We start from the raw sequence: 144,179 nt of genomic DNA, 5'->3' as shown, positions 1-144,179 counted from the left end.
CCACATCCTCAGTGTGGGTGTCCTCAAGTTTAATGCCACCTATGATCTGTGGACAAAAAGTGTGCGTCACCGATGAGTCTGCCAAAGAGCACAGGAAGTTGTCTCTTGGAGTTAAAGCTTCTCTTCGGGGCCACATCAATGTTGGTTGACTGTCTTTATTTAGGTCCGGCGCTCTGCTGCCCTCTATTGGTAGTTGTTGGTCCAATAGGGCATCAGAGGTCGAGGCGTTTGTATCAAGCCTATAGCATTGGGCTTTAGTGACCCAAGGAGCGCTGATGGGGAGAGGTTCACGGACCTGTGCCCAGATCTTTAAACGTTTGAAGTCAATGAGCGGCTCGAATCGGTTGAGGAGGTCTTTACCGATGAGAAGAGGGATTGAATCAAAGGGGGACACGTACACAGGATGTACGAGGTTCATTGGTCCAATAGTGAAATTAATCACTGCCCTAGTTGTCAATGTAGTACCCGTAGGTGAGTAGGGTTGGATCTCAAGCGAACAATGTTGCAGCTTTAAGTCCTGGTTGGCTTGGTGTGCTAATGCTCTTAGTTTAGTGAAAAGCCCTGGTGACATCAAGGTCACATCTGCACCCGTGTCAAGGAGTGCTTCATGTTCGAGTCCGTTCTCGAGTATGGTAGAAAGGTAAAATTTTTGTGCAACCCCCTTTTCTTTGAGGTCACCCAAGAAGTGGCAGAAAGGTGGTTCCCCTTGAAAGATTGGCGGGCCTTTAGTGGGAGGAGTCTCATTCGCATCTAGTTGAACCACTAGGACTGCACTAGAGGTCGAGTCCGATTGTTTCGGAGCGTCATTCTGGGCCTCTGGACTCGGGTCAGGGGAAAACGTGGCCTCAGGCTCAGTGAGATCAGGACCACCCTTTTCTTCCACACCCACCTTGGGTTGGTGGAATGAGGTGTCTGGAGGGGGAGAAACTGACTTCTCAGGGACAGTTAAGCGAGCGACTACTGAGAAAAGGTCGGCTTTCTCCTTCTCTTCCTTACGCACCTGTTTGATCACTCTTTTAATGGCATCTACGTCTTCTTTGTTTAAGTTAGACTGGTTTGGCCTACTGTTGTGATAGGTGTTTTTCCCTGTTTCTTTCCTATCCGAGGTGTTTTGGTGTCGCTTTTCACTAAAACCGTAATCGAATTTTGAGATTCGCGCTTGTCATTCTCTCTGTTGTTATAACTACGATGACCTTTCCACTGTTTAAAAGGACGCCTTGTATCATGAGAGTCGGATGAGCGATAATTAAATTCACCTCTTGATTGGTCGTAATTAGCCGATCGGGGCTTTTGTGAATACTTCTGACCCAAATCAGATCGGGTGTATTCTCGCTCAGTTGGAGGTTGGTAAGATTTAGAGGAGGTTGTGGCAGGCTTGCGTGATTCGGCACCGGGAGCTCCCTCCAACTCCAGCGGAGGGGTTTTGGAGGAAACACTCAAGATGTTTGTTTCAGTGGATTTGATTAGAGCTTGTTTTTGTTTATTAAAGCCTTTTGTAGCCATCTCACATAGTTGTCGGCTATTGAGGGTATCGGGGCATGCCATGACACCAAGATGGTGGCTAGTTGTGGGATGGAGGTTTTGCACGAACAGTGACTTAAAGTGTAGCTCCTCCTCCATCTCTGTTTCATTTTTGGGCCCGAAATAGGCTTCAAGGAGCCTCTCGTAGTATTCTTGAGGGGATTCTTGTCTTCCCTGCTTGACAGAAAAAGCTGCGGTTAGGCCTGTTTTTACTGTATAGCTCTTGAATTCGTCTATTAGTGCCTTACTGAGGACTTCATAGTTGCTTTTGACGCGGTGGGTTTGTCGGTCAATGAACTTATTAACTTTCTGACTAGAGGTCCCTCTAATTAGGTAAAGTCTGTCCTCAACAGTGGCATCTGGGAATCTCCTCAGATAAAACTCAATGTCTTTTAAGTACGCGTTGGTATCGTTTTTACCGCCTGGTTTAGGTTCATAACGGGTTATGTTTCAAGCTATTTTGTCTAGGTCCCTGTCAGACGGGGCTCGAGGGTGGTACGCTCTTGAAGAAGAGAACGGCTGAGGAGAGGAAGACCTCTTAACTCGGTCATCTAGGTCTCTGTCGGCTCGAATGTGAACATCGGGATCGATGGGTGACATAGCTCCTATACGGGATAGGTCTAACTGAGCGCTCCTATGAAACGTGCTCTCTTTGGCTTCTTCACGAGCGTGAGTTCGAGTGGGCGTTTTTGCGAGTGAGCTATACTCAAGAGAATGTTCTAGTTCCCTTTTCACTTTATCAAGCTCTATCTCTTTCTCTCTTTTTTCGTGATGGAGATCATTGAGTTGTTCTCTCGCTTCTTTTAGCTCTTCGTGCGTGTCATGGTGCAACTGTCTTTAATTTTCTCGAGCTTTCTCCCAGACTTGAAGCTTAAGCTTCAGGTCCTGAATTTGTGCTGTTGCGCTTTCAAGTTCGCGACTAGTGTGGTCGGCGCGTCGAGTCACCTCCTTGAGTTCATACTCTATTTTATCAAACTCTATCCCTTGAGCGTTAAGGACTTGTTTAAGATCGGAGCATTCGTCCTGTAGTTTTGCGTATTCATCCTCTTGTGTTCTTAGTTGGGACTCAACTTGATCAATACGGTTATTTGCTTTATCTAGGGACTCTTTTGTCTCTTTTAAAGCCTCTTCCGTTTCAGTTAAGGTCTCATTTGCCTTAATTAAGGATTCCTGTGTTTCAGCTAAGATTTCTTTTGTCTCAGCTAAGACTTTTTGGGTCTCAGTTAAGGATTCCTTCATATCCTCACATTGCTTTTTAAGGATTTTCTTCTTAGCTTTCTGGGTTTCTGCTCCGGCTAAAGCCTGCTGCAGCAATTGGTCACTGCGTTTCTGTTGTGCAGACATCAAGATAAGCAGACTCCCTAACATTTTCTCTCTGTTTTTTCCTTTCTGCTCTACAGTTAGGACCTCACATACTAGTGCGTCCATCATCCCTGGTAGTTCACTAATGTCGGTCTTCCTGACCATATCTGCATAATTTGGTAGTAGTTCTGTAGTGAGCTCTAATATTGCTGTGTCTAAGCGGTTTATGGTAACCTCAGGGCCTGCGCCCTGGGTGTCTTTACGATCTGCCATTGTTCTAGCCTAGGCTGCCAATCAAGGGGAAAAACAAAATAAAATAGAATTTTCAAATTAAAAAAAAAATTAATAATAAAAAAAATTAATTAAAATTTTTAATTCCGAATTTAATTCACTTTTATGTTCTTTGTTTATTTTATTTATCTAATATGAGCTTTTAATTTGAATTGTTTTATTTAAAAGTACAGTTTTATTGGTAACTTTAACTAGGAGGTTTGATTTAAACAACAGGCGTTTAAAGTTAAACGGGTCTGAGAGCTAGTGTTTTAACACAGAAGCTATAATATTTGTTTTGACTGTAAAGTTATTTTTGAGTAGTAGTTGATAGTTTTAATGATTCAATTTGTATACAGTTAGTATATATCAAAAATCCAATTTCAAGCAAATTCGATCAAATTAATTTAACTAATCAACCAATTAATTAATTTATTAATCAATTAATCTATCAATTTAAACGAATAAACAATTTCAAATGTAAATTAAAATTATTTAAATGAGTAAATTGTTGTTTAATTATTTTGGCTTTTCCTGTAGATTTTACTTACAGTAAGTTTTGCAGTATCTTAAGTTTAATTGTTATAATTTAATAAATTAAATGTTTGGGAATTTATCCTACTAACTCTGAAAAGATCACAGTCTACTTAATTGAGTCAATCATTAACGCAAGTTGTTCAAATGTATTTTGTTGTTAATACAATCAGCCACTAGGGATAATGTAATGAATCCTAATTCAATGGAGTTGAGCACAGAGAGATTTGCTTATAATTTAGACGTTTTACTATAGTTTCAACAGCAGATGGCGATATTTCAAATTGGATGTTTTACCAAGGTTGAGCAACAGGGGGCGCCTATCATTAATTCTTGGCCAAGTTGCGCAACAATAGAAGAAGTCAGGAGGTGGGACTTTTAGCTCCACCCACTGATATACCCCCCTGGGACAGCGGAGTTTCAACTCAGTGTCTTCTTGTCTCTGAAGAGATCACTTCCTGAGGCTTATACAAATCTGCAGCAACCACAGCAAAGTCACACTTTTTCACACAATGGCGGCCTTTGGCACGGCGGCCATTAGCGCTTGCTTCTTTTAAGCAGTTTCCCAACACTTCAGAAAACTTTGAACGGCAACCAGTATTTCATTCATTTACTAGTATGCTCACAACTTAAACTGATAGCGCGATCTCTTCGCCTATTTTACAGTCTAAATTTTCTTTCAACCCGCAGTAAGCATTTCATCCATTTACTTCGGGGTTCACAATTTAAACCGATAGGGGGATTCCTTAGCCCCGTTTTCACGGCCTAAACACCCTGTCCTTTTTAACAGGATTGTTGCCACGGCAACTGATCACGGTACTTCACTACACAGAGTGGTACCTTAAAGAAACCTCTCACTGTTTAACACAGCTGTCTACTGTTTAGTTAGCTATTCTAATCAGAAGACGCAGAGGGGTGTGTCTACTTACAAACCCTGGCGGTCGGGAAGCAGATTGTAGTGAGATCACACGAGCGAAAACTATGTGTCGGCGTCGCGCGACCACAAGCCTCGCCCGACTGGTTCAAATTAAGTGTACGGTGACACTTGTGCATGCAAATAGGTCACGGATCTCATCCGGACAAAAGAAAAACACGCGGGGGCTCCAAACGGCCTTTCAACTCACAGATCTGTTTTCAAACAGAGTCTGGTTAATTCCAACATGCAGCGATGCTGGAGAGCTCTTTCTTATTCACGGATCATTTGGCATCCGTACATATTAATTTCATTTCGAACAGCGCAATCGCGGCTCCACAGAGTTTATGCTCACACACACACAGCTCAGGTTATATGAAGTTAAGAATATAGTTAAGTATCGCATTAATTCCTCAGTGGACAGCCAAATGGTATTAAAAACAGCCTGTGTTTTGATTGTTACAGCAAATGTTTTATCTGTGCACATTCATTTAATGCAGGAAAGCGTGGTTTTAGGTGGCCTCACACGGGCAGCGCCATAAATATGTAGGAGACACTACTTTGATAAATATTTGATAATTAATCACTGGCGATTAATTTACACTCGTTTACAGGGCACCACCTCCGATATTTGAATTCTAAACTAATCTCGGAGTTAATTAGTTAAGATATCAACTGTCCAAGTTTGGTAGACAGATAAATCATCAATCTCAAATGAATCTTGTTTAATTTCAGTGTCTATTTGTTCCTATTCTGAAGCAGTGAATTCTTTCCACGATCCCATTGATTTCCTACTTCAAATTAAACGTGCACAGACAACGACATGAGATTAAATATGTTTATCAACTAAATAAATGCAGATTAAATGACATGAGATAAATTCAAACGGGTAACAAAGTAACAGAAAGTGTGAAGACTGGAATGAATTATTGACTGGATGGATTCAGACAATGGTGGATTTTGACATGGAACCGTTAATTCGCGACTACGGATTAATTTCTAACGGAATTATACGGGAGATGTTTGGATTTATGATATATATATTTGAAGCTTTCACAAACACCAACTCTGATTTCATTCACATGCGACTTTTGTCGTGTGTGGAGTTCTTAGCCTACTTTTGTTTGAAGAGGGGAGATGATCCAGAATCCGGGCTCTCTGGGTCAGCTTAGATGCAGAAGCCGCGTCCGTCCAGCCGCAGGATGATGGCGAGGCAACCCCTGGTGACGTAGTGTTACCGGCACAGCGGGGATTCCGTCTGAGCTCTTTGCGGCCTGTCGGCTTCCGTACCGCTGGAATTTGATGCCGTCTCAGGCCGAACTCCCTATGCCCAGCGAAGTGTCTCGCTTGAGATCGCTGCAGGCGGTTCTGCTGTAGATGTGTTTCTTCACGGCTTCTTGAGCAGTTTAACTGCACCGACTTCGTGATGGCTTAAGAATTATGAGAGTCTCGATAGAATTGGTGATTACGGAGCTCCGAATATATATTGAATTGACTTCTTGCGTAAAAATAACTGGGAGAGAAATGCCGGCCGGATAATCCTTCTCTGTTACTAAATACAAGAAAACAAAAATGGTTTCTTTGGCTTTAAGTACGATACTCTAACAATGAGCAAAATATCACAAAAATAAAAGAATCAGTTTCGTTCTTGCTCGAATTTCACAGAAAAAATCTTTTCAGAATAAAAGAGCTTCACCGGGAGAGGTATCTCGCAAGTGGCTCAAATCTCTGGAGGTTACTAAGTCTCAGAGCTTCAAAAATCTGGCAAAGTACGGAAATTAACTTGAAAAATAGGAAGTTGCGCGTACTAAAATTAAAGTAAGTACGAAAGTGGCAAACGAAAGCAAGCGAAGAATGCAAAGAGTTTTATCAGGAGAAGAGAAGAGTCAACAAGCGTTTTAGAAGAGTAAGCCGCGGTTAGAAGAAGAAGAACGATTAACGGAATGCATGGGCTTTTAATGTTTCAATCGAGGGCGGAACCTAGGCGGGCTTGGAGGCGGCCTGGTCACTTGCTTCCTCCGGTGACGTCATAGCTCATGTTACCGATTTCTTACTTGTTGAATCAAACTAATGATTTGATAAAGTTTTTAAATCGCAACTGACTATGTGCTGAAATCCACCATGGTCTCACATTAACAATTGTTATGGAAATATAAAAGAACACAATTGAAGTTGCCTAATAGGCAAAAGACAAACTATTGCTTAAAATAAAACACAAATACAAGCACATAATCATTAAAGGCACTAATGGCTCAAGAATATCTCATACATTGACAGTTTATACTTCCCAGACATGTATCAGATTAAAAGAAATCGTCTAAATACTTAGAAATAGATGATAAAATAGAACATTCCATTAGTATTGGCCTTTGAAATTATACCAAACTTACCAGGAGGTGGTACTGTAGCTCCACCAAAATATTGACATCAACCCTGTGATTCTTAACATAAGTTTTCTTTAACTAACACAAATGAGAGACAGGGCATGTTTGAGGTCTCATTTAGCTAGTTAAAGATAAACTGTCAAAAAGAAGATTAGTTTGTAATCTAATGTTTTTTTTCAGTATTACAGGAGAAATCAAGGCTTTTGGTTTCTTTAAAAATGAATGTGGAGACACCCTGCCGGGTTTGAGTGTCGTAACTTATGGGATGACATCTTTATAGTACATGCCAGATGTGGGCCTTTCCTTTGGTGACAAGCAAGTTGTAACAAAGGATAAACCTGATGTTCTCCAGTGATTGAATTGGCACTGAATGTAAACAGTCCGTGAAACAGTAGACAGGCAATGATGTAACCCAGGTATTGATTAAGTCCTTTCTGAGCCTGATTGTCCATAGGTTTGTTATGAGAGGCTCTAATAAGGCCAGAGTGTGAGAGAGAGGGCAATAAAAGGGGTCATGACTCTCCCTAGGCAGAATCAGGAGGTTATCTGGTGATTCCACATGAGAACTCAGCAGACTGTCCTTTCTCGCAGGCGAAAAATGCATATAGCTGGATCACATGCTGTTTTTGTCAACAGTATAGTGTCAAAGAAAAGGGGGGCAAAGGAAGTACAGTATCCAGGACACCACAATATGGCAGGGAGCAGGTGAGAGGTGAGATGGACACTGACATGCCACTCACACCTCCTGTGGTGAGAGAAACAGAGGACGATGGCTGGTTCCTACAATGTGTAGTATATCAACTGCCTGTGCAGTACAAATTATGCACGTCACATCTATCTATGGACAGTTTGAACTGACATGTGTAAGGTTGTATATATGTATGTATAGTATAGTGTGTATTCTTTATCTATTATTCATCTACGTATTACTTTCATGTATTATTTATCTATTTTATGTATTCATCTATCAATTGTATGTGTTTATTACACTAAAAATTTTTTTGGCCACAAAATACTGACATTTATTGGACTTAAAAAACATTCACGTCAAACAGTTCACCATGGGCTACAGAAAAAGTGCGCCAGCAGACATTATCTACACTTTTTCCAGCCACGTTTTCTTTTTCTCATTCGAGTCTGTATTTTTGCAGCCTTTTCTTTTTTTATCGGGGGAGTAACGTTACTGCTCATGGTGGAAGGCGTACCGTCTGCAGTGTCCTGTGAACCGATGTCGTTGTGAGCCATGCTGGATTGTTTTGCCAGTTGCCTCAGTCTCTTGTCTTCCGGTATATTCTTGTAAGCAACAGTACCTCGACCAATGAGAAGAGCCGGATTCTGCATTGTTATTCTCATGTGTGAGTGTGATGTCGGCTCATTGGTCACAGAGCAGGAGAGGGCTGGCAGTAAGATTACCGTTTATTTCCATATAAAACGCCGTCATTCATTGATTCCATTGACATTTTAAAGACCATTTTGATTCTCACGGAAATACGGGACAAAGTGCGTCCCTTTTAAGCTCAATACGGGACGCGTTACTTTGTTTCTAAATACGGGACGATTCCGTTTTTCAAGGGACGGTTGGCAACCCTATCTAGCCTACACCTGGGGACTGGCCAGGCCCACACAGGTGACAAAGCACCACCCACCAGCAACCTGCAGACAGACGCACAGAGACAAAGGAAAAAGGACAAACGCACAAACACAGACATCCAACAGGCACTACCAGCAGGAGGCCGTCACAAGGTCAACTTCAGAACTTGAGAGTTTCCAGAATTGCATTCTCATGTATGCTGGAAAAAGGTAATTTGATTTTTATTTGATTAATTCACTTTTTTTTATCATAATTACAAAGAACATTTGAAATTATTGGGTTATCCTGGTCCCATACAAATGAAAAGAGATTTTTCAGGCTCGTCCTATGCCCAAGATAATGGAGTCTTGCAGATTTTATTTGGTCAAACTCTTTTACCTCTGTTGTCCCCCCCGCACATCCAGGTTTGCCTACTCTCCTCCTGTCTATGAAGCAAGGTGCCTTCTCGCTGCATTAGACTACAACCACCACAACCACCGACCAGATTACATTAGCCAGAATAATGAGAAATCGTGAGTCTCACATTTTACTAATTGCCTTTGCAATCTTCAAGACAACTGAACATGATCTCTACTACAAAATAACTTGTCAAATGGGCTGACTTAGTATAATCTGTCAAAACATAAATTATTTGGCTGGACCGTTGGTTGACACGAAAGGTAGGGGAGAGAGGGGGACATGCAGTTAATCTTTAAACTGTTGTCTTTTAGATACAAGACAGCAAGAAGTTGCACAATTACCGGGTCCAAACATTAAAGGTTCCAAAAGACTGCAACTACATCCCTGAGCTGCAGCGTTGCATCCTAAGGAAGCGTATAGATGGAGGAGCGCTCCCAAGAAAAGCAAAACGCTGGACTGGTGACCCAAGGCATCTTGGAAATCTTGCAGGAGTTGTGCCCCCCCCCCCAATGGCATAACTGGTCCAGACACAGATTCGCAGAGGACAGGTATGTCATTCACCTACATCCCACATTCATGTCTGATCAATTTCAGATAATGTTTGTTATTGTTTTGCAGGTCAAGTCAAAACATACCTCTTTGAAAAAAAAAAAAAACATTTAGATGTCAGTCTCACAAGTCATTCTCTGTAAATGCCAGCTGTACTGTACTAACGTCCAATACTGCAGAAAAGTTTAGATCTTCTGCTCACTATCACCAATTATAATACACTGCTTATTCTTTTGAAAGACTGGTACTTCCATTTGTAATGCTCAAACAATCAACATCAAGCCATTACTTGTATCTGTTCTGCCAGGGTAAAATTGAAAATAATAATTACCAGATGTGATTATGGAGCATTGTGAGCATGTGTTCTAATGCTACTGTTCTCTTCTCTCCATAAAGGCCTCAGCTACATGATCCAGAGATGTGAGCAAGAAAAGAGAGACGAAAAGAATATCTTGTTTACCACACATTATTCTATTATGAACATGTAAAAAATACAAAATAAAACTATGTACATGATGCAAAATTTAAAAAAAACTCCCTTTTTACTGTAAACTTTGAAAATAAGTATAAAAATATATTGTACATAAATAGTTTTATTTTTGGATGAAAGTGTAATCTTTGTCCGGGATGAGAAGAATGCAGCAGCTCGGTATTGGCCTCCAGTTCCCTCTTCCTAGATGCCCATTCTGCCAGACTGTAAATTGCCAGTGGGCAGCAAATCGAAACTCTCTGTTATTGGCACCCACATCTTGGCTGTCCTTCAGAGCAAATATGTCGTTCCACGTCATCCTAATCAGACGCAGTGTACCCTCATCCAGGCAGTACATCTCAACATGGGCACTCTTGCTCAGACACTGGTGCCTGCCACCTGCCGACAGCACAAGTTCTCCATATGGGTTGGCATGTGTCGGCAGTTCAGGCAGATGCGCCACACAGGCTGTCTGGAACATGTGATCCTGGTGCCTGTTGCCAGATCTCCAGGATGTCCAGCATCAGGCGGGTCACCACTGACTGGAGAATGACATCCCTCTTACTCCTGGCTCAGATGTTGTAAAGCCATCTAGAAATTGATCAAGAAAATATGTTTACATGGCTAGATTCATATTTCAAGTCTGTGTGTTCAACTGCAAGCTCCAGCTTTAAATCTGCCAACAGCTCTTATATTCCTGTTAGGATCTCTGAGAGGCAGTGTGTAAGATCAAATGTGCGCTCTCCAGCATTGTTGCAGTTAATATCACCTCCCCAGCCCCCACCAAAAACTCATCTTACTTAATGTAAGATCTCTCTCCAACAAGTCTTTTATTTGCCAGGATTTCTTTGGTTACTAGAGGTGTATGAATCGTGACTCATTCGAATCTTTAACCCGGGTCATTAAAATAACCTGTGAGTCGCGAATCTCTAGTATCATTGACTCGAATCACTTGAGTCCTACTATAATCAAATCTAAAATGATAAATAGCGTCATGCAGAGCCGTATACATAGCAAGCCTGTAGCCCACTAGCCCTGGGCTTGCTACGTGCTACATGCTACTAGCTACGAGCTTGCTACAAGCTTGCTACGAGCTACTAGCTACAAGCTTGCTACGAGCTACTAGCTACCGTCATCAAGGCTCGCGAGCTACAAGTCGGCTGTGTGTCCGGCAGCAAGGCTCGCAAGCTAGCCCGCGAGCCGATGCGGGAAACACTCGTAGCTAGTAGCTCGTAGCACACTGCTGGAAACACAGCCGACTTGTTATAGCACTAGCTTGCGAGCCGCGATGCCAGAAATGCCCGCGACTCAGTCAGAGCAGGATAGCGCAAACAGCCGGCTACATTCTGAATGAGTAGCAGACAAGCGAGTAAAGTCTCTTCCTTGAGTCTGTGTGAAAAGCACATCCCTTGTATAGTACAACAGAAGCCATTCTTCCACTTCTGAAATAACATAATGTTACACAATGTTCTGCAGGTAGCCTAGGCTACTGAAGGTTTGGTGTATACATGTAGTATAATAAGATGAAATTAGGGCGATCGATCTTTGCAAAATAAAATAATTAATGTATAAATATTATGTAGTATATTGTAAGTAGGCTATTATTATCTCTATTTGGGAACTTTATCCATTTACACCGTTCCTACCTCAGTTCTCTATTATTTATTTGTTTTGTTTTATTTTATTATCCCTTTTATTTTTCCAATCATGTATATAATGTTTTATTGCATTGTGTTTTTTACTACGTTAGTGGTTAAGAGACAATGGGCTAGGACTGAGTTTCCTTGGTGATTAGGCAATACTGAGTCAAGTGACTCAAGTGACTCGCACAATCCGGTTCAATTTAGTGAGTGACTCATAATGACTTGAATCCTTAAAAGGAACTGTATTTACCAGCTCTAATTGTTACACACAATGTCGATTTCTTTCTTATCACTGAGTCATGGCTAAATCCCGATGTCTGTGCCCCTCTCATTGAATCATCTCCCCCTGACTACTCATTTTTCCACCAGCCTAGAATGACAGGCAGAGGAGGGGGGGCTCGCTGTTACCCATAGAAGTGTGATTAACTGCTCCCCATCTCGCTGGGTACTTTTTCCAGCTTTTAGTGTCTCAGCTTCATTTTAAAGAACGAACTGCCAATTTTTTGTATTTTAATTTACAGGCCCCCTAAATCTACTGCTGTTTTTTTACAGGAATTTCCAGATCTTCTATCTCTCATTATGTCACAGTACGACAGAGTTTTGATTTTATGGGATTTTAATAATCATGTCTGCTGTCCATCTGCCTCCTGGTTTATCTCAGATTTCATCACTCTTATAAACTCTTTCAATCTGACTCAATCTGTAAAGCAACCAAGCCATGATGAAGGACACACCTTGGACCTTGTCCTTTCCCACGGGTTCTGCCTGGATGATGTGTTTTTGGCTGACTTCGTGGCCTCTGATCACAACGCAGTACTCTTCAAGGTCCCTCACCTCTCTCCAGTCCCTAAACCCACCTCACAAATCTGCTCTGATCCTCTTAGATCACTCTCTGCTCCAACTTTCTGCCATGCCTTTTCTTCATTGCGTGGTGCTCTCAGTAACCATCCACAACTCCCTATCTCTGTAGATGAATTGGTCAGTGATTTTAATAACTCCTGCACCACTATTTTAGACTCTATTGCACCCGTAAGATACAAAAAGAAGACTCCTTCTTTATGTCCATGGTTGAGTGAAGATCTTAGGCTGCAGTGCAGGAAGGCAGAGCGGAAATGGAAACAGGACGAGCATAGTGGCTCCCTCACCTCCCTTAAAGGTCTCATGTCTTCTTATCAGCATGCTGTCAATCAAAGTGGCTAGAAACACTTATTTTGCTAACCTGATTGCCAGCCAGGGCCATATTCCCAGAGTACTTTTTAAAACTATTTATTCTGTGACTCGACCTGCACCCAGCCAGGCTCCTGGCCCCTCCCCAGAGAAATGTGAAGAAATTCTTCTTCATTTTGTAAATAAGTTTGTGCAGATCCGACAGCAGTTTGGCACTGTTCTTAGAGAAGCTGACACAGAAACACACCTCCACTTTCCTTTAAGTAATTTTAACGAAATCTCCTTGTACTCCCTGGAGCGCACAGTTGCAGCATCGAGATCTTCCACCTGCCTCTCAGATTGCTTGCCCACTTGGTTTTTAAAATCTGTGTTTCAGACGGTTGGTCCTGATGTTTTAGCCATTGTCCACTGGCACTTTTCCATCCTGTTTTAAAAACGCCCTGGTCCATCCACTTTTTTTAAAAAAAACCTTTGGATGCCGCAGTTTTGAATAATTTTTGTTGAGATTGTCTGTGTGTGGTTACTACAATAAAGAAATAAACAGAAATGTGCATATTAATCATCATGCAATCTTAATAATACACAGAAAAGACTGACATAGATTAGACAATGCAAATAAAGCTATGCAGTGAAAACAGTAAAAAGGGATGAATAAATGACAGGATTTGAGGGTTTAGAAATTTAAGGGACTGTCAACAAAAAGCAACCTCTTAGCTCAGAAAGGCCCATATCTATGTCAATGGCATAGTGTGCGCAGAGGGTGAAACAAATAAATGTGCAACAATCCCTAAATGGACAGAGCGGCACTCTCACTACACTGCCGTGACATAACACCTGAAGCCACAACATACACCATTAATCAACATAATATTATCAGGCATCATTTGACCAATGCACAAACACAGTACAGTGCTATAATTTAAATTGCCAAATAACATTGAGGATATAATTAAGAACAGTAACAGAATGATAACTTGTTACTCACACTCTCATGGACGCACAAGACGGAGCAATCGACAAAAAGGAGAAGCAAGAGTCCAGGAAACACAGCTGCAGGTTAAAGGAGAACTTCAGTCGATTTAAACATGCAGCTTCATTGCTCAAGCTACACTTGACTTGCCAGTACCGAAGACGCGAACACATTTGGTCCAACCGTTACAGAGCTCCGTGAACGGAGACTTAGCATTGACAGCTAACAGCATGGGGTCAGAACTTTACACTGGGTTTTAAGCGTCTTAACATGCTCCACATTTCACACCAAAAGTTATGCAACATCAGCAGACACCTGAGCACACAGCACTGTAGCGTGTATGACTCAAACTGAATAAAAAAGTAGTTAAAACAGTGTGTTTGTGCAAGGAGCTACTTACCTGTTTGTTGACATCCGTGTCTTCCGGTAGCTAGACCAAACTAGTCAATCCGTCGAGGGTGCACTTACTCCCTCACTGGCGGAGACGGAAACGTAATCCAGCATTTTCGTGTCTATGTTCATAATGTACATGTCCATGTTACAGCCTGTCATGAGCCATGAGCCTTACAATAGCCTGTTAAGCCTGTTAAGTGCACACTCGATGGATATGCTAGTTTGGTCTAGCTACCGGAACACACGGATGTCATCAAACAGGTATGTAGCTGCTTGCACAAACACACTGTTTTAACTACTTTTTTATTCAGTTTGAGTCATACACGCTACAGTGCTGTGTGCTAAGGTGTCTGCTGATGTTGCATAACTTTTGGTGTGAGATGTGGAGCATGTTAAGACACTTAAAACACAGTGTAAAGTTCTGACCCCATGCTGTTAGCTGTCAATGCTAAGTCTCCGTTCACGGAGCTCTGTAATGGTTGGACCAAAAGTGTTCGCGTCTTCGGTACTGCCAAGTCAAGTGTAGCTTGAGCAATGAAGCTGCATGTTTAAATCGACCAAAGTTCTCCTTTAAAATAGTCCAAACTGCTGGGATCAACAAATAAAATCCCAAAAATTGCAGCGGTGAATAAAACTGTCTTCATCGACTCCCACCAGACACATCGCACAGTGCAGCAGAGGTCTCTGATTGGTTCAGCGCATCCTGCCATTAACTGTTCATGCGTGCTCCATGCACGTTCACGTGAACACCATGCTCAAGGTAACAGGCTCTAGGACTGGGCATGTGAACTGTGAATGGGCTGATGAGGGATGTTATTTGAGGATTGGCAATGAAGGGCTAACCTTCTGAACAGTTTTAGATAAAGTCATATCGACACAGCTGATTGCCTTTTTAAACAAGGATGACTTGTATGAGAAGCTCTAATCAGACTTTCACTCCCAGCACAGTACTGAGACTGCTCTTATCAAAGTCACAAATTACTTGTTGCTTGCGGCTGACTCGGGGCTCTGTTCAATTTAAATTTTACCTGATCTCAGCTCTGCCTTTGATAGGGTGGACCATGATACTCTAATTAGCCGCTTGGAACACCTTATTGGCATCAGTGGTGTGGCGCATGAGTGGTTCAACTCTTATTTATCAAACTGGTCCTTCTCGGTGTCTCTTGGTGATGCCTGTTCCTCTCATGCTCCCCTTGTTTGTGGGGTCCCCTAGGGGTCAATTTTGGGGCCCCTCCTTTTTTTTCCATTCACATGTTACCCCTGGGGAGAATCATTCAAAGGCACAATAAAAATGTTCATTTATATGCAGATGACACCCAGTTATATGTACCGTTAAAACCTGGTTCTTCAGATGTTTCCCATATTCTCTAATGCCTGACAGATATGAAAAACATGGATGTCCAACAACTTTCTCCAGCTAAATGAATCAAAACCAGAGGTTATCCTTTTCTCCGCAGCTAGCCTCAGCACCTGCATTCCCAACAGTCTCCCCTCTACCCTTGGTATCCAGAAAGAGGCTCGCAATCTTGGTGTCATTGGCTGGTGTCAGAGCTATCTTTTGACTCACAGGTAACCAAGGTAGTGCAATCCTGTTTTGGGCAGCTCAGACAGCTAACAAGAATTTGTTCTTTCTTCTCTTCCACCGACCTGGAGAAAGTTGTCCATGCTTTTATCTCTTCAAGACTAGACTACTGTAATGCCCTGTACTCTGGGATCAGCAAGGGAAACATCCGTAGATTGCAACTTATTCAAAATGCTGCTGCCAGGCTTTTAACAGGTACAAAAAGAAGTGACCACATCTCTCCAACCCTTGCTGCTCTCCACTGGCTGTCTGTGAGTTTTAGAATTGTTTTTAAGATATAACTATTTGATTCTAAAGCCCTGATTGGTCAGGCTCCTGCCTATACCTGTGACCTGCTTTTACCCTACAAGCCTGAACGCTGCCTGAGATCCGCCGGCACAGCTTTGCTTATGGTCCAGAGGTCCGGTCTCATCACAAAAGGTGACCGGGCCTTCGCTGTCCGCGCTCCACAGCTGTGGAACTCCCTGCCTGGCAAGCTCAGTAGCTTCTTTTAAATCTCTTCTAAAGACTCTCTTTTATCGATTGGCCTTCTCTTAAAGGGATAGTTCGTGTTTTTTGAAGTGGGGTCATATAAAATACATATCTATAGTCGATCTGTTCCCTACCGTAATCATCGATCAGCGCAGCCTCAGTTTGAAGAAGTAGAGAGCCGCTCCAGCGTAGACGCTCAGCTTTGTACTGCAGTGAACGGGGTCCAGAGAGGGAAAGGGAAATTTAACCACCTAAAACAAGGCTCACCTAAAAAAATCTATCAAAGTTCAAGTGTACGTTGTATAGAGAAAATTCACACCGCTTTGCATCGCTGTCAGACCGGCCTTTCTTTTGGCACGTTCTCAACCGTAGAACCTACTTATCCCTACGCATTCGCGCTAATGCGTAGGGATACGGAGGTTCTACAGTCTGTTAAGTTTCGTTTTTATCGAAAGTAAACCTCTTGTCCAGCAACTGGGCTTCGCACTGTATTTTGCCGCTTGCAGATCACCTGTTGCCCAGTTGCGCTAATGCATAGGGATACGGAGGTTCTATGGTTGAGAAAATGTAGTGCCAAAAGAAAGGCCGGCCTGACGGCGATGTAAAGCGGTGTGAATTTTCTCTATACAACGTACACTTGAACTGTCATAGATTTTTTTTAGGTGAGCCTTGTTTTAGGTGAATAGAATATTCTCTTTGAACTTTATTTTCTTTTGATGGTTTTGCACTGAACAACACTAACAAAACAGAATAAGAAAAAATTATTAAAATATGTGTGTCAGTGGCACTGTACACTGTTTACAAACTCATCTCTACTTTTCAGTTGGACTGAACAAATGACCCACTTTTTATCCTATATGCAGTCCTGTTTCTCTCAGTGTTGTGCAAGGGTCCTCGATTTGGTCCATAGATAATGAGCCAGTTTTTCCATGGCATATATTTCCTCTTCAAAGTCCACCCACTATCCTAGGATAGAGGAGTCACATTTTCATAAGGAGTCAGCTCTTTGTGATAGCCTTTGTACATGCAAATACAGGAATTTGTACACAATCTGAGGATCCCTTGGAATTGTGTAGAGTAAAATCTTTTCAAGGGTCTGAATCACAATGTCCCAGAATATCTAATTTTTTTTTTGTACATGACGAGAAATATGTGAGTGATACATGATTTTCATTAGTCTGACCAAACTGTCTCCAGCATCGCTGCTGTTTACCCACGTTTTTTTTAATGTGGGGCGGCTGTGTCTCAGGTGTAGAGCTAGCGTGTTGTTATTGGAAGGGTGCTGGTTCGATTCCCCTGGTCTGCATGTCGTAGTGGCCTTGTGCAAGATACTGAACCCCAAACTGCTCCTGATGTGCTGGTCAGCACCTTGCATGGTAGTCACCACCATCAGTGTATGTATGTATGTATGTATGTATGAATAACTGTAAGTCGCTTTGGACAAAAGCATCTGATAAATGCCCTAAATGACAGTATGTAAAAAAAATAAAAAATAAAAAAAATATAATTTACATTTTGTCCATCCAAATTCCTTAGGGAATAGAGCTGATGGAGGACGGTTGGCAGATACACATAGAATGCCAATTACTCTCTGTGTCAGGAAGGGGTTTTAAAGGGGACAACTATGGAAATAGGAGGTGGACCCAAATGCAGTTACTCACAAGACCAGAGGCAGGATAGAGGGAGAACAAAGAGCGAGCTTTTATTAAACAATAGCTGAATACCACAAAAAACAAGGAGCATGAAACAAAAAGATCCAAAGACCCAAAAAACAAAGTAGCAAAGAAAGCAGCAAGACAAAGTAGCAACAAAACCAGCAAGACAAAATACAACCAAAGTGCAAAGTTCAAATCAAAAATGCCAAATGCAAAAACTCAAAACATACCAAAACGGGAGACTGTAGACAAGAACTTGGAGGAGACATCTCACACAGAAACACCAGATAGGAGCAGACACAGGAACAGAAGCAGGAACAGACGCAGACAGAGGAAAACAGAGGAGTGCAGCGAAGACACAGACTAAATACACAGACACTAACAACAAGACGAGGAACAGATGAGGTGGACCAACAGGTGAGATAACGAGGGGATGGCATGGATGAGAACACTGACAGACAGAGGGAGACGGGGGGAAGAACATAGGAGACACTTAAAGGACAAGAGACACAATAGGGCATGGAATTTCAACAAGGGAAATACACATGGGAACTTAAAGGACACATGAGGGCAAGACACAAAACCAAAATCCGACCATAACACCAAGACATAACTCTAGAGTCATGACACTCTGAAAGTTTAATTTCCTGTTCATTTTTTACGTTTACATACAGTGAGTTTCTTCCATTTCATTTTTATAAACTTGTATACAGTTTAGACACAATCTTTGAAGGAGTTTGTTTGTATGCACTGGTCAACTCTTTGATCATCGCATTACCGTTTGCTGAAATCACTTTCTTAATTTCTGTATCATACAAATGTCTTAGTTGTAAACATTTGAAAAAGGTTTCTAACTTTTGAGCTTCTAAGTACTAAAGCTTTGTCCCTCCAGCAGTGTGCAAAAGGTTGTTATTGTTTTTGCAATATGCATCTTAAAGGTCCCATATTATGAAAAAAACGTTTTCTCTGGTCTCTACATATATAAACTGGTCCTCCCCGAGGGTTCCACCTCCCAGAATGAGGAAAGCAAACAAGTCCTGCATCGTCTCTGCAGCCCACCCACTGGTAAAACGGCGCTCCTACAGGCTGTTCAGATTCTGCTCCTTTCGAGGTGAAGTTAGGTTTGTCCAGCGGTAGGATAGCAGTGTTTCGCAATGTCATCGCTCTGTTGTTGGTTGTAGAAGTCAACATCAGTGCCTATATTCTGTCCAAGCTATAGAAGAACAGAAGAGACAGTGGTTGCATTTCATTTTTGAAATTTTGCTGACGCTGTTGATGATGATAGCAGGCCAGGTGTGGCTAACGTGAGCTCCGCTAACAGCTTCACAAAAACTTGTGACACAGACTGAACTGAATGCAATGATAGACAGGTATGTTGTTGAGAACTTGCTCCTGTTATCAACAGTTGACTCAGACTCCTTCAGAGCACTCGTTGCCAAAATATCGGGGAGAACAGGAGCCGGTCCGCCATGCAGGGAAACATTTTCTAAATACATATGTAGATGCCGAGTACACTAAAATGACTGCCGAGCTCAAAAGGGGGAAGAAATAAAAGTAACACAATAGTTACTTTTCCTGGTAACTAATTACTTTTATAGTGGAGTAATTCCGTTACTAACTCAGTTACTTTTTGGGAGAAGTAACTAGTAACTATAACTAATTACTTTTTAAAAGTAACGTGCCCAACACTGGTAACAAGGGTCAGTACAAAGCTGGCTTTGCCTCAACACTGACCCTCATAAAAGGATCAGTCCCACCCATACCGTACCCAGCAACTGCACCTGAGCCACAGGTAAGTGTCGCCATGTTTTGACAGCATTTACAGTTGCCTACAAGTATGGTGAAGTCAGCTGGAAATTGGCTAACTAGTTAGCTCCGCTTCGGTCCCCTATGCAATGGCGTTTGAAGCAAGTTTAATGTTAATAATATTACGAGGGAGCTTGTTTGTCACAGTAAAAAGTCTTGAAACATGTGCAGACTGGAGACAAAGACGATGTGAACAGTATCAGTTTGGAGACTGTGTTCGAGGCAAACACAGCTTTCACTAGCTGTTAGCCATTAGCTACATGGTAATAACTGTAACAACACATAGAACAAACTAACATTATGCAGACACACTAACCATTCTGAAATGTCCTGCTGTAGCCGCAGAGTATGTACTTCTTCAGGAGCCTCTCCTTCTGGGTCCAATTCTGGGTCAAACTGGTATGGTTGGACGACAGCATCTCGGCGAACCATCACGATACATCCACCATAAAACATCAGCGCATGCGTGTAGCAGGCAAGGCAGGTGTTGACAGACAGAGCCCATTAGCATTTAAAGGTGCAGGCACAGAAACAGCCTGCTCTCAGTAGAGCTCACTTGAGCGACTTTTAGACGACAGATGGGTGTGTGGCAATGCATTTCGAATACAGTGTTGTTGGACCTCTGACAGCTGTGTGAAATTGATTTTAAAAAAAACAGTATAATATGAGACCTTTAAAAAATGTATTATCCACACACATGGATAATACATGCTTGCTGTGTGTATATGTATGTATATATGGGGCGGCTGTGGGTAGAGCTGAGGACTAGTGACCGGAAGGTAGCTGGTTCGAATCCCTGGCTCCCCAGGGCGGGACTGAGTTACAAGCCGAAGCATCCTTGAGCAAGATGCTGAACCCCAACCCCAACACTGCTCCTGATGTGCAGTTGGCACCTTCGTGGCAGCCACTGCCATCAGTAAGGGCCCTGCGATGAGCTGGCGACTCATCCAGGGAGTACCCTGGCCTTCGCCCATAGAGTCACTGGATTTGGCCCCAGTACCCCCGCTCCACCTTGAAAAAAGGTGGTATAAAAGCGGTAATATCACCCGCGACCCACATGGATAAAGCGGAAGAAAACGAAAACGAAACGAAACGAAACGAATATATATATATATATACATATATATATATATACACTACTCACAATAAGTTAGGGATATTGTTATTTACATGAGTGCTTTGACTATTTGGTCTGAATTTTAATGAAATAAGTAAAAGTTCCCTTTGATATTACTAATAATGAATGAGAAGAATCACCATTTTCATTAGTTTAATATTTATTACCCCAAAAATTTAGACAATAACAAGGATAGCCCCAAATAACAAAAATTGACAATGTCAGTAGCGGGTGTTTCCACCATTTGCCACAAGGACAGCTTGACAGCGACGTCTCATGCTCCTCACTAGCCTCATGATGTTGTTCTGAGGAAATGCGTTCCACTCCTCCACAATTGCTACACGCAGTTCTGCCAGGTCACGTGGGGGTGGGGTACGATCATCCAGTCTCTGCTTCAGCTGGTCCCAGACGTGCTCTATGGGGTTCAGGTCAGGGAACATTGCTGGCCATACCATATGAGGCACTCCGACTTCCTGAAGTCGAGCTGTGACAATTCTGGCACGATGTGGTGGAGCATGATGATGATGATGTCTCTGAGGTAAGAGCGTGCAGTGACTGAGCCATCTACAATAACCAAATCTGTTTTGCGCTGACTGGTGATGCCTGCCCAGACTGTTGCACCTCCTCCACCAAAGGGAACCCTGGGGACCATGTTGACCTCGGCGTATCGCTCACCTCGCCTTCTCCAGCAACGCTGACGACCATCATTTCTGTGCAAGGTGACCCGACACTCATCAGTGAATAGGACGGTAGACCACTGCTGCATTGTCCAGGTCACATGGTCTTGTGCCCACTGCAAACGTTCACTGCGGTGTCTTGGTGTCAGTGGAGTCACCTGCAATGGTCGTCTGGCATTCAAGCCAAAGCGGTGGAGTCGGTTTTGAAAAGTTTGTCTGGAAACCCTAGTACCCCTCACATCTCGTAACTGGGCCTGCAGCTGTGTGGCAGTTGCATAACGATGTCTGAGTGCATAGGTCCTTAGGTACTGGTCATCGTTGCGGTCTGTCACTTGTGGGGCTCCACTCCTGGGTCTGTCACGAACTCTGCCAGTAGTTCTGTGTCTTGATGCAAGTCTGCTGATGACACTTTGAGACACACCAAGTTCACAAGCAACATCTGACTGCCTGCCACCGACCCGAAGGCGCGCTATGGCTAGGTGGCGCTGCTCGTCCGTTAAGTGATGTTGTGTGTTCATGGCTGTTTGAATGAAGAACTTGGAATGACTTGCTGACAATACCAGCTTTTTATACCCACAGAATGTTGAAATTGATGCCACATTGAAAAGGGTTGTCTTTTAGTTTTTTGGTATTGGCCCCAATATGTAAGGCACACTGTACACAGTGAGACCATTACATGGAAAACACAAAATGAGGTGTGTCTATCACCCCAATACAATTGCCTCCCTGTCCCAAAACTCTCTGAAGTGAAACAAACACCGTATGTATGAAATCTGAGTCTCTCACAATATCCCTAACTTATTGTGAGTAGTGTATATATATATATATATATATTAGGGCCGGGACTCGATTAAAAAAATTAATCAAATTAATCAGAGGCTTTGTAATTAATTAATCGAAATTAATCGCATTTTAATCGCATATAAATATTTGACCTGAGAACAGTGAGAAGCAATTTTTTTCACATGGATTTTAGTATACTATTGAATAATGACTGAATACAGAAGCTTAGGCAACAAAACATTGTTTGTTTGTTGTTTTTTTTTCATAGTTTATAGTTGTAGTTTTTGTTAAGGTTCTCTAGTCTTCTAGTTTCAGCTTTATAATTTATATTTGATATTTGAGTTAGTCTATTTAGTTATTGTATATAATTCAGCCTTTTATTGTATTTGTTTCTTTTACCTACCTCATTGTTTTTGGATTTTGATTTATGTCAAGTAGCTGTAACACTTTAATTTCCCTTTGAGATTAATAAAGTACTCTATCCATCAACCAGTGTCTCATATAACTGGCAGTTTCAAAAGTGGTATTTTTATTAAGCCCACTCTGTAGTAGTAGCTATATCTACATACATTTTAAGCTAATCATTTTGACTAATCACCATACTGGTTTTGTAGAAATTGCATTTTTGCTGTATCCTGTGCTAGTTAATAATTACAAAAGTAATAATTCAGAGTAATGTTTCTCTGTTACTGTATTTGTTTATTATTCAAGTTTGTCTTTTGCATCCCTCGGGATCAACTCGTCTCCGTCCTCCTCACCCTCTGCCATCTTTCCATCAAGTAACGTAAGTCACTGAAGCTAACCTGTCTGTTTAGCAGACACGTTGTAGGCAAGGATTAGTCCGTGGTGTCACCGTCATACGGCAGGGCTTCTGTCGGCTCCACATACATGGCCATGTGTGGCGGTGGCATCACCGACTTATCCTTTCATTTCAGACCGCGACAGAAAGCTCCGCTGCGCTGAACTTCAGAGGTGTTCATAAAAATGTAGCTTGTGTGGATGCTACCGCGCTACTTGGTCAATAAAAGAGCTGAGCTACTGAAAAGCTATTTCATTCAGAAAGTAGCGACGCTACCACCACGCTACTGAGAAATGTAGTTAAACTAGTAACACCGCTACTTGTAGCGACGTTACTAGTTAGTTGGTGCTCCAGTATAATAAGTACCCCTGAAACTCATCCAGTGAGAAACGTTCCGCGGTGCAAAAATTAGTGCGATTAAAATGCGTTAATTTTTTTAACGCGTTATTTTTTGTGTAATTAATTAATCGTAATTAACGCGTTAAAGTCCCGGCCCTAATATATATATATATAAATATATATATATATATATATATATATATATATATATATATATATATATATATGTATATATATATATGTATAGAGAGAGAGAGAGAGAGAGAGTAATATTATTTAATGTGATGAATATCCCTGTTGAATAACAGTCATACATACTCTACAGAGGCCTAGAAAATGTTTGAAAATACAGGCCTGCTTGTGTAGTAGCCTACTGACATACTGATAGTTGTTTGCTTACATGTATTTAACATGCAGGTGATTTTAAGAGGCCTGCTTAGTGTATGATTTGATTACAAGTGAAAACACATGTTTAAAGGGAGCACACCAGTTAGGAGGGTCATATAACAAGAGTGACACCAACAGCGAGCTGAAATTGTCTGTGTGGTCACTTTAGTGATAGAAAGTTTTGTAAGAATTCACAGTTGTAATTTTACAGTTTTAAAAAAATATATTTTTATAGTTGACAAATATCCTAATCCTTAATTTCAAAATGTACGGTAAAGAGAGGTTTAAATTTAATTATTTTGCACCAAAACTTTACACTCAATTTACACTGTGATCCAGTATTACCGTTAAACTTACAGTTTTCACACAGCTGTCTTTTTTAAATGGACTGTGCAAAAGAATGAAGTTACTGGAATAAAATAAAGATATAGACTCAAAACAATGCTGCTGAATTTTTATCAAGATACCAGTTGAACAGGAAGACTGAACCAATTGTCAGAGAGGGCACCAGAAAAGATGCATCTGGTTCACTCTAGGGCATTCCCACATGTGCTATCTTGGCTTGAATAGTATTGACTCAACATATTAGCACAGCAAAATGGGGATTTATATCTCCATTACAACAGGGCTACCTGCTTCAAGGTGTTTCTGTCACTGAAGAGTACTTGTCTTGAGTGGAAGGCATTTAAATGCATTTAAACTCTGACTACAGTTAACCTTAAATTAAATGAATACATGTTTGTGCAACCCAGCCTTAGTACTAGGATGCCTTATGTATATGGCTCCTGAGGTTTAGCTATAGTGGCTCTACCCTGGAAATTCCAAAATGGCCTCAACCTGTGCAGGCATGGCAAGAATGGTAAGACAAAAGCTGTCACCTGCCTGAAGCTAATAAAACCCAATAGCTAACCTGTAGATGGCAGCCTTTATGCATGTTTATAACACAATATATAGAAATAAAATACCTTCCACTAAAATGACAACATTTGGACCTGAATCTTTCAGCAATGATAACATTAATAATACATACATGATACATAATAATAATTCATTGTATATGGTGCAAAACAGACAAAGACACTTTACAGGTTAAAACAGAAATATAAAAACAACACACTAAAAATATAAAGAAAGAGACAAGTTATACATCATAAGAAACACTACTATGTACCCAAAAATGGTTTACAGCTAAAACTGTTGTTTGGGGGTTTAGTTACACTTTGTAACAACCTTGTTTTATTAAGTTCTGTTGTTTCCAGATTAACTGCACAGGCCTAATGTAGAATATGTATATTATTTATCAAGGGTGTAGATATACAGGCTTAAATTACAACAAAACCATACATTTAGTTGTCAGTGTATGGGTCAATACAGTCTAATTCACCAGTAATTCAACAAAGCCTGCACTCAAGAAAATATAGATGAACACTTTTTAGAGAGGTGTATTAATTTATACCATTTTGTGTTGCTGTTTGTATTATTCTAAAAGCTTGACAAAATAATAATATTTTCTACAAACAGTAAATTCAAACATGTGATATACACATGCTTTTACAAAAATGTTACCTTACAAGTGACACATTGAGTAAGGGATAATGTATACCAGGAAAATAAGTCCCGACAGGACGAACCAGACCCCGACACTTACTGCTTACCAGCTGCTGCCATTAGCTCTGTAGTTTTGCCATTCACCAGAACAAAGCTGAGTCAAGGTTTTGCTTCACTCTACCTAGGGCTGTTCGATTTTGCCCAAAAATAAAATCCCGATTTTCTTCTCTCAAAATCCGATTTTAGATTACGATTGCGATTATTTTGTGAAATGACAAAAGGCAAAGAAATTATTTCAAATATGCTGTTTTTTATTGAACATTTTGCAAATAATTTCCCCATTGGGATTTGAGTGCAAACCTTGCTCTTATTAAACAAAAAATCCCTCAAGGGATTAATATAAAGAACAATTAATGAACTTTTGCCATCTGGCTTTGCTCCATGCTACCTTTTTGTAGACCTCTTGTAAACAAAAAAAAAGAATCCCTTTAGGATTAAGAGAAAAACCTCACTTTCACATTTCCCGATGGCACGATCAATCCTTGGGTCTTTGACAGCATTCACTGTATAAAGTTGTGTTGTACAGACGGGGCAAGACAACTTCGCCAAAATGTTTTCGCCCTGGTAGCTTGTAGCGGGGGTCCAGCGTATGAAGCAAATGTTGGAAGCCAGCCTTTTCTACTGTGTATATCGGGACCGTGTCTGTTGCGATGTGAAACGCGACTGCATCGGTAATATTTTTCCACCTCCTTTCAGTCTTATCATATGGTACACCAGGTGAAAAAGAAGCTGGCAGAGTAACTCGCTTTGGAGTGGGTGGTGGTGTAGCCGCATTCGCGATCCCTTGTGCGGTCCGCTCTGCAACACACTGCTGCCATTCTGACGGGTGTTTTTTTTGGAGGTGTTGAAATAAATTAGTCGTGCTGCTTTTAACTGCCACTGACTTAAGACAGATTTTACAACGTGGAGTACTTTGCTCTTCATCCGAAGCGTCGAAGCCGAACCCCTGCCAAACAACGGACTTGCTCTTCTTTTTGGCAACTAAATCCAACGCCGACATGTTTGTTTACAATGTGAAGAGCGCGATGGGAGGACAGAGGCGGAAGTTACTACGGCAAGCCAGCGCAGCACAGACACATGAACGGGGGCTGTACCGTAATTACCCTAGTTAAAGTGAAAAATCGATTTTACGAGTTTCACGTTTTTAACATCGTCCTAAATAAATAATCGCGATTACGATTTAAAATCGATTAATCGAACAGGCCTAACTCTACCTAAAGCTACATCCACACAAATATATTCATTATAAAACAGAGTTTTAAAATATAAATTGAACATGATCCACCCATTGACTGCAACAGTTTGATCCAAGACGTCCAAGAACAGTCTCTGTTTTCATGTTGTTTTGCCAGCTTAAGTCCCATTTTGTCCATTTCCCTTTCCTGAATTACCCAGGAGCAGCTTTAAACTAAACGGGATTTGCATGGCTCTTATTCTGACCCTTTTTCTCCCTCGGGTGGTCCAGTCAGTCAGGTTTCATTGTCGAAAATGCAGTGGGCTGTGATTTTTTTTTTTTTTCGTCAGATCCACACATGATTCCATGACACATTAAAAAAAATGTCAAAAAACACCTGATATAGCAATGTTAAAGACAGCTAAGAAATAATTCCTGAATCAATTCCACGCCAAAATGGAGCTGACACTATCGGAGACCCATCCTGCGTCCAACTTTGTTGAAATCCATTAAGAAGTGTTTGTGTTCTCCTGCTGCTAAACCAACCAACCATCCAACACACACACACACACAAACACACACACACACACACAGAGGCCCCGCCCTGTCCCGGTGACATCAGCTGGGGCTCTGCTTCTTTCCTCCAGGAGAACACGGTGGATCTGCACACGCACGCACACACAGACAACCAGCAACGGGTTACAAGGACCCGACGGCTATCGCTTTCTTCATGGGACAAAAAAACACTTCTTCGCTATGTGGTAAGCTGCATTTTTTTGTTGTATTCATGTTCCTCCGTGTGTGCTGAACACAGAAAAGAGTTGTCGTTGTGTAACATGGTTCGTTCGGTCCAACTGGGAGCAGCGGGTTTCACCACGAGCCGGAGAATTGGCAGCAACTTTTTATCGTAGTAAATCTCGATGAAGTGGTCCATGTTTCCGAGCTGCAGCTGAGAAAACGACGGTTTATCGACGACTTCACATGTCTTGTTTGGGTTGCCTATATATTGAGACATTAATGGGTAAGATATATTTTCTTTTTGTCCCGTCTCGCTTTTGTTTGGACAGTTTTCAGACCCAGAACAGACCCTCTGTGGCTGGAGCGTTGACTTGGTCGGAGCCATTGTAGTACTCGAGTTGTTTCCTTTGAAAGCGACGGCTCTGTTCAGTAATGGAGGCACATTTTTAATGCAGTCGTGTGAAGTTTAAAAACAGAAAACTAAAGCTAAAGTAAATGACAGATATTCAAATACTACCGTTTTAAAACTAGAAGGTCGTCTGGTGTGAGGCTAATGGTCACCGGGTTGAGGCGGGTAGGCTGACACTAGTTGCCATGACATTGAATAACAGTCCAGTGATTCTCCTCAGAGCACAGGGCAGACCTCACAGAGCAGAGAACAGGGCAGACATCACAGAACAGTGCAGACAGAACAGCACAGAGCAGACATCACAGCATAGAGCGGACAGCATAGAGCAGACAGCACAGCACAGCATAGAGCGCACAGCACAGAACAGACAGCACAGGAGTGACAGCATAGAGCAGACAGCACAGCACAGAGTGACAGCATGGAGCAGACAGCACAGCACAGAGCAGACAGCACAGCACAGCACAGAGTGACAGCATGGAGCAGACAGCACAGCACAGAGCAGACGGCACAGCACAGAGCAGACAGCAGAGAACCGGGCAGACAGCACAGCACGGAACAGACAGCATAGAGCAGACAGCGTAGAGCAGACAGCACAGCACAGAGCAGACAGCACAGCACAGCACAGAGCAGACAGCACAGCACAGCACAGAGTGACAGCATGGAGCAGACAGCACAGCACAGAGCAGACAGCAGAGAACCGGGCAGACAGCACAGCACGGAACAGACAGCATAGAGCAGACAGCGTAGAGCAGACAGCACAGCACAGAGCAGACAGCACAGCACAGCACAGAGCAGACAGCACAGCACAGCACAGAGTGACAGCATGGAGCAGACAGCACAGCACAGAGCAGACAGCAGAGAACCGGGCAGACAGCACAGCACGGAACAGACAGCATAGAGCAGACAGCGTAGAGCAGACAGCACAGCACAGAGCAGACAGCAGAGAACCGGACAGACAGCACAGCATAGAGCAGACAGCATAGAGCAGACAGCATAGAGCAGACAGCATAGAGCAGACAGCACAGCACAGAGCAGACAGCAGAGAACCGGGCAGACAGCACAGCACAGAACAGACAGCATAGAGCAGACAGCATAGAGCAGACAGCACAGCACAGCACAGAGCAGACAGCACAGCACAGAGCAGACAGCACAGCACAGAGCAGACAGCAGAGAACCGGGCAGACAGCACAGCACAGAGCAGACAGCAGAGAACCGGGCAGACAGCACAGCACAGAGCAGACAGCAGAGAACCGGGCAGACAGCACAGCACAGAGCAGACAGCAGAGAACCGGGCAGACAGCACAGAGTGACAGCATAGAGCAGACAGCAGAGAACAGGGCAGACATCACAGAACAGAGCAGACGGCACAGAGTGACAGCACAGAACACACAGCACAGAACAGACAGCACAGAGCAGACAGCAGAGAACAGGGCAGACATCACAGAACAGAGCAGACAGCACAGAGTGACAGCACAGAGCAGACAGCACAGAGCAGACAGCACAGCACAGCACAGACAGCACACACATAGTCGGGGAGCCAAATCTCAAAAATGGGTCGAACCTAACATGGTCTGCCATACTATTTATTTGTGTTTTTTCTGTTAACTTTGACCCTAAGAACCAATAATTGGAGGGTCTGCTCTGCCGGAAATATCGCGAAAAAAAAGTGGCCATTTTAGTGTATGCACCCTATATTTTTTATCAAAAAAATGTGAAAAATATTTTTTTTCCTCAACTCCTCAGTGGGTTGGGTAGGCTGTCAATAAATGCATTCCAGATACACAGAACACATGTGCTGACAACATCCACTGAAAAAAATTACTCTTAATACACATTTCTACATGATTTTGTTTCAATTTAATGCAAAAAAAATAGGCGTTTTCTCACTTTTTTCCAATATTTTCATCGTTACTTCATTGGCAATGAATTATTCCCCCAAGTTATGACATCGGTCAATATGCCATTCTTTTCACCAAACAGTATACTCATTCCACAGAAAAAATTATAAAAATCCAACCAAAATCAATGGATCTGTGAAGATTTCACTGCTAGTTGGCCATCAACAGGCTCAGAATCTCAATAGAATTTTAGGCTACTCTCAAAATTCCGAAACACATATTAGATATTCACACTGGATATTTAATGCGGTTGTTAGTGTCTACATTATTAAACATCATGGCCTAGGCATCTTTTTAATTTCAACATAACCCTGTTATTTTATATATATATATATATATATATATATATATATATATATATATATATATATATATATATATATATATATATATATATATATATATATATATAAGTTGTTCTTAAGAGGTTCCTTAAGAAAACCCTACGTCAGATTCACCAACTCGTTCGTAAGCCTCTGAATTGTTCGCAGCTGTGTTCTTACATTGATGAAAGCCGCAGGAGCAATATATATGACATTGTTTTGCGGCCTTGGATGGAGAAATGCCACATATAAATAGGGTGGGGGGGTTACTAATTGATGGCATGTTTCCAATTTACTTGATTTATCTCAAATCATTGGCACATTTAATTTATTTTAGAATTTAAATTCTTTGCAAATTACCAAAAATATTAAATAAATAAATAAATGAATTAATATGACAGAATTATCACTGTAATATTGCATTTTATTGAACTACACAAGAGAAGAAAACACAACCATGCCAACATTTCGGCACTGAAATGTGCGTAAGAGTACTCCTGAGTGTTCGTAGGATTTGTTCTTGCCTAAGAAAAAATCCTAGATAAGAAAAAATTCATTTGTTCGTAAGAACGGTTCATGAATGAGGCCCATTGTTTGTGTACACAGAGTTTACTAAAAAGTTTTTGAACAACTCACGTTAGCAGTAGCTTGTTCCACTCGCAGTCGTCATGGCAGCCCAGACGTACTCGGGGATCAACACATCTGGGCTGCCATGACAACGGCTAGAGGAACAAGCTACTGCTAAGGTGAGCAAAGTTTCATGTTGTGTCGAGCCTTCTTAGTGTTTTGAAAATAGAGACTTGCTCTGTGAATGGCAATAAATTTAGTTTTTTTTTTTAAAAAGTAATTTGGGGACTAAATTTAGTTTAAAGTGGTCTTAAAAAGTCTTAAAAAGTCTTAAATTTGACTTGTTCAAACCTGCAGATACCCTGAATTAAAATGATAAAGAAAATTAACCTACATTTAAGATTTAATTTTCAAAAGATGCCCCAGCAAATAGTTACCAAAATTCAATTTGAAATGTCAAATTTGAAAATTAAAATGCATTTGCAGAAATGCATTTTAATTTCAAATTGCCCGTGCAATTTCAATCATTTCAAGGTCATCGCTGCATTATGTGACTCATAAATAAAATGAGTAATAAATCATCCAAATTGCATTTTCATTTTCTTCTTCAAGACTGCTCATTTTGTCACACAACTAAAAAGAAAACTGCTTTTTCGTTTTCAAGCCCGCCCCGAAAAAGTGTTCCAAAATTCAATTTGAATTCGCAATCCTAAGCGGCGCAGGAGAGTGACGTCAGCGGCCTCTGTTCTCCTGCAGCCCCAGTCTGACCGACCGTGCTAAGCATCTAATATGTTAAGGGGCGGCGGTGTGCATATACAATGCTGGAGCAAGAGGAGAGACAAGAGGAGAGTGTGAAGGCTGTGTTGGTAGCATAGACTGTGATAGATGTTTTCAGAAACAGCGGGGAAATCACCACCATGTCCACTGCGGTTAAGCCAGCCATGGTTCGCGTTTGCTTGGTCAAATCAGTCGCACATTTTTTTCCAGTGCACATATGCTCTAACATTTACGGTGATCGTAATGAAGCCGCTCTGAAGAGCTGCTGGCAGTGACGGTGGGTCAGACTGCAGACTCACAGTCAGACCCATGACACATACGGTACTTGTACAGTCATTCCTCCCGGTAATAAACTGAAGGTATCAGCGCTGGACCGTACGTCGACGTCGCCCCCATATTGTGATGTGGCAGCTCAGCCCCGTGAACTAATACAAGTCAATGGAGTGAACTTTATAAAGCTCCTTCTACAAAGTGATATAAGTTAATGTCTCTCCTACTTCTCCAGCGTGTGTATCTGAAGAATGTGTGTGTATTGCGTGAACTAGAGTGCGTGACATCATCGCTAGAGTGTAGAGCAGCTGGAAAATCTGGAGAAAGGATTCTCTTTAGCTGGATTTGGATCCCACATCTTTTACTTTACATATATACAATATATAGAAATGTAGGAAATCTTGTTGGCTTGCTCCATGGTTGCTCCTGCTCCAGCATATGTGCAGCCATTTTAAGCTCTTTCACCCTTTAACTTTTTAACATTTTCATCCTTTTATCACTAGAGATGCACCGATCAGGATTTTTGGGGCCGATCACCAAAAGCAGTATCTGCCGATCCAGATATTGCTGATCAGCGATCACAGCGTCAAATCCATAAATTCTTCTATATTGTCGTCTTGTGTAACTTTCATATATTTAATTAATGATTCTTTTTACACAACATTGACATTGTATTATTAAGTATAAAAAATAGGAGATGATAAAGTATCATGAATTAACCACCGTTTTATTGCAGGCTGAGGCAATGTGCAATATTTCACACTCTAGAGACTCTCTTAGAGACAACTTAGACTCAGTTTACATAGAGTAACTGTAGCTTACTAGTGGGAATGCATGCAGTCAGGGTGGGAATTTCGTCATTTTAGGGGCAAGTCCATTTGGCCTTCACTTCACATGGATTATGTATTAAAACATTTTTTTTAATACCAATAACAAGTTAATGTTACATTAGAAAACAGGTTTTTTTAAGTAGGGTTAGGGTTAGGTTTTTTTTGTGACACCACACTGAATATTAGTGTTATTGAATATTTCTCCCAATAGAAATTCCCCAAAATTATGGCAAAGCAAATTGTAGAATAACCAGCAGGAGACCACTGATGTGTGGAGTGATTTTGGTGGCACTACACTCTGAATCATAGTGAAGTTTTTGAATTATTTTTGTAGTTTCTCTTTTCGGTGTTGCACTTTGTAGACGGTCCCTGCGCCCTCGTCTCACAGACGGCTGACCATACAGACCCGGAGGACCGCTGGTTTTGATAAAAATACGATTGTAGCTCGTTGTCTTCCTCACTACGGTAGGAAAGACCCGTCGTTTGTGTTTTAACAAGGTTTCACTTATGAGTTATTGGTCCGGTAAGTTTGAATCTGTGAATATATTTCCAACTTTACCGGACTAAATCCTACCACATAAGTCAGTTACGTATCATGTCAAAACCGGCTGCGCTCGCTCGCTGTGCTGTGTCGTTCTTCCGTTTTGAGATGCTTCCGTTTTGAGAGGAAGACAACGAGCTACTGTTTGAGAGGCTTTCACGTGAGATCATCGATGTGATGATGAGACTCCACCTGCGCGAACCGCGAACTCACTGAAGTTACTGTGAGTGACTACTGTGCACTCAGGTGGCTGTAATTCAAGGCAAGCCCACTACGCTGACCGGGCCAGGGGCACAAAGGCCACTCTGGCCGTACCATGAGATTTTTTTCAAGGCCAAAGTGTGGGCTGCTGCTGTTACCGCCGTGAAATTCCCACCCTGCATGCAGTCAATGCACTCTATATTGAAACGTCATCTTATCGGCCTGCTTTGATCTATTTTGAGAACTCCGATCAAAACCGATAAGGGCATTATCGGCCGATTGCGATCGGTTGCCGATCAATCTGTGCATCTCTATTTTTCACCTTTTTAAGCTTTTTCGGCCCTCTTACTCTACAGCTTTTCATCCTTTTTCACCTTTGCAAGCTTTTTCAGTGCTCTTACTCTAGGCTACATGTTTTCATCCTTTTCATCCTTTTTTCACCTGCAAATTCTTGACCATTCTAATAGTTTTATGCATTTTCCTGTACATTCAGCAGATTTCCCAAATCACTTCAGCCTTTAGCATTCACACTGTATTTTTGCAGGAAATGCAATCCAAATTTTTTTTCTTTTTGACCTTTTCTTGTTTAATTTATGTAATGATAGCAGAGATTAAGATGGCACAACCATAACCATTTTCATATAAATATTAAAGCGCAACTGATTTATCGGGGGACCGATATTATCGGCCGATATTCGGCATTTTCCAAACTATTGGTATCTGCCGATAAATTGATATTTGAAAAATAAAATGAAAACTGACATAGCACCCTGCAACCATGTTGTGAGTGTTGGCGTCCACCAGAGGGCCCTCTACAACAGGTCGAGTCTATGCCACCTGATTGATGTACAGGACGGCCAGTCAGATCTCTTATTGTCGGGTCACGGGTCACCATACATGCCCTAACGCCATAGCTACTGCCAAACACTTGCAAGCTAAGTGTCCTGGTTGGCGGCTTTAATTGATATCAACAAAAGAAGGGATAAAAAAAAATGTGCATTTGTCAAACTACCATCGCTATTCTGAAGAAGGGGAATGTTAGGGTTCATTAAAAATACGACACTGACTTCCCTCCGAAAAGCGAGCTGAAGCCGACAACAAAGCATCGTTGCGGGTGAGTCACTCTGTCGTGCGAGAGGACGCTGGCGTGAATATCGCCGCTTCTCAGTCCGTAGCAAAACAGTTTTTTCTATTGGAAAAAGAAAGCCAAGTTGTCCCTGCAAGTTCTGGGGATGTGAAGGCTGCACACCTGAACAACTTAGTCCATGGACTCACCTTTCTCCGCTGATCAGCTGTTAACCTCACCGATCAGCTGTTATCCTAGCAACGCTAACTTTCAAACCGGTATACTCAATACTCTGTGGGCTGTCCATCTTTGCTCCGTTGGTCCTCCCTCCACCACAACCTCAGGGTTTTTCACCGCCTGGCTCCTTTGTCGAGAGAGAGAGAGAGAGAGAGACTGTGTCAGCTCTGTCCACATAGAGACTGAGACACATTTCCTGCTACAATGTAGCACATATCAAGACAAATTAAATGTACAATCCAAGATTTTGATTCACTTTTTGAGCAGATTAAAATGCAACATGTACTTGGAGTAAATAGTATCAGTGCCATAGAAGCAGCACCATATGTGAGAGCCTGTCACCGCCTCAGAGACGAACAGCACAACAACACGTGACAGCTGCACTTTGTCTCCTTACTCTGACCAATCACCTCCTCTACTTCATGTGGGTTTTTGTTTGTTTGTTTTGGGCTTTTGTTTGTTGTTTTTTTGTTTTTACATTTGATTCCTACCATATTGTATTATTATTATTATTATTATATATTGTTGTTAATTGTTTCTTTCTTTATTGATCCTAAACAAACATTAATTACTATTATAGTAGACCTATGACACAGACACACGCACACTAAACATGTTTACGGTTTTCTGCCAATTTTTGTTTGATTCATCTATCTTATTTTATTTTATTTTTTTAATGAATTGCATTTTAATTGTATAATCCTTGAAGCTTTGGCATTTGGCATTATCTATCTATCTATCTATCTATCTATCTATCTATCTATCTATCTATCAATACATGTCATTTTGTTGTACCAACAAAGCAGCACAGCAAAAATGAGATTACGTTTTTCCAGGATCAATAACAGAAGACAATAAATAACACACAATATATAAATATAATCTAGGGCTGTCAAACAATTAATTTTTTAAATCGCGATTAATCACATTTTGTCCATAGTTAACTCGCGATTAATCGCAAATTAATAGCAATATTTTTGGAACATTTTTTTTCTGTTCTAAATGTACCTTGTGTATTTTTTTCATGTTCTTAATACTTTTAACAACATAAGAAAGGGTAAATATGCTTGCTTTATGAAAATGTTTATTCAACACTTGAAAATCATGCAGGAAAATAAAAGGCTCAAAAAATATCACCTCACTCTAAATGGGATCAAAACATGGTGATGTCTGCTTTTGGCGAGGGGGCGGTGGGCTCTCTGCATCTGCCATGTGTTTGGCTTGGAAATGATATCTGAGACTTGACGTATTTCAATGGTAACTCATTTCATGTCGACAGTATGTGCAGATAACTTTTGTCCTATCGACCGAACCATCTGGCAGTGTTTTGAAAGTACATTTGTCGTTCATAAGTCCTTTCTCCATTTCCTTTCGCTTTCGCTTTTCAGTCCACCGTGTTTTTACCGAACGCCAACCCCGCTTCTTCTTCTTCTTCTGATTGCCTTTCTTATTCTTCTGCCACCCTCTGGATCAAGACTACAGGTGCCATCCACGGCCATAAATCATACAATGCGCGTTTCATTTTTTTTTTTACAATTTCTTTTTTTTTTTTATTAACGGCATTAAGAGGATGACATGTTATTAACGCGTTAACTTTGACAGCCCTGATATAATCAATTAAAACTAAAACTATGACTAAGGGCTCGTGAAGTGCATCAGTGCACATGCTCAAGATCAGCAGTTCATCAATGTAACAGCTTGTGGAAGGAAGCTGTTGATAAGTCTGTTAATTCTGTTAGTCCTGATGGGAGTAGTTCAAAGAATGTGTGGAGAGGGTGGGAGGGGTGTCCCTGATGATGTTCAGTGCTCTGCTGCAGTGGCTTTGGAAGAGTTCATGGACAGAGGGGAGGGAAACTCTGATGACCCTCTCAGCTCCTCTCACTGTTCTCTGCAGGTCTTTTTTGTTCGACATACTGCAGCTGGAGTACCATGTCGAGATACAGTACGTCAGAACACTCTCCACCACACCACTGTAGAAAGTCCTGAGGATGCTGGTGGGGAGAGAGGCTTGTTTCAGCTTCCTCAGGAAATACAGCCTCTGCTGGGCCCGTTTTGTGATCCCTGAGGTGTTTTTATTCCAGCTTAGGTCCTGTGAGGTCTGCACTCTGAGGACCTTGATGTTCTCCACTCTCTCCACTGTGTGGCCGCTGATGCTGAGAGGAGCATGCTCAGGCTGTGAGCTTCGGAAGTCAATGATCATCTCCTTTGTTTTGTCAGCATTGAGCACCAAATTATTTTCTCTGCACCAACCCTCTAGGTGTTTAATTTCTTCCCTGTACACTGATTCCTCATTTCTATGAATTAGTCCCACCACTGTGGTGTCATCCGCGAACTTGATGATCTTGTTCCCCTCGTGTCTGGATGCACAGTCATGTGTTAGCAGTGTAAACAACAAAGGACTTAGTACACAGCCTTGAGGCGATCCTGTGCTCAGCGTGATGGAGTTGGAAGTGTTATTTCCAACTTGGAAAGACTGAGGTCTCTCCGTCAGAAAGTCCTGGATCCAGAGGCATGTGGCGGTGTTCAGGCCGAGTAGGAGGAGTTTCTCCATTAGTTTCTGGGGGATGATGGTATTGAATGCTGAGCTGAAATCAATGTACAGGATTCTGGCGTAGGTGTCTTTCTGATCCAGATGAGTGAGGACTGAGTGTAAAGTGGTGGATACTGCATCCTCTGTGGAGCGGTTGGGACGATAAGCATACTGATGTGGGTCATGTGATGCAGGGAGGCTGGCTGTGATGTGTGGTTTGACAAGCCGCTCAGATCACAATTGATGCGACGGGGCGGTAATCATTCAGACAGGATACAACTGTTGTCTTTGCTACTGGTATTATAGTGGATGTTTTGAAGCATCTGGGGACGATGGCCTGACTGAGGGAGATGTTGAAGATGTCAGTCAGGACATCTGCTAGCTCACCAGTGCAGGTTCTGAGCACACGTCCCGGGATGTTATCTGGGCCTCCTGCTTTCTGTGGATTGACCCTGGTTAAGGTCCTGCGTGTGTCAGCTGCTTTGATGGTGAGGGCTGGCCCCATAGATGGTGGAGAGGGACCAGCTCTCCCTCTGGTTGTCGGGTTTGGCGCTTCAAAGCGGGCAAAGAAGTTGTTGAGCCTGTCTGGAAGAGAAGCAACATCGTCGTTGATCTCCTGCCTGGACTTGTAAACTGTCAGAGCTTGGACTCCCTGCCACATCCGCCTGGTGTTTCCTGTATCGCAGATGTGTCCCTGGATTTTCTCTGCATATTTCGCAGCCTTGATTCCCTTTGAGAGCGCAGACCTGGCTGAGCGGAGAGCAGTCATGTCTGCCACCCTGAAGGCTGCATCTCAGGCTGTCGGCAGCGAGCGCACCTCTGTAGTCATCCAGGGTTTGCGGTTGCCACGTGCAGTGAAAGTCTTAATTACAGTGACATCGTCTGTGCACTTTGCTGTGTAGCTGGTTACCACCTCAGCATACTCTTCAATGTCTATCTGGTCCCCTTGAGAGGCTGCTGTCTTAAAAACCTCCCAGTCTGTGTCCATGACACAGTCCTGAAGTGCTGATTCTGCCCCCTCAGGCCAGGTCCAGATTTGTTTTTTCACTGGCCTGCTGTGCTTCAGTAGTGGTTTGTAAGCAGGCACCGTCATGACAGATAGATGATCAGAGCGGCTGAGGTGGGGGCGGGGTGTTGCCTTGTAAGCATCTGGGGAGTTTGTCCAGCGTGTTCTCTCCTCTGGTTTGAAAGTAAACAACTTGCTTAAACTTGGGGAAAACAGCCTTTAAACTTGAGTGGTTGAGTCCCCTGCCACTACTACAAAGCTGTCCGGGTGTTTATTCAGGAGCTCACTGATGTCATCATGTAGCCCTCCAAGTGTCTCTTTAGCATTAGCTTTAGCATGTGCGCTAGGAGCTATGTAAACAAAAGCTGCAATCACTATGGTGAAATCCCTCGGCAGATAGAATGGCCGGCATTTTACGATGAGGATACACCAGTCTTTGTTGATATAGAAGCACAGGCCCCCTCCTCTACTTTTACCGGAGGTAGCGGCATCTCTGTCCGCTCGGGAAGCCGTCATCCCCTCCAGCTGAATGGCCGCGTCTGGGATATTGTCCTGAAGCCATGTATCTGTGAAAGCAAACACACAGCAGTCCTTCCACTCCCCGTGGGTTTATTTCAGTAGACGTAGCTCATCCAGCTTGTTGTCAAGTGATCGGACGTTGGAGAGTAGGAGCGATGGTACTGCCGGTCTGGAAGGGTTAGCCTTTAGCCTAGCATGGATCCTGGCTCCCTTTCCCCTTTTGTTTACGTTCGCACCGCTTCCGCTTTCTCCTCCTGCGGTTGGCTGGATCTGATAATATCCCGTGCTGGCGTAAAGTGTCCAAATCACAACCATTCGTCAAAGTTTTTGCATCCTGCATTACCCTGATTCTTAATAAGGTCTCTCTGCTGTAAGTTTTGAACACTGAAAGTCTGGAATAGGTAGGACATCCCAAACTTTCACTGTCATTGATCCCTGGAGGGGCTGCTGCATCCATCCGCACTACCATCACTAGCGCAGAACATTGAAATTGGTAGTTGCTCACTACGTCCGCGTATTCTTGTTTGGTGGTTATTAGACTCCATGTGTGACCTGTTGGCATTCACTCCCGTCCTGGTGATATTCATTGTCTTTTTACAGACGTGGCAAGAAACCTCTCGGCTGTTAAAAACGAATGGCCTAAGCCAGTCTTTGAATCTCGAGTCCTCTAACCAGAGGTCCGAACAAATACATTTCCCAATAACTTCATCAAAAGTAGCAAACTTTTGGAAACTTTTGGCAGCAAGCCAGCCGTGTGCTATCCAGTTGGAGCATAGACTGAGGCGCAAATAGTTTTGCCGCGTTGCACACTGTCTGTCGTCACATCATCGATACCCCTCAGGTCCTACTCGCACATATAATTTATAGAAATAAATTAACGCAATTTTTAGGAGATAGGCCTGCACTTACCACAAATGGAAAAAAAATCATAGTTGGATAGTGGTTCGTAATGTAATACCTCGTCAGATGACATTTAATACATTTTAATACTTCTTAATGGCCTTTGCTAATTTCATTTACTACCTTTTACCTTTTACAACCCTGCGGACACCCTGCTCTACTATCAGCACAGCACGTCAGGGTAGGAGCAGGGGTTGTTAATATTAGCGTATAAAGCACCACTAGTGGTGAGACAATTAAGCATTGTTCTTTTTTGTTTTTGTTTGATTAGTAAAATTACATTTTTATTCTTTCTTTATCCAATTTTACCTGATGTTCTGATGAAGTCTGTTTCCCAATGATGCTTGTGCCATCAGCCCAGCTGGGTGGCATTGCATAACACTATTTTCACAAGAGGGCAACATCATTTGACTGAGGAACAGACTTCAACACAACATCGGAATGTATCTTATATGGCACCAGTTGTAACTCGAGTGTGTTGAAAGATATGAAAGTTTACAAATTGTTATGTGTATTTTGATGAATATAATAGTTTGCACTGTGTGATGATAAGAGTTGTGATTTAAAGTGTGGGTGGACTCCAGAAGATTTTTTTCTATTGATAACAGGCCCTGTCATTCTTAAGTTTGGTAATGACTGCTCTAGGGAGCAGCTTAAGGCATTAAGGGTGCACTCACACTTGGCCCAGTTGCTCTGTACTATGCCAAAGCCACGATTGTCCCTCCTCCCAGTCCCCCGCTGGCATGAACTCGGATTGCTCTGGCTGCAACCAGGACTGAGCAAAAGTACATCTTGTACAAGAAGTGGTAAGCAGTCTGAGCACAAAACAAGAGCCTAACTGTAATGTTACTGACCGTTTTGTGGCATATTTTGTGTTGTTTAGGTCATAGACTGCCCTCTCACATTCCTGGATTTCTTAATTATGCAAGGCGTAATACGCATGATTATAATTTATGTCCATATTGAACACCTGTGCTTGTGCTCAAGAGCAACTGTACCGTGACGAAGCAAACCTTTTCCGATCATGCCAGGGCCAAGAAAATGTATTGTGCTGGAGTGCGGTACAGAGCGCTCCCACCGGCCAATGCTACTCACATTTACTGTTTTGAACTTTTGTTGTGCTATATTTAGGTAAAAATCCTGCAGTGTTTCACAGTGGTTTTGGTAATATTTGAGGAACAGCCAGCCTTTTACTAATTGTTGTCCAATATGGGAAAGGCTAGAGTGAATTGATGATTAGAAGGCATCATTCATTTTAATCTTTGTATTTCATCGTCCTGTGTGGAAGATCAAATGAAAATGTCCGATATTCATGCAACTCCATTCGCTGTAGGGTCTCAAGCATCTGTCTGGACTGTCAGTGAGCAGAGGTGAACAATACATTGAGGGTGGTGCTCTGAAGGAAATGTGGCAGGCAGGGAGAGTCAGCACAGATCTGGCTGCCTCTTATTACGAAGGCATTTCCTCCTCACCCACTTCCTGCTCAGGAGCAGTCGTCCTTAAAATTCACAGCAGAGACTCGCCTGCACTGAGGGCCAATATTAAGCCAGTCATTTGGTCATCAGGATGCCTTTATTGCTGCAGGAGGATCATTGTGTGTTTGACCTTGTACACTGATCACTTGTATAGTCTCAGCCACAATAATGTTATTTTCTGTAGACTTTTTAAGTGTTCGACTGATTATTGACCTGGCTGACATTTTTACATTTTACATGTAACATTAGCCGATAATGTCGTGTCTCTTAGCGCAAATGGCAATAAACTTGTGCATGTGCTAGTCCTCCTGTTGACTAGCAAAAGAATGGTAAGAGTCCCCTTACTGTGCCGGACATATTCTCGGTCTCAACAATTTAACTGTAACGTCTTGAAGCTGTCAAAGTCTTTCTTGTAATGTTAGTGAGGTGCAGTTCTGCAGGATGTTGTTAGAGACTTTGGATATTGGGGGTGTGAATTTGGTCACTCCTCAGTTTGCCCTCGTGGGCCGGACAAGATGGCGCCAGTGTCTGAGTCGGGCCGTCATCTGCTCCGACTGTTGTGTGTGTTTTTGCTGCTTGTAACACTTGCCCCACTCTTTGGCCTCAATGCCCCGTGAAAAAAAAATCATCGTACGGCCACAGTGGCCTTTCTGCCCCTGGCCCGGTCTGCATAGTGTTCTTGCCTTGAATTACAGCCACCCGAGTGCACAGTAGTCATTCACAGTAACTTCAGTGAGTTCACGGTTCGCACAGCTGGAGTCTCATCATCACGATGATCTCTCGTGAAAGCCTCTCAAACAGCAGCAGCATCTCAAAACGGAAGAACGACACAGCACAGCGAGCGAGCGCAGCCGGTTTTGATATGATACGTAACTGATATATGTGGTAGGATTTAGTTCGGTAAAGTTGGAAATGGGGCTGCAACTCACAACTAATTTGATAATCGATTAATCTGTTGATTATTACTTCGATTAATCGATTATTAATCGGATAAAAAGAGAAAAACTAAATTTCTATCCTTTCCAGTATTTTATTCAAAAAACAGTACTGGTCTTCTTGTACCATGTTCTTTCAAACGAGTTGCCAAATAAAACAAAGCAAATGTTACAAAAATGTTTTTTTATAAAGTGCACATAACTACATTACATTTACATTTGTTCACAACACAAAAACCTTTTAAAGTCTTTTTAAAGGAGCCAAATGAATTAAACAAAAACATAAAATAAATAATCATAATTAATAAAAAATAATAATAATAAAATGTATAAAGTGCACTTCAGTTTGTAGCTGAACGGTTTGTAACAGTTATCAACCAAAACACATAGGTTTTGACAAATTTCACATAGCAGGCCTTTCCAATCATTCTCAAACAAAAACCTGTTCAAGTCTTCTGTTTAAATAAGGGAGGTGATTTAGCTAAAGAACAGTTTACATAACAAAAAAAAAAAAAAAAAAATACAAACCAAGTGTTTAACAGGCATTGCTAAATGGCTCTTTAACAACAGGCCACAGAGGTAGAATTGGAGTATGAAAGAATGGTTCTGCAGGAACACCCTCACTCTCACTGACTTACAAGAAACTGTGCATTGCAATGCAAAAATGTTAGCATGTCCACATGTTCTCGGCTAAGGCTGGCTCTCTTCTTGGAAGCGATGTTGCCTGCTGCAGAGAAGAGGCGCTCAGATGGTGTGGAGGTGCCAGGAATGCATTGTAGGACTTTGCTAACCTGGCCAAGGTGGGATATCTATTCTCATTAGCCTTCCACCAATGTAATGGATTTTCTTCCTTGGGAAGGGGCTTCTCTCCAAAGTATGTGAGGACCTCGTTCCTCACTTGGCTATTGGGATCCTCACCCTCCCCCTCTTTATGCTTTTCTTCACTGCTGGTTTCAGTATCAAGGAGTGAGTCAAGTAAAGAAAGAGGAGTTGTAGGTGCAGGAGCAGCTACAGTAATGGTGGAGGTGACACTGGTTTGCTCATGGACACCATAACACTGCTGCTGATGATCCCTTCTCACTTCGATTGCCTCTGTTTGCACTTTGGCTTGCACCTTAAAGACCTGCTCAGGTTTCAGAAACTTTAGTTTTCTGAACATCGGGTCCAGGGCAGAGGAGAGGATCACTGTGTTCATTGCTGTGTCAGAGAATGTAGTCTCCTTCTTCCATCGCTGTTGAAGCTGCTCTGTAGCAGTGACTTGGAAAGCCTGCACTGCCGCTGACTCAAAGACAACACTCTGGGTGGACTTCACTAGCCCCTTCACAAGTGGAGGTACTGCAGAGATTGTCGTGTACTTCTTCCCACTCATAAACACAGTGGCACATTCAAAGGGTTTAAGGGCTGTGGAAAGCTCTTCAAGTAGGTTCCACTGGTCGGCTTTTAAGTCAAGGTATCGTTTGCCTCTCTGTGTAACAGTCGAGTCGGACAGCGTGGCAGTTACAGGCCACCTTTGCTCAAGCAGTCGGCTAATCATATAAAATGTGCTGTTCCATCTAGTGCTTATATCCTAGACAAGTTTGTGCTGAGGTGTTCCCATTTGTTGCTGTTTTTGTCTCAGTTTGTTGCAGGCTAGCTCACTTTTTCTGAAGTGTTCCACGAGACATCTTGCAGCCCCAACTGCTTTTTCAATGTTTGAGTGTTTCAATGAAGAATTTATCACCAGCTGCAAGGTGTGGCCAGCGCAGCGGACTGAGGACCACCCATGGTTCTCCTCTAGTACTTTTGCTGCAGCCACAATATTGGCACCATTGTCGTGCACAATAGCAATAATTTTGCTTGGGGGAATTTCAAACCTGGCTACTACCTCTTCCAACCATTCTGCAATGTTGGATGCTAAATGTCTTTCCTCCAGTGGCATGGTTGTAAGGCAGATTGACTTCATGTTCCCTTCATCTCCAATGTAATGGCATGTAATGCCAAGGTAGGCTTCTGTGGCTACACTTGTCCACACATCAGTGGTGAGAGCAATTTTGCTCTGGGTGGCTTTTATGTCACTCTTCACTGCTTGGATTGTCTGCTCGTACTTCCTCTCCATTAGCTTAGTGAAATGGGTCCTCGAAGGAAGAGTGTAACCAGGGTTGAGGACGTGAATCATTTGTCTGAATCCTTCATCCTCCACCATTGATAGTGGCCTCATGTCAGTTACCAACATATTCAGGATACCATCAGTCAATGCAGCCGCTTGCTGTGATGTGCAGAACTTCCTTTGAACGAAGTCACTAATGTTGGGTTGTCTCTTTCTGAAATGAAAGAAACCATATAATGAACGTACATAGTAGCACCATTTACATGTAACCAAATACATACCTTGTTGATTTAATTAATAATCTCTTATGTAAAAGGCAAATAAAGACAATGCCACCACATAAAAAAATAAATTAAATAAACGGACATTGGGGATGCAGCATACACCAAAAATAATAAAACGGAAATGTAACTAATCAGATCAGAACTGGATCAGATATTGTTCAAGTTTCTGTTGTGAAGTAATAAAGGATACACTTAAGACTGTCTCTGGATAATAGCATGAAATATTTCAGCAACTCCATAATGTTAGTTATACTAAAGTGTCTCTCCAGCCTAAATAGATGGAAATAGCTTTATTGAGCCTGGATACATTGATCCATTATGAAACGAACCGGAGATATTTATGTCCGTTACGTTTATTTCGAAATTGGTAACTGTGTGTTTTCTCTCTCAAAACGGGGTCAAATCTGCCGGAGAACGACACATTATCAGCACCGAGTTGCAACAAAGGGATACTCAAACTAAATAGCTGGCGTGCTGAACTCATGAATGTCTATTGCGACTGAAAACATCACAACAAATGAAGTCTTTGCACTCTCCAAAAAGTTTGTAACACTTTAAACATTAATACACAGCAGTTGTTGCTGCGCTTCGTTAAGCAATCGGATTACTCCTCATTAACAAAAGATTAAAAACACACGTACACGACACGACGGATCAATGTACCCGGGCTATGGATATTTAAAGTTACGTACCTTGAGTTCCCTTCATCCATGGCTCCAACATGTTTCCTCTTCAGGTGCTCCCGCAGTGATGTTGTACTACCGTACTATTATTCACTGTAGTGTCACCAAAATCACTCCACACATCAGTGGTCTCCTGCTGTTATTCTACATTTTTTTGTTGGGAAGAAATCATGGCATAATTTTGGGGAATTTCTATTGGGAGAAATATTCAATACTGTCACTAATATTCAGTCTAGTGTCACACAGTGTCAAATTATTTGTTTTTTTTAAAAACTGTTTTCTAATCTAACAAAGGTATTACATTTTTTTTAATACATAATCCATGTCTTATTATATATTAGGATGTTGTGGTATCAATCTGAAAGGTAAATCATCAAATTTTACTCAATGGCCTTGGTGACCCTAAAAAAGAAAAGAAAAGTGAAGGCCAAATGGCCTTGCCCCTAAAATGATGAAATTCCCACCCTGCTGTCAACAATCTGCTGGTGTACGATCGCCAAACGCTGCTAGATCTGAGAATCTCCGCCTAAAATCTTGTCAGCTTTGATTATTGTGGACAAAAAACTCTGCCTCCTTTCCTAACGGACTTCCTGATATACCTCCGCCGCACTCCAGCGCCACCCCTGCGATGAAAACGGCACTGCCGCCGGGGTAAGCGTAGTGGCTGTCTGGTGAGGCTGAGGGCCGGGTTGGTACCCTGATCGAGGTGGATATGGAGCGGGGCCTCCCCTTTGTATCTCTCGACGTTCGCTGGACCTTGTTGCTGCCTGGTTGGTACCGGTGGCAGGCTCGGAAGTGATGTCCAGCCCCGCAGACCCTGTTCTCATTGTCTCTGCGCGGAATAAATCTGGAGAACCTGCGGCCTCCCTGTCAGCTGTTCGCCATGATCCACTCTGGCTCTTGCCAGGTTTGGCCTGGTAAATGCCAGATCGCCTGCGAATAATTCATTTATCCTTAAGGATTTCTTTATATCTCAGGAACTGGATTTCCTCTATATCTCCGAGACCTGGCTGAGTGTTGTTGAGTCCAGTGTCTTCACCAAACTTTTACCTGATGATTGCTGCTTTTTAACTCTCCTCGGACGTCTGGCAGAGGAGGAGGAATTGCGACTGTTTTTTAAGAGTGACTTTAAATGTAAACAGTTATTGCTGTCATCTTCCTTCACCAGCTTTGAACACAGTTTGTATGAGCTGGGGCATTCTCACACGGTGCTGTGTGCTGTGGTCTACCAGCCTCCCAAATATAACATCGACTTTTTAACAGACTTCTGTGTTCTTGGCTGATGCTGTGCCCAAATATGACCGGGTCCTTATTGTTGAAGATCGTAATACTCGTGTGCTGCCCTTAAAACCCTTTGGCGTGACACTTTTTAAACATCATTGACTATTTTAATCTCGTGCAGTCTGTACTTGGGCCTACACATGAACGTGGTCACACACTTGATCTTGTTTTATCTTATGGTTTGCCTGTTCTTAACATGGAGGTCTGTGACCCTTTTTCATCGGATCATATGCCTGTACTTTTTCAAGCTGCTGTTTGCTGTCAAACAGTTAAACCTCGCACTGCTGCTTGCTTCTATGTTGAGTTATTAACCCTTCTGCTACTGCTCACTTCTCCGCAGTATTCTGTCAGAACTGGCTCAGTGACGAATAAGGTTTTAAGTTGACCAAAAATGTAAATTGGTTAAAACTGAGATCAATGTAGTTTTTACCTTTTTATAAGGATGTTATGTACTCATTTTTAAAATTTCATTTTCAAAAAATGTATTTCATGTGTTTTAATTTAGAGTTATTTGATGACACCAGTCAAAAATGTCATACCGGATAACGTTAAGGAATTTTCAAAATATTATTATATTACAACTTTTAAAGTCAATAATGCTTCATAAATATGTAAAGTAAGACAGTTGCCAATATTTAAAGCTCAGAAAATGAAACTTAGACAATTCCTTTTTTTCATTATAATGTGTTTTCTATAGACATGACCCTACTTGCTCAAGTTCTCACCTACATTTTAATGCTGCAAAGTGATTCAATCTGCAAAATGTCTGAAAATCCTTAACAGTACTTGGCATCATACTATTATTGTTTTCTCAACTCCATAAAATGAAATTATGCATTTTAAGGCATTTTTTTGTTTCCACTTGAAATGTCATCTTTACACAACCTAAATATTATTGATATTCATCAATAATCCATGCTTACATCGGAGTAACAGCCGACTCAGGGACACATAACATATTTTAAAAACTTTAAGCAATTTAAAATGTTCAAATACTAAAAAGTGCTTAAAAATACCATTATTAAAATATAATATGCCAGCAATAAATTTAAATGTGCATAATAATGTGTTAATATCACAATAAAAATGGAAGTTATATAAATAAAAGCATAAAACAGTACTACTGTCAAATATGTGTCATTCTGTATAACAGATGACACTGTGGGGTAACAGAAAATAACTGTTATCCTATATGACAAAATTGTTATCCAGTATGACGAAACTCTGTTTGAAACTCAATCAGGCAATTGTTTTGTCTACCTATAGAAATCTGCAAACTTGACCCTCAACATTAAAGTATATAATTTCACATAAAACAAACAAATTTGAATAAAATCAACATTATATATGTTTTTTAACGTTATCCCATATGACACGGGATTTTACAACATAGTGTACCAGTGACTGAAAAGAGTAAATAAAGCACATTATATAAACCACTTATTAACCTTTCACCATTGTTTAAGGGTCCTTTCGGGTCTTCCTGATGGCCTAACTTCCTGTCTGATAATGTGTGCCCCATAATGCCCCATAAATGTGCTCCAGATTGCTTGTTATCCCGGATGACATTGGCTGACATACCAGTTTTGGGACGAGCTGCTCAAAAGCATAACAATCCACTGGATGTCTAATTTTTTGTAACATTTTCATATATCAAAGGCAACACTCATACAATAGTGCCTGGGGCAGAGATTTTTTAATTTATTTTCTTTTCAACTATTTTGTAGCTTTTTTGCATTTCACCATGAGGTCCAGACAGTTATCCGGTATGACATTTTTTGACCATTGTGTCTAATAACTCTTAAACTTTGTAAAACCCTCAATACATGTTCCTATCATTAGATAAGAAGAGATTAACAGATTGAATGAATGTGTTTTTTATTCAGATTTTTTTGTGTTTTTACTCCATAAATGTGCTTTGGACATCAAAATTGCACGTCACGTCATTGTGCCAACTGCGTCATTCCCGTGTCTGTGTGAGGATACAGAGGCTCGTACCTCATGGTTTCTCGACACCCGTCAAACTGCCATGGACATTGCGGCTCCATTAAAGACCAGGCAGCAGAAAGCTAAATCAGAGCCTTGGCTGAATGAAACAACCCGCACTGCCAGACAGGATTGTCGAAGAGCTGAGCAAAAGTGGAAAAAGGACAAATTGCAAGTGTCTTTTCAAATACTGAGGGATTGCTGGCGTCATTACCAATCCACTGTAAAAGAGGCTAAAAGAAAATATTTTTCGCCGGACCGCCATTAACCACCAAAAGGTTTTAACAGACCAGGTGTTTATTTGGGACAGGCGTTTAATTCCCTCCTCACAAAAATCCTCATCTCTGCTGTCACTCACGGTGGCGGACATTTGTTTCTCCATCGCCCTGATCATTTTGAGGGACACTGTCTCGTGGCATGCCCGTTTGCTGATAACTCATCCCCGCATGTTTATCTCAGGCTCCTCGCTAGCCTTCTTCCTCCCTCCAGCAGGCAGCCTGGCCCTGTTGCTGTCCCCCTCGGACAGATGCTGAAGCTCTGTTTTATTTTTTCGCCAATCTCTCACTCTCTTGGGGTCGACAGAGAAACATCTAGCGGCTGCTTCTCCCGAGTTTTCCTCTGCGATATTTTAAGACAGAAAGTTTGCTGCACTGGAGCCATGGCGATCATCAGTGTGATGACTGACAGAAAGCAAGCACGGTACGTGAAAAAGGCGAAGAAAAAAATCGTGCAGTGTCAGTGGTCACGTGCAGTGTGAGGGGACCACATGATGTGTTTTCTAATGTTTTTATGTGTTTACAGCTGCTAATGTATGTAACGCTGTTACTGTGATGACACATGACAGTTAAATATTGAATCTGTCTATAATAACCACATCCTGATATGTAACCGTGATTTTTTGATAATCTAAGTACTAATAATAGCAATCATGACAGAAAATTAACAAAGACTGCAGATCACGATAAGAAGCTGCAACTGGCAGTGAGCTGCTTTCTTTTATTTTAGCAGTGAAGTGATGTACTCCATGACAGAACATTATAAAATGTGATAATGTATAAAATAACATTTAATGGTAAAAAAAAGAAGTACAATTGCAGTAGACTTCTATTATAAATATGCAGCATATGTATAGTTTTTTATTATTATTATTATTATTATTATTATTATTAATATCAATTTTATTACGACTACTATTTTTCTGCATATTCTTGACTTTGAATGGGAGCTGCTGTAAAGCATTTCTGTTTCTGATTCATATATTATGCAGTCAGTTGTCCAAATTTTAAGTGAAATTAAATGAACCAAGACAGATGTCAGGGTGTGGTTATTATAGACACAGTTTCAATATTTAAGTGTCATTTATCATCACAGTAACAGCGTCACGTAACAGGGTCGCGCCCCCCCCCCCCCCGCTACGGTTCGTATAATTTCCTGCTTTTTTATCTTTGTCCAATCACATCCCTGATACTGTCCCACCCTGATTTTTTAAGGAGGTTATCCCACTGTTGGGCCATCTTGTCTCACAGTTATTAATAGCAGTCTGTTTTATTAAGAAAAACCTGGACTGGATCCTACTGTTTTGGCAAATTACAGGCAATTTTCCTTTCTTCTCTAAAAACTTAGAGAAGATTGTTTATTCCCAGCTCATGGACTTTTAAATGAACAAAATATTCTTGAGATTTTCCAATCTGGTTTTAAAACACTGCACTGCACAGAATCAGCTCTTTTAAGAGTTTTTAGCTACTGACTCTGGTCACTGTATTGTCCTTGTACTTTTAGATTTGACTGCAGCATTTGATACAGATGACCATGAAATCCTGATTGCTCGTTTGGAGCAGTGGGTGGGCATCAGTGGCACAGCACTGGAATGGTTCAGGTCCTACCTTTCACATCGGACTTTTTGTGTCAGCCTTGATGACTCTGTGTCCTCCACTGCTCTGCTGTCATGTGGGGTCCCATAGGGCTCTGTGCCTGGCCCTCTTTTATTTTCTCTCTATCTACACCCACTTGGTTCCATTCTCAGGAAACATGGCATTTCTTTTCACTGCTATGCGGATGACAGCCAGATCTATGTCCCCCGCAAAAAGACTGATTCCTACTCTGTTAACCCACTGCTGAAGTGTTTACGTGACCTTAAAGGAACTTAGGGCAGGATCACGAAATAAGACTCAATAGCGACACGACGGCCGTTTGGGTAACTGCAGCCATCAGCCAAGCCGGCGCGGGAGCGCGCAAGAACTCTTCACAGCAGTGCAGCTGATGCTGTGACACGGTTATTTGTTTGCTCGCTGTTCACGCGACCGTTTACTGCAAGACTTCCTCGCATACCTCCGCGGAACTACCTTGGTAGCCTACATCAGCGAACAGCATGATGTCAAGAGACGAAGTAAGTAAACTAAGTGTTTATCTTAGTGCAGCTTTAGTATGTTTCTTTGACAACATTAGCGCATCAATTCAGCAAAACGACAGTTGTAATGTAAAGTACGCTTACCTTACACTGGCCAAATGGTTACTAAAGTTCAAATTTCACCAGCCACAGTGAATAACAAGCTAGCGATAACCATTGCTTTGTGATTGAAGCTAATGTGACTGCTAACAATGTTATGGTGTTTGACGAGCATTTGGCTTGTGGCTGCAGCTAATTTCTGACTGTGGTAATTACCAACATAGCTAATATTTATAACATTGGATAAAGCTTGCTAACAAGCTGACATTAGTGTGCAGTTATTATCATGCAACAGCAATAGTATGATTCAATATCTCAAGCCACGTTATGTGCCAGTGCCAGTGAGATCATTTGTGAAATCATTTCCATTATAAGACAATATAAATGGTATGAATAGCACTGCGCCATAACAAAGTAAATACAAGGAAACACAAATGTCATTATGTCATAACTGGTATTATACTAAGTTGAATCAGAATAAAAATAACATCAAATAAAATCAAAACATCACTTTGAGGATTACTAAAGTTATTCTTACTAGTATTGTTCTCAATGTTTTTTGTTTCAGGATTTGGAATTGACTCTGGAAGGAGTGGCACACATGGAGATGTACTGCCTGGATGAGGGTACACTGCGTCTGGTTAGGATGATGTGGAACAACATCTTTGCTCTGGAGGACAGCCAAGATGTGGGCAGCGATAACCGAGAGTTTCGGTTTGCTTCCTACCGGCGATTTACGATCTGGCAGGATGGGCATCAGAGAAGAGGGAACTGAAGGCCGATACCGAGCTGCTGTGTTCTTCGTATCTGGTTAAACTTCCCTGACCCCTTTGCAAACTACACAGGTTACAAAGAAGCTCCATTTAGGGTTCCTGACTGATATTTTCTCCTGTTTTGTGTCCCTGTGACCACAATACCTAAAAAAAAAAAAACATTTCTTAGCCAAAGATTCCACTTTCATCCAAAAATAAAAACTATTTATGTACATTATATATTTTTATATTTATTTTCAAAGTTTACAGTATTTTTCAAATTTGCAGTATGTACAAAGTTTATTTTGTATTTTTCTTACATGTTTATAATAAAATAAATGTGTGGTAAACAAGACGGTCTTGTCTTCTCTCTTTTCTTGCTCACGTCTCTGGATCATGTAGCTGAGGCCTCTATGGAGAGAAGAGAACAGTAGCGTTAGAACACATACCAATGCTCCATAATCAAATCTGGTAATTATCATGTTATATTATAACATTTTACAATGTTTTGTCTTTATTCTGAAAAGATTGAAATTCCTAATGACCAAAACTTAGAAAGTAAAAACATACTAACCCCTCAGACACTGGTTCAATTGGTGATAATCGATGAGAGAGTTTAGCAGCTATTCGCTTGCTGGGTGTTGATGCTCTCATCTCCTTACTTCCCCGAGTAGCAGCTTCAGGAGTTCTTCTGATAGCTGGAAAACAGCAATATTTTAAAAAGTTAGAGTCTCAGTCAGCAAGCTGGCTGTGACTTTGCTACCTTGGTGTCTTTTCTCTTTGGTCAGAACAACTATGGCCATGCAATGTTTGCCTGTAACAATAATAATATCAAAATACTTGCCTCAGTCAGTACTATTGTGTGTTTCACTTTTACAAACAATTTCTCCTGCTTTACTTACAACGTAATGTATAATGTCTGGAGCAATTTTGTGTGTAAGGTACAACAAGAGAAAAATAAAGGCTAAATGCTCTATTGATGAGTTGAGACCACTCTTTTAGCCCACCCACCCCAAAGGACTCAACCACACAGACGTGCTTCACAAGCAAGGTCGTAATAATAATAATAACAATAATAATAACTTTATCAGACCTGTGGACACGCACAATATCAATTATTATATAGCACCACCTGAGCTCGTTTACATTGTGCACTTCACGGTTAGCTCTAAACTGCCTTTTATTCAGCTACATCACAACAGTATCATCAACTCGTCAACACAATAGCCCCCAAGCCATAGCCTGTACATACCGTTACTGTACACCCCAAATACTGTATTTACCAGGGACAGGAACGAGACGGGAGCCGGTGCTGTGTGTATGATATATTTCACTGTACAGATTGTAAAGCCCACTGAGGCAATGTGATTGTGATTTGGGGCTATATAAATAAAATTGATTTGATAGCCGTATCCCCTACACTCACGAAGCAGCCGGGAAGCCGGCTCGCTGTGTGTAGCTAGCAGCTAATATGACTACACAGACCCAAACAAACCGTTAGCCTGTTGCACTGATTGATGTCCCCCAGGTCCTTGCTCCTATTCATTCAGTTCCACCTCTGATCACCGTATCCACAACACCGGACTTGGACCTCATAGTCTCACCAACATTTCACCCATCCCCGTAATCATTACACTCCATCAGCACATCAGACACCGCCATACCCATTCTGTGAACGTTAATAACCTCAGACCACTCCCAGAACAATCCCCAGTCAACAAGCCACCTGTCACCATCAACATGGCACTTTTTAATGTTCGCTCTCTTTTAAATAGAACTTTTTTAATGAATGATGTGATTTTAGATAATAAGTTAGACTGTCTTCTTTTAACTGAGACATGGCTTGGCACTGACGCACCCGCTGTTCTCACTGAGGCTTCCCCGCCAAATTTTAATTTTTTATTTTCAACTAGAGAGGGTAGACGAGGGGGTGGGACGGCATCCATTACCCACGACTCCCTAACCTCAAATGGAGTGTTTTTTAACAGTTACATGTCATTTGAGCACCATGTCTTTACTTTTAGCAGCCCTCCGATTCTCTGCATCAACGTATATAGACCACCTCATCACTCTACTTCTTTTATCAGTGAATTTTCTGACCTGTTATCAATTATCCATACCTCTTATAGCAGGATTTTAATAACTGGTGATTTTAATATACACATTGATGTTACCTCGGACCCGTTATCCAGAGAGTTTTTAAATCTTTTGAATTGTCTTGATTTTAAGCAGCACGTCATGCAGCCGACTCACAACAGAGGACACACCCTGGATCTGGTCATAACCCATGGCCTGTCCATCGGTGTGTCCTCTGTTGCCGACCTGGCTGTGTCTGACCACTACTGTGTATTTTTTAAACATCACCAGTTTTAACCAAGGGGAGGCCCCGGTGAGAACAGTGAGGAGGCACTATCTAACTTCTGAAGTGGCTGCAAATTTCATGGGGATTTTACAGAGCACTCCTGCTGAAATTTTACCTGCACCTTGTAATTTTATCGTTGATAATTTTAACAGTAGACTGAAGTCAATTCTTGACTCAGTAGCTCCACTTCTAACAAAAACAATAAAAAGAAAACCTACACCCCGTGGAGAAAAAACAATGAAATCAATGAACTAAAAAGAAAATGCAGGAGTGCAGAGAGAAGATGGAGGAAAAATAAACTGACAGTTCATTACGAGATTTTACGTCAACAACTCAAAAGCTACAATAATGCAGTCAGAAAGGCACGAATTTCCCATTTCTCACAACTCATCACCAACCATAAAAATAACCCCCGACTCCTCTTCTCCACTTTTAATATTTTAACGGCTTCTAACTCTAATAAAGTTTTTAAGACACCCACAGACGATCTTTGCAAGAACTTTGCAGACCACTTCAGAACCAAAATCAAGGACATCAGATCCTGCCTCTTATCCCATCAAGTTTTATCTGTTTACGCATCTGAACTGTTGTCCTTGCCTGAGGAAACACTGGAGAGTTTTGCCCTGGTTGATGCAAGGACACTTGGTCGAGTATTCTCCCAAGTAAACCCAACAACCTGCCCTTTAGACCCAATTCCCACATCACTCTTAAAATCATTTTATGGATTCTTTGAGGAACAGTTTTTAAACATCATGAACTGCTCTCTTCAGATGGGTGTCTTTCCCACCGCCTTCAAAATGGCAGTGGTGAAGCCCCTTCTTAAGAAGAGCAACTTAGACCCCAACGTTTTTGACAACTACCAACCTGTATCCAACTTACCGTTTTTAAGTAAAATTGTAGAAAAACTGGTTTTTAACCAAGTTAATGACTTTTTAAACAGAAATAACATCTTAGAGAAACATCAGTCTGGTTTTAGGAGAAACCACAGTACCGAGACAGCACTTTTAAAGATTTTAAATGACATCAGATGGAATTTAGATAACAAAAAGCTCACAGTGTTGGTTCTACTGGATCTAAGCGCTGCTTTTGATACAGTAGACCATCACATTTTATTAAACAGACTCAGCCATCTGGTCGGCCTCTCTGGTACTGTCCTCAACTGGTTTTGTTCCTATCTCACAGATCGATGCTTTTATGTAAGTATGGATACATGCTCCTCAGGAACCCATGAAATTGGATGTGGGGTTCCCCAAGGGTCAATTTTAGGTCCACTTCTTTTTAATCTTTACATGCTTCCTCTTGGGGATGTCATCAGGAGACACGGCATCAGCTTCCATAGTTACGCTGATGACACACAACTGTACATTGCCGTGTCTCCTGATGAAACAGATCAAATTGATGCCCTTCTTAACTGCATTGTAGACATCAAGTCATGGATGGCAGTGAATTTCCTACAGCTCAACCAGGACAAAACTGAGGTTTTAGTTATAGGTCCTGAAGGCCAGAGAGAGAAACTTTTTCCAAAACTACAACATTTTAAACCAACACAATCAGTAAAAAATCTGGGCGTGATTTTTGATTCTGAGCTGAATTTTATTCCACATGTCAGAAATATGACAAAAATGGGTTTTTATCATCTTAAGAACATAGCCAGAGTCCGCCCGTTTCTCTCCCAGGCCAGTACGGAGGTGCTAATGCATGCTTTTATTTCCTGTCGCTTAGATTATTGTAATGCCCTGCTCTCTGGTCTTCCCAAAAAGAGTACTCTAAATCTCCAATTATTACAAAACTCAGCCGCACGAGTGCTGACGAGGACCAGAGGGCGGGAGCACATTACACCAGTTTTAGAGCCACTGCATTGGCTCCCCGTGCGCTTCAGGACCGATTTTAAGGTTCTTTTACTGGTTTTTAAATGTCTTAACGGCATTGCGCCCTCCTACTTATCTGACCTGCTTTTACCATATCAACCCTTGCGGACCCTGAGGTCCTCCGGCTCTGGCCTTTTATCCCTACCAAAACCAAGAACTAAAACCCATGGTGAGGCGGCATTTAGCCACTATGGCCCCCGCTTGTGGAACAGCCTGCCGGAGAACCTCAGGTCTGCAGAGACTGTTGATATTTTTAAGGGAAGGTTAAAGACACACCTTTTTAATCAGGCTTTTAACTAATATTTTAAATTCTTATTCCATTCTTATGTGGTTCTATCGTATTTTATGTTGTTGTTCCTATCTTGTTTTTTTTTTTTTTTTTTTTTTTAACTATTTTCATCTGAAATAATTTTTAATTTTTTTTTAATTTTTATTATTTATCTTTGATACTGTTTTATTTTATTTATTATTATCTTATGCATTTTATCCTTTTAACTGTTCACTTCATTAAATTATCTTTTGTCAGGGTTTTTATCCTATCTTATGTTTTTAGTTTTTAAGGGTTAACTCCAGAGTTTCCTCAGGGGGGTCCTCCACACTGGGAGCTGTGTCTGGGATGCTGCTGGGGGTGCTGTCCCTGGGTCCCTTTGGCCCAGCCAGTCGTTGTCTGTCAGGGTCGGGGGGCCTGGGCACTGGTGCCCCCCGTGGCACAGCCTGTGACTCCTCCCAGTTTGGACGGCCCCAAAGGTGGCGTTTCCTCAATCCTCAGTGCCTTGCCATGTCTCCTTATTTCCTGTAGTAAGAGTGTGTGTGTGTGTGTGTATGTGTGTGTACGTATGTGTGCATGTATATAGTACGGAGGGTGGGAGGGAGGGGCTTTCTTTATTATTGTTTTATGTTTCCTGTGTAAAGCACTTTGTGCTACATACTCATGTATGAAAAGTGCTTTATAAATAAAGTTGATTGATTGATTGATTGATTGCTACAGCCAGCTGCTAGCGTCACCTCCCAGATACAAGTTGGGCTTTCGGTCCCATATCTAAAAGGGCATATTTCTAACTATTCGGTTTCAGACTGAAGGACCGTGGAAAATGCGCAGTCTGTAACTTATCAGTGTTACAAGCAGTGGACTAAGTTACATGTTAGCGCTACGTTAGCGGCTAATGCTACGTTAGAAGCTGACGCTACTTTGCACTTTAGCTCACTCCGAGTCCTCGGTGATCTCATAAGATTTTCAAATCTAACTCTAAAAATGACCTGTAATGTATTCTTACCTGGTTACAAGGAAATTAGCCATGTCAGCATCCGTTTTCAGTCCCAGTTCAAGCTGAAGCTGCCTCCATGAGTCGAAGGCATATCCAATGTATATTCGCGTGCCAGCCCGGCTTTAGTCATAACTTCTTTTAGACTCACGACTTGCTACAGATAAAAACCTTCGTTTTCTTCTTCGTATTACTTTTTAGTGGACTTTGTGTGGTGGTGGGTCGTTTTCCGGCCGTAGCAGAGTCCATAACAACACAAACAGTATTTCCGGGACTGCACTTGTCTTTTTCCGGTCTCCAAGCTGTCGAGGACGCGCTTTCAGCGTCAGATAACGTCACGTCCGCAGGGCTGCGCGGGAAATTCGGACCCCGAATAGCAGTACATCATGCAGCACACAGCCTGTTCAAGGCAATGGGGAGATATGTGTGTGGGCTCATTCTTTTTGGTTTTGAACGCTTCATCACCCATTAGCATTAAAATACTTATAATGAATGTTTATTTTTTTACAAATCCTGCCCTAAGTTCCTTTAAAGCTTGGATGTTGTAGGAGCCATATATTTGATTTAGATTTGTTTGTTGATTGTTTCACTTGTGGTGTTAAGTCACGTGGGTCGGACCTATGGGGCTTGTCTGTTTATTTTACCTGTCACCTGCATGCTCGCAAGAGATGGAGAGAGGGGGTGAGTTGGGAGTCACATTTTCTGTTGACCGCACGCTTGATCGCATACCCGAAACGGATATCTAACATCAATGATAATTTTTTGCATCGTTTGCTTGGATATTATCAATAAACCCGTTATGCGAAGTAAGTGGATGTTGTGATTAATCGGCGCGTCAGACTAAGTGTGGATTCTCCCTGTCTCAGCCTCTCAGCGGCTAGTGGAAGGAGCAATTAGCCGCTATAGATGTCTTTAAATTTTCTGAACTTTAATGAAGAAAAGACAGAAGTCATGGTCTTTGGTGGCACTTCTGTGCCCCCCCAGTTGATCTGGTTTCTTTGGCCCAGTATCACAAGCCAATTGTGAACAATCTGGGGGTAAAAGTGAACTCAGACCTTTAATTTGACAGCCAGATTAAAGCTGTGGTGAAGTCTAGCTTTTTCCAGTTAAGGCAGCTGGCAATAATCAAACCAGTTCTTCCGAGACAGCACTTTGAGACAGTAATCCACGCCTTTGTGACCACTCGGCTGGATTACTGTAATGCACTTTATATGGGGGTTAGTGGGTCCTCCATTGCTCGTCTTCGACTGGTACAAAATGCCGCTGCATGTCTTTTAACTGGCACAAGCAAGTATGAGCACATTTCACCTATTTTAGCTTCACTCCACTGGCTGCCCATCTGTTTTAGGATTCATTTTTAAATTCTTTTAATTGCTTTTAAAGCCTTGAATGGCCTTGCCCCACCTTACTTCTCTGAGCTGCTGCACCCCTACACTCCCAGCCGATCTTTCAGGTCAGCTGATCAGCTGCTCCTGACATTGCCTAAAGCTAGGCTTAAGCTCAGAGGGGACCGAGCTTTGCCGTTGCAGCTCCAAAACTTTGGAATGGATTGCCGCTGCACATTAGACAGGCCTCCTCTCTGTCTCATTTTAAAACTCTTCTTAAAACCCACCTCTTTTCTTTGGCTTTTGACACCATGTAGAGTGTTGATTTTATACATATTTTTATCTCTGTTTAAATTTTTTGTGCAGCACTTTGGAAACCTTGTGTTTGTTAAAATTGTGCTATATAAAGTGGATTGGATTGAATTGAATCTTCACTGGTCTCATGATTTGATTATGATTATCCTGTCAATGCTTTGATTCGATTCTACGATGCATCACAATGCATCACGATTACTGCACATGGCTATGTTTTCATCAAAGGATACAAGTAGTCAGATATAGTATATGAACACAGTATAGTGCTGTATACTCGTTAACAGTATGTTAATTGACATATGAAATATGTCATACTGATTTAAATTTTTACCATAGACTTTATTGTAAACAGAAAAACTGTGGCGCTGTTTAGCTCAGTTGGTAGAGCAGGCATCCCATGTACAGAGGATATGTCCTCACTGCAGCTGCCCTGGGTTCAACTCCCGGCCTGGGGCCCTTTGCTGTGTGTCACTCCCCCTCTCTCTCATCCTGTTTGCTGTCACATCTTCTTAAGCTGATCTATCAATAAAGCCATATAAAGGCAAAAAAAAAAGGAAGAAATAACTGAAATTAATTAAAGATATTTTTATTGGAATCTTTTATAGATGTAATGACACTGACAAGACAAATAAAAAGAACAGACATACAAAATCAAAACCCCTCGCCAACCCCCACCCTCAGCCCTGGTATGGTAAAAAAATAAAAAATAAAATAAATAAACAGTTGCATAAGTTTACCTTTGGTTACATCAGAAAAGCAAAATAAAATACAATCAAGTGCTGTATGAGGCCCCAAATGGTCAACATCATAAAAGTTCAGTATACAAGATAGTACAGGGGAGCAAGTTATTTAAACTGACGTACTAGTTTAAGTGGTGTAAGTGATGGTAGTGAGGCCAAAAATGAGCCCCATATATTTTCATACTTCTCTGGGTTCCTCCTCACACTGAATAGGATTTTTTCAGGTGTGCTGTAGGATGCTAATTCATTTAACCATTGTCTCCGCGATGGGGGAAACTCTGATTTCCAATTCTGCAAAATACACTTTTTACCAGCTGTGCCCGCAAGTAATATGAAATATTTTTTAGTAAAGCTTGCATTTAGAGTTTGTATGTCTCCCAGAATCCATATAGTTAGGTCGGGGGGGGATCTTGACCTTTGTAGTTTTTGAAGCTATGTTAATGATGTATTTCCAATAGGTATCTAAGTTAGGACATTTCGAGAGCATGTGAAGCAAGTCTCCCTCACAGGTTCTACATCTCTGACAGTTTGGTGAGGAGTTGTGGTGTATTTTGTGCAGTCTATATGGAGTATAATATGATCTATTAAATATACTGTATTTGTCTGTGTTTTGTTGAGATTAGTACTGATTGAGAGATTTCAAGCATATTACACCAGTCATTGTCATCGTATCTTATGCTAAGATCTGATTCCCATTTCTTCTTTGTATTGATGTCTTCATTATTGATCTACAATGTAGAAAATGATAATAAAAGAAGAAAAACCATGAATGAGAAGATGTGTCCCAAAACGTCAGACTGGTATTATACAAATGATAAACACCTTACACACCAGATGTATCATTGAAGGACTTTGTTCAAGTCATCTCTCTCTATAAAAGCAAGGAATCTCTGTCTGTGTGTGTATATGTTTGCCTCAAATATCTCTGTTGATCAGGATCAGACTGACCTGAGAGTTTCAACATGGCTGCTGCTTGGTTCAAGGGTGTGCAACGTCGGATTTGTTTGGACTACAGTGATACCGTGAATAAATTATTTCAGAAATGCTTTACGAATTTTGCTAGCATTGCTAACCATAGCCACCACAGTCACGTGCGCACCAGAGCCAATCACTGCATACCGTAGCCACGTGCGCACCAGAGCCAATCACTGCAGAGCCCACTGCCACCCCCCACCTTAAAGTCTGTGTAAAGCAAATTCAGCCATTTTCTTCTAAACACATTAAAAAGGTCATAAATGTATTTCCTTAAAACATGTAAAAAGCCATTCAACCATTTAGAATTTAATTTTGGAGCTAGGCTCACAAACTGTGTTTCAACGTTTCTGTGTTCAGGATTTAATAGTTGGGTCAGAAATCATGCAAATCATGGCCGCTTTATGTAACGCGGCCATGATTTGCATAAACCCGGCCCTGCTGCGGAAGTGGTATAAATACATTCAGCGCATTAGCTACGGTGATTTTTCCGCCCACTCTCGAGTCTTGGATAGCATCTCTTAGAATAGTTTGCAGCTAGCTAACCAGTCAACCAGTCAGCTAAACAGTCATGTCTCCTCCACATCGCTCGTGCATCTTTCCTGGATGCCACAGTGTGCAGGGTGACGGCGCTGTTAGCTTATCTAAGTTTCCTCAGGACGACAAGGTAAGGAAACGGTGGATCGATTTTGTCAAGAGGAGCTACTGTGGAGAGTTTGAAATCACCACCATCACCCGTCTCTGCAGTGTCCACTTTACCCCCGATAGTTAGAGCAACTGTCACCAGGTAAAGTCTGGATAGCTGAAGAGGCCGTTGATGCTGGTCAGTGGGGCCAAACCGACCCTCTCCGTCCCCGGCTTGCATTCTCCCATCGCGCCGACAGTGCACGCTCTTATCTCCGCCGTCCGCATCATGTGCCCACCTGCGACCATCCCGCCGACAACAGGTCTCTCATCCGGCATTACATGCCCGCCAGAGAGTGTAAGTAGAGTTTAGATTATCTGCCTGAGCCGACGATATTTCCCGTCAATATCCTCGGGCCGGGTCGTGCTGGTCCTTGATCAAGCATTTGTGTGTTTATACACACACTGATTTATACCTGCAGCGGCGCGAGCTGGACCGGGAATTTGCCTGCAGTTCGGTCCCGTTCTGTTCTGTGCATCTAAACTGCCTGCTGTGGATTAATGAGACTAAACGAGTCCGGACTGAGTCTGTTTGGGTCTGAGGAGATCCGGAGACGCGCGGACAACAAAGTGGAATCGGAATCCGTGGATGTTCATGTGTAGCTAGCTGCTAGCCCACCCACACGGCCCACCTCCCGAGGCGACGGATCGGACGCACCGGCACGTCCAAAACCGGACTTAGGGTAAATAATGTCCACCACGCATTTTCGCGAACATTGCCGTCACGTTTGCTTTGTGTCTGGTGCAGGAAGAAACGGTAAAAATGGGCTTTTGTCATGAAAGTGTCCAAGCAGGAAGTTTGGTTGTTGAGGAACGGGGAAAGTTGTGGGAGGACGGCGGCGGATGAATGTCAGGCAACGATGGTCGGTGTAGAGACAGCCATAGAGACGGCGATATTGAGAGTTGAGAGATTTGTGACATTTAGCGTGTTTGGAGTGTATAGTTAGTGTGTTATGTAGTGTTTGGTGTAGTGTGTTTAGTGTGTAGTGGAATCGTTTTTTTGTTTAATGAGACTGCTGAATGTGGAGCAAGCAGTGCAGCTCTTCATTCAGCTGGAAGGAGCACAGGCAGACCTGAGCATTGCCTGCATTTAAATGTAAATAGTTACATATAACTTTGTAAATGTTTAAAATTAATGCACATATTTAGCAAACAACAATTTATATTTGCATCATAAGTAATAAAAAATGGTTTGTTAAACATATTTGTGGTTATTTTGTGGTTATATTGTGGTTTTTTTCACAGAAAAAAAAATCTAACTTTTTCTACTCATTTTATGTTTTTCTTTGTGATTTTAGGTCCATTGTGTTAATACAGTATATCAAAATAAAAAAATAACTGTACAGTCACACATGTGAGGTTGTGCTGAAAATACTGACACAAAGTAAATAGTTTTTAAGGTGAAATATAATGGCACAATCAAAAATAGTCAAAAACGGCCAATTATACCCTGGAATTTCGGATTTCATAACAAACCTAAATATCCCTGACGTCCCACCCTCAAACACAGCCTCATTTGGCCATCCAGGAAAAACCTACTTAACCTCCCACTTTTCTATAGGAATATATATTTCCTACGGGCACTGCACTAGTCATGAAAAATATTGTATTCAGGACTGTAGGGCTGGGTACAAAGAAATCAAGGTTTCAGAATTGATTTCTTAAATTAAAAAGATCACATTTTTAAAATTTTGATAATGTGATGTTGATAGACCAAAAAAGGCTGAACTGAAGTATGTGGTTAATGCCGCACCCAGAGAGTATACTGCATTCACACGCTGTAGTCATCTTGAAGGGACTCCCTTCAAATCCAAATGGACTATTTGTCATGATATTTAATCGTACAGAGACATTTTGGTGTAGACCCATCCCTGTCGTAATGTCGCACTATTTCTCTCATTTGCATTCAGTGAATGTGGGAGCAATGCACAGTGTGGTCTCATACATCCGCACCCAGTCTTATAAATATCCTGTGTAACCCCAATATTTTCTGTCTTTCAGAGATCATGGGAGGCTGCTGACATCTGACTTGGCCACTAGCAAAAGAAGACCACTGCTAACACTATGAACAAGTCTGAACATGGCTGCCCATCGAATTAGAGCCACCACCACCACCACCAACAACACTTCTCTACCACGCTGCAAGTCAGAGGGGACGCTTATCGATCTTAGTGAAGCAGTGTCAGAGGCCAGTCTGACTGATGTCAAAGGTTAGCTGCTCAAACTGAAAAATGTACTAAACAGAAAAAGGGAAATTCACTCACAACAGACAAATACGCATAAAATTAAATTATTTATTTATTTTATTTACAAAAAACAAAGTGAGTGGAAAGTGATTGTTCGGGTAGTGCTTGAGTTAAATAGTCTGATAGCTGTGGGGGTAAAAGATCTGTGGAATCGCTCCTTCTTACACAGTGGGTGTAAGACTCTGCTGCTGAAAGAGCTGCTCAAGACTTCCACAGTCTGGTGCAGGGGGTGAGAGGTGTTGTCCATGATTGACGTCAACTTGGCTAACGTCCACCCACCACCTCCATGGAATCCAGCTAACAGTCCAGGGAAGAGCTGGCCCTCCTAACCAGTTTGATCAGTCTCTTCCTGTCCCTGACCATGCTGCTACCTCCCCAGCAGACCACTGCATAGAGGAGCACTGATACAAAGTCATAAAATGTTCAAAGTAATGTCCTCTGCACCCCAAAGGACCTCATTCTCCTCAGCAGATGGATTCTGCTGATTTTGGCTTTTCTTGTACAGGGCATCCTTGTTTCCGGTCCAGTCCAGTTTATTGTTAAGGTGAACACCCATATATTTGTATTTTGCCACCATCTCTATGTCCAAACCCTGGATGTTCATTGGTGTGATCTGTGGTGTCCTCCTCTGGAAGTTGATCACCATCTCTTTTGTTTTACTGGTGTTTTATATACAGGTGGTTGTATTCACACCAGTTAACAAAATTGTTGATGACCTCCCTATATTCCTGTTCGTTCCCCTCAGACACAAAACCAACAATGGCTGTATTGCCAGAGAACTGTTAGAGGTGACAATTCACAGTGTTGTGCTTGAAGTCCGATGTGTAGAGGTTGAAAAGGAAGGGAAAGAGCACTGTACCCTGAGGGGTCCCCGTACTGCATAATACCACATGTAAGACACAAGCCCCGGATCGGATTTCTCATAGTCGAATTAAAGCACCCAGATTATTCAATTGATAGTCGCATTATTCCTGCATGTATACGTTCCAGCTATCGGATCGGATTTTGCGTTCTGCGCAGGCGCAAGATTTTTCCCCGGGGCCGTGAGCCGGAAGCAGACAGACGGCGGCGGCAGCGTCTTTCCTCAGAAATAACCGCAAGAAAGAGCGCCATTGTGCCCCTAGTTTGTGTAATTATCATGTACACCATATACGAAATGTACAAAGATGTAGCTTCGTCTCGCTCTTCGTACGCCATCTTTCTTGAATGCCGAGGCAGCTGGTGACGTAAAGAGGTCAGCTGGAGGTGGCCATGTTACCACTAGTTGAAATGGGTACAGCGCCACCTATCGTACCGGGGTATGACATGCTTCGGCCAATAATCCGATTTTCTCACCGGCATGTATACTCGGATAATTGCAGTTGTCTGATTGAGTACCATAGTCGAACTATGGCTGTAATCTGACTAAGCTGTGCATGTAAACGCACTGACTGAAGCAGGTCGAATTTGTCTTTAAAATAAGAGCTTTACACTACAACTCACTGGAGTTTAGAACTGGGTTCTTAGTGGGGAGCTTTTAATTTGAAAGTAGCAACAATTAGTAGCTTGCTGCTACAACAACAAGCGGACAACGAAGACAGCTACAGAGACTGAGGAGACGCTAGCATCTCCTGGATCTCAGCGGCTTTCTAGTTAGCCACAAAAAGGACAGCTGAATTGGCGGCTTGCTGCCCAGTATAAAAATGTCTACAGTTTCAGGTTTCTTTGCAACTGCGTGACTGACCGCCGTGGCCAAGCTAACCCAAAACAACTAGTGTTATGTCATAAATGCCAGTGTTGTTTTCGTCGACGATGACGATGACGAAATTATTTCGTTGATGCCCCTTTTTTTCATGACGATAACGAGACGGTGACGAGATAAACATGGCTCTTTCATGACTAAAACATGACGAGATGTGTGTTTCGTGTTTCGAGGAGTTTTCGTTGACGAGACGAGAATGGACGTAAATGTTAGTGGGTGGTCTGTCAGACGTTTTAAAATGCATGACATCTCTGCTTAATGTTCGTGTAGCAACTGGACAGCCGCTGAGACCCGGGAGATGCTAGCGTCTCCTCGGTCTCTGTCTTCTTCGTTGTTCACTGCTGCTGTAGCAGCAAGCTAGTAACGGTCGCTACTTTTCAAATTAAAAGCCCCCCGCTAAGACCCCAGTTCTAAACTCAAATAGGGTGCAATGTAAAGCTCTTATTTTGAGGACAAATTTGTTGTCACTTTTTTTTTTTTTTATTGAACAATTTAAGTGTACAAAACCACAAGGTATAGAATAACAATCAGCACATATCAGCACATTTCAACAGTTTTTGTCATGAATTGATGCCCTACTTCATCATACAAGAGTGTCACACATAAGCTGTGAAAATCTGATCTACAAGTTCAACACATTGTGAGCTTGTAGATCTTTTGATTGACCTAAATTAATTTGATAAAAGACTATACTTGTTTTGTTTTTGTTTTTTACTTAAACTGACTAAAACTAGACTAAAACCTGTTTGAGTTTTCGTCGACTAGAACTCGACTAAAATCACATATAGAAGTGACTAAAATTTGACTAAAACTAAAAAGCATTTTAGTCCATAAGACTAAGACTAAATCTAAAATGGCTGCCAAAAACAACACTGATAAATGCTAAATAGTTTTTTTAAATGAGCTCAGGTACAACATTTGCCTTTGTTGATTACCACAACAATACAAGAAAGTTGAATTGTTGTAATTTTCTTGTGCAGAGAATAAATAACTTCGACATACATGTCAGAGACTAGCGTGGCTGGCGGCTTTGAGACTAAAATAAATATTTGGGTTTATGAATACCTTCCACAGAATAGCTGCTGCATGACTACATGACTTCCCTAACCCGGTAATGCACGAGCAGCTGCCTGTCTCCACGACTTCAGCATTATCCATGCAGGGTTCGTACGGGTGCTTGAAATCCGTGTAAAGTGCTTGAATTTCAATGTTGTATTTTCAAGGCCTAAAAAGTGCTTGGATTTTAGTTTAAGTGCTTGAAAGTGCTTGACATTATAACTCTATGTCTTTCACAAAATTGAGATGGACTGGATAGTTTGCTTATTACAAGGAGAAATAAAATCGGTAAGAAAACCGTATGTGGAGATGTTTTCTCCTGGGCTCCGCTGAGCCTCTCTGCTCCTCTCTGTGACCTGCCAGTCTGTGTGTAGCCCCGCCCCTCTTAGAAGAGCGACAGCAGGAGATGACAACATGCCGGGAGGCTGCTGTGTTAACGAGCATTGGCTTGAAAATTATAAGTACAAACTATGGTTATGACGAGGACCGAATCAAAGAGTGGCGTCATGCAAAGTCTGCAAAAAGGATGTGCAGATGTGTGCAGTGGGAGAGTCTGCGCTCTAAAGTCACATGACATGTAAGTGAAGACTTTTTGAGTAACTTAGGCCAACGCTGCATGTTAACACTTTGTTTATGCTAACCGCTAACGTTAGCTAAACCATAACAAGCTAAAGAATAATTAGCGGACCATTAATCACGTTACGTGACCTCGTTAAGTTAGCGCCTGACTGTCTGTGTATGCAGTCTATGGCATGTGTGTGTGTGTCGTCACACATGCAGCCTGGTAGCTGAGGAGAAGGTGGAATTTGATGCAATTTGGACTGATGACACGTTCGATATTAATAAACTTTGATTAATAAGCGAACAGCACTCTGTGCAGCACAGAGCATCTCTCCTCTGCTGACAGCCAGTCAGCAGACGAGTCACTCACACGGGTGAACAGCAGAGCTAAAGTGCCAGAGTCAGAAACTGACTGTTCAGTTTGTCTCTGTGACGTCACACCAGGCACTGACATCAGTCAGAGCTTGAAGTGTGAAAAGGGAATGTTCACTGTCTCCACTTCTCATTACTTACTTCTAATAAAGTAAATTAGATGGCAAGCCAAGACTTCTTACAGATAGGTGACACATTTTGACAGTGTTGGGCAAGTTACTCCAAACAAGTAAAGCATTATTTATTACTTGTTACTGTCATTTCAGTAACTTTATTACATTGTGATATTACTGTATTCTAATTGTAAGGCATTACACTACTGTTGCATTACTTTTAAGTTACTTTCACCAACATATACAACCACTAACGCTGAAAACAACAGTTTTTGAAAGGGCTGGCCATACTGAACATGAATTGCAGTGTTAAAATTGAAACATTTGGGGTGCAGTACCTGTTTCATGAGAATATTTACATTGAAAAATCAGTATGTGTCATAACTTTTTGTATGTCAACACCTTGATCGTTATTAACGTAAGGGAAAGCATTTTCTAAAAGCTTCTGTCCTCTAGATGTGATTAAACATCTCTATATATCAGGGACAGTACATATTCTTAGAATGCATCTACATTGTATTGACATTTTTTGAAACACACACATTGATTTCCAGTGTAGCCTAAATCTGTTCATGGGGCAGAAAGTGGTCGTACATCTCAAAATGGTCGAGAACACTCAAATTCAGTTTGGGCAGACCTTTCAAAAACAGGTGGGAGCCTACATTGTAAGGCCCTTTAGCTAATGTTTATTGTGTTTAACAGAAGTTTTTGTATGTTTTATCTGGATACAAACTGATGTAACACAGACTGACATTATGTCGCTATATTTATATTACAGTCAGTAGCCCAGCAGCACTAACCTGTTGAGGCAATAATAGCTTACCTTGTCATTGCTAGCCTGGACGGGGATCTTGCTCACAATTTTTATAAAAGACAGAGAATCCACTGTTGAAAGTGGCAGCATGTCTTTGACAACATACTCTGCCACCAGTCTCCTCGCTTCTTGAGGTTCAAGCATCGCAGTACAGGAGAATGTTTTTTCTCTGCTCTCATCCTCAGTTTGCTTTCTTTTGGTCACTAGCTTAATGTTAGTGTGACACCACTCTAGAGGTTTCGTTAAATGACTTGTGCTATTTTGCGAGGTAGAGAGATCTTTTGGTTTTGCACACAAAATGCACTTAACTATAATGTTCTTCACATCCTTCCAGTCATCTTCTCCTCGATCAAAAGTTCTCATTATATGCATTATATGCATTATAACACGCGTTACTGAGATTTGTACTGAGTAAAATATTACCTTTTTTTGTTTACATTACTGTGTTACACCAAAAAGTAATGCATTACAGTAATTGCATTACTTTTGTAACGCGTTACTCCCAACACTGCATTCTGAAACATAAAGATCTATGTCAAAAAAGAAAATAACAGGGTGCTCTCAGTCTCTCATTGTCTCGGTGCGAGTGTTCCTGAAGAACGCCAAGTGGCTTCCATTTTTTTGGATAAAACTTTGTGTTCTCCTTTAATTTCTAAACTTCTTGCTATTATGAAACATGATTTTAGATGTTCGCAGCATAATACAATGTACAAAAATGAGTGTATATATTCCTGTAGATATGTATTTTACCCCAGCAATAAGGTGCTGGAAAAATTTGAAAATGACACTTAAAAGTGCTTGAAAAGTGCTTGAATTTGACCTTGAAAAATGTGTACGAACCCTGTCCATGCTGTAGGTTTAGCTTTAGTGACGCTCTGGCTGGGCTCTACTGCTGCCTTGCTGTCTTTCTACAACAGTACTTTCCCTATTTGGTTACTGCAGGTAGTTGTATGCTTCTGTGCTTTTGTAACTGCGTAATTCTCCGCCGTCAACACCGTCAGACAATGAAAGGCCACTATATATGATAATATGATAGAGAAATGAACATTCAATTCACGGGCAGCAGCTCTGGTGGACATTCCTGCTGTCAGCACGCCAATTGCACGCTCCCTCAAAACTTGTGACACCTGTGGCATTGTGTTGTGTGATATAACTGAACATTTTAGAGTGGCCTTTTATTGTGGCACACCCGTGCAATAATCATGCCATCTGATCAGCATCTTGGTATGCCACACCTGTGAGGTGGGATGGATTATCTCGGCAAAGGAGAAGTGCTTACTAACACAGATTTAGACAGATTTGTGAACTATATTTGAGAGAAATGGTTCTTTTGTGTATATAGAAAAGGTTTTAGATCTTTGAATTCAGCTCATGAAAAATGAGAGCAATACAAAAGTGTTGCGTTTATATTTTTGTTCAGGGTATGTAATCTGTACATAATTTACTGTACATGTGAGGTGTAATGAGCCAGTCTGTTAAGCTCATCTGAAAATTTCAACTATGCAGGGCCAAAATCATATTTGGAAGGGACAATTACATGCAGTAGATTGATTCTTCCGGATAAATCCAGAAATCCGGCTTTTCCGACCTGAAAATGAGGCTCATGTACGATGGAGCTTCATTCAAAGCAGAGCTCCACCAAAGCTGAGCATAAATATATTGATACAAAATAATTGCAGTTTTTTCGATATCTTCCATGTCATGTGACCCAGTGATTCCAATCCAGCAGCAGATTGTATTAGTAAACTGGACTAATGTGACACAGCTCTTTTTATTGTATTTTAGTGCTTCCTCTATTTTATATGAATATTATTATGCAGAAATTATTATTTTTTTCTCAATAGCTTCCATGTCATGTGGCCCACTGACTTCTGAAATAGATTCTGTTTCCATAAGATATAATAATAGAGAAAATCATGGTTAAAAAAGTTCTCTAATGCTCAAGAGGTTTACATATTTTCAAGCAGCAATGTCAACATGTACACTATCATGTCTCATGTCTTCGATTCTGATTCTGAAATTCTGAAAATGATTTTTTTTTCCAAAAATCTCACCAGTAGTCACCATTTAAAGGGTTATTTTCAAAATGTTCTAGTGTTGTTAGGTTACCGACTCAAAGCACTACTGCTACAAAAAAATCTAGGGGAAACACTGTGTTCTAAGAATTTTGGAAATGTGGGGCGAACTATTTCTTTCTTATTATACGGCTCTTCCTAATGCTGTAGAATGCTCCATTCACTTGAATCGGCCTTCCCGACGTTCGGCGGTCAATTATTTTCGTATAATTGACCGCTGCTAAGCGTATTTGACCATCGTCAAGGAAAATGGCCTTTTTGCCTCTGATTCACGTATTTCGTATCACCCCGCGCTCTAAAATCTTTGCTCCACAAGTAGTCCAGTCACTTATCACCCCAGCGTTTTCGGTCGCTAAGCGACGTCAGCTGATCTGTAGTCTACTTCATATTGGAAAATACGTACTCTAGGTAGAGTTCGGCGGTATCCAAATTTTGATGCCGTCAAACCTCCTCCCTATTTTACCATGGTATACGGTATTACCATGACTAATTAAAAATTATGACGTCAGGCTCAGACACCAAACTGTTAACCTGTGCCTTCATCGTTCGGAAACTGAATACCAAAGGCTAATACTGAAACAATAACAACATAACATGTACAATATTAACAACTTTTATTAGAAACAAATAGCAGCTTAAAAAAAGTGCAAATACAACAGTCAATCATAATTAAATTAACATAAACGTCCAGAACGGTTTTCGCGCACACAAATCAATTAAATAAAATCACAGACCGAACAACTTTTAATAACAACAAATAGCAGCTTATAAAAAAGTGCAAACAGGCCCACAACAGTCAACCAGAGTTGAATTAACATAAACATCCATATTATAGCAATTATTGCAAATCAGTAGGCCTAATTTAAAACACAGTCCAGTCTTCCAGTCGTCTTTTTTTAAATGAAAACCAAATAAAAATACCTGAAACAATTAAATAAAATGAATAATAATAAAAAAAATACAAACAAACGCATGCGTGCAAACACACAGTGCGAATAACTTGTGTGGCAAGTGGCAACAAATCTAGTCAAGGTTTTTCACCAGAAAAACCAGCATGTTCACTTTTTCCGGCTTTAATAGGGCAAGTTGTGGGCTTACAACTTTACCTGCGGTCATGAAAACCCGCTCTGATGGTGAGCTTGTGGCACAGATGCACAGGTATTTTCGGGCCACTCGCGACATCTGGGGAAAACGCCCGGCCGCACATTTCCACCAAAGAAGTGGGTCCTCGTCTCCCTGAATAACAGGCTCCAAAGAGTAGGCTGCTATTTCAGCTCCGGCTCGCTCCTCTACTGTGCCGACAGGACCTGCCACTGCATCGGCTCGTTTTTGCAGGAGACTTCCCAGAGTCATCGTTTTCCATGGCGGTTCACTCTGATGGCCACTTGACCTGCTGGTGCTTGCCCCTCTAAACTCACGATCTCAGCCTGTAATGCAGCCTTGGTCTCAGCCAATGCGTTGACATCAGTTTCATATCCTCCACGGTAACGAGGGTCGAGGAAAGTGCATTTTTGCATTAATTTGCGCACTGAATCTGATTCATACTTGGCCTCCAGCTTTTTTAGAATTCCAGTTTTTATTGAATTTGTTAGCTGGAGGTCGTTTTCTGACAAAGCCAACACATTGTCCCTGCAGAGCTGGAGAATGGGGAGGATAGAGGAACTAGTCACATAATTCTCTCTTGACAAAATATCAGTGAAGTCACCGACTGGTTTCAGTGCGTCGTGAACAGCTTTCAAGACACCATGTCCTGCCAGGTCAGGGACAGGCTGCGCCTTCTGTCATCAGACAGGACGTGTCTGATCGCTTGGGCCTGCTCGAGGATGCGCTCCACCATTGCCAGTTTGGAGCCCCAGCAAGTTGCGCAGTCCTGCCGATGGATGGATGGATGAATGAATGAATGAATGAATAAATAAATAAAATAAATAAGCAAGCAAGCCCATTAATGTATAGTATTACATTATATTCTTAGTTGCATCATCTAACCATAACAGATTCAGATATTCAGATACAAATGTATGCTTACCGTAATGAGACTGTGTTCTGGGAGTCCCAACTCCACTTGCTTCTTGTGGAGTTCACTCTTACGCTGCCAGCTGTGTGAAAAGGCCCCGACAATATTACGGCACAGTCCGAGGGCACGCTCGTTTTTTTGCCTCTGGTCATGCAATGCATTTGTGACGGCCAAGTTCAGATTGTGACCGAAGCAGTTGAGCCACTGCCAATTCAGGGACCTGATTGCGGCAGAAATGTTGGTAGCGTTGTCAGTGGTTATGGCTGAAAGTTTTTTGTCGTCAAGCTGCCAGTCCTGAAGTGCATGTCTGAGCGCAGCAGCAAGATTGTCCGCTGTATGACTCTCAGGAAAATATGTAGTTTGGAGGCATTTGGATTCTAGTTTCCACTCAGATGTAGGCCTAATGGTGTGGACAGTTAAGCGACATATATGGTGTCATGTTAACTGACCACCACATGTCAGTTGTTAAGGAATAACTGTCTGCCTCGGACAGCAGAACTTGAACCTCGTCTTTAACTTTATTATATAAACGTGGGACGGCCGTTTGAGAGAAATGTTTCCGTCCAGGCAGCTCGTACTGGGCATCTAGGACCTTTACCATGTCCTTAAACAACTTTTTTTCCACCGTATGGAAGGAGACCATTTCCTTCGGCATTTATTTTGTCACTGCATCAGTGCAGGTTTTCCAACGTACACTGTCCCGTTTGTACTTTGTTGCTTTCCCGAAGGCCCCCATTATTGTCGGCTGCGTGTAAGTAGCGGTGGACCGAGTTGTAGTTGGCCCTGCATCGGTATCAGTGGGAGGTGTTGAAACTGTTGCGCTGAGCGAACTCGGGGCCAAATGCATCGCAGCAGTAAGCGGGTGGTTGATCCGGAGAAGAGTCCTTAAGTTAGAGGTGTTTCCATCTCTGGCGGTCACCTTTTTATCGCACAATTTGCAAATCGCCTCGTCAGTATTTGCTGCCTCTCCCTTCTCATTAAGTCGGAACCCGAAATACTGCTAAACTGCAGAAGTCGTGTTTTTCTTAGAGACCAGGTCACTCGGTGCGCGACTTGCCATCTTTCTCCCTCTCTCTGTCTCTCTCGCCTCCGCGCTGTCACGTGATGACAACCACACATAAGTGCTCCTGGACATAGAATCATTTTTAGGCATTTAATGAATTATATTTCATAATTAATCCTTATCTCCTATATAAGTGAATTGCATTTTTTTTTAATGACGGTATTGAAACTGATACCGTTGCTATTTTTATGACCCCGTGGTATAACGTATTACCGTATTACCGCCCAAGCCTACTCCCAGGTCACTGGTATGGATGAGTTTCACATTAACTTTAACATTTTTGGGAAATACAGTGATTTCAACTCTTGGCAAAAGGCTGAGTTGTCATCACCGGTCAAGAAAAGAAAAAGAGAGGAATGCAGGGAAGAGGGAGAAGCGAAATGGCGTCGATTTGGCAAACTTTATTTCTCTGCTGAAAAACAATAATGACCGCCGTTCAATACATTATCCCTTACTTAGCTGAAGCCAACAACGGGACAAAATAAATGTAAAGAGAGACGTAGTTCAGCCATATATTTTCCTGCTTTTTTGTCCTTTGCCAATCACACCTATGTACATGACATTTTGTCATGAGCAATTCCTGAAGGGGACATCAACAGTAGTGCTTTAACTCTGCTTACAATCACTCATCTTCTGTCACCCTGTCAGCAAAGTTAAACTGCATTGCTGCTGCAAACACTGCTTTGTGTGTGTGTGTGTGTGTGTGTGTGTGTGTGTGTGTGTGTGTGTGTGTGTGTGTATCATCACGGCAACATTTGGCCCTGGAATATGATTGCAAAGGTATAAAATGTCCACAACACAATAAACATCTAAATAATATGAGTTATGAGTTTCACTGTATCATGGTATACTGCATTACACAATTAATATTCTAGTTACAGTTACAATGACAAAATATTTCCTGAGAGACCTGAGACTTGATATAAACTTCACGTCAGTTCTTGTTGATGAGATAAATCGGTCTAGTTAGAGAGGTGAAACTGAACAGTAAGTAGACTTTGTTCATCCTTCTCCTTCAAGACATGCAAACAAGTGAAAAGGATGAATTAGTGATCGGATTTTCAGTTTCCCCTCAGTCTGTTCTGCAACATATTATAGCTATGCTCTACATAGCTAAAGCGTCTGGGCAGCCTGGATTGATTGGACCGCATACCAATGATTGAAGTGACAGAGGATTGTTTTATCCCATGCCAATGTAAGGCAATTTGAACTGCCTTGTCTTCAGAACCAAGATAATGTTATATCATCTATGGAATCTTTTCCCTAATGTGCACTGAGACATGCTTCTGGTGGAGCAGTGGCCCTGTTAATCAATACGAGTGGCATTTGAGTAAATATAAATCCTTAATTCTAACCAGTTTGCTGTTCTATTCCGTGGTTCTGACACTCCGCATCTTCATTGTCCATATGCCTCCTTACTAAAACTCCCCCAAAGCTCCAAAGTAGTTACTGTTAATATTGTGAAATTGTTAATATGTTAATATGTTGATATTTGTTTGGTTCTTTCAATAACCCTGACAACCATTTCATGCCATCAGAAAATAATGTGAAAGATGCTATAATTTCATAAACTGCTACTTATGAAAACTCAATTTAATGTTTTGGCCATATCATCCACATTCATCTGACATTGTTTTATCATTTTTTCCAGTGCCTTCTCCCAGTGCCTTACGACTGGATGCGATTGCTTCCTTTGGTGCTGCAAGGGAAGTTGTTGCCATTAAGGACTACTGCCCATCCAGTTTCACCACTCTGAAGTTCTCTAAAGGGGACCGCCTCTATGTTCTGGACTCGTCAGGAGGAGAGTGGTGGTATGCCCACAACAACACAGAGATGGGTTACATCCCTGCAGCTTATGTGCAGCCCATCAACTATAGAGACTCTTCTTTCAGCGACAGCGGGATGATTGACTCTGTGGGAGACTGTAACGAGGAGGTAGCCAAAGAAATGGACTTTCGAGGAGAGTGGGCAGGGGTGATTTTGAAACCAACCACCTTCCAAAATCAAAATCCTTTTGCAGCTACCCATACCTCTACAAACCCTTTCCTAAACGGGGGTCCTCAGAGCTCACTTGATCAAAACAGAAATGAGAAATCCGTTGACCTTCTTCTGTTGGATACTCTCACTCCATCACTGCCCAACTCCTACAGCAGCACTGCAGACATCAATGGTTTTGACAGAGGCATTTTCAACTTGAACCCTCTAAGTCCAAGTGTAGAGGTGGGACAGACACTTCGTAGGGACAACCCGTTTTTTAGAAGCAAACGATCCTACAGTCTGTCTGAGTTGTCCATCCTGCAGTCTCAGTCTGACGCCAGGCTGAGTTCCACCAGTTTCTTCGGAGGCTTCAGAGCTCCAGTGCCAGAGCAGTTCCAAAGCAGGGAGGACTACCGGACAGCGTGGCTGAACCACCGCAAGTTAGCCAGGTCCTGCCATGACTTGGACTCTCTGGGTCAGAACCCAGGCTGGGGCCAAACACAGCCGGTAGAGACAAATATTGTCTGTTGGCTGGACAGCTCAGGGGGGGCTGTCCAGCTGCCAGACACCAACATCAGCATTCACATACCTGAGGGCCATGTCGCCCCAGGGGAAACCCAGCAGATTTCAATCAAAGCTCTGCTCGACCCACCACTAGAGCTAAACAACGACCGCTGTACCACTGTCAGCCCTGTGGTGGAGATTAAACTCAGCAACATGGAGACCAAAACTACACTTACTCTGGAGATGAAAGTGTCTGTTGTGGTGAAAATGGAACACAAGCAGACGACAGAAGTCTTGTGTGTTAGGAGTGATTGTAAAGAGGGACCTTATACTCCCATTCCTCAGGCATTCATGTATGGGGACACAGTCCAGGTGGGCCTTGATAACCTTGAACCGTGCATGTATGTGTGTGTTGTGTCTCAGTCCCAGTCCTTATCTGTAGACACTACAGTTTGGGAGCATGTGGTTAAAAAGATTACCTTAGGAGTGTATGGTCCCAAACATATTCACCCATCCTTCAAAACAGTTGTGGCTATGTTTGGCCATGATTGTGCCCCAAAAACATTATTGGTGAGTGAGGTGGGCAAACAGGTGCTGTCTACACCATCAGTAGTGCTACAGCTATGGGGTAAACATCAGTTTGTCCTGTCCAAACCCCAAGACCTCCGTGTTGGGGTTTTCTCCAACATGGCCAACTATGAGGTTAAAGCTGGTGACCAGGCCAGATCGGTACGAGGATTTCAGGTTAAACTCGGCAAAGTCAGCAGACTTGTCTACATCATTGCTTCACGTAATACTGAAGATGTTTCTGATTTCACCTTAAGAATCCAGGTCAAAGATGATCAAGATTGTATACTGGCTCAGTTTTGCGTCCAGACACCAACACCACCACCCAAAACAGGTCCAAAGACATTAGTGCAACGACGCTTCCTGAAGAAGAAACAAGTGGGCAAGATAGTCTTGTCCCCCCTCGCCGTCGCCACCAAGTACCCTGTTTTTCAGGACAGGAGAATAAACAGCCTGAAATATGGAAAGTTGATCAAAACTGTCAGCCGACAAACAAAACATCAGTACTTGCTCGAGTACAAAAAAGGAGACTTTATAGCTTTGTTGAGTGAAGAGAAGATCAAGCTAAAGGGCCAGTTGTGGACAAAAGAATGGTACATTGGATATCATCAGGGCAAAATGGGATTTGTTCATGCCAAGAATGTCCTAGTGGTTGGCAAAGTTAAGCCCATTTACTTCAGTGGGCCCGACCTTACCACCTCACTGTTACTGGAGCAGATACTGAAGCCCTGCAAATTCCTCACATATATCTATGCCTCTGTAAGAACGATACTGATGGAGAACATTGGCAACTGGCGAGCCTTCGCGGATGCCCTGGGATATGTCAACCTGTCCTTAAGTCATTTCTGTCGCACAGAGCTGGACAGTGAACCTGAGAGGGTCGCATCAGTGCTGGAGAAGCTGAAGGAGGATTGCAACAATGCAGAGAGCAAAGAGCGGAAGTCCTTCCAGAAAGAACTCCTGATGGTATGTTACAACCTTGGCACCCTCGTTTGTTGCAGCAACTTGGCATTTTCTCCAAGTCATTGATTTGAAAAGGCTAATTACCTATCCCTGTTTTAGATTTTAAGTCTCCAACCCAGATGCTCAGGTTTGTACTCCAGTGAATGGGGTCCAGATGCAAAGTGAATTTTAACCACTTAAAACAAGGCTCACCTAAAAAAATCTATAACAGTTCAAGTGTATGTTGTATAGAGAAAATTCAAACCACTTTACATCGCGGTCAGACCGTCCTTTCTTTTGGCACTTTGGCCGTGCATCGTACAATAGTGCTGCAAAGCTTCCTCTATAATCCCATTCAAGTGTATTCCTTATTTGTGACATGCTGCCAAAATGTTGCTTATTACCAAAATTTACGCTGTGCCTATACACTGTATACAGGTTTATGCATTGCCAATGCCACGTGGTTATATAATCTGTACACTAAAGGGTGTTTAACAGATAACATTAACGGGTAACAGATTGCTTCCTTGCTAAGTAATTAAGAGATTATATTAAGAGAGCCACTAATAAGACGATTAATAAGATGATAAGGAGGAGTAAGGCATTGCCTCTGATATTGTAACGTTAGTTATAATTCAGAAAAATGTACTGTTCATTGGATGTGACAAAAGCATCTTTTTTTAGGCCATAAAAATAACAGACACAGAAAAGTCAGTTTGAGGGAGCAGATTGACCGGAGGCTAAATGATGCTGGTGACTGTTGTACTTTTATTTAAAATGTGTTATAAATTTTTGTTTGTTTGTTCAGTAAACACTCTGTTCAGCGCTTTGTTGTCTCACATCACACGTGTTTGATCCCAGTGCTCTGTCACTGCTTACATCATGTCAGGTTCCTATAGCAACCAGGGCTGACAGGAGAGTGCATAAAATTAGGAAGAGAAATGAGAGAGATTATTGAGTTGTATGCGTGAGTCAGTGCGTTTACATGCACAGTTTAGTCAGATTACAGCCATAGTTCGACTATGCTACTCAATCAGACAACTGCAATTGTCCGAGTATACATGCCGGTGAGAAAATCGGATTATTGGCCGGAGCATGTCATACCCCGGTACGATAGGTGGCGCTGTACCCAATTCAACTAGTGGTAACAGAGCCACCTCCGGCTGACCTCTTTACGTCACCAGCTGCCTCGGCATTCAAGAAAGATGGCGTACGAAGAGCGAGGAGAAGCTACATCTTTGTACATTTCGTATATGGTGTACATGATAATTACACAAACAAGGTGCACAATGGCGCTCTTTCTTGCGGTTATTTCGGAGGAAAGACGCCGCTGCCGCCGTCCGTCTACTTCCGGCTCACGGACCCGGGGAAAAATCTTGCGCTTGCGCAGAACGCAAAATCCAATCCGATCCGCTGGACCGTATACATGCAGGAGTAACTATTGACTATCAATTGAATAATCTGGGTGCTTTAATTCGACTATGAGAAATCCAATCCAGTCTGATTTTAGTCACACTAAGGCGTATACATGCATCTTAGAAATCCCATCATAGTCAGACTAACACAGTAATTCAGTTTTCTTGAGTGTCATGTAAATGCACTGAGTGTTAAGTTAATATTGTGTTCTGCTTGTGATTGATACAGCAACTGGAATTGTTGTGAAGCATATAAGTCCACTTGTAAATGCAGCGTGACCTGAATACACAGGGAATTAGGCTCAAGTATGAATTAAGATTGGGATCTTTTTAAAGATTGATCCTGCACCTCTACACAGAATAGCCCTTGCATCAAAAAAGGGCAAATGTCAAGGTAGATGTGCCCACCAACTCTTTGCAGCACTTGGTTGTGCATCTTCTGCCATGGCAATGTAGATTATAAGTGTCACCTCAGGCAGGCTGAGTTGTGATTTTCATCCTGAGATGCCTAAACATGCTAAATTCCCTCATTATATCCAGTCTAACTAATGCTTATGGCCCATAGCTCCATGAAACTTTGCATTTTTATATCTGTTTCTTTTATTTTTGTGTCTGTGCCTGTTTGAACTACTACAACATTCCATAGAGTGGTGTCAAACTTCCCTACTCTGTTTATACTGTTCCTAGACTGTGTTTCTCTGTTAGCATATTATCTGACTGAGTCTTTGTCAGAGGTCATGGATGTAATACAGCAACATAAGTAACATGGAGCAGAAACACTGTAATTTGTGCGAGGTTGTAAACACTAGTTAGAACCATTTATAGACAGAGACACTGCAGTATGGAGAAGAACATAATAAAAGGTGGTGAATGAAAATATGCCTTTTGAGGGAGTCAGTACAGTATAATTCATTTCTGAATATAGCTCTGTTTTATGTTGCCTCTGTCAGGTTTACAGCTCAACTACTGGTTACTGTTGGAACAATCAAAGTACACAGAAATCTAGCAAATGTGAACTCACACAGTCTTTGTTTAAGTAACACATTAGCTGTCCCTCTGACTGTTTTTGTCCTCAGAAAAGTAAATTGTATTGGGTGTGTGGGCTTTGGAGTAAATTTGAGTGAGTCTTATCTTCCTCTCCTCTTGTAAAAGAATAGTGTCCTATGTCATGGAATACACTCCCTTTTGATTTACAAGTGTTGTTGTTGGACATAGAAGACAAACAACCAAATCAAAAGTACTGTGGTCACACAAGCTTCCTTTGTGTTCAAATGTCTGAAGCCATCTGTTCCAATTTGAATGCCATACACACACAATATTGTAGATTATTTCTGTAAATGTACTGCTTCACAGGCAGATCAATGTTGCCTTTGCATTTTTTAGTGGTGTGGACATTTCTTGATTCTAAGATGCATCATGGCGTACGTGGAAGTTTCTGCATCTATAGCATGGCAAAGCAAGATTGGGAGTTTGCATCCTACACGAAATTATAGCCTACTACAATTGTTGATCGATGCAATTTCACACTCTTGGATTGAAGGTTAATGTTACTTATAAATAGCAGGAAATGTGACAGAGGAAGGCAGTGAGTGCTAAAACAAACAAAGCACTTAGGAAGTTTGGAAGCAAACATCATTTCTCTAATACAACTCATTTTAGGAACCATGTTCACAGTTTTCACCCAGAGCTATCGTCTGCAGCCATAAAGTATACAGCAAGCCCAAGTAATCAGCCAAGAATTGACAAGGCACTGTAAGTTTTTATGTCCAGCTTCATGAGAGGTGTATGCAGCAAAGTCATGCTTGCAATGTCTGCCAAATTTAGGCAGCACTGTCTTGAGAAAAGAAAACACAAAAAACGTGGGTATTTTAATGTTCATGTGAAAGTGGGGGATATAGTGTTAATCACAGGCAGTTTTTAGCCCCAGGCATTGGTGAACTTTGCCCAGTCTTGGCTGTTCAACTTGGAGCAGCAAGAGGTTGCTGGCTCAGGTTCTGAGATGACAGCGTGTACATCTTTCTTATAATAAAAGATTACATCTGAAGTTTGTGGCTTATGAACAAATTCTTGTCATCCGACTGCCACATGGAGCTAACCTGGACTTCCTCTCTCACATCCTGAAGGACCTGGCCCACATATGGAAGCTCATCATAGCTCACAATCACAAACTTGCCAATCAAGTCTTGAAGACTGGTTTGTTCCTCTGGTGGCTCAGGACTGCTTGTTGCAGCTTCAGTGTGGCACATGGTTTCTCTCAGGTTGACTTTTACTGGCTGGTAACAGAGGCATGTCTTCATTTCTGCAAGCTTGCAGAAGCATGACACCTCTCTTTCACCTTGGGCTGCATGTGAAGACAAAACTGGTGTATCTTCAAGGTTCCTCTCACAGCATACACATTTTCTGGAATCAGCTCATCACATTTCAGTTGACCCTGATTTTTTGGGCAGAATCTTATACAAGTCCAGTGGAGTCTGCAGCTCACCTCCTCGTTGAACATAGAGATTAGCATCCCTCTTTACAGCACCACCAATGCTTTCTGGCTGCCTCCAAAATGATAAGATTGTATTTCTGTGCTCATCTTGCAGGCATAATTTTCAGAAAAATCAATGCGAAGACCAGCTTCAGATTCAGTCAGATTTTGCTTCAAGTCACGGAACTGTTCTGTTTGGTGGATCCAGTTGAACTGATGAATGGCCAAAGCTTCTAACTTTTTGTTAAATAGTTAAATAGTAGGTTTGTCTTAAAACATTTGCAAAGGTTTTCTCACCAGTTGTTAATTTTACAAGCTGCCAATGTTCCCAAGAAATCTCAGTGCAGTCTGTCAGGAAATTCAGTTTCATCAAAACAGCACCCCAGACATGCACGACCTATGCATGGTTTGTTGTTAGGGCTACACACGATTCTCAGTAACTCTGATATGCTGGTTGTCTTCAGTAGTCCTCTTTTGGCAACTTTGCTGACCAATAGCCGGATAGTCTCATGTTCTATGCACAAGTATCTCTATCGCTGGTCTTTGGCTCGATGATATAAAAAGGCTGTTTTCTGGTAAACTGTCTGTGGGATATGGAGAGATGCTGTCTGACCTCCGTTTGATACTGTGCATGGAGCTCAAGGAGAGCCTTTGTTGGAACTCTTCTTTGCATTTTCTTTTTTTTTTTGGTGATGGTGTCTTTTTTTCACAGCTAGAAGACGATTATTTTCATCTATGGACAGAAATTTGACAATTGCTTGCTCTCTCTTTGTTGACAGTTTCTTGGACCCCCTTGAATTTTTCACTTGGGCTTATTTTTTTTCTTGCCATTAACCTCTTTTCCTTCTTTCTGAATTTGTAATTTTGATTTCTCATCTCAATGAGTTGTTTACTTAGATGTATGACCTGCGTTTTCAATTCATACTTCTCTTTCTGCAGTTTTCTGCAATATTTTTCTGCTGTATTCTGTGTCTGATCTGGTGTGGAGGACACGGGTGGATTAAAATCCTGATTATCAGCCTGTTATAAGTCTGGGGTCTGCCCCAGTTTAGCCTGCATTTTCAGGCTCCTCTTGTGCTCTATCTACATCAACCAGGACTGATGGAATGCCCTCCATAAATAGTGGCGTCAGATCTAAAACAGCATTTGCCATCTTTTTTCTTACACTGTAAGCACTAGATGCAGCCTTCTATTTTTCTCTTTGTGTATTTTTCTCTCTTTGTGGCAGATCATCTGACTTCACATATGGAATCTTTCCCTGTTCCCATAACATGTTGCCTGTGGTGAGCGTTTTTTGTTTTGCTTGACAGTGACATCTGGTGAAATAGATTAAAACAGTATATAAAATATAGCCGCAAGCGGCAATCCACGGGTTCTAACCCCTTTCGCCCCAAACCGGCCACCCTGACCCTCATCCCCTGCAGTCGATGACATCGGCCGCCGTGTTCCTCAAAGCTCTGTGCAACACAGCCATGACTAGCCCAATATTTCTCCAAATTGGGTTTTCAGCTACATGCTAATGGCATTTATAGCGCCCCCTATAGGTTGAGCTCAACATGCTTTGGTCGGCAGATTACCAGTCCTGTTGTGAACCTACCCACCAAGTTTTATGATGATGGGACAAAGGGTGTGGGAGTTATGGCCAATCATTTCTAAGCCACACCCATTGCAAAAATACATGGGTCCCTGGTGGCCATGTTCTTTGACCAATCTGGCTCATTTATAGTAGAAATTTGTCTTTTCATTTCCCGAAGCCGTATACCAAACTTGGTGTTGATAGAGTCAATCTTTCAAAAGTTCTATTCATTTTACTGTTTTTCACATTATGCAAATTAGCAAAAAATCTAGGTAGGCGGAGCTTCATGGTCCAAGAGGCTTTTTTGTAGAGCACATCGAGCTGGACTTGTGTGTCAAATTTCAAGTCAATCAGACTTACGGTGTGAGGGGCGTGGCCTTCGCAAAAACGCATTTTCAAGCCTTAATTACAGCGCCACCATCTAGCTGACTGGGCTCATATTTTTATAAAAGTTGATGCACATCATTTCCAATCATTGGGCCAAGTTTCAAGTTTCTTGCCCATTCCAGCTCACGTGAATTTGGGCTCAAGCGGCAGACAACAAATAATAATGAAGCCCCGCCCATTGCAAAGATACATTGGTCCGTGGCGGCCATGTTTTTGACCAATCTGGCTCATTTATAATAGAAAATTGTCTTTTCATTCCCCAAAGCTGTATAGCAAATTTGGTGTTGATAGAGTCAATCTTTCAAAAGTTCTATTCATTTGACTATTTTTAACATTATGCAAATTGCCAAAAAATCTGTAATAGCGACTTTTGTGGTGCAAGAGGCTTTTTTGTAGAGTAATATCAGGAGGACGTCAATGAAAAATTTCAAGTCAATAGCTGTAATGGCTTTGCGGGGAAAGCCTTTCGAAGTTTACACCCTAGGTTATAGTGCCCCCATCTGACGGATTGGGATGAAATTTTTGGAGCAGCACTTGGACGTCATTTATACTCAACGTACCAAGTTTCGTGTCTCTGGGTCCTTCCAGCTCGCCATGAATTAATAAAACGCAAACAATGAAGGTTAATGACGAATAGGCCACGCCTACTTTCACATATCAACATGGCACTCAAGACATTAGTTAATACTTGGCCCTAGGGCATGCATACTAAATTTGGTGAAATTCCGTCCAACGGTCTTTGAGTTACGCATTTGTAGCATTTCTAGCGCCCCCTATAGGTTGAGCTCAACATGCTGTGGTAGGCAGATTTCCAGTCCTGTTGTGAACCTACCCACCAAGTTTTGTGACAATAGGGCAAAGGGTGTGGGGATTATGACCAATCATGTCTAAGCCCCGCCCATTGCGAAGATACATTGGTCCGTGGCGGCCATGTTTTTTGACCAATCTGGCTCATTTACATCAAATAGTTAGGGTTTTTTGAAGTGGGGTCATATAAAGTACATATCTATAGTCGATCTGTTTCCTACCGTAATCACCGATCAGCGCAGCCTTAGTTTGGAGAAGTAGAGAGCCGCTCCAGCCCAGACGCTCAGCTTTGTACTGCAGTGAACGGGTCCAGAGAAAAAGCGAAATTAACCACCTAAAACAAGGCTCACCTTAAAACATCTATATCATAAGTGTACCTTGTATAGGGAAAATTCACACCGCTTCACATCGCTGTCAGACCACCCTTTCTTTTGGCACCACATTTTCTCAACCGTAGAACGTCCGTATCCCTACGCAGTTACGCTAATGCGGAGGGATATGGAGAGTAAAGTTTCGTTTTTATCGAAAGTAAACCTCTCGTCCAGCAGCTGGGCCTCGCGCTGTATTTAGCCGCTCGCAGATCACCTGTTGCCCAGTTGCGCTAATGCGTAGGGATACGGAGGTTCTACGGTTGAGAAAATGTAGTGCCAAAAGAAAGGCCGGTCTGACGGCGATGTAAAGCGGTGTGAATTTTCCCTATACAACGTACACTTGAACAGTTATAGATTTTTTTTAGATGAGCCTTGTTTTAGGTGGTTAATTTCGCTTTTTCGCTGGACCCCGTTCACTGCAGTACAAAGCTGAGCATCTGGCTGGAACGGCTCTCTACTTCTCCAAACTGAGGCTGCGCTGATCGATGATTACGGTAGGAAACAGATCGACTATAGATATGTACTTTATATGACCCCACTTCAAAAAACCCGAACTATCCCTTTAAAACTGGTATATAGTTTGAAGGCCACACCAACACACAAGTCGGAACCGAGACTCACTGAGGCTACGTCTCGCTGCTACGTCATTTTAAATTGGTCACGTGATTTGGACGCACTGGCACGTTAGTCGAGGGTTAATGGCTGGAATGGTATTCGAAAGTCCTTATGTTTTACTTGTCTGGCTAATATTTTCCCAGTTGAGGGTGGGGGAACATCTTCTTTTATCATATCGTCGCTGTCAGGCGGAAACCTCCTATGTCCAAATTTGGCCAATTTAATTTTTTTTCACAAATCGATACTATTGGTCATTCTTCTTGTCAGTCTGTTATTTTTATAAATTATTAACCAATCTAAAGTGTTGAAAAAAGCATGAGAGCAAATCTCTTAACTCCATTGGACACTTTAACTGTCGGACAAGCCTCGTAACTCCACCCACCTCTTCTTCTACTGTTCTACCACCCTGCGGAAGCTGCTCGGCATTATTATGTCTTGGAAAGTCACAACGATCAGGAAATCCTCGTCAAGCAACACGTCCTTTAAGGTAAATGTTCTCAAAACACTGGTTATTCATGATTCAAGTATGTGTATCACTTATATGCCAAACAGTTTTATCTCGAGCTTGAAGTAATGGTAAGGTGTAATGTATCCTTTCTGAGGATGCTATATTTTTCTTTATGCTAGGTCTAGCTTCGGACGGTAGCTAACTTGTTGATTAAATTCTTCCATGGTTTTGTTTCTGACGAGGAGGATGAATCTAAGCACAAACACTGCCTGCCGTTGACTTAGTTAGCCACTGTGTATTAGTTTTGTCGTCATGTTTGGTGAGATAGCTCACGTGATTTTCGTGGGGCAAAACACTAGAAAGGCCAAGACGGTCATTTTGACCGTTTTCAAATTTATATGTGCAACTTTGCCGAATGAAAAATTGCAATAGGCTGTTATATGACTTTTCCTAAAAGTGTCTGTATTTTAATTTAGAATAGTTTCTTTATTAATTACACAAATGACGTATCTCATTCATGCACGTTTGTATGTGTATTTTAAAGTTGGTGAAAATGAAGAGGACTCTGATGCAGAGAGTTCGTGCTCAGATGCTGAGGAAGACGCCCCTCCAAGGAAAAGACTGAGAGAAACACCTGGAATAAAGTCATCAACACACACAGAGCCTCACAGATACATGCACACAGACACACAGACAAGTGCTCACCCTACTCACAAACACAATGCACTCAGTAATGGGCTTAGTAAAGCAGGCCCAACTATGATTGTATGTGTATAAAACTATGATATCAGTTATTGATGTATTTTAAATATATACTGCTGTTACTGTTAGTAGGTGTATTATTACTAGGCTTATTATACATGTGCATTGAAGTTTTAATGTTTTAATGTTTTGGGTATCACCATTAAATTATTGTTTTTATTATTGTTTTACTGGCTCCTGACTTCTAGACTACGCCTCTCTTGGCACTGTACATGTAAAATAAAAGGGCCGTCTACTGTCTACTTTGGTTAACTGTCTGTTTTTTAGACAATAACGAGTGAAAATAGTTAGGTAAGATACATTTGAGTAGGCCTGATTTGTTAAAAATTGATAGCTGTAATGCTTGGGTGCAGAAGGAAGCCCGTGAGCCACGGAGGTAAGTTTGCGTGCAGATTAATTAATAAGCTCATCGTTTTTTGTATTGCATCACTCATAGCTCTTAAACCTTTAAAATAGAGTTTAGGGAGATGTATGTAACCACAGTCGTTAGCTTTGGTTAACTATTAAAGCCTTTTCTCTTGTCAAAAGGCTCAACACGACCGCTGACTTTTGTTTGCGTGAAGATTAATTTCCGCCTATTAATTTCCGCCTCGTTATTTTATTGTGGTATTGCATCACTCATAGCTCTTAAACGTTTAAAATAGAGTTTACGAAGATGTATGTAACTACAATCATTAGCTTTGATTAGCTCTTAAATCCTTGTCTCTTGTCAAAAGGCTCAACGTGACGGCAGACTGTGATGAACACCGCTGGCAGTAGCGACGTTTGTGTCCGTACCATTCTTATCAATGACAGCGTAACCTCTTATCTCCCTGCTCCAAAATCATAAACCTTGTATCTCCGATTAAACATGATTTGGGGGAAATGTTGTGTTAATGTTAGTACATAACAGTATATGATAGCAATATAAGTTAGAATACCAACTTTAACAATATAATGTTTAATAACTAAAAAAATATGCTGTTTTTTTAATTTCCTGAAAAATAGTGGTTTTGGAGATAAGAGGATTCCGCCCGACAGCGACGATACGAAAATGGAAACACCCCCGCTTAGTAAATGGTATCATCCTCTTCTCACGCGCTACTTCTCCTCTGTACCTGCACCACTCCGCAACCCGACCGCCATCCAGCGACACACACAGAGAGAGAATCCGTTTAGATGTAGTGTTGTGAATCAACTAACTCATTCAAAGCAGAGCTCCATCAAAGAGCCTGCAATCGTTGCGGGAGGTTGATGTGTCAGTGTTTCCCCTGTTTGCATTCTGCTGCTGGATTTTCAGCGCTGCCGCAAAAAGAAATTACATTTAAAAAGACATCATTTTTGTAGGTTTAATATCGCGGGCGAATGGCGAATTTAAATTGCACACAGTGAAAGCACTACACCCCAAGTTGTCTTGAAATCGATTATTATTGTCATTACTGTTGAGTGACTGAAATCCTCGTCATCCTATTCAAAGGCTGCAACAGGCGACTCATCAAACCGAGGTGAAGTTAGTTTTAGGTTGGATATTCGGCGGATATTCACTCGTGTCCAGCCGCGACTTTACTGAGGTTCACCCAGTGTGAGCAGCAGGAGGACGGTTAGCTCACCTCCAGAGCCTCGCGCTGAATCACTGGAGACTGATTTAGGGACCATCATTAAATTACTTAGCATAAATATATTTATACAAAATAGTTGCAGTTTTTTCCATATCTTCCATGTCATGTGCAGCAGATTGTTTTAGTAAACTGGAGTAATGAGACACAGCCCTTTGTATTGTACTTTTGTGCTTCCTCTATTTTATATGAATATTAATTTGCAGAAATTATTTTTTTTTTCTCTATATCTTCAATGTCATATGGCCCACTGACTTCTGGAACAGATTCTGTTTCCATAAAAAATATAAAATAATAAAAATAATGATAAAATTCTCTAATGCTCAAGAGATTAACATATTTTCAAGCAGCTATGTCAACTTCTACACTATTTTGTCTCATGTCTTAGATTCTGATTCTGAAATTCTGAAAATGTTTTTTTTTTTTTTTTTTATCTCACCAGTAGTCACCATTTAAAGGGTTATTTTTCAAATTTTTCTAGTGTTGGTAGGTTACAGATTCAGAGCAGAGCTTTATTTTTCAATAGACATGTTTTTTGTTTTTGTGAGAAAAACAGAGTGGGTGGTGGCAGTGGGGCTCATTGGGTGCTCAGCACCCCTAAAGCTCTGACCCTAGAATCACCCCTGCCATCCGCCCTTCTGCACTTTTAACCTCTTTCAACAACACAAACTGCATATTCCTTTAAACCAAAATCATTAGACCATTACGTGAACTCAACAGTGAACTGTGAAAAATATGTCCTATCCATCCTGTTTAAAATCTGGCCTCCTCTCCCTCACTAAGGTGGGTTTCTTGTATGAAGATTATATCTGCTGATTTTCAAATATGCCAATATCTTACATCTTTTAACTGGATCTCCACTTCCATTAATATTCCCACATATTCAATATCACTTCCCTATCATATTTACTTGCATATGTTGTTGTACCAATGTCTGTTATACACTAAAATATATCTGCCTATGATGTCTGCCCCTTCCTGAGTTATGATTTGTTAATGCCATGCACCCTACCAAAACATTAACACAAATAAAGTGTGGAAAAAGAACATTTCCGACATGCCGAACTCATAAAGAAAAAACAGATGTAACCCAACCAAAGTCCAGCCTGCTGTCCCTCTTCTGCTGTTATATCAGACCTTAAAGTCCATGTAAAGCAGCAATAAATTTGTATTATGAGTTTGTCACACCACAGAAACATGTGTCATTGACCACTGAGCCAAATTTGAAAGATTAAAAAAATTGCTAAGTCTATAAAATTAGGTCTCAAAATCATGGGAAAAAAAGCACTTCTCTCTGCTGTGAAACGCTGGGGGCGTGTCAGTTAGAGGCGCTGGAACCACGCCCACACGGGAGGGGAGCCTCCTCTGTGTACTTACTTTCCATACCTCTTTCATACAGTTACTTTTCTGATAGTTACTTTATTACCACAAGCTCCCCAATTACTCCGTCTGCCCAATTTTTATCAGTTGTTAGGGATAATACCAGCTGTGGAGTAGCTTTATTTATGAAATAACTGAATCGTGTCTGCTGCATGCACACAGAAAATGATAACTCACATATTGGCTGTGTCTGAGCTAGCTGCTCCCGTCTCTCTCTGTATAAAAGCAACTAACGTCCGGGAAAAAAAAACGCACTCAGGGCGCTCATTACAGGTGTCTCTCGGTCCATGTTGTACATTACACACAAACGTAAAACCCCAGTCTACATATAATTCCTTGTCATAGCTATATTGGCGCACATAAAATATAACCTGTGGATTATCATTGTGCTGTCAGATGGACTCCGCTCAGGGAATGAGGCCAAACCATGTCATGATTACATGCAATAACATTTGCTAACATTACTTGGGCATGACAGGATGCACAATGTAAAATCACTCTCAGGATTTGCACCTTCAGCAAAATGCATTTGGCGCCCGCTATCGGCGCGATTGAGAGGGTCGCAGGGAGGCTACATAATGCCGGTGGCCGTGATGGTGGCACCTGCTGTCAGCAGGACCGAGAGGGTCCCAGGCGGGCACATAATGCCAGTAACAGAGATGAGAGCACCCGCTGTCGGCGCGACAGAGAGGCCGGTGGCCATGATGGTGGCATCCGCTGTCGGCGGGACAGGAGGATGCAAGCCGGGGACGGAGAGAGTCGGTTTGGCCCCACTGACCAGCGTCAACGGACTCTTCAGATATCCAGACTTTACCTGGTGATAGTTGCTGTAACTATCGGGGGTAAAGTGGACACTGCAGAGACGGGTGATGGTAGTGATTTTGAACTCTCCACAGTAGCTCCTCTACTGGAGTTACGTAACGCGGCCATGATTTCTGACCCGCCCATTAAATTCTAAATGGTCATTTTATATGTTTTAAGGAAATCCATATATGACCTCTTTAATGTGTTTAGAAGAAAATGGCTGAATTTGCTTTACACAGGCTACCGTTCCTCTCTGAGGATGTTTTATGAGTCAGTGGTGGCCAGTGCTATTCTGTTTGCTGTGGTGTGCTGGGGCAGCAGACTGAGAGTAGCCGATGCTAACAGACTCAATAAACTGATCAGAAAGGCCAGTGACGTTGTGGGGGTGGAGCTGGACTCTTTGGCAGCAGTATCAGACAGGAGGATGCTGTCGAAGGTTCGGGCGATACTTCAGCATGTCTCTCACCCTCTCCACAACGCTCTGGTCGAACAGAGGAGCACCTTCAGCCATAGACTGATTGCTCCTAAATGCACCACTGAGCGCTACAGGAAGTCATTCTTATCTGTGGCCATCAAACTGTACAACTCCTCCCTCTGATGATCAGACTCACTTGGCTATTTATAAAACAAAACAAACAAGATAACTATTCATTCTCATTTAACTTATAATGTTACAACCACTTCATTGTATATTGTATATATTTCAGGTTGTATACTATAGGCTACTATTTTATTATTTATTTGTATTTTATTGTCTACTTTGATATTTTATTTTATTTAATGTCTACTTCAATATTTTTTTTTATTTACATCTTCATCTTATTGCTTGTTTCCATTCATGCTGTATTTCTATTTCTTCTTTACATGGAGCATTGGAACAAAAACAATTTCCCCCCGGGGATCAATAAAGTATTCTGAATCTGAATCTGAATCTGAATCTATGGCAACTCGATCACGCCCATCTCCCCCCAATGTTTCGCACAGCATTCCCATGGCTTATTCAAATACAAATAAGTGTCAGTTTTTGTCCTTTTTTTTCACATTCAATCTGCACCATTCTCATGATCATTGTCTCTGATGAATTTTTCTGCATCTATTGCTTTGTCGAAACTCACATTTTTGCCCTTCCAGTTAAACCTCAGTTTGGAGGGATAGGCCAATGTATACTTCATGTTGAATTCCTGAAGTTTGCGCTTCACAGCAGTGAAATCCTTCCTCCTCTCTGCCAGCACTTCATTTCAGGGAACACAGAAACTCGACATCCTTCCCACTCTACTCCATGCTTTTTTCTTGCCGCGTTAATCACCTTGTCTCTTGCTGACTGTCGGTCTGGGGTCGGCATTGGTACGAGCACCCGGTGGGCTCTTTCAATCTCAAACTCAGGATCGAAGCAAACTCTGGGCCCCTCAGTCAGAATCTTCTGAACACAGTTTAACAGTGTCCCATTGGTGCCAAAAGTCTCTCTCAGGCCAATAAATCTCACATTATTTTGTAAGGGTGTCACGATTCTCCATATCCTCGATTCGATTACATTTTCGATTCTAGGGTCACATTCTAGGGTCACATCTAGGGTTACATTTATCTTTTTTTAAAGCACAGGTTGCTATGCCATTTTTAGACTAGACTTTTATGCAATATAATATCTGACCTTTGTTAGCAATATATCACACTACATTGTCAAATTTAAAAGATTTATTAACAACATAATGGAACAATAACTTATATCTTCAGTCAACTGGAAAATTAAACAAAATAAGCTGCCATAAAGTTTCTCTTTTGTAACAGCAGTCTTCTTTACGGAAGATGACATTCAAGTTCACAACAAAACAAACAAAATATAAATGTATGTATTTTTTCATTCTTTCATGTTCCACCTAAAAAAGGATATGTTGTTTAGAGCTGCCCTTTGAGTTGTCAAAAACATTAAAAAAAATTATAATAGAACAAGACAACTGTAACAATTTTGCAGTTTCAAGTTCTCCTTAAAAAGGGATATGGAAAGAGTATATTTTGACACCTTAAAGAGCAGTTCTATTCACATTCCTATGGCCAGACAAGACAACTGTGATTTTTATATTTTCATGTTCTTCTTTAAGAAAATGAGAATGTCCACATTCTCTGGAAAGAGGGCTGCTCTTTGAGCTGTCACGATGTCCCCTGCTGTTGAGAACACTCTCTCACTTGCCACACTTGTTGCTTGTACAGCAAGATAACATTTGGCAAGCTTGGACACATTTGGGTACTGGTGCTCATTACCTTTCCACCATTTCAGTGGATTTGAATCCACAGAAATTACTTTAACCATTTTGTACAGCTGAATCTCGTCTTTTACAACATCAGGCCATGGTTTGGTTGCTGATGATGAGGCAGCGGAGGCTGTGCTGAAAAAATCACCAAACATTTCACTGAGTGCTGTTCTCTTTGCTGTGGGGTGGCTCCGCTGGTTGCTACAGTTTCTGGATCCTCTGCAGGGTTTTGGCTGGACCCTTCTCCTGAGGCATGAGTCCGAAATAGTCACACAAAAAACACAATTGTTTAAGGTAATGAACAGGCAGAAGTGATATTTAAGTGTGACAACAACAAGCAGAAAGGGTATTGTGATTAGGCCTATTCATGAAATATTACATGTGTGAAATTATGTAAATACAAAAAATAACTAGGCCTACTTTACAGAATAACATGGTTATGTCATCACATTAGCCAAAACGCATCACATACCTGTGTGGGATGCTCTTGAAAGATTTTCTCCTCCAGACAATTGAAGATCACTTTCCAAGATATGTCAGCCAGGTTGGGTAAGGTCTTAAACCTAGGATCCAAGGCAGTGCTCTCATTCAGGAACTGTTGAAGTCTTGGATCTGAATACCTCTCTTCAAAGTTTTCCTTTATAGCAGATTTAACATCCTTGATTATCTTTGAATCTGTGTCACTGTGTTTCATAGATGTCAGAATGGTGTGTTGTAGGGGCATGACCATAGACACAGTAGGCTGCTGTTCAGAACTCATCAAGGTAATGACTGTTTTCAGGGGCTTCAGTACTTGACATACATCTTCCAGAACAGATCAGAGAGGGTGATGAGGTCTTTTTCTGCAAGGGCAGAATAAACAGCAGCTTGTTGCTCTAAATAGCATGTGATCATGTCATGGCTGGAGTTCCACCTTGTAATGACATCTTGAACCAGCTTGAGAGGAGGATGTTGAAGCATGTCTTGTTTTGACTTTAAGACGGCTGCTGCAGTGGTGTTTCTGTGGAAAAAGTGACCACCCTCCTGACTCGGACGGGAAATCTGGTTTACTCCCAACCCCTTCTGGGAGGCCAGATTCACAGTGTGGGCAAAACGTCCAATGTGTCGGGACAATCCACCTGCATGTGAGGCATTGACAATGTTCTTTTTCATTATCAGTTGTCACAGGGATGGTTGCATTTTGTCTGTCCAATTTCATAGCATGGTTCTAGCACGCTAATTAAATGCCTAAAACCCTAGTTTTCCACCACCGAATAAGGTTGCATGTCTATGGCTATGAATACTCCTAAGGCGCTTGTAATTCTATCTGCACAAGTTGAGTTACTTGGAAGTTTAATTCCAAATGAAGACGTAAGAGTAGTTTGTTTTGCAGGTGTTGGTTTCACAGATAAATCTATGATTTTGTGGTGCCTGCGGAGATGTCCTGCCATGTTAGTCGTGCTGCCAGTGGAAGAATATGGTACACGCACATAGCAGAGCTTACAAACTGGACAACAAAGCAACACTGGAAATGCAAAATGATTTCATATCGGCGACTTCAATGAAAGGGGAGGGGGTTCGAGTTCCGCCGATGGGTCTCCTGCATATATGCAGTTGCCATTGTTGAACGAGTGGCGTAGAGCCTTTCAGGAATAGGGCGGTGTGTGAGGTGTGTGTGCGTGAGGTGCGTAAGGTGTGAGTGGGCGAGCGAGAGTGAGGGAGCGTGCATACGTGCAGACAGTGAATGAATGGGAGAGGAAGGAGAAGCAATGTTTAAATGTTTTTTTAATTCGAAGTTCAAGATTGTGACTTAATTTCGGTCGATTTCAATTTAAAATCGAAAATCGTGATACCCTTATTATTTTGTTTGTTAGCGTTTGCGATGGATTGACACGGTCCTACATTGCTTCTATCTGTTTACTTCTCTTGCCTTCAGTCGCGTCTAGCCGCTCCTATGTCTCTTCCAGACGGACGACACGTGTTTCAACCTCCCCGTGTCTCTCCTGCATGGCTGCCACCGTTGTTTTCAGCTTGGTTGTTATCTCCTTGATAGTAGAAACGTCTGTTAGTACTGACTGTAGTGTGGCGTTCATTTTAGTCATTTCTGTGAACGGACTTTTGAGGTGGCAGGTCACCATTGTCATTACCGTAATGTGGAGTGCTCCGGTTGGACACACGGCCCACGCTTATGAAATACTTTGACACTGACATCTGTAATGCAGTCATTTACTCCCCTAGAAGAACTTAGGCCCTTTACTCAAACAGCGACAAAAAATCAAAGGACTGTGAGCCACTAACTAATAGTAATCTTGTTCGACGTACTCACATGAGTCCCACAACAGTTAGTTTCTAATTGACTAATGAAACAAGTTATTGTTACTTTTATAGTGTTAATACATTTAAAATTTGACAATAAGGCCTTAGTGTGGTACACTGAAAACGAATAATGGACATTATATCACTCATGACACCACGTAGACCAGTGGTGTCAAACTGATGCAGTAAAGGGCCATGTGGCTGCAGGTTCTTATTCCAACCAAGCAAGAACACACCTGGTCCAAATCAGGTGTGTCCTTGCTTGGTTGGTATGATTATGAGTAATCATAGCATGAAACCAGTGATCCTAGACTAGACTAGTCTAAATGGCATAGCCATCTGTGCTAAAAGAAAAAAAAAGAAAAAAAAGATCAAGAATCAAATCGAATTGTGACCTGAAAATCAAAAATCTAACCGAACCAAGGATTTAGAGAATCATGACACCCCTAGCTGATGATGTAAAAGTATTGAATTTTTTATTTTTGTTTTTGATTGATTATGCAGCAGAATATAATGTTTCCAATGCTGGTGCAACCTTTGAGGTGAGCAGTGGAAAGGGTTTTTAGTGTATTATTTAGCATTTTGTGACCTCAGATGAGACAAGAATTTACAGTAGAAACAGACTCTTTGATACATTGTCTGAAATTATTCATTGATTTATTGATTCCGGATTTTCATGGATAATATTCATATCTTAATAAAGCTGCTATCACATGTGAATCAGTTTGTAACGGTCTGATGTGATTCTTTTTTGTGAAGAGGTTCTATTGTTCAAGGTAGTATCTTTTGAATCTCAGGCCTGCAGATGTTTCCTGTCCAATTGTTTAGAAACTAAACAGATGCTCAGGTTGTGGACATGCAGGCGCCTGCACTCCATACCACTTCCGTGTCCTTCCTATTATCCTCCTTGATCCAGACTTCCTCTGGCCATATAACCATTCACTGTCAGCTATCATTGTGTTCACTGTTGCGGGTGCATACACACTTCATTTGATTCTGATTCTGAATCTGCTCCTTGGTTCTGGTTCGCATGGATTCCAAGTTTTGATTACAATATCCTATTACAAAAACAGTCTGTTCAGATAACAAAATTAATTACATTTTTTTATTAGCATTTCTTTGACTTTTATTGTTTTAAGTCTTTTAAACTAAACATTCACAAAGTGAATACATACAATTAAAATGTATCCAAATGTATTTATGATTTGTATTGTATTTTATACAACAAAGGAAACTATAAAGAAGAAATACAAAGCAATGTGAGTCAGGCCCCTTCAGTTCAATCAAACGTAAACACTGTTGGTAACTTTATGAATTCCCATTTCCTCCTACACATTGGTGGTACTTAAAGGTCTCTATCTCATTTTGTTGCCCTGTAGCAGCTGGAAAAAGACAACCTTCTGTGAAAATGATTAAAATCAGCTAGATCCCGATTTTTATCAGAATATTAGAGATGCAGCGATCGATCGGCAACCGATCGCAATCGGCTGATAATGCCCCTATCGGTTTTGATCGGAGTTCTCAAAATAGATCAGATCAGGCCGATCAGATGACGTTTCAATATAGAGACAGTGCATTGACTGCATGCAGGGTTGGAATTTCACGGCGGCCATGGCCCCGCACTTTGGCCTTGATGCAGCGTGAAAAAAAAACTCATCGTACGGCCACAGCGGCCTCTGTGCCCCTGGCCCGGTCAGCGTAGCGGGCTTGCCTTTAATTACAGCCACCCGAGTGCACAGTAATCACTCACAGTAACTTCAGTGAATCCACGGTTCGCGCAGGTGGAGTCTCATCATCACGATGATCTCGTGAAAGCCTCTCAAACAGCAGCAGCGTCTCAAAACAGAAGAACGAAACTCACAGCACAGCGAGCGAGCGCAGCCGGTTTTGACATGATACGTAACTGACTTATGTGGTAGGATTTAGTTCGGTAAAGTAGGAAATATATTCACAGATTCGAACTTCCCGGATCAATAACGTATAAGTGAAACCTTGTTAAAACACAAACGACGGAACTTTCCTACCGTAGTGAGGAAGACAACGAGCTACAACCATATTTTCATCAAAACGAGCGTCTGGACAGTAACTCTGGTCTGTATGGTCAGCCGTCTGTGAGACGAGGGCGCAGGGACCGTCTACAAAGTGCAGCACTGAAAAGAGAAACTACAAAAAATTCAATAGCTTCACTATTATTCAGAGTGTAGTGTCGCCAAAATCACTCCACACATCAGTAGTCTCCTGCTGGTTATTCTACATTTTTTTGTTTGGAAAAAATGTGCTTTGCCATAATTTTGGGGAATTTCTATTGGGAGAAATATTCAATAACACTAACATTCAGTGTGGTGTCACAAAACTCACCTCACCCTAACCCTACTTAACAAAAACTACTTTCTAATGCAACTTTAACTTGATTTTGGTATTAAAAAATGTTTTAATACATAATTATTATGTATTATTATTATATATACGGTATACTTATTATAAATTAGGATGTTATGGTATCAGTCTGAAAGGTAAATCAACACATTTTACTCAGTGGCCTTTGTGCTCTGTCATTTGGCCTTGGTGCCCCTGAAAAAAAAGAAGCGCAGGCCAAATGGACTTGCCCCTAAAATGACGAAATTCCCACCCTGACTGCATGCATTCCCACTAGTAAGCTACAGTTACTCTATGTAAGCTGAGTCCAAGTTGTCTCTAAGAGAGTCTCTAAAATGTGAAATATTGCACATTGCCTCAGCCTGCAATAAAACGGGGGTCAATTCATGATACTTTCTCATCTCCTAATTTTTATACTTAATAATACAATGTCAATGTTGTGTAAGAAGAATCATTAATTGAATATATGAAAGTTACACAAGACAACAATATAGAAGAATTTATGGATTTGACGCTGTGATCGGTGATCGGCAATATCGGGATCGGCAGATACTGCTTTCGGTGATCGGTGATCGGCCCCAAAAATCCTGATCGGTGCATCTCTACAGAATATGTGTCAAATTTTACTTGCATATAGATACCAGCCACCTAAATGCACCTAAATTCATTAAGATCCATGCATTATTCCATGAAAAATTAATGAAAATGCCAAAGAATGCCCTATCTAATGTTAAGTTAATGTGGTCTGTTCTTGGTCGAGACCAATGCTACATGCAAGTTCCATGGAACCACATTACTTGCATGTAGCAATCTTGCTGACATACCAGTCATCTAATTGAAACCATTGGCGATGGTGGTTTCAAGCGTTTTGAAACCACCATCGCCAAAACGTCATCGTGCCCCTCCGCCCCCTCTGAATAATCTTTGGCCTCTACAATCTGAAAACAGCGAAGCACATCCTGTCCATGCTGACAGTACAATTGACGCTTACTGATATTCGCCGGGTCCGGGCTACGAAGTTGATGTCACTACTGTTTTCCCCCGAGAAAAGCCAGGGCCCCTTGGAGTTCAGGCAGCCTCCTCCATTCCTGTGCTTACAGGTAATAGAAAAATTGTGAATTTGTTGAGAAACAGGAAATGCGGGACTAAATGTGCCAATCCATTCAGTTTAGCTCCCATTCCTCGTCAGCCACTAACTGTCGCAAAAAATTGCACAGTTGGTTTTGATACTGTAACTGTTGCTCTATTAAACATCAGATCTCTGGCAGGAAAATCTTTTTTAATACATGACTTTATCATCAAACACAATCTTACTTTTATGTTTTTAACTGAAATTGGTTAGACCAGGATAACAGTGCAGCTGTTCACATTGAATCAAGTCCTCCAAATTTCTCTTTCATAAGTGAAACTAGAATGCATAAAAAAGGAGGAGGTGTTAGTATTCTGTTTAATGAGTTACTCAAATGCAAGCAGATGTTTTATGGAAGTTTTACTTCTTTTGAATATGTTGCTCTTCAGGTAAACTCATCTTCTCGAGCTATATTTCTAAACATCTACAGGCCACCTAAATACTGCACATATTTCTTTGATGACCTTGTTGAGTTACTGTCTCTTATCTGCACTGACTTTGATTGTGTGATAATTGTTGGTGACTTTAACATCCATGTCGACAAGCCTGAGGACAGATGGACTAAAGAACTGTGCTGTGTCCTTGATAACTTTGGACTCACTCAGCATGTGACACAGCCCACACACAACAGCGGCCACATCCTGGACTTAGTTATCTCAAAGGGTCTGAACATTTCTAAGGTTCTGGTATCTGATGTCGCTCTCTCTGACCATTACTGTGTTTTCTTTGAGAGTGATATATCAGTGCACACAAATGTTCAAACTCAGGTTGTCTCAAAGCGATACATCACTGAAAACACTGGTGACATATTCATTGATGCTTTCTCTTCCACACCACCCCTCTCTAGGTTCTCTGTCAATGACCTTGTACTTCATTTCAAATCCAAAATTACTAATGTCATGAATGCCATTGCACCCACTAAAGTGAAGGTGGTCTCTGGTAAGAAAAAATCTCCTTGGAGAAACGCCACGCTTGCCAAGATTGAAAAAAGGGAATGTTGAAAAGCTGAGCGCAGGTGGCGAAAAACAAATCTCCAGGTTCATTTTGACATTTATAAAGAGAAACTTTACATTTTTAATTCAGAATTAAAGAAGTCAAGGCAGTCCTTCTTCTCAGACATTATCACCAAGAACAAAAATAATGCTCGTGCCTTGTTTGCTACTGTCGACAGGCTAACAAACCCTCCTGTGCCAGTAGCAGCTGAACATCTGTCTACCAGGGCCTGTAATGAATTTGCATCATTCTTCACTGCCAAAATTCGGAACATTAGACAAGCGGTCAGTGCCACTGGAGGTGTGTTGTCGTTTTGTCCACCTAACCCAACTCTAATACCCTGACACAATTTGATCCAATTAATGACAAAAACCTTCAAGACATTATACAGCATTTGAAGTCTTCCTCCTGCAGCCTGGATATTTTACCAGCAGGGTTCTTCAAAAAAGTTTCAGACTGCATGATTCCAGACCTGCTACAGATTGTAAACATGTCTCTTCTCTCAGGTGTCTTCCCCCAAGCCATTAAGACAGCAGTCATTAAACCACTCCTGAAGAAGAGAACCCTAGACACATCAGTAATGAATAACTATAGGCCCATTTCAAACCTCCCAATTTTAAGTAAAATAATTGAAAAAGCTGTCTTTCAACAGCTGAACAATTACTTAATAATAAATGGCTGTTTTGATGTTTTCCAATCAGGATTTCGACCACATCACAGCACTGAGACGGCTCTTGTTAAGGTCTTCAACGACATTCAAACACAGACAGCGGAAAAATCTCAGTCTTAGTATTACTGGATCTCAGCACTGCGTTGGACACAGTCGACCATAATATACTACTGGACCGACTGGAAAACTGGGTTGGACTCTCTGGTACAACACTAAAGTGGTTTAAATCTTATCTAAATGAGAGAGATTACTTTGTGTCTATTGGTGACTACACATCTGAACGGATGAAAATGACAAGTGGAGTACCCCAGGGCTCCATTCTGGGGCCTCTACTATTCAACATTTACATGCTCCCTCTAGCTCAAATAATGGAAAACAACGAAATTTGCTACCATAGTTATGCAGATGACACACACATTTACATAACCATATCACCAGGGGACTATAATCCCATACATACCCTGAGTAGATGCATTGAACAAATCAATGATTGGATGTGTCAGAATTTTCTTCAGTTAAACAAAGATAAGACTGAAATAATTGTTTTTGGATCCAAGGAAGAACGACTTAAAGTCTCTGCTCAGCTTCAGTCTGTAATGTTGAAAACTACAGACCAAGTCAGAAACCTTGGTGTGACTATGGACTCAGACATGAATTTCAGCAGCCATATTAAGACAGTTACAAAGTCAGCCTACTATCACCTTAAGAATATATCCAGGATAAGAGGGCTTATGTCTCGGCAGGATTTGGAGAAACTTGTTCACGCATTTATCTTCAGCAGACTCAACTACTGTAATGGTGTCCTTACAGGACTCCCTCAAAACTCCATCAGACAGTTGCAGCTGATTTAGAACGCTGCTGCTTGAGTCCTAACAAGAACCAAAAAAGTAGATCACATCACTCCAGTTCTTAGATCTTTACACTGGCTTCCTGTCTATCAAAGAATAGATTTCAAAGTCCTGTTGTTGATTTATAAAGCATTGAATGGTTTCGGGCCAAAATACATTTCTGATCTGCTGCCGCGCTATGAACCATCCAGACCTCTGAGATCGTCAGGTACCGGTCTGCTTTCAGTCCCCACAGTCAGAAGTAAACATGGAGAAGCAGCTTTCAGTTACTATGCGCCACATATTTGGAACAACCGCCCTGAAAATTGCAGGTCTGCTCCAACACTCACCTCTTTTAAATCAAGACTTAAAACATTTCTTTTTGCCACTGCTTTTAACTGAAGCAATTCAAGTCTTTGAACTGCATTATTACTCTGACTCTACAGTCTTGTTTCTTTTAAAGCTTCTCTATTTTAGCCTACTTGTTTTGATGTTTGTCTCTTAATGTTTTTACTCGTCTTAAAATGCTATTTTTATTTTTTTTATTTATTTATTTTATCTTTATTTTTTATTTTTTTAATGCAATTTTTAATGTCTTTTAAATGAAATGTTTGTCTTTTAATGTAATTTGTGTGTGCCTGTAAAGCACTTTGAGTTGCCTTGTGTCTGAATTGTGCTATACAAATAAACTTGCCTTGCCTTGCCTTGCCTTGCCTAATAATCGGACATTTTGACAGTGATCCACTCTACCATGAAAAAGATTACAGTGAATGTTGAATGGCAGCTATTTAAAAAAGGGTTAATTGATTGATACCCTGAAGTCTAAAATGTTTAGCCAAACATGTTGTGTAACCTGCCTTGATTAGGGTTACTACATTTCCCTTGTCAATTTATTTTAAAAGTGAAGTAAGACTTTATGTTAACTGTGATCGGTTTCACATTAGCCATGGATGCTCATATCTGCACAAATAGACACACTGTTACTGTGATTTGTGGCAGACTTGCTGGTGAACATAATGAAACATAATTGAGTAGCGAAACGGACATTCATATTGGCAGGGACCAAATAAAAGGCTAGAAGAGAGTAGAGTGCAGACCACTACCAAGGCCTAATTACCAAGTCACTGTATTTTAAGGGGAATTTCTTTAACGTTGAATTAGCTAACTTTTTCTTTGTTCAATTGTCTTTTACTAACTAAACTACACCCTGAGTATAAATAATAATAATAATAATAGTAATCAGGTAATCAGGGCACTAATCTTAAATTTCAAAATATAGACAAGTAAAAATCATTTGCACGCAAGCATTTAATATCCAGAAATTCATAGGGTCAACTCTACCCAAGAACGAGTCCAGCCATTTACTACATTTTAACCTAATCTTGTTTTAATATCGTGATAAATAAAATGTCATGTACTATTTATTGGATATCATTGCACTGTGAATTTGTGGTATTGTTACATTGCTTTGCATCATAGATTTCAACACGGCGATACTGAGAAACAGTGCGTGTACTTAAGATAATTCTAGTTGAATTTGGACTAAAGTTAAGTACCATCCCTAAAAGCCACTACTGTGACAAAAAATTTACGTTATCAGTAATAGTAATGACAATAATATGTTCATTATTAGGAATATTTATCTGTGCTTTCATTTTTTGTAATGGACCAGACACTGTGACTAATGTTTCCATCCCACATGATGTGAAAACCGAGGCCAACTGTGAACTTTGACTTCCTCTAATGCTTGTGAGAGGGACTGGTGAAAACCCTCCCTCATCCTGTTTCTCCTTTTGGAATAAATGACTGAACAACAGATCACTCACTCTCTGGAGATTTGGCCTTGTTTGGGAACATGTAGTTATTTCTGAGCTAGTTGATGAAGAATGAATGTAGTTCACATGTAGGGTGAGGTGTCAAATCCCACACGCTTTAATATTTCTGAACATTCATAGGTTTCGGTTTTGAGGTTAAGTTGCTTCACAAAAAGGTTAAGAAACAAGGAAACAGGATAAGGAATGAAATTGCAAAGCCACAGTGTGGCTAAGATGGAATGTAAAAGCTGAAAATGGGAAAGGTGGAGGAAGTCAGATGGCAAATGAAGAAGGGATAGAAAAATAATAGAAAGGAAATTGAAATGGAGAGATTAAGTTTTTAGGTTAATAGGAAAACTAGCCCCTTTTTAGTTAGAAAATGCAGCCAGAAAAGGCTGCAATCAGCCGTCATGTCTATGCGAAAGGGAGGTGTAATATTCCTTCTTTTAAAAAAAGCCACCACTGGGTATGGTTGTCACGATACCAGAATTTCAGTAGTCGATACCAATACCTGTGAATTTCCACGATTCTCGATACTAATTCGATACCGCAATAAAAAATAAAAAGAACAAACACAACAGAACCCATGTACTTTTAAATTCACTAATTTATTGAAAACTGCTTCAAACTGTCAAGTATATAACACCACTGTGCTTCACCATCTTTTTGCACAGATTTAAATTGCAGTACCAGCTGCCAACTGCCAAAAGGTAACTATACATTCAAAAAAGAACAGCAGTGGCCTATAGCCATCCAGTATAAAAACAAACAATACTGTGCTTATAAATATGGTCATAAATAACAACAATAGTCAACTATTTTACATTCAAAAAGGAACGGCAGTGGTGTGAAGCCTTCAAGTATATAAAACAAACAATATTGTTCTTCTTATAAATATGCAAATAAATAACAAAACAACAGTGGTGTGGAGCCTGATCTCACATAACTAAAACCTCTAATACCAGGTTCCAACAGGCATAACTCTAAGGATTTTTGAACTTCTTTGTCAGTTCCAGGTTTTTTGAAAGGAACACCAACATGTCAATGTTTTCTTGGGTCAGTCTTGACCGTCTTGGACTGACAATCAAGCCAGAAGTACTGAAAACTCTCTCAGAAGCACATTTTGATGCAGCAATGCACAGATACTTTCTGGCAAAATCAGAGAGCTGAGGTAGAGTACTTGCATTTGTTTTCCACCAGGAAAGTGGATCCTCCTCAGCACTGATTTCTGGCATTTTTCATATACCTGATACTCATCTTTCAGCTTATCACTTCGGGACAGGGGTTCTCCAGTTGAGGGGGTGGCACCACTGCCTTTCTTTTCTCCTTGGATACTTGACAGCAGTCGTCTCAAGTCATCCTTCTGCTTTTTCTGTGGCCTGACTAGGTTTGAGTTCTCTTCCTGTCCTGGGTCTGGCACATGGCTTTGACTTCTGTTAGGCTCAGCATTTCCTCCTACTTGGTCCAGGAGACATTGTTTGACTTCCTCCTTAAGTGAAACAAACATGTCCTTAAACCTGGGGTCAAGGTAGGTGGCACTGTTCAAAATGAGCAGCAACTGCTTGTCATCATTAACACACACATTTAGATAAATGTCGACTCAGTCTTGTCCGGAGAATCATGCAGCAGTTCACACAGTTTTTCTGAGTTCAGTGTACATTATTTCATACCGGTAGTAGCAGGCAACCGACGGCAGCGTGCCCCAACACGCGTGGCCTGCGAGGGCCCGTTCATCGCTGCTTGCAGCTTTAATTAGATTTCAAACCCCGAAGGGGTTAGAAAAATGAATAGAACTTGAATAGAATGAATAGAACTTTTGAAAGATTGACTTTATCAACACCAAATTTGGTATACGGCTTCGGGGGATGAAAAGACAAATTTCAATTATAAATGAACCAGATTGGTCAAAAACCATGGCCGCCACAGACCAATGTATTTGCGCAATGGGCGGGGCTTAGAAATGATTGGCCATAACTCCCACACCCTTTGCCCCATCATCACAAAACTTGGTGGATTGGTTCACGGGACTGGGAATCCGTCTACCAAAGCATGTTGAGCTCAACCTATAGGGGGCACTATAAATGCTACACATTTGTATCTCAAGACCATTAGACGGAATTTCACCAAATTCTGTATGCATGCTCTAGGGGCAAGTATTAACTGATATCTTGAGTGCCATGTTGATAGGTGAAAGTGGGCGTGGCCTATTCGTCATTAACCATCATTGTTTATTAATTTATGGCGAGCTGGAAGGACCCAGAGACACGAAACTTGGTACGTTGAATATAAATGAAGTCCAAATGCTGCTCCAAAAATGTGATGCGCTATAACATAGGGAGTAAACTTCGAAAGACTCTCCCCGCCAAGCCATAAGTGCTATTGACTTGTGCTATTGCACTATTAGTGCTATTGAATTTTTCCTACATGTCCTCCTGATAGTCCTCTGCAAAAAAGCCTCTTGCACCATGAAAGCCGCTATTACAGATGTTTTGCTGATTTGCATAAAATGAATAGAACTTTTGAAATATTTATGCTATCAACACCAAATCTGGTATATGGCATCGGGGGACCGAGCCAGTAATTTCTCTTATTAATGAGCACGATCGGTCAAAAAACACGGCCACCGTCAAGCAAAATATCGTCAGAAAGGGCGGGGGTTAGCAAATATTGGCCCCAAATCATTAATGGTGTTTCCGATTGTCACGAAACTCGGTTCAGATCTTCATATCTTCAGAAGGGGACTAGGAATACGCCCACCAAAACATTTTGAACTCATCCTTTAGAGGCAGATTACAGGCACACGCTGTTGTGTGCATGAGTGAATGTGAAAAACCTTACACCCCCCTCGCACCCAGAGCATCAGGCGTATACCTGAATTTGGAGAAATCTGGGGCTTATCATGGGTATGTGTTGCACAGATCTTTGAGGAACATGGCAGCCGATGTCATCGACTGCGGGGGATGAGGGTCAGGGTGGCCGGTTTGGGGCGAAAGAGGTTAGAACCCGCAGATTGTTGTTTGCGGCTATATTTCAATTTGTGTTTCTTCAGATGGAGCGATCTGACTGCCTTGCCTGTTTCCCAAAGAGTTGATGTTTATATTTCTGGAGAGTCGTTCGTCTCCGGAAAGGATGCCAACTTTCTCTTTATCAGAGCAGTAAAATTGGGATCTTCAAGTAGTGATGTGTTGAAACGCCAACTAGCAGAGGGTTTCCTTTGTACTGGGATGGCTAATGATAAGGACACGGGGCCATGGTCACTGATGATAATTGGATGGATAGTGTTTTCTGAAATCTGTTAAATTAGGGAGTTGCTTACAAGGCAAGAGTCAATTCTTGAGGAAGATTGGTGGGCTGAGAGACATATGAATATTCTCTTAGCAATGGGTTCCTCACTCCCCAGCTATTGCCAAGGCCATAGTCAGTCATATATTGTTTTATTACTTCTGATGAATGCCAAATTTGCGAGTTGCTGTGGTTGTGTGTACGGTCAAGTAATGGGTTGATAACAGTGTTGAAATCTCCAGCTACAAAGAGATTTGTGGAGTTGTACAGGAGCGAAAAAAGGTTATGAAAAAAATGAGGGTTGTCAATGTTTGGAGAGTAAACGTTTGCAAGTGTAAAAGTTAAGTGATTGATTGAGGTATTGATGATAACAAATCTTCCTTCTGGGTCTATAATGGTTGAATTGAGGGGACAGGAGCAAATGGGGTCAGGAGGAAAGAGGATTGAGGGAGAGGGGGTATATGTGTACATGAGTTACATTTATTATGCAGGATGATACTAGTCTTCGAGCTTGGAGAGGTATTGATGTACTGGAGCAGTTTCAGCAAATTCTTACACAGAATATTGACCATATACAGTTCATACATTGAAATTTTCCAGGCTGACTTGGACAAGCACAGGATGTAGATGGACTGGACACACAAAGCACTACGCATGTATTGTAAACACTAAACATAGATAGACATGACACACATACAATTACTAAAGAATGATAAAGATTCTGTTAAAGTCAGAAAGAAGGGAGAAAAGAGAGAGACAAAAAAGTGTAGTCAGAGATTAGAGTTGATAGGACAGGAACAGAGAGAGAATGTGGGTGTATGTGTGCGTGAGAGATAGAAAAGAGCAACGAATAAGAGAGAGAAAAAAGATATCGAGCAAATTAAGAGAGAGTGTGTAAGCACAGTAAAGTGTCAATGGTGATGTGCTAGCTAATACTTACAGAGGTGTAGGAATGGATACAATAATTGTCTTGGCTATTAATTCAGAAAAGCCATGGTGTTATTTCAGGGCTTCTGAATAGTTGTCCATTTAGAGTTCGTAGACTGCCAATACTGCACGTGTGTTGTTTCCTCGGTTTTCCTTTAATATGGGATAGAGCATTTTCCTTCTTTCGTTATCTCCCATGTAAACTGATCATTCATTCCATACTTGGTGTTCTTGAGTTGTCTTCCCTTGCTTTTCACAAGTCCTTTTTGTTGATAGTGTTCGAATTTTGCAATGATGGGCCTAGCTTTGTCCTTGTGTTGTTCGCCGAAACGGTGAACTTGGACAAAGGTAATGTTTTGGACAAAGTCGCTGGACAGTTGAGTTGTGATTGCATGAAGTTTTTTATTAGTAACTCTTGGTTGTCAGCTGATGTTTCTGGAATGCCTGAGAAGATGAGGTTATCACGCATTGAGCGTGTTTGGATGTCTAGAATGCTTTCATCTGTTTGTTTTCAGCAGTGATGTTTTGCATTTGTTGGGGGAGTGATGTTACAGAAGTTTGCAGTTCCTGATTTGATTGATGCAGTGTTTCGATTTGATTGTGGGCAAATTCAAGATGCATGTCGTTTAGCTCCTCGTGTATTGTGACCAACATATCCAATTTTTTGTTAATGATTGCCAGCACACTGACCTCAACTTCCTGGGTTTGCAGATCATTTGTGTCTGTTGCGGAGTCCCTCTTTCTCCTCTTGGGGTCAGGTTGGTTTGCGCCCTGGTCAGGGTTCATGATTGACTGAAGGTTTTGATCGTGGTCTTTGATGAAAGCCTCCAAATCTGTAAATTCCTCCAGAATGCGGTCGGAATGTAGCTTGGCTTGTGTAGGTGGTAGTCGATGCAATGTTGATTTGTTTTAGTCTGGGGAAAAAGTTTTTAATCGCAAAGTGGCCTAGTAGTCTCGTCTTGTTTTGTTTGTCAACAACAGCGCACTGCCGTCTCGCAATACTCACACGGTCACGGGCTCGAGAGAGTCGATGAGCTGGATGAAGTCCTGTTTTAATATTTAACTGGACTGTTTGTAAATGTTGTAGCAGCCAACATGGAGGACAACAGTTTTAATGAGTGGGTGGTCGGCCAGGATGCTGGGAATTTTTTCCATGATGTCCATTACTTTGGCACCAGGAAAACAGAAGGTCAATGCGGATGGTTTCTTGATGTTTCTTACAATTGAGTCTCCAATGATGAGTGTGGATGCGGGGGGAGTGGCAGGTGGGGGGGGGCCTGACCTGTGGTGATGGAGTGGATTTGTGGGGGCTAGCAGAGTGGCGGGCAGGATCCCGGCATTGCATGGGTGTAAAAAGCAGTTTGGAGCGGTGGGGACTGGATGATGGAGGGAACGGGGGTGACCGTGAGTTTCTGACCGACCCCGGGGATGGCAGAGGAGGTGAAGAAGGGAGCCGGTAAGTCTGGAGTCAGGGGAGGAAAATCATGTGGGTTGAGGAGATCGTATTTATTTTCCAGCTGGATGTTATAGTTATAGTTGTGGGGTGCAGGAGGGGACCGTCTCCCCCTCCCTCTACCCTTACCCTCACCAGCTTCCAGGACTCGTGGTGGGATGGTGTGGAGCTGACCAGGGCTTTGGGCTTAGCCCCAATCCCTTGCCAGGAGTCATCAGGGATAGAGGTTGGAGGAGGGGGGGAATTAGCAGGAATTTAGTGAGCGGTGACACTGGACTCTGGAGCGGCAGCGACTTCAACAGTGGCAACAGGGGGGCTGGCGTTGGGTTCACGGGTGCAGGTTGTGTTGGTTATTGCTGGGCCAAAGGTGATGGTGTCCAGGAGTTGTTCTGCTTCCTGGATGTGGTATAAGGTGGAAATTCGTCCTTCCAGTTTTGTGATCTGGAAGTAAAAAATAGCAGAGAATCACTAGTGGAGCAAATTAGCTCATGTATGTGAGGTATTGTGTAATGTCTAAAGAATTAAGGCCCCCACACACCGTCCAGACGTCCAACTGCCTTATCCGACCACTCTCCGATCACTCCGTTGCCTCTTGTCTGACCCGTTCGGCAGAAAAGTTGCACTGAACACACCGCTTCGACGTGCTGCCTACTCCACAGTAGCATGTACGTTCTGCGCTTGCGCGAGATGCAATGAGCGGGTGGCGCTTGTGTTGTGAGTTGTAAACGAGAGGCTTGTGTACGCAACTCTCTTTACTTTCGATCAAAACGAAACTTAACTATTTTCGATAAAAACAGCTGCATACTAAACATGCAGCGAGGCATTACCAGACGAACAAGAAATAATTCGTCCTGAACGGACAAAACAACTTGTCTCGTGCCAGTACTGCAAAACATGAAAACGGGGAATGACGGAACGGAGTACATAGAAAAAAAAACGCACACAGTATTCCGCCCCTCCCACACACAGCGCTGATTCGCCAGCACAACGCCAATCAGAACGGCTATTCAGCTGGCACACAACCAATCAGAGAATCCAATGGCTCAGACGTCCGACGGCCCTCCTCCTCAGACTTTGCATGCTCAGTCGGATCCGACAACGTCCGCGCGGCTCCGAAAGCTTCCGATGCAGCTGAACACACCAAACATATGTGTTCCCGACCTCGTCCGAGCCTCTCCAAGCGCTTCAGACGTCCAACGGTTGGGCCAGTGTGTTCCTACCTTTAAACTTTCTCTGTTTTTTTCTGTACACAAAGCTTATTTTAAGACATAGAGGCATTTCAGATTTGACCTCTGAAACTTGTTACTGGCTAAGTGAGGTCTGGGAGTTACAGCTGAAAAGTCTATCTTGATAGTGACGTTTCATATCGATAATAATTGATCATTTTAAATGACCTGTCTTATTTTTATCATTTATAAAGAGGGGTGGGTTGTGGTTGCCCTGATAATCAAACCAACCACTTTGGCTGGCACGGATGCAGTGTCTCTGGGCTAACAGGTAGAGAAAACAGGCCAGGTAGAGGAGCAACAGTATCACAAGCAGTATCAGTGTGGTGGGTCTGACACACACCAAACATACATGTTGACTTATGTCACTTTTGGGGACTTTACATAGACTATGATTAATTTCCTGGAGCCTTACCGTAACCGTAAGCATAACCCTGGAGCCCCACTGACCAACAAATCAGCTTTTTAACAATTGAAGATACAGTTTTTGTCCTCAACTGGACAAGCCATCCTCTGAATTTTTCCCCCAAAGAACAACATAAAAACATATGAACATGAACATAAAAAGGTAGATTGTACTCGTGCAATCTGACTGAACCACGATTTTGTCATGTCGGCATTTCTTAATACACTCTGTGATGATGTTATCAGTTTAGCATGTGCGTCCTCTCTAAGCCTAGCTGTCTCCTAAGCATGAGCAAAGGTCAGTGTTCATAAGGGCTTTGTGCATTTTTGGACTTGAAACATGTAGTATATTCTGTCATGCAGCCACATTGGATACGTTCCCATTTATTAGTCTCTTTGGTGTGTGATGTATAGTCAAAGTTCACTGTTCTATGCTTGGTTTCCATCTTCACTTGACACAGTTCACTGTGGTCCTCTCTCTCACCTAGTCAGATTCCTAGTCAGAGCTCATACATAATTTTGTTTTCCAAAATCCAGAATCCTAACCTCTGTCTACCTCTATCATTTCAGACTGTAACTTGAAGTACTCTTTTATTGATTTATCTCTAAAGTCCTTTTTGTCCTTTCTCTGCAGGCCCTGTTGAAGATCGATTGTCAGGGCCTCGTGGCCAGACTGGTCATGGACTTTGTCCTGCTGACCACAGCTGTGGAGGTGGCTGGACGCTGGAGGGAGCTGGCTGAGAGGCTCGCCAAGGTTTCACGCCAGCAAATGGACGCTTATGAGGCACCACATCGTGACAAGAACGGGGTAGTGGACAGTGAGGTACACCTGTATTACAGTAAATAACTGTTGTCTAAGATTTAAGCTTGAGAATGGTATGTTTATTTAAGGAACGGTTAGGGGTTTCACTTATAGCTCTCTTATTTGGAGTTTTGTTATAATAAGACTAACTACTATGACCTTTTGTAATAATTGTTTCTTAAGTGTTAGGGACACAAACATAGGAATAAACCCATCATGATCAGCACACTGAGCTCCCCAGGGTCTTTTATGGATAATAATGCCATTTTCACAAAAATTGATTGGACAGAAGGTGGTGCTTTCATATGTTTGGATCCTCTACCTTAATCATCACCTCGTCCAGAGCAGGTTAGGCGTGCAGCACAAATAACCATGATGATAGATGTGAACTGCCATCCGAGGATTTAAAAACCAGGATTAACATCGATGTTACCTAACTAAGCACATATCCTGTTTCATGGTCCAGAGCCCTGTTTCAACTCTGGATTTTCCATTCAAGAAAGAGAGAGGACTTCTGGCTCAGTCATGATAGTAATTGACTCTGTAAAGCTAAGTTGCTTGCTGACATGTTTTCTTCCACAAACTCTGAGTTTCTGTCTGACTCCCCCCGTTCGGCTAAGCGTGAGGCAGGTTTCCTTTCCCCATTCATACAATAAAAATCGCAATGCATATTTTGCAGATGTTTGTCTTTTTCCACTTAACATGACTGCATTTACGATCAATCTGTCACCCATGTACCTCAATTTTTACATAAAACTAATTTATATGAAGCTTTAGACACATAGGACACTGATTAGTCAGCAATATGTTGGGATCGGTATTCACATATAATAATATTCATATAATCAACATGATTTGATGAGCGAATTAGGTGATGGTGGTGCAATAAAAAGACTTAAAGACTCTAAGACTGGACTAAATGTAAACTTCAGGGATATCAATCTGTCTATTAAAGAAGCACAAGTGTTTGTGTATCAGTTTCACCTGCTTTGGTGCAAATGAAAGTGACAACAGGTGCAATGGAGAGAAAAAAAGCTAGACAACCCCCAAAAAGGGAATGGTTTTGCATGTGGTGACCATAGGCAATCACTCTCTCCTTATCCTGCCTGACTGATTCGTCTCTAGTTTTGTGTTATGCTAGTGTCCTTGTCACTAATGGTTGCACTAGGCAGTGCCCAATCAGGTTGCACAGGTTGTCCAGCTCCACCAGGATGGCACATCATATGTGCTGTCGCAAGAGGGTTTCCTGCATCTCCCAACACAGTCTCGAGAGCATGGAGGAGACACTAGAAGGCCGTTACACAAGGAGAGCTGGACAGGGCTGTAGAACGGCATCAACTCAGCAGGACCGGTATCTGCTCCTTTGTGCAAGGAGGAACAGGAGGAGCAATGCCAGAGCCCTACAAAATGACCTCCAGCAGGTTACTGGTGTGCTTGTTTCTCACCAGACTGTCAGGAACAGACTCCAGGTGGTTGGCAGGAGGCCCGGCATCCTCTAGTGGGACATGTGCTCACAGCCCAGCACTGTGCAGCCCAATTGGAATTTGCTAGAGAACCCCAGAATTGGTCTGGTCCAGGTGTGGGATGCCAACTCATTAGGAGCATGCCCATAAGCTGTCGAGTGCATACAGGCGGGCCATACACACTACTGAGTCACATTTTAAGTTGCTGTGATAAAATTCCCACAAGTTGGATCAGCCTGTGATTTCATTTTTTTACTTTGATTTTCAGTGTGATTCTGAATCCAGCTCTCATGGGTTGATGATTTTGGTTTCCATTGTTTTTACTTCATTTTGTTATCAACAATTTAACCCTCTGGCCTTGTTCGTTTTTACTACCCTCTCAGCTTGTTCGTGGCCAAAAATGGCCACCAACAGATTGAGTCTGTAATTTTGGGGATTTTGTATGTTTTTTGCTGCTTTTACTGCATAAAATGTTTAATTAATATCAGTTCTTGTCATAAGTACAAAAAATTAATTCATTTTTAATTTTTTAACCCCTCAAATGCCAATTTGTTTGCACAATGCGCTTGTTGGAAAACTACCACAAAAATGATCACTGCCTATCTTCTTAGTGCTACCGGTTTATCTTGTATTATCAATAACACAGTCTGAGATATGTAACTGATTAACAACAACATTGATTATTATGCATTGTTATTTTTGTGCAGGGAAGGCAAAGTAGATAAAACTCCCTCTCAGCTTGTTCGTGGCCAAAAGTGTCCACCTCTTGTTTACATTTCCAAAATGCTATAAAACTAATATATATATTTAAAATATTCAATTTTTTTTTATACCAGTTTTTTAAATTTGCATCAGTCCTGGTCATGAAAACTAAAATTTCATTCAAATTCTGAATTTTAACCCTTTAAATGCCTATTAGATAACATAATGCTGAAGATTTATAAGGGAGAATAGCATTAAATCGCCATGTTTTTGCAAAATAATACATGCTACCTGAATTATTCTTTAACCATCATTGCAGCTTAATGTGTGTCAATAATAAGCAGTATCAATGATTTTTATGCTTCATTAGTTTTTTGTGCAGTGGCAGATAAACATAAAAACTCCCTCTCAGCTTGTTCGTGGCCAAAAGTGTCCACCTCATGTTTACATTTCTAAAATGCTATAAAACTAATACATATATAAAAATAATTCCACTTTTTTTCCCAGTTTTTTAAATTTGCATCAGTCCTGGTCATGAAAACTAAAATTTCATTCAAATTCTGAATTTTAACCCTTTCAATGCCTATTAGATAACATAACTCTGATGATTTATAAGGGAGAATAGCATTAAATCAGCATGTTTTTACAAAATAATACATGCTACCTGAATTATTCTTTAACCATCATTACAGCTAAATGGTTGTCAATAATAAGCAATATCAATGATTTTTATGCTTCATTAGTTTTTTGTGCAGTGGCAGAAAAAACATAAAAACTCCCTCTTAACTTATGCATGGCCAAAAGTGTCCACCTCCTGTTTGCTTACAAAATGCTATATACAAACACTATATACTGAAAATATTTGCTTCTTTTTTTAAATTTGACATCAGTCCTGATCATGAAATCCAAAATTTTAATCAATTCTAGAATTTTAACTGGGACGTTATCCCATGTAAATCTCCATGCTCCAGGCATAGGAGGTTGCCACATCACAGGTGAACCAGATTTTAATGCCATACTTTGCAGGCTTGTTGGGGATATAATGTAGACGTCAGTGGTGTGCATGGGGGGTTGGGCAGTGGCCCAATTGTTGAAAAATGCACACTAAAGTGCCCTCTTGGGAGCCAAAACGCGCGCTGAAGCACCATCTTGGGAGCCAAAACGCATGCTGAAGCGCCCTCTTGGGAGCCAAAAAGTGCGTTAAAGTGCCCTCTTGGTTGGCAAAACACAACAAACTGCCCCCTTGGCTGGTTAAAACATGATAAACTTCCCTCTTGGGTGACAAAATCAGGCACTAAAGTGCCCTCTTCGTAGCCAAAATGCGCGCTAATGTGCCCTCTTTAGTCGTAAGAACGTGCTGTATGTGCCCTTTTTTTGCCTTTCGCCCCTGCCTTTCAAAAGGTCTGTGCACGCAACTGGTCGAAGTCCACAATGACCTATGAATGCAACAAGCTGCTCGTCAACACACACACATCAACCCCTGGATTGAATAAGAGGGGGAGGCAAGCAACCCACTTTTCCCACAGGATGCGAAATGCAGCGAGTTTATCATTCCTGAAGCGTCCTGGGTGGGAGAGCCTGTCATCAAAGCAGATGTTAGCGCTGATCTGAGTGAAGCCGTAGAGGGGCATCGTGGCACAAAACGTGGCACGTCCTGTCTTGGCATCCCACATGCCACGTGTTGCTTCATGTCTTGAGCGGTAGACGCCAGCCAGAATCAGAATCCCAATGTAGACTCTCATCTCCACTTCATCCACATTCTTCCAATCCTCACACCTTCGCCTTCCATGCAGGTTTGTGTTGGTGCACAGCAGCTGAATGATCTCCTCTGTAATAAAATGGTCAAAGGCAGACCTCAGATTGCTGATATGGGCAACTGCATACAGGGTGGGCCCTGGGGTGAAACCACTAGATACTGGATTGTGGTGCAGGGTCTCTTCAGCAGTGGGAAACCACATAATTTTCCCATGACGAGACATCCACTCACCCGCCAGCCCCTCTGTCTCTGCCATCAGCTGATCGGCCTCCATCGCTGTGTCTGTACCGTCCTCTTCCCCTGAGGAAGAGGAACCAGGCCCTGGCTGGAAGTCGTCATCAGTGGTGTTGCTGTCATCCTCTGAGGAAGGTGTCCCATCATCTTCAGGAGAGGACGTGTCCTCATCTTGGGTAGAAGATTTCTCCTCCTCAACCACAGAGGATTTCTCCCCATCTTTACTCTCTGAGCCAATCACATACTCAAGTGCTTCAGTCAGGGCATATGACCTTCTTGCCATCTTGCAGATAAAGAAGGATCTGGGAGCTGATAGGCTCACTTATAGCATTAGTACTGACTGCACCTGCAAAAACTCCAGGACAGATTTATAAACAGTGTCAGACTTTGTTTTTGTTTCCCCAGAAGCCAGAGGTCAAGATGACCTGTGATCCTTTTTTTTGGAGAGCAGCTATTTGAGAATGTAAAGGATATTGTGCAGTTGTGTGTGGCATTTTTTTATGAAAAGATCAAAGTTACAGGTGTTTTCAACCTGTGCATCACTGCCAGGTTTGCCTTGGAAACTCAAAGCTCAATAACCTGTACCTAGAGAAATTCACCGAAACTTGTATGGTATGATACACTGTAATTTATGTCACTTTATCTTACTAATACTAATTTTTTTTTTTCATGCACAAACACACATCATTACATGACATCCTTAGGATCACACCTATGTCAAAATTGTGTCATTCATTTGCTCCATTGGAGTGCAGGAAGCCATCATACGCCCCTAGTGGAAACTAAGAATATTAACTGAAATTGCTCCCTTGCCCAAAAATGGACAAATGACACAATCTGGTAAAAAACATTAAAAACTAAAATTTTCAAGTGTTGAGTTTAGAATGAAAGCCATTTTACCTAAATTATATGATTTTATACTGTAAATCACAAGGAATTAAAAAATGTGGTTTTCATGGGTTTCAATTGGCCAAAAGTGTCCACGATAGAGCCATAAGGTACAATTGTAGATACACAGTATAATATTGACATATTTAAAGAGCAGGTTTTGAAAATTGAAAGATCAGCCAAAAATCCAGACCCTTGGGAAATATCATTCCATATGCATTAACACAGCTAAAATGATCAACAAAAAGGAAGTGAGGTGGACACAAATGGCCAGCATAGAGTCCAGAGGGTTAAGCAGTGTTCATCAGTAAAGATTTTCAACTCGAATATTTTTTTCATCAAGATCTAATGTGTGATTAAAAGTGTTACCTTGATTTTATTTTTAGCTGTGTAGTTTTAAAGCCAATTTTTTATACAGTGCCTTGCAAAAGTTTTCACCCCCCTTGAACTTTTCCACATTTTGTCACGTTTTAACCACAAATGTAAATGTATTTTTGGGGGATTTTATGTGATAGACCAACACAAAGTGGTGCATAATTGTGAAGTGGAAGGAAATTGATACATGGTTTTAATTTTTTTTTTACAAATAAAACAGAAAAGTGTGGTGTCCAAAAGTATTCACCCCCCTGAGTCAATACTTTGTAGAACCACCTTTCACTTGCAATGACAGCTGCAAGTCTTTTGGGGTAAGTCTCCACCAGCGATGCACATATAGAGACTGAAATATCTGCCCATTCTTCCTTGCAAAATAGCTTAAGCTTAGTCTGATTGGATGGAGAGTGTCTGTAACAGCAATTTTCAAGTCTTGCCAGAGATTCTCAATTGGATTTAGGTCTGGAATTTGACTGGGCCATTCTAACACGTGAATATGCTTTGATCTAAACCATTCCATTGTAACTCTGACTGTATGTTTAGGCTCGTTGTCCTGCTGGAAGGTGAAACTCCACCCCAGTCTCAAGTCTTTTGCAGACTCTAACAGGTTTTCTTCCAAGATTGTCCTGTATTTTGCTCCATCCATCTTCCCACCAACTCAGACCAGCTTCCCTGTCCCTGCTCAATAAAAGCATCCCCACAGCATGATGCTGCCACCACCATGTTTCACGGTGGGGATGTGTGTTCAGGGTGATTAGTATTAGTTTTGCAGTATTAGTTTTCTGCCACACATAGCGTTTTGCATTTAGGCCAAAAACATCCATTTTGGTCTCATCTGACCAGAGCACCTTCCTCCACATGTTTGTTGTGCCCCCCACATGGCTTGTGGCAAACTGCATGGCTTTGTTTCAACAATGGCTCTCTTCCTGCCATTCTTCTATAAAGGCCCGATTTGTGGAGTGCATGACTAATAGTTGTCCTGTGGACAGATTCTCCTACCTGAGCTTTGGATCTCTGCAGCTCCTCCAGAGTTATCATGGGCCTCTTGGCTGCTTCTCTGATCAATGCTCTCTTTGTCCCAGCATGTCAGTTTAGGTGGACGGCCCGGTCTTGGTAGGTTTGCAGTTGTGCCAAACTCTTTCCATTTTCAGGTGATGGATTGAACAGTGCTCTGTGAGATGTTCAGAGCTTGGGATATTTTTTCATATCCTAATCATGCTTAAAACTTCTCCACAACTTTATCCCTGACCTGTCTGGTGTGTTCCTTGGGCTTCATGATGCTGTTTGTTCACTAAATGTTCTCTAGCAAACCTCTGAGGCCTTCACATAACAGCTGTATTTATACTGAGATTAGATTACACACAGGTGGACTCCATTTACTAATTAGGTGACTACTACAGGGAACTGGTTGCACTGGATTTTATTTAGGGTATCAGAGTAAAGGGGGATAAATACTTTTGCACACCACACTTTTCTGTTTTTTATTTGTAAAAAAAAAATTTAAAACCTTGTATCATTTTCCTTCCACTTCACAATTATGCACCACTTTGTGTTGGTCTATCACATAAAATCCCCCAAAAATACATTTACATTTGTGGTTAAAACGTGACAAAATGTGGAAAAGTTCAAGGGGGGTGAAAACTTTTGCAAGGCACTGTATTTATAGACATGTTGTGTTGTTTTTTGACAGCATTTCAGTGACTAAGTTTAAATTTACACATGTAAAAATGCTGTTGAGCAAGATTCAAACACATTGTCTTAAAGCATGTTTTTTTTTGTTGTTATATTATATGATATTATATTATATTTTATCATATTATATTTTCATCTTCAGTTGCTACCTCATCCATTTCCTTGACGCTAGGTTACAGCTGAATAAATACAGGGTATTTAAAAATCTAATGTAGACTTAGATCCAGGACAATCCGGGCACTATCATCCATTAAGGAAATACAAGTCTGGTAAATGATGAATGTGGAGTTTGCTTAATAGAATAATCATGTTTAATACTGACTCATTTCTCCACTTGTGTCCATATTTATACCTCCACTGGACTGTGACTGTAAGTATAGGAGCTCCGTTGATATTTTTTTCTCTGTCCACGCCCATACACTTGGCTCAGGCTGAACATTCTCAGACTTGATCAAATTCATTTTAAAGGAGTCAGCACCCTGAATCTCAATTTCTCTTGTTAAATCATGCATATTGGTGCTCGACCTCAGTTGAAACTTGCCTGAAAAGCTGGAGTTTGAAAGTGGCTCATTTTTTTCGCTTTGGCTCTTTTTCCGAACAAGAATAGCGCACAAAAGAGCGCGTTCCTAAAGCACGAGATTTTGACTCTGCTCCTGTGGTGACGTTACCACAGGAGGCTACTTGCATATTAAGCATCGGCTCACAGCCGTCCTCAGCCAGAGTGAGCACGCTGAATCTGCTTATTTCTCTGTCATTTTCACGCCATACATCGTGACCGCCAGCATTAAAACTCAGGTCTTACATGTAAAACAAGAGTGTGAAAACTAAGAAGGGAAAAAAAAAAGAATTTACTATTCAGAGACATCCTGCTGTAAACGTGTATCTTCCACCGTCTCTGCCTCTTCACTCTCCTGTTCAGGTTCAGACTCCGGCTCGTACATAAATGCCTGAATTCCGTAAGGTTCGTCATTTAGTGTGTGCGCCATGACAGGGGGCTGTTTATGTTTTGGAGTCTGTGTGCATGCAGGCTCCTTCCTGCGGCCAATCAATGCGCGCCTCATTACATATTAATACAATGCACATCCGGACCGGTCAAAACCTCGCGCATAATCTCGCGTGAGAAAGTGGCGGTATGAAAAAGTTTTTTTTATTATTTTTTTTTCTAATAAGTTTTAAGAATTAATCCAAAGTGATCCAAGAGGGACTGGATATGTAAAAAACCAGGTGATGACTCCTTTAATCACTTATTCCAGAACCAAAAATCCTAAATTTACCAACTCAGGCTCCCAGGCCCCTGGACTGGATGATCAGCAAATCAGCAAACACGTTGAGTCAGCGGTCACAGAAAGTTCTTGACAGGATTCATATCACAACATGGCCATCATGTTCGAATCACAAAAATAGAACAACTTGGAGTACATTGTCAGTCTGTAGTCAAGACAATATCTGCTCTGTCAGGATTAGGGACATTCAGACATGTCAGTGTGTCAGCACATCATGGGATGTTTGTTCTCCCTCTACCTCTGTCTGCAGGCAATGTGGAAGCCGGCGTATGACTTTCTGGTCACATGGGCTGCTCAACTCGGTGATAGCTACAGGGATGTGATCCAGGAGCTCCACATGGGTTTAGACAAGATGAAGAACCCCATCACCAAACGCTGGAAGCACCTGACCGGCACGCTCATCCTGGTCAACTGCTTGGATGCCCTGCGGAGCTCCGCCTTCAGCCCTGCTGCTCAGGACGACTGTGCCATCTAAACTTTTTCCATCATGACTCGATGTAAATCCTGCTGGTGTTCCCTACACCAGTTCACCTTGCTTTTCTGGAGCATTTTAAAAAGTTACACAGTTTAAAATGCTGCATATCGGCTGTCTGATCACTTTAAATGCACTACTGCTGTTGTATTTTGTTTTGCTCCTCTACCACCACCTTGAGCTCCACATACTCCGGAGAAAATCAATGAACTCCCCCACATCTGCATGGCTGCTGGCCAAACAACACAGTGCTGTAAGTGCTCAAAGTATTCGTAAAGACTGTAATTATTGTACTTGTCTTGCATAATTATCTATTTTTGTACTCTTGATATGGCATTGCATTTAAACACTTGGAACCATTTGGTTAAGAACTGTGGATTAAACACCAAAAAAGACACTTTTCGAAGCTGAGACACTTTTCGATATTGTATCCTTGTTACCATAGCCTTGTCATGCGTCAGATCTAATGTATTTATTTATTTTTTGTTTCTCTTCTTCAGGTTCTCTTATTTTGTTCCTTCTCGGCACAGAGATCCAAATATTCTGCTGTCAGTCTGATAGTTTTGAGAACTGGCACTGTATTTAGTCAAGTAATTGAAAAGTAATTTGACAAAAAGTTAAAGCTCCTTTAAACGTTTTCAGTGTTTTACCTAACTTCCTGTCTGCTTTGCAGTTAGCAATCCCTGCTTGTTCACAAGCAGACAAGACCGCCTCTTTATGGAGTTCCCTCTCTTGATTTGATAAAGTGGGTAGGGATACCAACAAATTTGTTTCCTCATTCACTACATGAGGTCAAGAGAGACATGGGTTATTAACCAAACATTCTATATCAGTGATTACCGTTTGAATGTTGATGTAAAATATCTGCTCATGAGGATTATGTGATATGACTGAAAGCTACAGAACAATTGAGCAAGTAACCTCACTAACCCTGACAATGATTTGAAATTGTTCTGTAATCTATTCATTTTTTTATTTTTTATGAATAAGTTTAATTATTGTTATCCTCAGCCTCACCCACCCACCCTCTATAACAGAAAGTCATAGCAACATATTTTCGTGACTCTCTGCTGTCTTCTGTCTGTATTTTTTTTGTCCAGTTGAAGTACTTTTTACCAAAGCTTGCCAAAATGAATGCAGCTCTACAAAGATGACCTTGTACAATGTTGAGACCACTGTTGTAGACACTGTCTAATGGCTAACGGTCAGATTTTGTCTAAGTATGGCTAACTGAATGATGTGTTAGTAGCACATCCAGTGATGAGCTTAAAAATCTTTTTGTGACTGCGTAGCTTTGTGGAAAATAAATAAAATGTAAATATTTGTACACACCATTTATGAGACTGTACTTGCTTTTTCTCTGTTATATACTTGTGTAATTATGTGTAACTATCTTAATCTCAAACAGGAGCAATGCATTCTCATCTACATATTATCAGTGGTCAATTTGAGAAAAACTGTGTTTTGAACATGCTCTGATGAAACTTTGTGCTGCGTGTCAGTGAAACAACGTGACTTCGCTGCAAACCAAGGTAGACAAGCTTGAAACGGAGGTGACCAGCCTACCCGAAAAATGCATTGACATAGACTTAGGGATGAGGCATTCTAGAACATCAAAACTACTGAAAGACGTTTCGAATATGGACAAAGACGTTATGATAGATTGATCACACAGGGGTCTCCAGGCAAGCTTCACCATGCCAGGGAGTCCGGTTCTCTCAAGTTTAAAGGGACCGCCGTCGCCATTTTCACAGACCTTTTTAGCTTAAGGTCAAAAACACTTAAGTGTTGAGGTTGGGAATAGGTCTACTCAAGCATTTCTAGCACAACCCATCGGGATTGCAACAAATACCAAAATCATGTTCCTTCAAATCCGCTTGACATAATTTCACCATTTTTGGTATGCTTACTCTGGCACTGAGTGTTAAACCAAAATCTGAAGTGCCATTTGGATTGGTAAAAGTTGAAGTGGTTATGCACGTAGAAATGTAAAAAAGTTTGCACCTATATAAAACCTGAAACATAAAAGTGGCTTCACCAACTAAAAAAAATTTAACGTCCTCAGGCTAAGGTTGGAAATAGGTCTACCAAAGCCCAACAAATACAAAACCTTTCCATCTCAGAACCTGGTCGAGAGAATTTCACTGATTTTCGAAAAACTTTCGGTCATTCCAGCCTGCAGCTAAATGTTGGTTGATGGAGCTTTTTGAGCATAATAGGCTAGAGCCCGGCAAACAGCCGCTTGCAGCTCTATTTTTTTTCCCTTATTATGTTTACAAATGTTTGAGCACATTTTGGAAAACTAAGCAACTTGGGCTTGGGCAGTTTACTGTGCACCTGGATGCTGGACTTCCTCAGCAACAGACCACAAAATGTGAGGATGGGAGGCCGCACATCATCCACTCTCATCCTGAACACTGGCACACCGCAGGGGTGTGTCCTCGGCCCCCTCCTCTGCTCCCTCTCCACCTATGACTGCTCCCCCATCCACCCCACCAACACCATTGTCAAATCTGCTGATGACACGACCATCGTAGGACTGATAACAAGTAAGATGAGTCAGCCTACAGGGAGGAGATTCAGCATCTGAAAGAATAGTGTCGGACAATAACCTGGAATTAAACCCCCTTAAAAAACTAAGGAACTGATTGTGGATTTCCAGAAATCCAAACACACAGAGCAAAGCATCTCCGCCTTAAAGACGAACCACCGTGAAATTCACACAGAAAGCAACCACAGCAGCTCCTAAAGAGGCGTGATGGTCCACGTCATGATGATGATGACGTCGGTGTGTTTTCAAGGTGTTTTCCTGGTGTCCTCCTGTCAATCTAAACCCACGGACAGTTTATGAACATATGGATGCTGTGTTGTGATTGAGACCCTGACCCACCAAACATCCTGGAAATTGACAATTATGTTTTTTTGCTCTAAATTATATAATTAAATTATTGCCATCAGTACACTGGACGCTGTCTGACTCGGGTCACTCGCGGGGATGGAGGCTGTTTTCTGGGGGAAAGTTCACTGAAGTCTCCGTCGGGAGGACTGACCGTCGCGGTGATTAATTTCATCACAAACACTTGGTGAGTTAAAGTTTTTGCCAGTGACAGACAGTTTTTTAGGGCAGAAATGTGACGAAAAGTCGGAAGTATTGTTTCCTCATGTAAGTTGCCAAAGACAGTTGCAGTTACTACTTTACTTTTGTTTGGTCATGTAACGTTGGTTTGCTGGACACTTCTCTTTAATTAGTTGAGTGAAGGACCAGTGTCGTTATCAGACTGTCCAGTCGACACGCCCTCGAAACGCGCAGCTGGCTTATCCATTAACACTGGTTCGGTTCGCCAATAATGCGCCCCTGATACTACCTCCAGAGGCGGATCAGCACCAGAGTGAAATTTCACCCCTCGTCGCCTCCGAGAAATACTCATAGAGGCGAAGTCGGAGAATTGGCGCAGGATCCCCGCATCCAAATGGCAGTGAGAATGGGGATACAGATCTATCAGATCAAGGACAAACAGACTGGAGAACAGTTTCTTCCCACAGGCAGTGAAATGCTCCCCCTCTTCACCTCTGACTCTCGAAAGACTTTCACACCAGTGATAAACCCCGACCCCAGAACTGAAGTGCAATAAAAACCCCCACTACTTCCCCTCACACACTTCATTTACATACCCCCTTACTTGAACTTTTTTTTTCTATTTATCTGGTTTATCTTGTATATATTGATTATTGTTGTATATATGTTAGGATTTTTATCTTTTTTGATACCTGTTTATATTTATATTTATTTTTTCAAAACGAAGAGCTGCTAACTGTGTTTGTTGTTTCTGAAACAAAGCAAAAGGAAGTAGAATAAATCATAATATTGTAAAATTGCAAAGGACAAATGAAATAAATGGCATTTATAGCTAAATAATTTTAAACAAATAATTGAAGAACAGAAATAATTATTAAAATGAATAAAATAAGTAAAATAAAGAAATGGAATAAATAGGGTTAGGGGACTGAGGTAATGTGATGTTAAAACCAGTTAGAAGCCTATGTTGGGAACTGATAGTATGGCTGGTGTAGTTATTAGAAATGAATAATTATTGATTATAATGATTAAAATTAGATCAATAAAATAAATATTGAGGTTAATATGAAATAGTTATAGTTATGATTAAATCGTTAAAACAAGGCACCATCCTGGGATCAGGGACCAATAACCACACCAAAATAGTCTCTAAAAAGGGTTCACTTTAAATGTAAATATTTATAAAATAGAGAGAGCGAAAAACATAGGCCCTGCCTGAAAAACTAGCATATACCAGCATGCTGGTGACCAGAAAGACCAGCATTGTGTTTTGGTGCTGGTATGCTGGTCATGCGCTGGGCATAGGCAGTGTAGGCAAATGCTAGGGGCGCCGTCATCTGCGGGGGGCGCCGAAAAATAGAAGTGCCAGTGCCATTACTTCTATTATTTCGAAATATTATATAATAGTCAGCTGCAAATATGATTTGACCCTGAAACAATTCTAACAAAAGGTTTCTCAGAAGTTACAGTTACATTTTCTCCAATGTAGATCCTCCGTATCCCTATGCATTAGCGCAACTGGGCAACAGGAAATCTGTGAGCGGCGAAATACAGCGCGAGGCCCAGCTGCTGGACGAGAGGTTTACTTTCGATAAAAACGAAACTTAACTCTCCGTATCCCTCCGCATTAGCGTAACTGCGCAGGGACACAGAGGTTCTACGGTTGAGAAAATGAAGTGCCAAAAGAAAGGCCGGTCTGACAGTGATGTGAAGCGGTCTGAATTTTCCCTATACAATGTACACTTGAACTGATATAGATTTTTTTAAGGTGAGCCTTGTTTTAGGTGGTTAATTTAGCTTTTTCTCTGGACCCGTTCACTGCAGTACAAAGCTGAGCGTCTGGGCTGGAGCAGCTCTCTACTTCTTCAAACTGAGGCTGCGCTGATCGGTGATTACGGTAGGAAACAGATCGACTATAGATGTGTACTTTACATGGCCCCACTTCAAAAAACCCGAACTATCCCTTTAAAATGACCATTACTCCTTTGTATTCCTCCTAGACCAGGAACACTGGTGCCTGATACATGTTTTGGCCATGTAATATTCTAATTAGCATATTTGCATGATAGGTAAGTGATTATAAGTACAAATATATATTAAAGCAATTGGTTACAAGCATATTAATGTGAAAAATAAGTACAATTTCGAGAATAGATTCTTTCTTTATTCCAGTTAATTTTATCTCAAAAGTTACAAACTGCTTTTACCATGCAAGGATTCTTTCAGATCATTCTGCATTGAGTTTTGAAATAGAATTTGTAAAACTATTGTCAAATCCCAAACCCTGGAGATTTAATATTATGTTACTCTCAAAAGAGGATTTTACAACTTATATGAAGGCTCATTTAGAAACTTTTTCTGAGGTGCACCAAAACAGTGCAACATTCCCATTAATAATATGGGACACACTGAAGGCTTATGTTAGAGGATGTGTAATTGCCTTTTCCTCAAGATGGGTCCATTACAGTGGACCATCTTCAAATTAATGGTGTCTTCAAATCATATTATACTGAATTGTATACCTCTACATCACAATCTGAGCCGGATAAGTGTAAATCCTTTTTGGATAATATTTTGCTACCTGTTTCAACACAAGTTGATAGACAAAGTTTAGAAAAAGATATATCTTCAGAAGAACTCCTGTCTGCTATGGCAATACTTCAAAAAGGCAAATCACCAGGTTTAGATGGCCTGCCAATTGAGTTTTATAGTCAATTTTCAAATGATTTATTCGCTCTTTTTCTTGCTATGATCAATGCCTGTTTTAGGAGAGGCCGCTCCCTCACTCTTTATGTTTGGCATCTATAACCCTTCTCTTAAAGAAAGATAAACATCCTCTCCATTGTGCCTCTTATTGTCAGGCCTGGACAAAGGAGAGGACTCAGGTGCAGATTTGAAACGGTTTAGACAAGCTTTTATTCTGATTTCAGTTGTATCCTCTTCAGATAAAATGATAACAGAACAAGCTATGAAAACTGACCTCGTCTGCTCAGACGGGGAAAAATACAGCATGAACAAAACACAACAGAAAGCGCTCCTGAAGGAGGAAAAACATAAGGCAAAATCTACACTATCCTGAAAATCTCTAATCACTCTCAAAGAAAAATCACTCTCAAAGAGGAAAAGGGCAAAAGGCTATAAACTTAAACTACGCTGCACAGAGCTATGAAAATTACAAAACAAAGCGCTCCAAAAGGAGGAAACAAAATGACTATGAAACCAAAACTAGCAGGCAAAAAAAAGGCAAGCTGACCAAAACTTTACAAATGAAAATCGCTCTTCTTCAGAGGTATGAAAATGAAAACAGAAATCAAGCGTGGCAATACTTAGCGATACAAGGCTGTGGTAATCGACGAGACGAACAAAATACTCTGGCAACGAAGACAGGGGAAGACAAAGACTATATACACATGAGGAGGGATGACACAGGTGGAAACAATCAGGGATCAGGGGAGACGCCAGACCGGTGACACAGGAGGAAGGGCAAGTGACCTGAAACGAGAGGAGAATTACTTTTCAAAATAAAACATGAATTTCACAAGACAAAAAAAACCCAAGACAGGACACCCCTCACCTCGGTGTGACAGTACCCCCCTCCTTTAGGGCCGGCACCTGACGGCCCAGCCTGTTCAGGATGGTCCCTGTAAAAGTCGTCAATGAGGGTGTGATCTACGATGTGGCGCGACGGGACCCATTGTCTTTCCTCCGGCCCGTAGCCCTCCCAGTCTACCAGAAACTGTCTGCCCCTGCCCCGGTTGCGTACAGCCAACAGCTGCTTGACCTTGTACACCGGACCTCCGTCGACCACCTCCGGTGGTGGTGGAGGATTGGCGGCTGGAACCATGGGGCTCTCCTTGGCTGGCTTCACCTGGCTGACGTGGAAGGTGGGATGAACTCGGAGGGACCGGGGCAGACGAAGCCGGACTGCTGCTGGACCGACGAGTCTGGTGACTGGGAACGGGCCAACAAACCGCAGCGCCAGTTTCTTGGAGGAGACCTTGAGGTGTAAGTCCTTGGCGGACAGCCACACCCTTTGGCCGGGCTGGTAATCGGGAGCAGGCCGTCGCTTGCGGTCTGCCGCCTTCTTTACTTGGTCCCCCTGTCTGATAAGTACCTGGCGGGCGGCTGCCCAGATGCGGCGGCAACGTCGGACCATGGCATGGGCGGAGGGGACGATACCTCCAGCTCATTATCTGGAAAAAGCGGAGGCTGATAACCGAGAGCACAGTGAAATGGCGAGAGGCCGGTGGCTGATGTGGGCAATGAATTATGAGCATACTCTACCCAGACCAGGTGTTTGCTCCATGTGGAGGGGTTGTGAAAGACCACGCACCGGAGGCCGGTTTCCAGCTGTTGGTTGAGGCGTTCGGTCTGGCCGTTGGCTTCCGGGTGATATCCTGAAGTCAGGCTGGCTGTGGCCCCGATAAGTCTGCAGAACTCCCTCCAGAACCGGGACACGAACTGGGGCCCCCGGTCCGAAACAATGTCCTTTGGGAAACCGTGGACTCTGAAAACCTGAGTCATCATGACCTCTGCTGTTTCTTAGGCAATGCGATGATTCGTGTCATCTTGGAGAATCTGTCGACCACTGTGAGGACAGTGGTATTACCTTGAGAGACCGGGAGCCCTGTGACGAAGTCGATGGATATGTCAGACCACGGTCTGGAGGGGATCGGGAGCGGCTGTAGAAGACCCATGCGGGACCTGGAAGATGTCTTGTTCCTTGCACAGACCGAACATGCCTCGACGTACTCCCGGACCTCCGGTTCCATGGACGGCCACCAGAACCGCCGGGCAATGACGAACTTCGTCCTTTTCAGTCCCGGATGACATGAAAGCAGCGAGGTGTGAGCCCAATGGATCACCTGTGGATGCAGCTCAGGGGAACAAACAAACGATTATCAGGGCATCCACTAGGTGATGGGGCTCCACCATTAGCTTGCTTTACCTCAGATTCTATTGGCCAAGTCACCGCTCCTACCACACGGTTCAGTGGCAGGATGGTTTCGGGTTGCTTGGCGTCAGGCTCGGGGTCAAATAATCGCGACAGGAGGTCTGGTTTGATGTTACAGGACCCCGGCCTATAAGAGAGAGAGAAGGAAAAGCGGTTAAAGAAAAGCGCCCACCTGGCCTGGCGAGAGTTAAGTCTCTTAGCCTTTCGGATATATTCTGGATTTTTGTGGTCGGTCCAGACTATGAACGGATGATCGGCCCCCTCCAACCAATGCCTCCACTCCTCCAAGGCGAGCTTGACAGCCAACAGCTCCCGGTTGCCGACATCGTAGTTCTGCTCTGCCTTGGACAGCCGTCGTGACAGGAAAGCGCATGGGTTCATTTTACCGTCCTTTTCTGAGCGCTGGGACAGGACAGCTCCCACTCCCTCGTTGGAGGCGTCCACCTCCACCACAAACTGGCATTGAGGGTCTGGCATGGTGAGAATAGGAGCTGTAGTGAAGCGGTGCTTGAGGATCTGGAATGCCTTTTCTGCTTCTGGAGACCAGTGGAACTGCACCTGGGTGGAGGTAAGAGCATGGAGAGGAGCAGCTATGGCGCCACAATTACCATTCCTGTTATTTTAAACAGCTTCAGCATTTGGAAATTGTCTCATAAACTGTTAAGCTATAAGATTTCTCTTTTCTCCCTTTTCTCCAATTTGGAAGAACCCAAGTATTACATGCTGTATGGATGACACTTTTAAATTATGGTATGATGAAGGTATCCAAGAATTGTGTCATCTGTTTGATAATGGGACATTTCTTTCATTTGCTCAGCTGCTTCCCATTTATTTAGATTTTTTCAAATAAGACATGCATTAGATATTGAAAATGGCTCTCTTCAAGAAACCACACCATCAGAAATTGTTTCTATGTTAAACATTAAGAAGCAGGACAAGCAGAAAGTTATTTCTAATTGATATCATGTCTTTATTGATTGTTCTGTAGTAAATACTGATAATGTAAGACAAAAGTGGGAACAAGATCTTGAGGAAGAAAATACACATTTGGAGTGATGGGGCCCTTTGACCTCCAGACCTTAAATGGTGATTCCTGTCAGTCTCCTATCCCTTAATCAAAAGACATCCAGGGCCGATTTGATCACTATGTTAAATGCGATCAAACTAATGTGATCAGCTGTGATGAGCTAATCCCACTCCCCAAAGTGCCCCCCCTTCCTTTCTTTTGTATTCCCATTGATTGAACCTGCCATTTTGTCTCCTTTGTTCTTACTGTATAAAATGCTGTTGTTTCATTTGCTCTGGTTCGACTCACCGGCTCAGACCCGCTCTGTGCCTGTCGGTTCACCAGTTTACCGGTATTCTTTGAATAAACACATCACCACAGCAAACTGCTCAACAGGACTTGAATGATTTTCTTCAACAATCTTCATGTGGAAATTCAGAAAGAGGATTGGTATTACGTTAGTAGGCAAGTTCATAAATGCTCTTACAATTTAAGGCATAAACTAGCTTTATTTAAGATGATACATAGGATTTATTACACTCCAGAGGAACTACGTAAAATGAACAGTGAGATGTTTTTTCTCTGCTGGCGTTGTAAGAAACAAAAAGGAACATTTTTTCACATGTTTTGATCATGTGACTCACTCTCCTTTTTTTTGGAATTCTGTTATCCAGTTGATATCCTAATGTTTACATGTATCCATTCCACTGTCACCTCGTTTATGTCTTTTGGGAACTAGTATGTTTGACAAGTGGAATAAACATCAAAGTAGGTATATACATCTTGCTATGTTGGCAGCCAGGAAATCTATAACTTTAAAATGGAAAGAATCCGAACCCCCAGTAATAGTGCACTGGGGGAATGAACTTTCAAGCTACCTCATACTGGACAGTATATATTACAGGAGTAAAGGCAGATCCTCAGACTTTTTAATAGGGATGTCCCGATACGATCTGAAGGATCGGGATTAGGGCTGATCCAGGCATTTTTCCGCTGATTGGAATCGGCAATTTTGAACGTGGAACAAAGCCCGATTTTTTATTTTTATTTTTTAATGTCAGAGCACAATTTATGGCAGAACGCAGATGCGCACGTAACGTTACTCTGGTAAATCTGTGGATAAAGTGTCTGCAGCGTGGAAATAACTTAAATTAGAAAGCGAAAGCAGCCCAACGGTGACATGTAACATCTGCTATACGGCCGTTTCGCAGCACTGCATTTAATACTACTCATTTGATACGGCATATAAAAACAGTCACAGAATAAAACGAGTTCACTCAAACAATACAGGCAAAGACACTGAAGCAACAAACAGTCGCGGATACTTTCAAAAGAAAAGAGAAATATCCTCGAGACAGCAACATGGCCACAAATATTACAGAGAAGGTGATCAAATGAATCGCTCTGGATAACCAGCTCATCTCCGTGGTAGAGGATCAGGGTTTTCTTCGTCACCTGGGTATACATTATATTGACTCCACTTTTGAGTTACAATGTGCTGGAATGCGCACTAGTTTGGTGGGTCTCATACAGCAGAGCATTTAAAACAGGCAATTGAGGAGATGCTGAACACGTGTGAAATAGATGAGCAACGCATCCACTTCATTTTACATGACAACGTAAGGAATTTGCAAAAAGCAAAGGGTGATATGGAGGTACCAAGCGTGAGCTGCGTCTCACACACTTCAGCTGGCTGTACACGAGGGTCTGCTGTCACAGTGCAGCGTCACAGACTCACCTGCTAACACAAGGAAGGTGGAGGCAAATGTTGCAACAGCATATGCAGAATAAGAAAGAGCCATATGAAAGTATAGACTTTGTTTCAACAAAATGAAAAAAAACCTACTAAGGAACAGCTTAGATGCAGGTACTTTTTTTCTTAATGCAGCTGTATTATCTAGGAAAATATTAGTTCAGGCTAAGTATCAGATCGGGACTCGGTATCGGCAGATACTAAATATTAAAGGACTCGGATCAGGATCGGGGTAAAAAAAACCTGATCGGGACATCCCTACTTTTTAAAAATCTGGCAATCCCATATATAATTTGCCTTTATGAGTGTTCTGGGTCAGTATAAGGCATAGCAAAAAATGGTATGATCCGAGTGTAATCATTTATGTTGTATTATTGTGGTAGTTTTTTGTTTATTGTGTGTGGGTTATTTCCCACTTTTTGTTTGTTTCTTATTTTTGTTGTCAGTGTCTGTTGTGTTTCGAGGATATATGTTTGGATATTATTTTGGTTCTTTGATTGTTGTATATAAAATCTATAACAAAAAAAAAGAAAAAAAGAAATCTGTCTAATGTTCTTTTGACACCCCCATAAAATGACACTAAGCATTTGTGCTGTAATTTCAATGAGGCAAGCAATATCAAATGTCAGTATTCTCCTCCACCATCTTCTGAATTGCTGAAAATTGTGAATTTAGTTTTGTTGGGTTTAGTATAATGCCACCTTTAGACTCAAAAACATCTATAGAGGATGCATTACATATGTATTACCTTATTCAAATTAACTTTTATGATCAAAGTTATTTATGTCACTTTTGGGTGCAACAACTTTCACATTGAATGTCAAGTCTGTGTTTTAGCAAAAAAAGCGCGTATGTTTTCAAAAACTACTGAGTAGGTGTTACATGACATAGGCTAAATCGTTTACATCACTGGTTCACCCCAAACAAAGTTAAAACCTTACAGTAATCTCACAAAATCATGTATTCCATAAGTATGTAATCATGTCAGTGCAATTTAGACAAGTCCAATGGATTCATATACCCAGAAAACATGGGGTTAGACACCAAGATTACATGGCTAGGTCAAATAATGAAGGAGTTAGGATATTTTAGGGGTTCCTGCCCATCTTGGACGCCATCTTGAAAATTACACCTTTCTAGTGGTCAAACTTTGGTAAACTTTTAGTATGTTGTTAAGGACACCCAATACTACAAAAACAGCTGAGAAACCTTTTGTTAGAATTTTTTCAGGGTTAGGTGTTTTTTTTTTTCATATATGCAGTCGGCTATAAGCCCACAGCAACATAACGCAGGGCCGGTTCTAGGCAGGCATATATAGGGGGCAGACAAAAATATGAAGGGGGCATCATGTGTTCACATCATGCTCCAGCACTTTTTTTTCTGTGCTTATAGTAACAGTGTTTCTTCATTGAATTGGGTTGTTAGCTATGTGTCCAACCCCAACCTGGAGAAGTGGATTGCACTTTGTCAGGCCTCTACCATCAGACCTGTCCAACTTTCTCTTTGTGAGCTGCTGGAAGCTGGAGCAAAAAATAAGTAAGCTGGCTTTGTTAAAAAAAAATGCTGTGATTATATGCAACAAAACTGTGCAGAACTACCGCCTTGGGTGGGGCTTTACGTAGGGGTCTGTCAGACACACAGAATATTTGTCTTCAGTTTGTCACATACAGTGGACGTGGGCACTCATCTCTGTGCTTGTGACGCTGCTGCTTCTTCAAAGTCTTCCCGCTCCGTGGCCTTGGTGAAACCTGACTACAATGTCAGACTACGTCTTGGCTCATTCGCATACTGCAACAGTGATTGGATATTTACTGAGGGTTTAGGGGAGGGGTGTGTGTGTGTGTGTGTGTGTGTGTGTGTGTGTGCTGCGCAGCCTGTGAATACATGTACAGCGGAGGTACAGCGAGAGGAGAGGGAAGCTGATACTGTATCCTGTGTGTCCCATTTTCAGTGGATTTTTCCCGCGACTGCAGATAATTTTGTCAACATGTCATATATTCATTTTGTGACTACACTATTCACAATAAGTTCGGGATATTGTGAGAGACTCAGTGGATTTCATACATACGGTGTTTGTTTCACTTCAGAGAGTTTTGGTATAGGGAGGCAATTGTATTGGGGTGATAGACACACCTCATTTTGTGTTTTCCACGTAATGGTCTCACTGTGTACAGTGTGCCTTACATATTGGGGCCAATACAAAAAAACTAAAAGACAACCCTTTTCAATGTGGCATCAATTTCAACATTCTGTGGGTATAAAAAGCTGGTATTGTCAGTAAGTCATTCCAAGTTCATCATTCAAACAGCCATGAACACACAACGTCACTTAACGGACGAGCAGCGCCACCTGGCCATAGCGCGCCTTCGGGTCGATGGCAGGCAGTCAGATGTTGCTCGTGAACTTGGTGTGTCTCAAAGTGTCATCAGCAGACTTGCATCAAGACACAGAACTACTGGCAGAGTTCGTGACAGACCCAGCAGTGGAGCCCCACGAGTGACAGACCGCAACGATGACCTAAGGACCTATGCACTCAGACATCGTTATGCAACTGCCACACAGCTGCAGGCCCAGTTACGAGATGTGAGGGGTACTAGGGTTTCCAGACAAACCATTTGAAACCGACTCCACCGCTTTGGCTTGAATGCCAGACGACCGTTGCAGGTGACTCCACTGACACCAAGACACCGCCGTGAACGTTTGCAGTGGGCACAAGACCATGTGACCTGGACAATGCAGCAGTGGTCTACCGTCCTGTTCACCGATGAGTGTCGGGTCACCTTGCACAGAAATGATGGTCGTCAGCGTTGCTGGAGAAGGCGAGGTGAGCGATACGCCGAGGTCAACATGGTCCCCAGGGTTCCCTTTGGTGGAGGAGGTGCAACAGTCTGGGCAGGCATCACCAGTCAGCGCAAAACAGATTTGGTTATTGTAGATGGCTCAGTCACTGCACGTTCTTACTTCAGAGACATCATAGAACCCATCATCATCCCCCAATTCCACCAGCACACCCCCAACTTTCTGTTCATGGATGATAATGCTCCACCACATCGTGCCAGAATTGTCACAGCTCGACTTCAGGAAGTCGGAGTGCCTCATATGGTATGGCCAGCAATGTCCCCTGACCTGAACCCCATAGAGCACGTCTGGGACCAGCTGAAGCAGAGACTGGAGGGGAGCTGTCTGAATATGACCGGACCGAGACGCCAAGACCCAGAGAGAGATTTACTTATACTGTAGCGGAACCACAAGGTCCAAAAGACTGAAACCATCCAGCACCCAGTGAAGGAAAAGAAGGAAAAAGAGGAAGAAAAACGTGAAGAAGATAACGTCAATGTGATGAAGCAAAAGGAAATTAATAGTTTAATGTATTGTAGTTGCCGTTGTTGGAGCAGAGTGTTAGCTTGCTAGCTTACTTCGGACGATAGCAGCATTGTTTAATAATCAATAAATAGCTGAGTCGACGTGTGTTAATGTTACTCCACCTTAAAATCATCAGGGACAGTTGGACAATGGCGGAGGTGTGGGGTGGCAGGTGGTGGCCGTGGCCACCTCACGCTGAATCCCGGCCACTCTATTGGCCCCCCTGGCCTGACCCCAACCACCCATGCAACCACCGTATCACAGCTGTCACCACTTGCCAGCAGTGTTGCCAACTCTTTTCCAATGAAAGTAGCTAGCACTAGCTCCAAAAGTCGCTAAAAGTTGCCAGATGACGCCATACGCTAATTTACATATTGATGACGGAATCATGTACCAATTTCCATAATGCTCACTGGTTGTGTCTCATGCAGTGAGGGGGAGATTATTTAAAGGAAAAGGTTGATAGAGAAATCTTTACCAAATAATCACAAACTCACTACAGGGACAACTATATTTGAAGTAAAAACAGTTAAGGGAGGGAGAAGATCAAACAAACTATGTGCATTTTTACAAGATAGAGGAACATCCTAATCTGGAAAGAAAGAGTGAGAGAGAAGATCTAGACTCAGCAGTTTAGAGTTATCATCGGTAAAGTACCAGTGGAACTGCGAAAGACTAAGAAGTCAGAGAATTAACAGATCTAAACAGAGTAAACGGCAGCTATCCGGTCTCAAGAGCGAGCGGCCGCGGTGTCAGCTCCTGCTGCCCCAGCCGGCCCCCCCACACACACACCGGCCTGCCGCATGCGCAGCGCGAGAGGGGAGAGAGCCCGGCGCTGCTGCAGAGGAGCTGTGGACTGCGATGACTCTGAGCAGCATGTGAATTACAATATAATTTATTTTCTCACCTTTCCCCTGATGATCTGAATAAGTCGCTAAATGTGTCGCTAGTCGTTTTTAGACATAAAGTCGCTGAGAGGGTCTGAAGAGTCGCTAAATCTAGCGAGAAAGTCGCCAAGTTGGCAACACTGCTTGCCGGCATGCGGAACCTTTCCTGCACTGCGACGACACTTCCAGACATTTTAGATGTGCGCACATCCTGTCTGAACCCCCCTCTCTCCCCGGAGGAGAGTGCCACCCGCGGGCGCACGGTGCACCAGCCAGGGTGAGACCAGCTGCGCTGGGAGTTTACAGTCTCTGAAAGAGTGTTGCGTCAGACATCGACTACCCGCCTCCGCAGCTCCGACGGTGTTTCCACGGCGCATCACCCTCCGACCCTCACGGGTGAGACGCTTCCAGTTGCTGGAGGCGGGACCGAGAGGCATCCGGCGGGTGATCAGGGGCTGCTGCTTGCCTGAATCGATTCAGAGCAGTGTTTCCCATACATTGACGAGACTGCCCACCATAGCCTAAATATGGAATGTGAAAAAAATATTCTGTCTTTCCAACGCATACCGACGTTTCAGTCAGTTTGCATTACTTTGAATGACTTCAGTGCTGCTAATTCAGGGCTGTATTAGTGGAAAAAAAATAAATAAATACAAAGCTGTTTTCGAACCTCGAGCAGTGCGCTTCAGGCCCTTGGAGGCTCCTCCACTCGCGCGCGCGCGCACACACACGGTGACAGATGGTGGGTCTGTGTGCTGTTACGAAGCAGCCATGAATAGTTACAAAATGACAAAAATGTCGCTTATGACTGACTGTACGTTGAGTTGAAGAGTATCAGAAACATCTAGTTTGTTAGTGTGTATTCACCAAAAATCCGATTTCATGTAAAATCGTTGGCATTAATAAATCCAGTGTTAGAGAAAGGAAATATTTTACGGTGGTCGCAGTCCTTGACATTAACTAGCATGTTGGATATTTAGCTTGATAATTAGCTAGAGGATTAAAATGGACACTTAGATAACTCCTCTCTTGAAACAAATAATAAAAATAGCATTTCTGTACAATAGTAGACGAATCTTCATTCCAAGCCCATGCAGGGGAGTTCATGATGGCTGTGTTAGAGCATTATTTCCAGAGAAAAAAATGAAATTCCAGAAGTAGCCTATGACATAAGTATAAATATTACAGTATGATGACCCAAACTTTTTGACTGAGGGATACTGTTAGGGTTCTTTTTCAGTGCCAGCTGAAATAGCCTGGTCAGAGTGTTTTTTCAGTGAGTTCAAATGATTCTCTATGTAATTTTAAGTGGAGAACCAATTATTATTAGTTTTTTTTTTCTAACAGCATTCCAGACCATCAACAAATGAAACAACATTTACAACTGTTTTGTGCATGTGTACAGTCGCCCTGTCCTTGTATGCCTATGACTGGAAACAAATCTCAATTTGTTCCTTGTTAGATTCTGATGTTGGACAGTTTTGCTGGCCATTATTCATATGTGTGTGTATGTAGCTTGATCAAGCTATAATTAAAAAAAATTTTTAAAATGATGTCTGTGTATTCCTGATACACTGAGAGAATTAGCTCATAGTGGTCACCAGTAGGTGCATTTGTTCATTTTTAACAGGGGGGATGGCCCAATGGGAGCACCACTCTGCCCCGACACACCTATGTACAGCTCCCAAAGGACATTGTTGCAGGACACCTTAACCATACCTGTGACAATTCTACAATTCCATTGTATCTATCTTCCCTCTCTCCCTACTACACTTGTGTTTTTATAACTAAATACACTCTAGCAGAGTGTGTTTCAATGGGGGGTAAAACAGCTGGTGTCAGGAAATGTAACAGCTACCTCACTAATGGTTAAACTATAAACCAGCACAAAAAAAGACAATTACCAACATAACATAAGCCACCATGTTCTGAACAGACACACTAAAAACACTCACAAAAAGTAACATTTAGTTTTAGAACATAAATAACAAACTTACTATTAATATTAACGGTCTGAAAAAACTCATCTCTGAAAAAACTTGAACTTTACTGAAAATAAACATGTGCGTCTGCTACAGGTTTTATTTCGCCCTCCGCATGGCATCATACCATGAATTTATAAAGAGAACCCCAGCGGGAACGTTTCAGAAGCGGAGTCTTTTGCCTGCCCGACATTGTAGATCTAGTCATTTTTTGTTTTTATACAATCGGGAGTCTGCACAGGGTGTTTTATTTTGAAAATGGATCAGATACTCTATGCCGTTCCTGCGTCTCTGACTTCCTGTCAACTCGATCTGCTCTGCAGAACCCAAAGCAGCTGTGCCCGGCTTGATTTAACTGTGCGCCGGAGCTGATTTGTAACACACTATCTGCATCTAGCAGATGGAGACTGATGTCAGGTTAACGAGGAGTATGCTTTTTGGTAATTTTGCTAACAAGGGGGACAGCACCCCTCAAATCGCCTACTGGTGATCACCACAAGCTGAGCTGAACATCTCCCAAGTCCTCTCAGCACAGTACGCAGTATATTGTATATTGTGCTACATTTGTGTAAGCATCTTTGTTACTTTACTTGCAGGAATAAGAAAAAAGTTAGATACACTGAATATTATTTGATCTTTTCCACCATTACCTGCATTCCAAATATTGTGGGGGTGTGTGGCTTAGGTGCTCTAAATACCCCTATATTTTCTAGTGAGACATTGCCACCCCTAAATGATCACATAACCATCCACAGAAAAATTCCTGGCTCCGACCAAGCATTTGGAAAGTTAACGTTAGGCCCGTTCAGGTGTTATTTTACAGGTGTCTTTCCTGCTTGTATGTCAGTTAAAATGCTATTAGTTTTCCATCCCCTTTATAAGTAATAGGGTAGTTGTAAGCCTTTGGTTTATTGTGTCACCGTTTATGTTTGTTAAAGTTTATAAGTTTACATACCCTAGCTTTCCCATATCATTCATATGATATTTATATATGTATATGTATATATATATATATATATATATATATATATATATATATATATATATATATATATATATATATATATATATATATATATACATATATATATACATATATATATGTATATTAGGGCTGTCAAAGTTAACACGTTAATAACTCGTTAACGCAACTTCCTCTTAACGCCGTAAACATTTTTTATGTGCAATTAACGCTCGGTATTTGAAAAAAAAAGAAACGCGCATTGTTTGATTTACAGCCTTCGAAGGTACCTGTAGTCTTGATCTAGAGGGTGGCAGAAGAATAAGAAAGGGAATCAGAAGAAGAAGAAGCGGGGTTGGCGTTCGGTAAAAACACGGTGGACTGAAAAGCGAAAGCGAAAGGAAATGGAGAAAGGACTTATTAACGGCAAATTTACTTTCAAAACACTGCCAGATGGTTCGGTCGATAGGACAAAAGTTATCTGCACATACTGTCGACATTAAATGAGTTACCATTGAAGTACGTCGAGTCTGAGATATCATTTGCAAGCCAAACACATGGCAGATGCAGAGAAAAAAAAAACAGACATCACCATGTTTTGATCCCATTTAGAGTGAGGTGATATTTTTTGAGCCTTTTATTTTCCTGCATGATTTGAAGTGTAAAGCAAGCATATTTGCCCTTTCTTATGTTGTTAAAAGTATTAAGAACATGAAAAAAATATGCCAAAAAAATAGCGATTAATTTGCGATTAATCGCGAGTTAATATATAGTTTATATATATATATATATATATATATATATATATATATATATATATATATATAAATATATATATATATATATATATAAATATATAAATATATATATATATATATGTATATACACATATATATATATATATATATATATATATAATGAAAATGTGATGAGATTCATTCAACTTTATTGTCATTGCAATGCAATTCAGTCTAACCAGAGTGCAAGTGCAATATATATATATATATATATATATATATAGTTATATATATATATATATATATATATATATAGTTATATATATATATATATATATATATATATATATATATATTGCACTTGCACTCTGGTTAGACTGAATTGCATTGCAATGACAATAAAGTTGAATGAATCTCATCACATTTTCATTATTAGCCTATATTAGTCTTGTGTGTAGCATCTGTTTGTTTTTTATTAAAATGTAACATGCAGTGGTCACATATACTCTCTTCTCTCTTCAGATGCACTTTTAAAACATTTCACCATCAGCCCAGTGACACAGCATCAGGACTAAAGGCACCAACAGACCTGCTGACTGAACATCTCTTCTAACTGACAAAGTGAGATAAGAGTTAGTTTACAGAGGACCAGTTCAAATAAAAAAGCAGTTACACATCTCCCAAAAACAAAGATGGGAGAGTGTCAACGTGACTTTTGAGTCTTAGTCAATGCTGAAAAAATCAAAAGAAGCTGGCTGATGTACTCGAACAGAAATGACTGCTTACACTGCTTCTGCTGCTAAATGTTTTCTCCAAAAGATTACAGGCTTAATAAGGAAGGACTAAATGACTGGACAAATGCAGCCACTTGCTGAGCGAGAGATGGCACTCTGAGGCTGAGAGATAATATGTTTGCACAATGCCTTATTTATATTGTATTTTTATCACTTGTGTCTTTCTTCAGATTTTATTTGATGTGATATTTTTGACTTAAAAGAAATAAAATCTTGAATACATACTTGCAGTTTCTGTGTGAGTGTATGAAAATTGATTGTGAAATTGACTCCGATGCAAGAGGGCGCCACCTAAGATCTTGCCCAGGGCACCAAATTACACAGTCCATTCATCCTCTGAACAGGGAAGGTGTTGTGAAGTCAATGTGTGTTCCTATATACACAGGGCAGGTTAAACGTCCTTGAGGAAAAGGAAGGGTTATAAAAGTCCATACAGTTCAACAGTTTATGGTCAAAGGCTTTTGTGTCTGGGCACTAAGACATTCACACTGAGGCACATCTGGGCAGAAGATTTTTAACTACGTCTAGTTACAAACATTGTACAGTCATTATAAACCATTAACCTTTGTTCATTCCTTTGCTGTTTTTAAAACCACCAAAACAAAAACATCAGAATGAAATGGAAAGAACCGAAGAGAGAAGGAAAGGAGGTGGTGGTTAGAGGAATGGGTAGTAAGTTTCTCTTTATCCGAGAGGATTAGAGCTAGCCAATGATATGCTTGTGGACTGGTGTGCAAAATCTGTGCAAGGTGTATTGGTGAGGCACACATGTCTGACTAAAAGTAAACACAAACAAAACATAAGCCAAACCAACACCTAACAGACTTGTACATCTGTGTTCCTTCTACCTGTCTATGATAGATGGGTTAATTCTGAAGATTTCAGAATTTGTTATTGTGTTGCCAAGACCGGGGGCTGTTGCACAAAACTAGGATAAGGGATTAAGCCGGGATATCTTGGTTATCCTGGCTCAATTTAGCCGTGATCTGGTTGCACAAAAGCGGGATAGGGGGCAGTAGGATATGTTATGGTATAAGTTACCATGGAGATTTATTCTGTGGAGCTAGCCTGCTCCAGACCAGGCTAAGTTCCAGGATCTATTTAATCTCATCCCTTATGTCAGTCAGCAGTCACCACAAATGGAAACCAATAGTTATTCCACTGCCCACTACACATTGTTATCACATATAACTAGACCCACTGTCATTATTTAAACGTTTGTGTTCATTAATTTCAATCATTTTGGATAAATTATGATTTTAGATGATGTTGCTATCATTAGATAATTTACAGTTTCCCATAGACTATAAGGCTATATATAAAATGACGGAATATTAGGGCCACAGAGAAAAAAAAAAATTCACAGACTTCGAGAATAAAGTCATACATTTACGAGAATAAAGTCATAATATTGTAACCCGTTGTTTTAGAGAAGGAGAGTTGTTAAAATGAGGGTTGTGCAGCATTTCGTGGAATTGTACTTCAGTATAGGTTTCACAAACAAGGAGATACTTAATCTTTTGGCACATCAGCATCACATTGTCATAAGTATCAGGACCTTAAAAAGAATATCCAAGAAAATGCATCTTTTACGCAGAAAGAACCAGTCTCAAATGTATGGCTTTTTCTTTCTTCCTCAGTGTGGCCCTAATACTCCGTCATATAAAATACACATCCCATATAAATTTAATACACATCAAAGTGTAACATTATGTTCCTTTATTGAATAAGGACAAAGCAAAACAGGTAAACCATCAGCTCCTTTCAAAACTGAAGTCACACAGTGACTCTACAAGATGGAAAGCACAGAATCAAAGCATTTTATACAACACAAGGATAAACACACATTCAAAGGTCTGTATATAATAATAGTACCCGTATGTCTGCACACTGAAATAAATGCAGGACAAATCCATACACATCAAATGAACAGACAAATGAATGGATGCAGTAGTCTCCCTGCAAGCTTCAGTATACAGCACAAACATTATAAGAAGCCAAATCAATTTAAATTAAATTAAAAAAATTAAAAAAAACACACAAAAAAGTTTTCTGCATATTCTTTACTTTGAATGGGAGCAGCTATACATACAGTTACATACATTGGTAGCTGTAAACACTAATAAAAACATTATAAGAATACATACATGGGTTTGGTGCTGACCTGTATACTGACCATATAAAGAGTAGTTAAGTCTTTCTCTGATATGTTTAATCATCAGAGATCGTTACAGATGTTGTTTTTAGTACTTATCTGTTACCTATTGTCCCAAATATATTTGTACGTGTGTGAATGTGTAAATGCCCTTTGTTGGAGGGAGGCTTATACACACCATTGACTTGTATTAGTTCACGGGGCAGAGCTGCTGCATCCAATATGGCGGCGACGTCGATGTATCGCAGCAACAGGCCAATCTGCTCAGTGAGGCTTCTATGTACATATGTCTGTGGGAACAACGATTTGAAAGTGGGTTCCTCCTCCAGCCCTGGTGCATTATATCACTGGAAATATGTGGCCCTCAGGCGCCTATAGTACTCTTTGGGAAATTCATGCTTCTTTTGCACGGTGAATAAGATAGAAAGCGTGGCAGATTCAGGATCAGTGTAGAAGAAATACTCATCCCACAGAGCATGTCAAAGGGCAGAATATTGGTATCGGGTTCTTGGTAGGTATGTCTCCATGAAGACATGAATGCTCCTGGTTGTTGCCTTTCAGACCAGCCTAAGTTTATCATGTGTTGAGGCGTGAGAAAGATTGAAGAGACAAAGCTCGAGCTCCTGAAGGCTATCAACAATGTTTGACTCAGGGCTGTCTGGGTTAAAGTGTTCTATGTCTCTTGCAAGGGACTCAATCTGAAAAATGTGCAGGCCATGTTCTGAGGTTGGACCTGTGTCATCTGAGTCATCTAAACTGCTCCCTCATATTGCTAAAATTATCAGAACAGTGATCCCCCTTTGCGGTGGGAATGAAGTCCATTCAAGAAGCTGGTAAGAGCCACAATGTGCATACAGCTCGAATGTGAATGGGGGTCCAGAACCAGTGATGCTGTTCTGAACAAGGTGGCAACCTTGCTCCTTTTGGTTAGGGTTTACAATATCAGAATCAGATACAGCTTTACTGGCCAAGTATGTGAACACATACAAGGAATTTGACTCAGTTTTTTTCCTTCGCTCACAATGTACAGACGTAAACATGAACATAAACTTAAACACAACATAACAAACATTCAACTAGAAGAACAAAAGAATGGAATAAAAAATTAAATAAGTAAATAAGTAAAGTGTCAAGTGTTCAGAGGTCTGGTCTATTATAAATATATAAGTATATATACAATGCGTTATACAGTGTGGATTTGTAAAAGTATGTCAAAGTCTGTGGGTGGATGGAGTCAGGGGGTTACTGACACTGGGTGACTGATGTAGCGTTCATCAGTGTGACGGCCTGGGGGAAGAAACTGTTCTTATGTCTGGCTGTTTTGCATACAGAGTTCTGTAGCGCCTGCCGGAGGGGAGAGGTTCAAACAGATTGTGTCCAGGGCGTGATGGGTCTGCAGAGATGTTTCCTGCCAGTTTCCTGACTCTGGATGTGTGTAGGTCCTGGATGGTGGGCAGTTTAGCACCAATGATTTTTTTCTGCAGTCCTGATTGTCCATTTCCGTCTGTTCCTGTCCTGTTTGGTGGCTGATCCAAACCAGACGATGATGGAGGTGCAGAGAACAGACTGGACTTTTGCTGTGTAGAACTGGATCAGCAGCTTCTGGGGCAGGTTAAACTTCCTGAGCTGATGCAGGACGTTCATCCTCTGCTGGGCCTTTGTGATAATGGAGTCTATGTTTGGGGCCCACTTTAGGTCCTGGGAGATGGAAGTTCCCAGGAATCTGAAGGTTTCCACAGCTGACACGGAGTTATTGAAAATGGTGATGGGGGGCAGTATAGTGGGGCTGCTCCTGAAGTCCACTGTCATCTCCACAGTTTTGAGCGTGTTCAGCTCCAAATTGTTCTGACCACACCAGAGGGCCAGCTGTTCCACTTCCCATCTGTAAGCAGACTCGTCACTGTCCCCGGAGGAGGCCGATGACCGTTGTGTCGTCTGCAAACTTCAGGAGTTTGACAGATGAGTCTCTTGAGGTGCAGTCACTCAGGATCTGTGAAGAGGATGTGTGTCAGCTCTTCAGGCAACAGAAGACCAGGAAAGCTCCAGACCCAGACAACGTGTCACCCTCCTGCCTAGAGCTGTGCGATATCACAATTAATATCGAAGTGCGATATAAAAATGTCTACCTTAGGATATAACCCTCTGTTGTTTATATCGTAATTTTAACGTGTAGGCTACTTGTTTAGCACTGTTGCTACACTAACGTTAACGTACACTAAGGTTGTGATTTAATACTCAATGACCATTGGATATCCAAATTTTGAGTTCAAAACAAGTTCATTGTATGAAGGTGAATGTAACTGCACCAACGCTACTGCTTTGTGGTAGCATTTTTACGTCACCCACAAGGACTCGTTTACGGCACCGGTTGCTCGGGAGTAAACAGAAGAGCAAAGCAGCATGGCGGAGATGGAGGAGAGCGCAATGGAAGACGAAAATAACATGACTAGTAACGTTACATCAGATGCGGATATAGAAGCAGAACCCCAAGAAGCCGAGCCGAAAAGGGGGAACCTGAATTCCATCTTTTGGCTTTGGTTTGGTATTAAAAAGTCAGACACCGACCAGACAACGTGAATCTGCAAAACATGCCGCCAACAAGTTGTTACAAGCAACTCAAACACATCTAATCTTTTCTACCACAGTACAGAGACAGCAAGAAGATGCGACAAAGCACTAACATTACCTCAAAACCACAAAGTGACGAAAAGAAAAAAAACACACCAAACGAGCCTGAAAGCTTGGAATAATTCTCATTTGTTTTGACAGTCTTGCAAAAATTCATGAATAAAAGGAGAAAGTGCCATTCATTTGCCTTTCATTCACATGGTTATCAAAAATAGTGCTGAGATGTGATTGATTGAAATATTATATACATATGTAAATATATATATATATATATATATGTATATATATATATATATATATATATATGTATATATATATAAGAAAAAATACTATATTGGGATATATATTGTTATCGGGATATAAAATTAGCTATATCAAGATATAAAATTTTGTCCTTATCGCACATCACTACTCCTGTCTGAAGGTCTGGGCTGACCAGCTGGCCCCCATCTTCACCCAGACCTTCAACATATCCCTGGAGCTGTGTGAATTCCCCTCCTGCTTCAAAAGTGTCACAGCATACGGTGGTGCGGCTGCGAATGGACTGGGGCACCCTACGCTGGGATGGGGCACCTGTGTCCACCAAGCGGACCCCTGGTGGTGCTGGATGGCTGTAAAGTGTCATGGGGTCAGGGGCAACACCACAGGGAGCAGTTCATCTGTCTGTTGAACTCCAAACCGATCTTCCTGTGTACGGGAATCATCTTTCCCGGCCTGGACATGGTATTGCAGGCGGGAGTTGTCACGCTTTCCCACGTAGTAGCTTTTCTGCATCTCGGCAAGTCATTCTTGGTTAGCTGCAGCTTGCAGCTTGGCTTTGCGCTGGGTTAAAGGAATAGTTTTTTGAAGTGGTGCCATATAAAGTACATATCTATTAGAGCTGGTAAATACAGTTCCTTTTAAGGATTCGAGTCATTATGAGTCACTCACTAAACTGAACTGGGTTGTGCGAGTCACTTGAGTCAGTATTGCCAAATCACCATGGAAGCTCAGTCCTAGCCCATTGTCTCTTAACCACTAACGTAGTAAAAAACACAATGCAATAAAACATTATGTAGTGGTATGAGGCACCACTGCCCTATTAGACTTAGTTTGGCTGCATCACGGTCCCTCTGGCTTATTAGCCAATC

At 41.6% G+C, this 144,179-nt stretch overlaps 1 protein-coding gene and 3 long non-coding RNA genes across 6 annotated transcripts in view; 3 read left to right on the top strand and 1 right to left on the bottom strand.

Annotated features, from left to right (window-relative positions):
- Positions 1 to 8,252: 8,252 nt before the first annotated feature.
- LOC115588365 (uncharacterized) lies at positions 8,253 to 9,977 on the top strand. 2 transcript variants are annotated; one of them, XR_003985325.1, is made up of 4 exons: positions 8,253 to 8,724; positions 8,920 to 9,027; positions 9,226 to 9,462; positions 9,860 to 9,977. It is a non-coding gene; the product is annotated as an uncharacterized LOC115588365 (long non-coding RNA). The 2 variants fall into 2 exon arrangements; XR_003985324.1 differs by lacking the exon at positions 8,253 to 8,724 and having other exon boundaries at positions 8,759 to 9,027.
- A 17,137-nt stretch (positions 9,978 to 27,114) lies between these two features.
- LOC115588346 (SH3 domain-binding protein 4) lies at positions 27,115 to 120,089 on the top strand. Of its 2 annotated transcripts, XM_030428918.1 has the most exons (5): positions 27,115 to 27,264; positions 62,773 to 62,981; positions 74,478 to 76,840; positions 109,724 to 109,912; positions 118,532 to 120,089. In XM_030428918.1, exons 2-5 carry the CDS (start codon positions 62,852 to 62,854, stop codon positions 118,754 to 118,756), a joined length of 2,907 nt encoding a protein of 968 aa, XP_030284778.1. In that variant the 5' UTR covers positions 27,115 to 27,264; positions 62,773 to 62,851; the 3' UTR covers positions 118,757 to 120,089. The 2 variants fall into 2 exon arrangements, with proteins under 2 accessions (XP_030284778.1, XP_030284779.1); XM_030428919.1 differs by lacking the exons at positions 27,115 to 27,264; positions 62,773 to 62,981 and adding an exon at positions 66,166 to 66,391.
- On the bottom strand, positions 102,386 to 108,051 carry LOC115588362 (uncharacterized). The gene is made up of 2 exons (XR_003985321.1): positions 106,019 to 108,051; positions 102,386 to 103,285 (listed from the first exon to the last, which is right to left on the bottom strand). It is a non-coding gene; the product is annotated as an uncharacterized LOC115588362 (long non-coding RNA).
- A 23,917-nt stretch (positions 120,090 to 144,006) lies between the features above and the next one.
- The window catches only part of LOC115588364 (uncharacterized), a 1,582-nt gene continuing 1,409 nt past the window's right edge, over positions 144,007 to 144,179 (top strand). The window contains exon 1 of the long non-coding RNA XR_003985323.1: positions 144,007 to 144,179. This exon is cut by the window's right edge and continues 118 nt beyond it. This is a non-coding gene — a long non-coding RNA (uncharacterized LOC115588364).

This window comes from Sparus aurata, chromosome 9, assembly GCF_900880675.1.
Source record: "Sparus aurata chromosome 9, fSpaAur1.1, whole genome shotgun sequence".
Lineage (NCBI taxonomy): Eukaryota > Metazoa > Chordata > Actinopteri > Spariformes > Sparidae > Sparus > Sparus aurata.
The sequence above is the reverse complement of the archived record's forward strand: the minus strand, read 5'-3'. Positions and strand labels throughout refer to the sequence as shown.

Excerpts from the sequence above, each read along its gene's own strand:
- LOC115588346 (XM_030428918.1), top strand. The coding sequence starts at position 62,852 with ATGGCTGCCCATCGAATTAGAGCCACCACCACCACCACCAACAACACT. Across the intron at positions 76,841-109,723 it reads TCCAGAAAGAACTCCTGATG|GCCCTGTTGAAGATCGATTG; the intron begins GTATGTTACAAC and ends CTTTCTCTGCAG. Across the intron at positions 109,913-118,531 it reads ACGGGGTAGTGGACAGTGAG|GCAATGTGGAAGCCGGCGTA; the intron begins GTACACCTGTAT and ends CTCTGTCTGCAG.